This window comes from Mytilus trossulus, chromosome 2, assembly GCF_036588685.1.
Source record: "Mytilus trossulus isolate FHL-02 chromosome 2, PNRI_Mtr1.1.1.hap1, whole genome shotgun sequence".
In the NCBI taxonomy this organism is placed as follows: Eukaryota; Metazoa; Mollusca; class Bivalvia; order Mytilida; family Mytilidae; genus Mytilus; species Mytilus trossulus.
In genome coordinates, this window is record NC_086374.1 from 56,898,725 (window position 1) to 57,042,903 (window position 144,179).

The following is a 144,179-nucleotide window of genomic DNA, read 5'->3' on the forward strand; positions in this document are numbered from 1 at the left end:
AGCTATAGAGTACATTTTTCTTTGGAAATACAGCGTCTAAAATTAATTAATAGTACTCGATATAGAATGCAATGAATTATTCCAAACATTTAACCAGTATTCATACATTCAAAATTTCTGTGCATGAAAACACCATATTGTATACTATTACTGAGAAGACTGCACTTTTTTAATACATGTTTTGTTTGTAGCCAAAACTTCCTAGATCAAAGACATGGGAGTGCGATCCCCTGACACCTATTTTTAAGCAATGAAAATGTTTCGTTCTAACAATATAGCTTTGATTAAACGATGTAAAGTTTGGTCTCCCCCACATGTACAGCTTCCTTCAGCCAATTCCAATTTTCGTTCTGGTTCCAATTCTTGCCAATGAAAATCTGATGCCAGTTTGCAATGCTAAATATAAGTCATAAAAGTACAAGACCTTAATTTAGTACGCAAGACTAGCGTTTCATTTATATAAGATTCGTCAGTGACGCTCAAATCAAGATAAAAGTTTTTTAGGTGTATTTGGTGTATTCGAAATGGTTCATGGACATATTTTGATTCATATTATTAGAATTATTTTCAATTTTATCGGTATTAAACTTGATTATCGACACATAAAAGTTTGTCAGCATTGTCAATCTTTTTAACGTTGAAGTACCATTAGTTCGGTCACTACTCAATTAAGTTTGTCGATAACGTAGCTAATTTTAATGGTAAAAAAAAACATCAATTCGATCACTTCTCTGTTACTGGCTGTATCTTCCTATTTTTTTTATGTTATGCACCTGACAATAATCAATTATTACTGAAACAAATTTGTGATGCAAATAATAAAGATAACACATACCTACGACCTATTGACTTTGTTGGGTTTTTTTAAAACTCATTTGTATGTGCCGTTCTGTTGATATAGTTGTTAACTTGAATAGACCATCTTATTGAATGATTACGGAGTTCTATCTCGATATCTTTGCACGTATTTTATGGCTAATTGATAAAACATCTTGTAAATTTGATTTTATGAGAATACTAGCTAGGGAATATACATCAAAGCTAAAGTTAAAAATAAACAGAAACTATATGGCTTTACATTGTCACTTTTGTTTTCTCGAAAACAGTCTTTTATTAAACTAATGGATGGATATTTTCTCTGTAACTTAAAGATCATAAAATCTCCTAGATCACCGCTTAAGCATTCATGTTCTCGTAGATTTCGGACTTTTTCAGTACAGTTCGAAGAACACGTAGTATCACAGTGCATAGCTAATTCAATCATCATGAATCCAATATATTCATTACCACCAGACAGGAAGTCCTTCCACCTACATCCATCAATTATTCCGCCAAATTGTGGCATATATCTTTTACATTTTTCAACTGTTTTCCATGTTGTACAGTATGGCAGTGCTATATTTTGTGCAGGATAATATGTGATGAATCCGTAGCACATTTCATCGGAAGTTCCTTCGCCAAAGAAAATAGTTTCGTTTGACGATAGAGAGGAATATGTGCATGTAGTTCTAATTTCATCCCCAGGACGAATCTTAATAGGAGGATCAAACCTACAATGAAAACATTTTATGTTAAATGTGATTTAAGTGTGTGTTAAAAGTATATTTCAAATTTAAATTTCACAAAAAATCTCTTTTAAACACACACAAACAGACAAACATAGATGTCTTTTAGTTATATATTAAAAAAAAGAAGATGTGGTGTGATTGCCAATGAGACAATTATCCACAAAAAACAAAATGACAGAGAAATTGACGACTATATGTCATTGTACGATCTTCAGCAAAGTCCATACCGCATATGCAGATATAAAAGGCCCCGAAATGACCATATAAACAATTCAAACGAGAAGTTGTCTTGGATGCTGTCTCGTTGAGCACATACATCTACTTTATATGTATCTTTTTTTTTATTTTAGGTTATTAAATATCCCTTATACTTAAATCTTGGCATCTATGATGAGTTTATTTACCACTTAACATGTTTGTATACCAAGAAAACAGAACGTAAAGGTCGATCTGCTCATCAAACTTCTATTTTTCTGCAATACTATTGATGATTATAACATTATTCAAGACGCACGCACACTTCCACTAAACAAATATGAATTATGTATTACCGTATAAGGATGGAAAAGATAGACCAGTTTCGAAAAAAAAAATTAAGACTCTTTAATGGTGTGCTTTATTTGGACCTGTTTTTTCAGGAGTCACTGTTGAATCTTATGTACATGTAGAAAACACGTGCGTCTAGTAAATACAATTTTTAATCTTGAAACCTATCACGAGTTTATCTACGTAATTAGATATTTTGAATATGTTGAACACATCTATTCCATCGAACTTAGACAAAGAATTTAACAGATATAGTTATAAGTAAAAGATGTGGTATGTATAAATAGCAATGTTACAACTCTCGATCCAAGTCACAATTTGTAAATCACTTCAATATTGAAGCACGCCATTCAACATGTTTCCTTGGTTCACAACGAACAGCAAACCATCAACGGCATTAAAAATGAGTGGTGAAGTCCGTCTCATCTCTTGACTTATATTTAGAAATTGACAATAAGGGTGGGTTAAAAAAAAAAGGACAAAATATATATCTTTCCAAATTGTGATTTTTCTATTTCTTTGCAGCAATATTCTAGCAGTTCCTGAATACGTAGTTCATATCTCCAATGCGATACAATATTCCAGGGCTTTCATTTTCTATGATGATTTGTTTGAGAAAGGGTTGCTACGAACAAAGGAACTGTAAATCCAAGATTTTAATAGGTTAGCGATGTATATGCTTATCCGTTCGGAGCATATATGATTAGCTTACTTGAGTTTGCGTTGCTCAGTATCTAGTGTGTGTTGTGTAAAAATGGATGCCTGCTGGTCTGTTGCTTTTTAGTCATGGCTTTATCGGTTTATATTTCGAAGTATGAGTTGGAATGTCCGTTTGATATCTATTGCCTCTCTTTTACAAATTTGAATGATTCGCATTTATGTAGGCACTAGTAAACTATGTCACTCTCTAATAATCATGAAATAGCTGGTTTTATATTCATGATGCCCTGTTTTTGATTAAAAATAATACACCGGTTAAAACTAAAATTTACAACAAAAGAGATTTGACGGACGCCATCTCGAGTTGGTGGACCGTTGTGGAATATCAATTATGCAGATGATATCAGATATGTTCCTTATCTCGTAACTATCAAACCCGTTCTTTTTTCGTGAATGTGATATACCGAATTAGACTTTTTACAGGCTTTGTATTAACATGAGCAACACGACAGATGCCACATGTGAAGCAGCACCTGAAATCACCCCCAGTTTTTGGTGGGGTTTATGGTTTTTGCTGTGCCCGTATTTGTGACATTTATTCACGCATCTTTGTCAATATAATATTTGATGCGTGAGAGGTTTAAAGATATACCTCAAGGTCCAATTCGCCATGTTCTACACATGAAATGCCAGTACCAAGTCAGGAAAATGACAGTACCCCATTCGTTTGATGTTTTTATCATCTGATTTTGCCATTTGATTGAGATTTTCCGTTTTGAACTTTCCTCGGAATTCAGTAATTTTGAGATTTATACTTTATACATAATCGTGATAGATGAAACAAACAAGTCATTCTACCAGCTTTTGAGTTATAAAATAATTAATGCACTCACTGATAAAATACTGGTTTGTCATATGTATATTCCTCCTCATGAGTAATGTCTCTTATTTTCTTGTTTCCTCGGTATATCTCTATATTTTGTTGTATACCTACAAAACGCATATACACTGATATTATAATGCAATTCATATGTTTATTGTCATGCATGTACATAATAAGTTAACATTATCAACGAAAAAAAAACATATAAATCGGCTGTTGTCTGCTTTATGTTCGGGTTGTTGTCGCTTTGACACAATCAACATTTCATTTATACAATTATTTAAATCCATTAATCCTAAGTTCGTGTAATTTGTTAATGTAAAAAGAAATGTATGATCCCAATTTATTTACTTGTGGTGGTGTTGATGGTTCGAGAATAAAAATCAACTTTTAAGCGGAAAAATCATGATCAGCAATACTTCCAAATTTCAGACTCCTATTTAATTTACATTACAAAGATATAAGAAGATGTGGTTTGTTTCATTCTTTATATGTAATGTTGATTGGATAAGAGCATTCACTAGTCATTCAGAAATTAACCTTCATTTCAAAATTAAATGTAACATTCACGATGACACGAGCTTCCGCAATAAAGTGTTCAAGTAAATACTTGATAAAAATCGTGTTTCATGATCCTAGCAAAACAAATTAGTGTTAACTGCTTCTTTTAATACTTTTATGGGGTTGAAAAAGCATTGACCGTGCGCTAATATTTAGAATGAAGCAGTGGTATTGCTTTGTTTCAGGTTGGTCAACGTAGATATAAGTATATTGCTTTAGGGAAGTTAACCTACTTTGTATAAAAATCACTGTGATTCACACAAAACAATATCTGAAACTGATATTATCAAGATGCTTGATTTCTTGATTGACAGCATATTAATAACATTTGGAGGCCGTGTTTTACAACAAACTATCAACATTCTCATGGGAACCAATTGTGCCCCTCTTTTTGTCGACTTATTCTGTTATTCTTATGAGGCTGAATTCAAACAGGAACTTCTTAGGAAGAAAGCAAAGAAGTTAACAATATCCTTTAACTTTACGTTCCACTATAAAGAAAATGCCTGTACCAAGTCAGGAATATGACAGTTGTTATCCATTCGTTTGATGTGTTTGAACTTTTGATTTTGCCATTTGATTTGGGACTTTCCTTTTTGAATTTTCCTCGGAGTTCAGTATTTTTGTGTTTTTACTTTTTATCTCACTAAATAATTCATAACTTGGTGACTATGTTGAACACATTCTCTCCCCATTGATACGATATTCCCGTGCTTGTATTTTCTATCATAATTTCATTGATAGAGAGTTGCTTCTTACAAGGAAGCAAGTAAACCAGAGTTCCAAATGGTGAAGTTTGAATCATGACTTCGTAAATTTTACGAACGCCATAACCAGTTGGTTGACCGTTATGAAATATCCGTTTCACATATGATATTGGATATATTCCTTGTGTAGTTTCTACACTCCCTTAACCTTTTCACGAATATGTCATACCGAATTAGACTATTAACCGGATTTGTATTAACATGAGCAACAGGACAAGTGGTACATGCCGACCAGGATCTGCTTACCCTTCTGGAGCACCTGAGATCATCCCACGTTTTGTTGGTGGGGTTCGTTTTGCTTAGTCCTTAGTTTTCTATGTTGTGTCTTGTATACTATTATTTGTCTGTGTCTTTTTTCTTTTTTAGCCATGGTGTTGTCAGTTTATTTTCTATCTATGTGTTTATATGTTTCTCTGGTATCTTTCGCCCCTCTTTTGACATACATCTGATTCATCCACTGTCTGTTCATGTTTTACAAAGTCTGAGTAGTTGCTGCATGATCTTGAATACCGAATAAGTTGGGAAATATATATCCCACATGCAGATGAAATTGGTAAATTGCTACAAAGATGGATATTCAAAATTTCAAGACTAAAATTGTCTCGTTTGTCATAGATTCTGGTACTGAAATCACCCTGTATGTCAATTTCGGGGTATCAGTCTAAAAATAAGTCGTGGAAAGATGTGTATGTTGTTTCTTTAGTTTCTAGTTCTGATCAGTTTTAGAGGACACATTTGTATATGAATAGAACCAGTTCAAAAAAAATTGGATTGTAAATGGAAAGAACACCATAAATATATATGAATGTAAAATTAAATGACTTAGCTTATTTGATCTCTGAATACAACTAGCTGAACAAACAAAACTGTGTTCTACTTCACGGTGGTATTTTACCTTTATAATGCATATGGTTAACTGCTCTTGTAATAAAAACACCTTTCGGAAACATCACTTCTGTACAGGCACTGGAACAGCTCGAACGGAAGCTTATGTTAGGAACTCGCGGTGGAATATTTAGGTACTCTTGTCCCACAGCAAACATGCCAGCTTCGTATTGTCGAAGATTTGGAGTATAAAAAAGCTCTAATCCAGAGGAATCTGTCATATTTGGAATTCTATTTCGATTATTCCAATGAATCTGAAAAATTAACTCGCAAAACTGTATTAATATTTTACACAGATACCTGAAAATATTTTAATTCGAAAGCCAAGGATTTGGAATACGCGAAGAGCTGTATCTTCAAAAATCATTAAATATATATAGCTTAATCCGCGAAAAGTAATTTACAGTACAAGCAATATCATTTTATCATATGTTTAAGTAGTATTAGTAGTATTAGTGAGCGATGCTGAAGTCCATGTTTACCAAGTAAAGTTTATTTTTACATTTGATTTGCTATTTCACCAATTCAATCAAGCCCGATTTTTTTTTTCAAAGTAAGCATGTTTAAGATTGTGTTAAAAATGTCGTTACATCACTTAAAAACTTTGAGAGCAGCTATTCTTTTTATACCTGTAAAGCTGCAGTTTGGAATCCAGATGATCCAATTTTAAATCCAGTAGAATTGTGGAAACAATCGCCATCACTTCCAACTGTCCAGGTCCCAATAATATTGACACATTGTCTGTGCGCTAACATTCCACATTCATATGTTTCTTCCGATGGTATTATTTGTCCTTCTACGAAATATTGAAAGTTACAGTAATTAAAACAAACAGGCGAGAAGGGTAGAACAAACTAGTTATGACGTTAATGCATTGATCCACCAAGGTACATAACTCTTGACAGCAATCAGTGCAAATTCTCAAAATCAGACATGAAGTCCAAAATCAAACTATTTCAAAACGATTTGGTCAAAAGCTGATTAAATTATCACAATGAAAATTAAGACATAATGTCGTTTTCCATCAATACAGGACAATATACTGAACAGCAGAAAAAGTAAAAATCGTTACTATCGAATTCTCATTTTTTTATTAGAAGGGAAACGATATAAGTATCATGTTCTACTCAAGACACATAACTCTAGAACGGCAATATAGAAATCGTCAGTATCTATTTTTTACTAAGTTAATTTGCTAATTAAGTTTACCAAAGAACCATGCTGATTTTAATGTTTTACAAATGTTAATCAATTTTATGTTTTGATTTCAGCTGAGTAACCCATGCCTTATAGATCCACTAGTTACATGTTTTAAGTACCATTGGTGTGTCCTCTACAAAATCAAAATGGGGACAGTTGATACCTCAATAGAAAAATTTAAGTCATGAAATCACGTGCCTGTCCCAGGTCATAGGTTTTGTAAGTGATGCCCTATATTTCAACTAAAGATTTATGTAATTTTGAGACTTTGATGACCGATCTTTGACTTGTTTTTTTAGTCATAGTTTGATTTTTACAAATTCAGGACAGTTAAGAGTTTAAAATGTTGTTAGAAATCTTTACAAGACTTCTGGGTTATTTTGTTATTTTCTGGTATCTCATTGAAAATTTTTTTCATATCAATCATACATGTTTCTCCTATGTTCTGGATTATCTTAAAAGGTACTTACCTTGTTCGTTACAGCCAAACAGAAGTATATGGTGTGTGATATCTTTATTATCAATGATCGGTTTTGTTCCCACAAGATGGAATGTGTCATTTCTAGGTAGTCTAAATAACATACAATAGTATGATGTCTGTTTTGATGGTATACTGGTTGCTGGAATCCGAAGAGATGTTCGGAGAATGCCTTCAACAATAAATTAAATAAGAGGGTTTTTTTATATTTAGTTAAGGTGTATGATCCCTTCTGTAGCAATGTAAATTATAAACATGTTAAACTGCAAAGATAATGAATAATGAAGTGCTAGCAATTATTTCCTTTAAACAAGTTTATAAACTTATTGGTTAAAACAAATATAAATATGGACCAATTGAAGTACACATTCTAGGGTGCGCTCGCCTTTAGTGTCTTGGCACGAGTTTTTTTTTGGAAACTAAAGGTTGTTTATAGGAGTTTTTGTAAACAATAAACACCTGTAAATCATAGAAAAACTAGTGAATTACCTATGTTTAAAATGTTTTAACAAAAATATCTGTATTAAATTCTTTGATTTTCTACAAAAATTTTGGTTGTATTTGCCACACAATCCCTTTTTTATCTTAAATGCAATGAAACAATGAAATTAATAACAATTCTTTGAACGAAGTTTCCCGTTGGATTATGTACAAAATGGCCCATCTCTATGATAAATTATCTTTATTGTTTTGATATTATTGAAGTTTGAAAATTTCGTAATCCACATTGTTACAGAATGTGCGGTGCTTTTCATTTGCGCCAATTGGCATTTCATTTGCGCCAAAAAAATCTTTCATTTGCGCCACAAACCATATTTCATTTGCGCCAAAAACTATATCTTTCATTTGCGCCAATATTACAGGTAAGTACAGGTAAATACAGGTAAATACAGGTAATAATAGTATAAAACATAAAATTTTTCAAAAAGTCTTTTAATAATGAAGAAACATATTCCTCAGAAATACAGGTAATAATAGTATAAACATCATACAAGTAATGTTAAAACCTGAATAAAACCTTGGTAAAATCATGAAAGTAATGTTAAAACCTTGATAAAAACAGAAAAGAAAGCACTATACACTGGAGTACATTATTGAGACATTTGTCAGCACTATAGTAAAGTTACAAGTCTGTTCTGGTACAAAATTTATATTGACAATTGAATAATTTAACTTCTCTGCTCTTTTTTTCTTTTTTCAATTAAAATGAATTAAACAAAAGAAGATGTGGTAGTAATGTCAATGAGATAACTATAGGTGACAAACAAAATTACCTTGTAGTTCTGTGCGTATTATCTTTGAAGGTCTTGCAGTTATATTAGATGCTTTCCGAACTCTGACTCTGAGTTGTTGAGATTCTACTTTCTGCTGGTTTACTCCATGGTTGTGCTCGTTTAAAGTTTTTATAATTGTTTTGCTGTCCGCATCAGCCGTAATCCTGGCTTTATATATAATTATAACCTTAGTGACTCTCAGTTTTGTATTAGAAATGAGTATGAACTCACACATATATCCAGGAGGAGTCATGTACAAGCAAAAAACAAAATAAATCGTAAATAATATTTAACTTTTCCGTTATATTACCTGTTATACCTGTAAAATGGCGCAAATGAAGGTTTTTCTTTTGGCGCAAATGATATATAACCTTGTGGCGCAAATGAAAGGTTTGATTTTTTAAAAATTGGCGCAAATGAAATGCGCCCCAGAATGTGTCATAGACCTTTAAACATGTATAAGAGGTATTTTAATCCGTAATTAAGGGAGATCCGTTTGCGCCAAAAATAAATATGACGTCCTCTGAACTGCTAGAAATGTAAGTTTGATATCTTATTTTGTTTTATTTTCAACTGATTTATGAATTTACTGTTTAGATTTAATGTCGGTATGTGTGTACTTGTCATATTCATCATGTTAGTTTGTAAAGATCTGTAGAGACATTTGCTAAGCAAGGTAATCCTAAACGCTTGTTGCTGCTTTAGGCTGTTCATACATCAAGTCATTTACCTAGAATAATCACAATAAGATCAGAGGGCTGTTGATATTTGAAGAAAAGACAATAATAAGTGATTTAAACAAAAATATTTGTCTATCTTTACCCTTTATCACAATTATAATAGATTCATATAACAGAGCAGGATTCAAAATTATTAGCATAAGGAGTAAAAGGACGAACAAAAACCACTAAAACAATTACCTACATTATACACAGAACTGAATATGTTCATCTAAACAAACCGAGGCCCCATCCCCCCTAAAAAAAGAAAAGAAAAAGAAAAAAAGAAAAATCCAACACAATAAACCTTGAATATCATTAAACTTTAATTTCACGGACACAGAACATATTGCCCAGGTTAAAGACATTTTTGGAGAGTAATCAGACAATCATCGTGAATGGTAAGGTATCAGCTGAGAGAGAACGCAAACTTTCTTAGAATTATCTATGTATTGAAAAAAACTTCCTGTCTTATTATATAAATAATGTTATGTTTACTGTTAATAACATATTTTTCATATCTTAACAGAGTTTGGTCTGATGAAAGTTTGAATTCTGTTTCACCAGATCATGATCATTTATCTTTCTACGAAAGTCCTGCTGCTAGTCCATATTTTTCACATCATTATGGAACTATGTCATCATATTTCAAACAACCTTATATGGATCATCATTTCCCGGAACTAAGCAAACCATACCAGAATATGTGGAAACTTGTCAGCAAACGTGAATTATCGCACATCATTACGAGGCTGAGGCGAAGTACACTTTCTTCTCGAACCAGACAGAAAAGACCACAAAGTGAACATATTGGCGATCACGTCAAACAAGAGGAACAACGCAAATTATGCATGACTCCAAATGGACCAAAAGAATTTCGAAGCTTTCGCTGAGATTTTAATGTCTCAGTGTCGGTGCTTTTAATTATTTGCAATAACAATTAATTTAAATCATTTAAACACTTGTGTTTGTCTGTGTTATTAACTAGCGAAACAAATAATTCATTGTTTTTTTATAAGAAGAATCATCATTTCAGTGAGTGCATTATTACCCCGAACATGAACATTTAGCAACTGTATACAATATGTACAGCAGTTAGTTTCATACAATTCCATACAAGGTACCAACAACAGTGTTATATTGTAAAATTTCAAATTTTGTATACTTAAAAAATAAAACAAGGAATGAAAGATCACTGTTAAAATTGATCTTTAACGTCAGAGGTTTAATTCGAATTAGGATTGATTTTTAAAAGCTTTTCAAGGAAATATAACTTTCCTGTGTGTTGATTGTTATTGGTAATATTTACGCATCATTGGATATCACAATGAAAGCGGCTGGTGTTGGACGTGTAAGGGTACAAGTTAACGTATACAACTTGAAAAAAATATTGTTTTTTGAGTATCCAGTGGGACATTTTCATTCTTGGTCAGGACAATAACAGACCAAACAATACACCAAAAAAAATGGTACTGCAAATTGGAAAAATTAGATAAAGGACTGAAATGTTTGCTGTTATTTACAAAAAAAGACGGACAGTGAAATCGGGACATTGATTTTGCCTTGCAACATGTCTTCCACTAACACAAAGGTTCCTGGTTCGATTCCCGTTTGGGATGAAAATTTCAGGAACTCAATTTTCTAATATTATATCTAATTTATGTAACATATCAACAACAGTAAATCACTGAATAACAGGTTCCTGACTTTGAACAGTCACATACATGCAGAATACTGTATGGCGGGGTAAAACATGTTCTCTTGCCGACGAAAAATTTGAAATAAAACCAGCAAAATAGCAAAACTCTTTACGGAAGCGTATTAGCGCCATGCACACATTTTTTTTTAATTTTTCTTCCTATGTTTGCGTTATAACACAAACCTTAGCGTTACAACGCAAACCTTTGCGATGTAACGCAAACCTATAACGCAAATATTTGCGTCATAACGCAAACCTTTTGCGTTACAACGCAAACCTTTGCGTTATAACAACGCAAACCTTTGCGTTACAAAACGCAAACCTTTGCGATATAACGCAAACCTTTGCGTTAAACGCAAACCTTTGCGTTAAACGCAAACCTTTGCTTTATAACGCAAAACCTTTGTGTTACAACGCAAACATTTGTTTTATCTTATTTCTTATTTAAGATTCAAATGAAACAGTAGTTATTAATGGAGGAGGCTGTATATATATTCAAATTTATCACCTTTGTAGTATTGCAAAGTAAAATGCTTGAATAATTGATCATATCAATGACTAATAATGAGCAGAATATTATAAGAAGATGTGGTATGAGTGCCAATAAGAAAACTCTCCATCTAAGTCACTATTCGTAAAAGTAAACCATCATAGGACGAATTATGGTCTTCAACACGGTGCATTGGCTCACACTGAACAACAAACTATAAAGGTCTCCCAAAACGATATCCATGTTACTACTAGTATATATATTACAAAGAAAATTGAGTAAATTGAGGTTGTACCTAAGAAAAAAATCAACCCTGCTAATATAGCTACACTGTATAACCGAATATAAATATACTTCCAAAGTAAGCTCTCGTTTGAGAACTGTGTAAAGAAGGGTGGATTCAAACATGCTACCAGTTGGCAATAAATGTATAGAATGAAGATGTTTTATTAATAAAATTATGTTCTCTCTTTTCAAATTGCTACCCAAGCATCTTAAAAAAACTTCATTATATTGAAATGAAAATTCAATGACTTTATATCAAAGAATCTTATTCATATTCTGAGATTTAAAAAAAAAAGCATAAAGATAATTTTGTCTATTTGACTTGGAGGTTTCACAATTGTATGACATTATTTTTTATCTTTCAATTTAAATATGACTACATGTATATACTATTTTCTTGTTAAATTATGTACTTTTCTAATGCACAAATCAGTCTTAATTCATGTATAATTGCACTTCAAGTATTCCATTATTCCTATGCATATTTATCATAATGATTTGGCCTTGTACATGCATGTATGTTTCTTTTTTTTTTATCAACTAGTAAATCACATCCGAAATAAATGACAGACGGACATATATACAAAACGTAATGAATAATTGATATCAAGATATTTGCGTTACGATACAGTTTTGATCCTGTATTTACAACTTCGTGAAAATTTGCATATAGGCTATTTTTTACCTGATTAAATCAAATATGTAATAAAAAATATACCTTCATGTGCTACTTTTTGAGTAAAATGGGGTCGAAATTTCGTATATTTTCTCAAAATTCAGATTTGTGGCCGTAATTTCTTTTTCGAAAGAAAGATATAACTTTTTTGTTATAAAAGATAAACACAAATTGTTTTTTGTTAAATAATCGGTAATTTCCGTATTTTATAAAAATCATAAAAAATAATGCATGTTTTATTTAGAAATAACTCATATTTATCAAATATTCCCGAATTGACGAAAATACGTAATTTTTTGCTGCATGTTTATCAAAGTTAAAAAAAAAATCCTCTATTTACAGTTTTATAAAATTTGGGTCACACAATCTCCCTGCAAAATAAAACAAATTGCTGTTTTGAAAAATAGGGGTCCATGAACTCGTTTTCAAATTAAATCACTTTGGATGATAAAAATCAGTCAAAAAAATGCATCTTTTCCCGATTTGTCACAGTTTGACGTCGCGAAAAAAAACATTTTTCGTTAGCGACGTCATTACCTCCCCTGTAACTGTATCGTATGCCCTTAAACGCAAACATAGGAAGAACAAAAAATGTGTGGCGCTAATACGCTTCCGTAACTCCTTATAATATAATTAATCGCTATTTTGTCGAAGCCTTTATATAAAGACAAAGTAGTAATCAATTCTAGCCGTAGAATTTATTAATCAATTTTTTTTTAGCCGTAGGATTTATAAAAGAGGGACAAAAGATACCAAAGGGACAGTCAAACTCATAATCTAAAACAAACTGACAACGCCATGGCTAAAAATGAAAAAGACAAACAGAAAAACAATAGTACACATGACACAACATAGAAAACTAAAAAATAAACAACACGAACCCCACCAAAAACTAGGGGTGATCTCAGGTGCTTCGGAAGGGTAAGCAGATCCTGCTCCACATGCGGCACCCGTCGTGTTACTTATGTGATTACAAATCCGGTAAATAGTCTAATTCGGTAGGTCAAATTCATGAAAGGGAAGGGGATTGTAGTTATGACGTAAGGAACTTATCCGATATCATTTGTGAAACGGTTATTCCATAACGGTCAACCAACTCGTGATGACGTCCGTAAAATTTACGAAGGGATGATTTCAACTTCGCCATTTGGAACTCTTGGTTTAATAGCTTCCTTGTGAGCAGTAACCCTCTATCAAGAAAATCATGATAGGAAATGCAAGCACGGGAATATCGTATCAATTGGGAATCAATTCTAGCCGTAGAATGTGTAATCAATTTTAACCGCAGAACTGTTCTAGAAGTAGAACTGACCAAAGATTTGGTCAGTTCTAGGTAGAACTGTCTAAAACTGTTCTAGGGTAGAACTGTCAGGATCAGTTCTAGGTAGAACTGTTCAAATCAGATCTAGGTAGAACTGACCAAATCAGTTCTAGCTAGAACAGTTCTAACATAAAAGGTGTCAGACTGACAGTTCTACGTACTGTCCTAGAACAGTTCTCCTGACAGATTCTGACAGATTTAATGAGAGGTTAGAACTGATCTCCACTGTAGTTGAATGAATCTAAATCCGTCTCTATTAATTTTGTTATGTCTATTTACCATGAATTTATTTATCTCAAGTTGTGGAAATCGCCGGATTAAATTTGTTTTACCCTTAATTCACCTTAAAATGTTGTATTGTCGTAAGTAATGAACTTGGAGGAAGGAAAATTGGGACAGAAGTATACGGTTTTCAATAAATGAATTACAAATGTATAACAAAACTTTAACCCCTTCCTGTTCCCATCGGTACTCTGGTACCGATGGGCTATATTTTGGGGCAACTAGCTTGCGTAAAGTATTGAATCTTTGGCATTTGTTGACGTACAGAAGAGGTTGATGGCTCAAATCAATCCCCTATATCACAGCTGGGTGGTTCGTGGTGCCTAAAACCTTTCGCGAGTACGGTTTGGTATCAAATCGCTCCTAACGGACAACGTTTTCTCCTGTGAAAACCGTGGTTTTTTTTTAATTTTGAACACAATATTTCCGTAGAGTATGGGAAAATATACTGTTGATTTTGGGGGCAATATAACTTTTTTTGATTAATTTCGCCGTGTATTTTCGAGGGAAACTATTCATAGTATGATTTAAACTTGTTCGCAAGTGAAATAAGTGATTGTAAGTGTACCAACGCAATCATTTACTTGAAATGCATTCTCAATTTGTGGTCAGTAATTCCAAATTAATTGAAAAAGAGACAAAAACAGACAAAAAGTCATAAAATTTTTTTTGGATGTTGAAATAGATGTAACAGAACATTGTTTCTGAAGTGCCTGGTTATGGTAATGCCGAAAACACTTTTGTTGAAATAAAGAAACTGGTAAAAGTTAAGAAAAAAGTAGCAGACTAAAGTATGATATCATCCTATATTTGCTCAAAATGATGGGATTTACAACAATTATATATGTTATATCGAGACTTAATTTCTAAACGAAAACAGACTGATTATTTGTTTACTCTCACTTCGTTAATGGAACAGTTAACTACTAAAATTTCAAAGCTTTAAACTGGAACTCCCGTGGTTCAGTGGGAAGCTGCACTAGCCCACAGCAGGAAAATTGCATGTTCGAACCTCAAAACCGGAGGTCAAAATATAATTTCCTATATTAAATGTTACTTAACTTAACTTAACTTTCATTTTCAAAAAGAGGGTCATGAATATATACAAAACTCAAATTAAAAACAATGTTTGTATGTTTTTAAATAATGTGTGTCCTAATTGCACCCCCCCCCCCTTAAACTAATACATCATAGGCCCAAAACACCAAAGTAATTATTGGTAATTCATTGAATCTTACTTTTTAAGTAAAAATTATATGTGCTGCTTGAATAAACATAGTTTAACCTAAAATTTGTGTCAAGGATAAGATTTTTGACGAAAAAACGGCTGAAATCCGTTATTTTGCATATTGATGGCATCAACGTTTGGAAGGCATACATCACGTATTTCCTCCAACTATACCATAATTGTAACTTTCCTGTTTCTATCAGACTTAGGACATTGCTTTGACACCAAAACTATATCATATTAGCCATTATAAAAGCCTTCAAACGACCTTTTTCGCAAGATTTTTGTATTTTTTTACTTTTTTTCCGCAAGTCACGTGACTTTTGGACAGATAACACGTGACTTCAGAAGACAACATTTCTGATATATTTATTTCTTTCAAATATTTAATCAATTATCTCTCAAATGGACCCACAACCACCTTTGTGTAAGCTTCAGTGCGAATGCTATATGCGATTGAACTTTGATAGTGTCTTTTCATAAGTTTACGTCAAATTTGGCGGAACGTGAAAGGGTTAATCGCAGGCTGCTAAAATTGCATGGTGCATATCATCTGTCATTGTAAATTTTTCACATCTTGATTCAACCCTTATACAAATATATCCGACACTCTGCAAGTAAATAAAAACATATTTACCATTGATTAATTTGAATTGAATTGTATTTTAAATTTGCTGGACACATAACTTGTCGAAATGCAACCATTAAATTAAATTGTTATAACCCGATCTTGAAAATTATTTTCCCAGTCATTTGAAGTTGCTTGCTTTTAAAATGTACTAATCTTCTCCTGAATCGTCCGTATAATACGGGGTTGCATTAATTCAATGAAACTGTTTTTGTTGCCCCGATAAGTCTTTCAGTTACCTCCCGGATTCATGTACAACATGGACCTTGGTTTTTTTCGACAACCAGCAATTTTTTTTAAAATTTCACCTTGCGATTCGAATTTAATATGGAACAAATTTGTTTGGACAAAATGGCTACCGTCTTGTAATGTTTCGTAGCATTTTATTACTGTAAGACCCAAACATGCAGTTAATAAAGAAAGAATCTAGACTTTATGTTCTTTTCGTGTATCTAACTTTAATTTGTTTTGGTAAATTATAAAATACTTATTGAAATATCAGGTAACAAACCCGCATTAATTGCTTGAACAAATGAAATATCAACTTTGACAAAATGGCTACCGCTTAAAAAAACGACTGTGTAGAGCTGGTTTTATAGAATCTACAATTTTTGAACTCACGAACAATGAGGCAATTGTTTGTCCTTTCGATAGATGTTATAATTATCTCACATTTTTTAGACATTTTTAGCTATGTCTACTTATAAAACTACATTTTAGCCGTTAAGTCAACGAAAAACGTGATTGGACATTTTTCTTATTCCAGCTTAATATGCAGCCACCGAGTCAAACGAAATTCTTCGACAAAAGAACGGCTTTAATTTAACAAAGATCTGACACACTTCGTTGCTTCTGCTAAGTTTCGGGAAGATCAGAGAATAAGAAATAGGAACACTATACATAAGAAATAAAACAGTTGTTTAAAAATGTAACGTTGGGCATCCGTTTTTTTCATATAGCTTTGTTGTTTTAATCCTCAAATATACTAGATACTACTAAGCATATGACCAAGAGCTATAAGAACATAAAGGAAAACATATATTTTATTAGTTTTTATAGTGGTTTGTTTTTGTTAACATTTTATTTTGTTTTGCGGAGGAAATTTCGAAGATTCTGTTTTAAATCATAGGGGTTGTAGGAACAACGTGTGTGACGTTAAGGCTAAATAAGTCATTATTTAAGAGGGGGATAGGAGGGGTCCTGATCCCGAAATCCCTGGCTTAAATACATGAAATCTTGATGTCCCAATTTAAAAAATGTCAAATCCTGACATTCCAAAATTCAAAAACAGTTATCCCTGACCCCGAACTTAAAAACACCCGATCCCGACGTCCCGAAAAAGGTCCCCCTCTCATTTAACTTGCGTCTAAAAGGATGACTTAACTTTAAAATTTCCCTCTAGTTTACTCTCCTTTAGCTCTATTTGGCCCCTTCCCCGTCATTTTCCTCTACATTTGTTTAAAAGGTCAAATAAACTCTAGTCCATTTACAGTAACAGCTGGTTTTTTTATTTGATTTGGTTTCCATATATTTGTGTCTTATATGAAGGAGGTTTTATGTCATGTATTCCTAAACATCGTATTGCTATTTGTCTGTCATGACTGGACATCACCCATGTTCGTGTAAAATTTTGACTTCACAATACAAAATAACTGATGCCACAATGGAAACGGGATAGTTGTATGACATCAATAGTTAAAGTAGGACAGATTATCTGGTCAGCCGACAATAGTAAGTTATATTAGGTGACTTGAATGTAAGGGTCATTTGCTTAAATCAGTTCCAAAAATGCATTTTACATACACTTAGACAATATACGTATAGTGTCTTGAAGTATGAAATTTATTTGTATGAGGCTTAGAAACGGGAAAATGCGAGGTTCTACCGAGCATTTTCCCGTTTCGTGCCGAATACAAATAAATTTCATATTTCAAGACACTATACGTATATTGTTTTTATACTGAAATCGAAAAAAAAAAATGAAAAATGAAAAAAACATGTAACAAAAATTGTTAAAAAAAGTGTTTGGAATTTCCCTCTTGAGGTACCATTTTGGGGTATTTCCCTATGAGCGTAGTCCACGTGGTAAGACATTGGCGTATTAAGGAATTAGAAAGGGAAAATGAACTTAATTAATAACATTTGATAAACATGATATATAAATAACCAATTTGAAGACATAAAAGTTTAAATTGAAAAAAGTTTGACCATTGTTACTTTACGTTGTCATGGTCGTGACGTAATGTTGTTGAAGAAATTCAATAAGGAGGCGGGGCTTATAGGTCAGTTGGGGTCATTGACGTATAAAGCTAACGTTTATACGTATAGCTTTATCTGTACAGTAAACTAGCTGATTGCAGTATAAAAAAGGTTTTTCTGTTCAGTCAGGGTCCTACTTCGTCAAAATTATATCCCCATTACGCCAGTTCATTTTCACAATCGTAGAAATGGAAGCCATTGTAGCGATGACGCGCTACCAAACCGATAAATTTATCCACATTGCACCACAGGCGCTTGGGTCTATGATACAGATTTTTTTTTTTTTTTTTTTATTAAAATATTCAATTTTCTATATTTATAATACATATCTATCACTTCCGTGCATGTCTTACCAAGTTTCGAGTGATTTAAACGACCCAGAGAAAATACCCAATTTTACTATCCATACTAAGAAATGTTCCGAAAAAGTCCGGGAAAATATTACTTCCCTTTAACAAAAGTTCGGGAAAAACAGTCAACTTCCGGGCCCGTAAATTTGAAATTAGTCAAAATAGTTAAAATCTTTTTATTATATCACGGTGGGTATGGTTGTCCTGCGAGAGAACGTACTGTGCTGGTGATTTGGTCCTGACGGGTGCTGGTGGGTCCTGATTCTGTGCTGGTGGGTTTGTTTACATTGTATCAGAACGGCAATAAAACGACTGTTTTGTTGCTTAATTTTTCTCTGATTTGTCATAAGTACCATGCAAAGTATATTACAACAATATTATATTGCAAACGTCGTGCAAGTTCGTTAAACGGAATTGTCCTGACGCTGTGCTGGTGATAAGAAAAACGGTCCTGGTTCTGTGCTCCTATGTCCTGGTTCTGTGCTTTTATATTTTAGTTAAAAGTGGCATATATAAAAGATCATTGATGCTGTACTGTTATTGACTTATTAACTGTTGTCTGCTTTCTTGAAATTGACATTGTTGTGAATCTGTTTACTGTTATTATGAGAGAAAAAATACCCCTATTTTAAAAAAATAAATTTAAACTAACTGTAATCTTATTTATTGGCCTGTTAATGGAACCCTTCTTGCCCCCTTTTAAGATAAGAAAATATGTTTACGATTTTCGGGATTACGATCATTTTGCAAGATCACCAAAATACGTTGTAATTTATACAATACTTATATAAAGTAGATGATGTGGTATGTGTGTTGTCAATGGACAAATTTCCATAAGAAACCAAAGGAAGTATGTGTTAACAACCATACGTCATCGTACGACCTTCAACAATAACCCATAAAATAAAAATGTAAAAGGTTTTGCATAAAAATGGAGAGCAAAAATATAGAACAAAGGACATTCTGAGCGTTTGAATCATGTCTTTAGCAGCTTAAAACACATTTGTTTGTGAACAATTGAGTGCTGACTATAAGAATGACAATAGTATTGCGGGTTTGTTTGTTTGGTGTGGGTTTTTTTTTGGGTGGGGTGGGGGGGGGGGTGAGGGATGGGGATAAGTTAGAGCGAGGTTACAGTGAAAGCTTGGAATAGTTTCCCGTAAGATTTAAAAGTTGTATTGTATAAGAAAAATGTATCTTATAGCTATTAAGAATCACTTGCTGTAAGATTTTTCCAACAATTTCTTTTTTGTCTATACGGTTATCAGGTATTTTTTTTTTCGAAAGTTCGATAGAACACTCAACAAAATCACTATTTTATGAAAGGGCAGGCTAGAATATGTCAGAGAATGAATGAAGACGAGATAACCTAGAGAACACTAATAAAATTAAGATTTCTTAGCTTTTTTCATTTCAAATATATATTTTTGATAAAGAATTACGGGGGAGGAAGTGAAATATGTGTCCTTCTTTTCTATATATAAATATTTGTCATGAGTAAAAATAAAATGTGCCTTGATTATAATTGAAAATGAGTAAATGGAAAAAATACCCAACTAAAATATACTTTTTGGTAATATCACTAAGCTTTTAAGTTTTGTGTGTCAAACACACCATCTCTGTAGTAATGACTCCTTACTAAGATATTTCACTTCATTCATATTTTTTTCTGCTTTTTGTTATATTGTGAATTCATAGAATTATTATATTAAAATGTAGCCTTAATTTATATTTTAAAAAAAACTGAATCTAAAGCCATTTATATCAAACATTTTTGTTTCCATCTATCCGTTTTCAGGACTTTAACAATCAACAATAACACGCGATTTTTTTCCCCAAGAAGGAATTTTTGTTCTTAGATAAAAGATGTGAAGCTTTAGTTTTATTAACAAATTAAAAATAAAAAAGTAACTTGAATTAAAACCATTTAATTATATACATTTTAATTATAAGGGCAATCGATTTCTTTTTTTTATGGATAAACTATGCACTGCAAATGCATTCGTTTTGCACTCCAGAATGTCAAGGCAAAAGGACTACGGCATATCTAGCATGGCAGTTCTGCACAACTTGAATATATGCAAGGGAATTAGCGGGAACAATTATTATAGCTGTTTTTTTTCTATTAATTTGTATTCTAGCGGATCCGACTATTATAGTCTGTAAAACACTTCAGTTCAACGAGAAAATCTCCGAGTCTCCCCACCCCTTCTTTGTGAATCGGTAGAGCTTCAAAATAAAACATTAATTTTAAAGTTTTCTTATTAAGCAACAAAATAAAATAGCCGTATTTCAAATCGTCTGTGAAAACTGCAATCATGACAATTAGACGGAACGAAAAATAGAAGCATATTTTATTAAAAATAACGTCAAAATCGTATGTGGGGACATTGTATCGGACATTTTAGTTTTTATCTAATATCTTGTATATTAGATTTAATTTATGGGAATTTAATATTAAAATAGAGATAAATGTTTGTACTTTTATTCATTATAAAAAAAATTATGTAGCGAATGGCACTGTATTAAATAAACATCATGAAAATACAGAAATGGTAACCCTACGTTAAATTTGGTTTGAAGGGGACAAAATGTCGGACATTGCTAATCAACTCGAATAAAAAGAATTTGTTTTAAAATTTCCTAATTATTGCATGAGGTGAAAATGTGATCTTTGTACAAAATACTAGTATAAGAATTATTTACTTTCGACATGGGGATTCCTCTGGAATTCCCTTTTTGGGACAATTTAAAAAAAATTACGGCAACTTTTTTTGCATGGGACACATAATTTTTATCCTCTTGATCCCTTTTTCTTATATTTCCGTCTTTTCGAGAGAGAAAAATCGACGATACATCATCGCCCACTTATAAACTGCTTGTTCTAGACAAACTTTTATATCGTTTGGTAAAAAAGATTATATGTTTTTTACGGTATTCAGAATTTCACAAAACTAAAAGTGGAACGCGGGACAAGGAAATCAGATTGCAAAATAAAGTTTTTATTCAGTTTCTATTAATGAAAATGGTCTGTTACATATACAAATTTGTAATAATCTGAAAGAAGAGTTTAAAAGCTTTAAAATGATATACAACACTTTATAATATCATTGTTTATGTTTAAAAATTAACAAGATGAATGTGCCTTGTCCGTGATTTCACCAAAGTAACACCAGTAGCGTGCGACGTTTCTAAGCATAGATCTAGAAAGCGACATATAATCATGACATTAAAAAAAGTGTCTTCTTTTCGACTTTTTTCGAACAAATTGACACATAAAATGAATTATATAATATAGTATTGTGGAATTTTTAACTTATTTTAGATAGTATATATTGTTATCTGATATTGGACAAGAATGTTGCCCTTTTATGTTATTTTGTAATACAAGTTCAGATTATTTGAAAACACATATTAAACAGCCAAATGGATGCACAAGAGCTAAAATAGGAGTCATAGATCCTGTTGGCAACAATTATCTGGCTAATTTTATTGATTTTGTAACATTTGTTTCAAATATGACCAACTTCTTATCCAAAATCACCAGCACCGTATCAGGACCCACCAGCACAATGACAGGACCCACCAGCACAGTATCAGGACATGAATAAATTGAGAAAATGCTAAATTTTAATAAATTGCAATGTGTTTTCACAAAATTGTTTTGTCGTGTGGATTGCGGTATAGAAAGCGGACTCTATGAGCATTTTTGTTTTATTTTTTCAGTTCGAGATTTTCTGAAAATGAGCATTTTTGTGTTACGCTTACTGAAACAGTTTAGAGGGTCATTTTTTTAATGGTTTATATATGAACCCATAAGAAACGAAATTGAAAAATCTCAACTGTTTTCTTCCATTTTTTATGAGTGAAAACGTCAAAAATCATTATTTTCGTCTTTGTTTACATTTTTTCATTGATCACCAGCACCCGTCAGGACCGAATCACCAGCACAGTACGTTCTCTCGCAGGACAACCATACCCACCGTGTATATGCTGGAGATGGATTTAAAATGTAACGAACAATACCAATTTGATAAATATCAACGATGTGTGCGATCTGACGGCAAGGAAGGCACGTTTTCCCAGAGAAATCGTTGGGGAATCCAGGTAGGTCAATCTTTTTATTTATAGATAGCAGAAAAATGGTGTCGAGTTAGTTGCCTTTTTGTTTCTTAGTATGGATAGTAAAATTGGGTATTTTCTCTGGGTCGTTTAAATCACTCGAAACTTGGTAAGACATGCACAGAAGTGATAGATATGTATTATAAATATAGAAAATTGAATATTTTAATTAAAAAAAAAAAAAAAAAAAAAAAAATCTGTAACAGTATCATAGACCCAAGCGCCTGTGCATTGCATCAATACGATCCTTATATGTCAGTTATATTTTAAAAGACAAATGTATCAACTAGCTAATGAGCATAAGTTAATGATCTTGTCTGCATCGATTCAACTTAAAACTATTGTCTGATCGGTTGTCAGGTAAAATTTACGAAAAATCATAAACATTTAAAAAAATTCGAATTAAATATTACTTGGAAGGGCAGACTACATTTTGTTAGTGGTTGAAGACTATAAACCATAGTTATCACACAAACAAAATTAGAATTTTTCGAAGATATGCATTTTCATCATCCAACTTGTAAGACTGTCCTCAACTACTTTCAGTAAAAAAAAAAACTATAAGAACACACCTTCTCTGTTTTTGTGACTCATTAGATAGGTATTTCACTTGACCCATATATTTCATCTTTAAGTACTGTTATTTATTTGTGTTATAAAGTCAACCTGTAGCTTTAATTTATAAAAATGATAGAATCTGAAGCGAGACGATGTATGAAATATTCTTACTTTGTACGAAATCAAGACAAAATACTCAACTCAAACACGCCCTAACATAAAAAGGTGCACTCGATTTTCTCTTTTCGATACAATTGTTAGCTATTTTTTGGATTTTTTTCTTCAGTCACATAATGGAAGGGCAGACACGAAAATCATTGAACTAATAGATTGATATGTTTTCCGTCCGTGGTAATTTTTTTCAAAAAAATCGGAGGTTATGCATTTTCGTCATCCAACTTGAAAGATACCCATGTCGTCGCCTTGATATCTAATTGTTCTGCTTAACTATGTACTAGATAAATTGAAAACTTATGCAAATGGTGTTTTTGAAATAAAACACCTCGTTATTGAGAAGAAAATTGCAGTTTTATATGTTTCTATTAACTTTAAAAAAAATTGTCACTATAGTAAACAGTACAGTAAACATTTATCGCCTTCTCTAATAAAGAGCTTCGATTCTTTTGTTCTATTTCAACCTGGTTTCCGACTGTGTTGGTCAAGTGACAATTTATATGACTGCAAATTTTTTTTTGCGTCGTAGAATGGTATGATATTGATGTCGTCTCTTCGTCTGAAGACACAATTAGTTTCCAGACAATAACTTTAGTTTTAGTGAATGGATTTTTATAAATTTTAAACAGAAGGTTCAATACCACTAATTTAAAGGAAGGCTGTGATTGATTTTGGGGGCTGAGTCCTAATATTTTAGGAACTACGGGCAAAAAAGGGCCCGTCTAAGCATTTTTTTCTGGTTTTCACACAATTTATTAAGTATAAGTGAATAGACATCAATGAAATTTAAACACGTCAAGGTTAATGACCACAATAGGAAGGTTAGGATTTATTTTTGGAGTTTTGGTCCGAACAGTTCATGAATTAAGGGCGCTAAAACTAAAAGGGCCCAAATTAGCATTTTTCTTGGTTTTCGCACCAGATCTTTACTATTAGTGAATAGAAATCAATGACATTCAAGGGCATACGATACAGTTTTGATCCTGTATTTACAAGTTTATGAAAATTTGCATATTAGGCTATTTTTTACCTGATTAAATCAAATATGCAATAACAAATATACCTTCATGTGCTACTTTTTGAGTAAAATGAGGTCGAAATTTAGTATATTTGTTCAAAATACAGATTTGTGGCCGTAATTTCTTTTTCGAAAGATAGACATAACTTTTTTGTTATAACAGATAAACACAAATTGTTTTTTTGTTAAATAATCGGTAATTGCTGTTTTTTATGAATGTCCTAAAAAAATATGCAATTTTTTATTCAGAACTAACTCATATTTATCAAATGTTCATGAATTGAAGAAAAAACGTCATTTTTTACTGCATGTTTATCAAAATTAAAAAAAATGCTCTATTTACAGTTTTATAAAATTTGGGTCACATAATCTCCTTGAAAAATGAAACAAACGCCGTTTTGAAAAATAGGGGTCCATGAACTCGTCTTCAAATTAAATCAGTTTGAATGATAAAAATCAGTCGAAAAATGCATCTTTTCCCGATATGTCCCAGTTTGACGTCGCGAAAATAACAAATTACGTTAGCAACGTCATTACCGTCCCTGTAACTGTATCGTATGCCCTTAAACACAAGGTTACTAACCTCAAAAGGAATGTTTGGATTGATTTTGGGAGTTGTGGTCCTCACAGTTTAGCGTTCAAAATTAAACTTTGTTTGATTTCATCAAAAATTGAAATATTGGAGTTCCTTGAAATGCTGAATCTAACAGTGTATTTAGATTTTAGAATTTTGATATTTTTTTTTTAAATTGGTCTACGTCATCAGTTGACTAAAATTACGTGGAGGTGTGTTCTTATTTCCAACAGAGGGGCACTCAACCTATATCAATTTGTGCATGAAGCAAATTGATGGTTGTTAGATCCTGAATGATTAGTTTAAACAATATTTATTCAGATAAATTCATCATGATACGATATAATACAAATATATTCAGGATTCAGAAACAAGCAATTTGCTTATACAAATCTGTCTCTGAATGATTGTACCACAAGAAAGTTTTAACCTGTGCATATATATACACTACAAAAGACAAACAGCAGTTCTGATACAATGTAACATAGAAAATAAAAACCTAGCAACATGTAACCCAACAAAACCTCGGATGATCTCAGATGTTCCGGAAGGGAAGAAAATCTTGCAATTTTGGCATCGGCGGGGTTTTCAAATATGAAAGTAATTGTGCAATAAAATTCATTGTTTAACTGCTGATGACTATAAAGTTATCTTTTAAAATTGGTTCATAAGAACATCAAGATTATATTTTACCTGTTTTATGGGCTATTTTCTGTTTTGTCTGTCCGTATTTTCCGTTTGTCCAGAAATGTTTGTGGCATAAAAAAAGCATGTGGTACAATTGTCAATGAGACAGCTCTTTACAGAGCACCAAATGACACAGACATTATCAATAACAACTATAGGTCACCTTAATAACAGTCAATGGTTTTTTTTCATTCGAACTTTTTGATGTTATTTCACACAAAAATGAGACGAACTTTTTTTTTTGGAGCGAATTTCTTTCTAACAATAACGATACAAACTGTTTAGCTAGAACACGTTCTGGTCATTTATTTCTAACATACTTTTTTGCAAGTTTGCATTAACTTTAACAAACTATACACTCGCTGCAAATGTGTCTACAGCTTGTCGTTCGTCGTTTGTTAGTTCAGACGATGCATTTCTTTCTAACTTTAACATTAATTTAAATCAATTATCTAAATGCGTTCTTGCTTGTCATAACTCAAAACATTGTCTAAAAAATCGACTCAAGATTTCAATCCCCTCTAACCAAAAGATGCATTTGTTTCTACTTCTGTAACGTTTGATAATCTATAGCAAACGGCAAAAAACGTTTAACAAACTTTGGTTACAAAGAAATGCACTCTGAGATATATGTAAAGTTGTAAACAGTTTCAGAAATAGTTTATCACTCTAGGTCAAATTTTGTGGAAATATGTGACATCTGTGCCTTCTCTTCTCAATATTTGTTGGCAAAAACATGCAGGTTGTTGTCACACAGCAAAAACAAAATGAATACCTTTAACCATTAAACTACTTGATATCAAATCTATGAAAAATACGGATTGCATAATTATGCATATATATGTAACACTCCCAAACGTGTCCTTCCCCCCAAACGTGTCCGATTCCCCCAAGCGTGTCTTCTCTCCCTAAACGTGACCGAAATGTACAACATTCCCCAAACGTGTCCGAATTCATAACCCCCAAACGTGTCCGATAAATGTTATTCGCCAAAACGTGTCCAATATTTAACGCAAGAACGTCTCATGTCATTTAGCGTTAATACATGTATCTCCTAAATAAAATCGCTGGTAATGTTTACGACAATTTTATGATAGGGACACAGGTGACAAAGTTTTCATTTAAAAGCTTTATTTGGTTAAATGTAGGTTTTTAATGAATATCAGAATTCAAAATTTAATCTGTAATTGTTAATTAATTTTTGACTGAAATTGGTTATTGTTCAGTTGCAAGTATTTCAAACTCATTTTGAGCGATCCTGCACCTAATTATAGAGTTGAATTAATTGGTGACTTTGTAAATTATTTTCTACTTATAAACTCCGATGATGCTTTTTATATTTATCCGAATATTGCCTGGCGGGCGATAAGCAGCATTTTTTAAAACTTTTTGTTAATAGTTCTCCATCTGAATTTGTGTTTATTTCAAAAAATCATCAAATCATAAACTGGTTATCCGTTTTTCTTTTAATATATATAAATTTTAGGTTTCCAGCATTAATAAAGACACACGATCAAGAGCCATAAAGTCCAGTGCCAAATATTTCATTCATTGGTTTTATAGATTCTTTTTATTTATATAAACGGTTATTAGTGGTTACCGTAATTGCAAATTCAATTTGTACTGTATAAATTCCCTTTTTAGACTGGTGATAGCGTATTGTCAAGTTGCAAGTACTCTATGCATATTTAGAGCGAAATAGTTTAACATTTGCTGTATAAATTAACTTTAGACTGTTGATAACGTATTTCCAGTTGCAAGTATTTCATATGCATATTTAGAGAACATACATGCTTTAATGATTTTACTGTTCTATACTGTTTAAATTGTCTTTAAACTGATGATTGCGTATTGTCCAGTTGCAAGTATTTCATGCATATTTAGAGAGAACATAGGTTACAAGTTTTTATTTTTTTTACATTTGTACTGTATAAATTTACCTTAGACTGTTGATCGTCCAGTTGCCAGTGTTTCACAATATTTAGAGAGAACATACACATTTTAATGTGCAGAGAAAGGGACACATTCATCCGTTAACTGTACAATTTAACTAAACATGTTTGCTTACAATTTACATACGACATAGCCGAAATGACGCCCCCACTTTTACCCAGTTTTTTCGGCTGGTTAAGAAAAGTACCTTATCTATATCTTTAATGAAATGGTAAAATTAGTATACGTTAATGGAATAGCAATAACCAAATACCGCTTGATATGGCCACGTTTTTGAGATTGGACACGTTTGGGGGTTTGTTGAGAAATGGACATGTTTGGGGGCGTTTATACAAATCACACGCTTTGGCGATATTTTGATCTAGACATGTTTTGCAATTCAGTGACGTCAATATGGACACGTTTGGGGGAATCGGATACGTTTGGGGGGAAGGACACGTTTCTGAGTGTTACATATATGACAAACAGTTCGCTTTATTTGTAAGAAATTATGGAAATGGGGATGATAAAGTTTATGTATATTGCTATCTAACATAAGTACTAATCCAGTGACAAATCTCATTTTGTGGTGTCATTTCCAAAAAAGAGCAATAAAACCACCATTACATATCAGTGTCCACTATGAAAAAAGTTATCAAAGGTACCAGGATTATAATTTAGTACGCCAGACGCGCGTTTCGTCTACATAAGACTCATCAGTGACGCTCATATGAAAATATTATAAAGACAAACAAGTACGAAGTTGAAGACATTGAGGATCCAAAATTCCAAAAAGTTGTGCCAAATACGGCGAAGGTAATCTATGTCTGGGATAAGATATCCTTAGTTTTTCGAAAAATTCAAAGTTTTGTAAACGGATAATTTATAAAAATTATCACATAATTGATATTCATGTCAACACCGAAATACTGACTACTGGGCTGGTGATACCCTTGAGGACAAAACGTCCATCAGCAGTGGCATCGACCCAGTGGTGTAAAAAGTTATGAAAGGTACCAGGATTATAATTTAGTACGCCAGACGCGTGTTTCGTCTACATAAGATTCATCAGTGAGGAAGTTTTTATAAGCATTGTGTTCCTATTTGTTGAGTTAGTGCAATTCTCTTATACTGACCTCACAGTGGTCGTCGTGTCAGCCATTGTCTCCACCTTCTTGTTCGTCTTCTATGCACTCTTCAAGCTCCGTCACAACTATTAATCTGTCTCTCTGAACTCTTATCACCTTGCCCACAAATCCAATGACTTTATTTCTATTGATATGTTAAATGCATGACTTTACTCGGACCTTCTTCTGAATATAACCAAATAAACGGAGAGTGTGTCCATGGGAAACTGATAATGCCCCAGCCAGCATATATAACATTGTAAAGGTTCATGTTGGGACGTACGTAATTACGGACGAACAAGGGTAACACGTAATGCCCACCCCGAAGTTGCGGGGAATTAAAATTTCGAAAGTTTTTATATTAAAATTGTGCATACCCGACCAATTTCCGATTATCCCTTCGACCCATTTACGATCAGGTCGATCTGGTCTGATCGAGATCAGGCTGCGTTCCCCAATATTTACTTGAAAACTTTAAATATGTATTATAAAGAAATAAACTTGATCGTATAAACTTAACCTTTATTATAATAATTATGGAATATGCATACATTGTACAAATGTCAGTCGTTAAGCTACATATTTCGAAATAGGCCTGAAATTGCTAGTAGACAGAAGAAAGCAAAAAATCTCATTGTGTTATATTTTTTTACATAAAGAGACTGCCCTTGATTAAATGATTAATGTGTCTCTGGGATTTAATGCTCCCAATTATTGGTCAAATTGAAATTATGACTTACGAATTAATAACTACTATGTATAGTACAAGGCGTCACAGACTAGATCATCAAAACATCTTTTTTTCGCATCTACTTCTATTGAATGGAATTTTAAACCCCCACATATGGACTTTCTGAAATATAAAAACAGCCACCCTTCTTCTTTAGTTGTTGTGTTAGAAAACTTAATATCATTCATGGTTCAGAAGTATGCAGATCTATGTAAATATTTAACTAATTTAATCCCGCATGCAGCTGTAGCCATGCTATTGAGGATTGTATTTACATTTTATTCGAGGGTCCATTTCACAATGATGCAAAAGAACTATTGTTTTTGATTTTGAATAGATATGTTAAACAAATTGAGCTTATATTAGCTGTTCACGGGGACCTTTATACATTTCGGCAAATAATGATTCTGTGCAATCTTATATCAGAATTACACAAAGATTCAGAACTTCAAATATAATTAAAATTCTGAATGCCTACTCTTCACGCCAATTCACATTACAAAACTAGTATACTGCATTTTCGTTTTTGTTTATAGTTTGTATTACATGTATTACATGTATTTTTGTTTTTCGTTAATATCTTATGTATTTTGTGTTCAATTTCATATGCTACTTTTGAAAATAAAAATGTGTTTAAACAACAAAAAACGTGACAAAACAAAAACGAAGATAAGTCACACAAAAAAATACTCAAAGTAACAAACTTGTACATTTGATGATACAGGTACCACAAAGGACATATAAATATAAAAGTAGGCTAATTTTTGTGTCATTTTGGTCTCTTGTGGACGGTTGTCTCGTTGGCAATCATACCACATCTTCTTTTTAGTATGTTATTCTAAATTGAAAAAATAATTCCAAATTATATAATCACATCTTTAGTAACAATATAGTCCCTAGTGTAAACAATGTATAACTTGCATGTTTTATTTGATACACTTTCCCAATTTATTTCTTGATATTAAATGCATGAAATATCAAGTAGGGGGATGTTATTACATGTCAACAAAATTTTGATGCTGAATCTTTTTGTTAAGTAGTGAATTGGTCCAGTTCTAAAAGGTCATATTTTATCACGTCTGAAGCTGTCAAACTGAATTTTACACCCCCTTAACACAGAATTGTCAATATTTTGAGTTAGAGCTGTAGAAGTTTCTATAATTTTTATATTATTTGTCTCACAGGTAGTACACTACACTGTAAAAATCTTTCTGAGAAAGAGCAGCTAGGTGCGATTTTTTTAATTTGAATTTATTGTCTAAAAGAAATGCACTACAAAATAACTGTGTTCTCGGGCCATGTAGATGTTTTAACGACATCTGCCACACTCTTTTGATCGTCATCAATGTGTAATCGATCGAAATTCATGTTCATTCAACCAAAACCCATTAATTAGGCAAGTGTATACAGATTGTAAATGAATATATTATCTCAGCATGAAATCATGGTCCCAGTGTTGTGTTTTATGGGTCTTAGTTTAAACAATATTTTATTTCAAGAAGTGCACAAAATATAATTATACAATATGAAATACAGGGATTCGGAAACAAGAAAAACTTATATAAATCCGTCTCCCTTTTAAAAAAAAAGACAAAATTAGGAACATAGTATTAGAAACTCGTATAACGTAATTTTCAGTTCTTAGCTAACATGTTTATTCTGTGGTTTGCCCGTTACTCAGAAGTCAGTTTGATCGAAAAATGTGATCAACTCGTATTTGAATAATTATAGTGCATGTAACTGAGAAATATGTTAATGTTTCGAAAATAAGGTTACATCAAATAAAGTTTCGAAATCTTAATCGACATCGACATAAAAATAATTGTTACGGACCAAATCTCCCCGTTTCTAAAATAAATTTTTGTACAATTTTAAAAATATTTTCGTTTTCCTCATCACTGATTAGTTCACTACCTGATAATAATGTTTGTATATTATATATTGGTAGTGTAGAAATGGTTTGTGTTCTGATGAGTCGATAATTATGACATTCTAGCAAATAGTGTTTGCTGCTCTCAACTTGCCCACATATACAGAGACTGGAAATAACAATATTTTTCTGGAAAAGGTGTTCATTTAAGCCACTGCAGTTCAACCGGAGTCTGGCGTGAAGTATTTGGCCTTTTCTACAACCAGCATTATAATATGTGGGGACTTTCTTAGTATCTCGATTTATATAATTTTTAAGTGTAAATTTTGAAGGATTACATCTAACATCTTGTGGAAGCCTGTTCCAATCACGAATTACAGATGGTAGGAAAGAATTTTGATAAAAAGTAGTTCTACAGTTCATATTTTGAACATTAAATGCAAAAGTTTATGGGTCTTGTTAACATACTATATAATAAAATATCTTTTGTATCGATCACCGCGGTGGGAAGTCGTCAAGAACACAGTATTATTTTATTTAGGGGGTTAACTCGATAGCCGCAATTTTTTATTAGTCTTAACTTCAGGGTTAAACGAGCAAATTTATTTAATAATTGATTTTTACTTTTTTTTTACTTTACACCGAGCTCATGAGGGTCTTATATCTGATCTTATTACTGTGTCCACAATTGGTATTCTACGTATTTCACCCGTATCGGTGTGGACAATTCCATGTTTACATCACATGACTTTTCCGCGGGAAATTATTCTATTGAGACCGTACGAATGGATGCAAATTTGGATTAATGCATATGTATTGTGAAATACATTGTTCTCTGTGTATATATTTTTGATGAATTGATGATCAAGTTTTCTACAACATAGTTAGATGTCAGGTTTGTACACATTTATAGTCTCTACATTAGTCTATATTTATAACTGAAGCCAGTGAACTGGTGCAGGGATACATGTGCTGCATAATCCCATCACATTTCAGGGACATTTCAACCAACAAAAAAGGGCCGATATGGAAAAGACATGTTATAATCTATTTATCACATATTTAAGTTTTGCAGGAAAGAGGGAAAAAAGTTCCATTATAACAATTTAATGAAACAAAACAGATAAATCTTTAAAAAAAATCTCAAAAGTTTTATCACTTTTACTCCATGAAATTTGTTGTCACATTTCCATTTATTTAAGAATATGGCAATACACAAACAGATCGAGAGTTTTGCATCGTCATTGATCGCCATTGTCGTTCAGGACGCAATGACGTCACGTCACTTGGAGGGCACAATATCGATACACGGACACTTTATTGCCCCGGGCAATTTTGAGGTTATTGCATATGCAAAACCTAAAGTATTCATAACAAACATGTGATTATTATTTTTGGGATACGATTGCTTTCAAGCAATCTGTAGACTAAAAAATCCTTAAATTATATAATATTACTAATGTAACAAAATTGGGTAAAACGGAACAGCATTGGGCTTTCACGATTAACAAAATTACCAAATTTGTCGTATTAGAATCGAAATAATTCATGACAGCCGTAGATTTGTTTTCATTTAACCATGGGTTGGACATTTATATTCATATTTTACCACTCGCTAACGCTCAGGGTAACATAATCGAATATAAATGCCCAACCTATGGTTAAATGAAGACAAATCTACGCCTGCCATGAATTATTTCTTAATTAATACATTTTATGTCTTAGAAATCGTCATGACATTGTGTTGTTAAAAATTCAATTATAAGTCTGATTTGAAATATTTATGTTGCCAGTTTTGCATGTAAAAGACATCATTTTTTAACTGTAAAGTCACATACGTGTACCCGGAAAACTCAATTAATGATGGGTTTCTAATTTGTTTTAGGAAAATGTAAATAAGGAATAAAATAGATTCAAGTTATCAATCATTCTGCTGTAAAAAAAAAATGGTATTTAAAATGGGGTTAGATATTCAATTTTGTTTTCCCCTGAAAATGACATATGTCCTTTTATCATGATTACTTAAAAGCTGCACAATATTTTCTTTTGACGACCAAAAGAAATCTCAAAGTAAACATATTTCCAAATTGAAAGATGTATGATATAGCCAAATACTTTTTTTTGACGATTAAAATTTCATGATTCCGACTTTGGAAACCGGCCTAATAATTGACAGTAACACCAAGGATATTTTTACGTAAAAACATTACAAATTGAAAAATTACTGCACCCCATGTGACATATTAAAGAACAAAAAATGTTTTGAGTTCGAAAATTATTATACCCTAATGTGCACTGATATGATCTTTTTAGCTCACCGGACCCGAAGGGCCAAGTGAGCTTTTCCCATCACTTTGCGTCCGGCATCCGTCGTCCGTCGTCGTCGTCGTCCTGCGTCCGTCGTCGTCCTGCGTCCGTCGTCGTTAACTTTTACAAAAATCTTCTCCTCTGAAACTACTGAACCAATTCAAACCAATCTTCATCTGATTGATTCCTAGGGTATCTAGAATAAAGTTTGTGTTTTAATTCCCATTTCATAAAAAAAACATGGCCGCCATGGCTAAAAATAGAACATAGGGGTACAATGCAGTTTTTGCCTTATAACTCAAAAACCAAAGCATTTAGAGCAAATCTTAACATTTCCATTGAAATTATCGTTACAAACTAATTGAATAAGAATGTCAAAATACTAGTACGTTGTGAGTGGGATACACTTCCTTTTTTATAACCAGTGTTTAAAACCTTGACTAGAAAATATTTTTTTTTTCCCAAAACATTTGATCGAATTCAACTGTAAGATTATCTAGCCCTGAAGCTTTATTTAATTTTATTGCATTAATAGCCGAATTACATTCTTCCATTGTTACTTCTGCGTCACAAACTGATTTGTCTACGAAATTTGATTTTTTCTAATTCAGCTTCACAAATATAATTTTCGACTAGATCTTTCTTTTGACATTTTAAATTGTACAGTTTTTTTATAATATTGCTTCATATTTTTTTAATTAATCGGCCTGATCTGTTTATATGATTTCTTTCTCGTCAGTCAGTTTATTTATCGACTTGTTTTACCTGTCGCTGTTTTTCTAAACCTGAAAAATATGCATTGTTTTCCCCATATTTAACCCATTTGACTTTGACCTATTTATAACCTGTGCACCTCTAGCTTTCGTTGTGTATATCTTATCTACTTTTAATTTTAAATCTTTTATTTCTTCATCTAAATATGCATCCTCCTCAGGTCATGCATCTCTAAACCGATTTCCCTCCTTCAGTTTTTTTTCTAGTTCACATTTTAGAAAGTCTTAAGATAATTAGCAATTATTGTTTATCAGATAATTGAATTTAATGAGGCTACTGGCGTATGTTGTTTTTGTATTATGTGTTTGAACTATAAACACTGGACACTTTTAATTTGCAAAACACTCATTTGCAAATCCGCCGCCGCCTCAAACAAGAGCTACAATATCATGTATATAACCAAAATGTGCGGAATTACATGGGATTCAATAATTTCATTTGTTTTATACTATTACTTTCATATTTATTTTGCAATTTGAATTATAAAAACATGGGATTTTCAATATCCCATGGGACAGGGCAAAATCCCATGGGATTAACCGTTATCCCATGGGATTTTGGTTAAATCCCATGGGATTTTTTTTGGTCCCATGGGATTATTGTAGTCCCATGGGATATTTGTTGTCCCATGGGACAAAAAAAATCCCATGGGATTTTTATTATCCCATGGGATTTTTAATATCCCATGGGACAAAATAAAATCCTATGGGATTAAAATTATAAATATATATATATAAATATAAAGTTATGTGTATGTTACAATGAATGCTGTTTGGTAGTAAAATGTTTTAAATGTATACAAGTTTTTTTTATATTTTTTATATATATATACATATATATAATTTTTTTTTTAATTTGGTCACAAACATGTTTTTTATTTGTTTATATGACAATAAAGATTAGTCTTATTTTGGAATGTATAATAATAATATTTTACAGTCAAAGAATAAAGTTCTTTCACTGAAACAAAATGATGAAATTTCTAAATAAATGAAAAAATATTGTTTTGAAATCTTTGTCTTGTTTATTCTATTATGAAAAATAGAACTGAAAAAATATTTCATATTCTGACTGAATAGTTCACTCTTTTCATGAGGTAAGATTTTCTTTGTTATAGGTTCATTGCAATACTTGTATAGGCAAACAATTTGAATTATATATACCTTTGTGGTGTACATAATAGTATGCTTATATTTGCAAATCTATAATATAAACACTTTTTGTTAAAGTTTTTGCTTTCTTTATTCACAGCTTGCTATGTACAATTATTCAGTCCACTATATAAGAGTGAAGTCAATAAATAATTTCATTCACTAGAATATTCCTGCAATTCTTAGACAAAATATTTTTTCAATCTGTTCTTCAAAGATCTTCCTCTGTACATCTTTAATGAATGGAGAGATTCAAATGAGAAGACAAAGCAAGTTTATTTGGACAACAACATTCTAATATCTTGTTCATTCGTTCCATCTTTCAATTGATAATTACATTGTTGTATTTATATGATCAAGTTCTTGTGCATCAATGATCGTGATGATATGACTCCTTTTTGTTTATAGTCATCATGTTGAAATTTCCTCTTTCAAATAAATGTAGGAAAAAACATGTTCCATTTCAAATTAATAAAAAAGTCGCACCATGGAGAAAAATATCAGCTTTAAGTTTTCCGTTCAGTATTGATCTGTGAATGATGACCATGAAAATTGAGATGTCTGACCTACAAATACACAAACTCAAAAATTATCAGTGAAGAGATCAATAAAATGGCTATTTTATCATGTTTATGATTAATATGATAAACTTTCATTTAAATATTCAAGTACTAAATTACAGAAATCGCTTACATTTTATAATAGTTTAGTTAAAGTACAGCTTATTTAAAATCATAATGAAACATATAGGCCACCGATGAGTTAAATAAGATATTACATTTCTAATGCCAAAAAATGGCATTTTTGCACCAAAGGGAGATAATTTGGAGCTTTTTCAATGATATATGCATTTTAAAAGTCATCTGGGGCCAAACCCAATTGATTGTTTTGAATAATTTGGTGTACCATATGATAAAGTTATAAATAAAATGAGTTATGAAAAAAAAATATTAAACATTTTTCTGAAATTGTTATACCCTAGAGCCTCCTTAAATGTCATTTGATCTCTATTGGAGAAATGTCTCATTGGAAATCAGACTGCTAAGTGTTTCTTATTTTTATATCAACCCAGCCATATTATACCTGTCTAATATCAGGAGCTTGTACATAGTCCAGTGGTTGATGTTGGTTCATATCCTTCATTTTTATTTTTCATAATTTTTTGTTTTTATAAATTAGTCTGGTATATTTGACGTTTGAATTGATGCTCTGTTAGTCTGTTTCAAATTTGGTTAGTGTTGACTTTTATAGATTACTATAACATGTATAGGGTTACGGGTTTTCTCATTACTTACAGGTCATCAATGGCCTCTAATAAGTAATTACAATTCTAAAATCCACTAAATTGAACTCTGATGGATAGTTTTCTCATTCATCATACCACATCTTATTTTAATAAATATTAAATCATTATTCAAGGACAAAAACTTTTATAACAGTGGACTTACCATTTAGGCTTTGTTGACCTCTGTAAATCTTATTTTGTTGATAATTTCTTCTTTTTATAGTTTCCCCTTTATCTTTCATGTTCTTGCCCTACACATAAAAGTTTAAACATCATTTAATGACAAAAATAACTACTACATGTATTACATAATTAGTAGGCAACTGAAAATTTTGTCTTATTTGTATATAAAATCAACTTACTCATCATTCTTGCCGTTCATTATCATGAATATTATCATTATTCTATGAATATGAGGTCACAGTAAAATTAACCTTGGCAGGCAGACATCTTTTTTTATATGATACCTTGTAGTCATTCCATACAACAAGTAGACCTATGCTTAAAAAATCTAAGGCCAAAATTAAAAATATGTTTGTTTCCCCTCCCCCCACACGGGTCAAAAATAAGCGCCCGGGTCAAAAAATACTTTCCACAAAAAAATCGAATTTATTTTTTTCCTGAAAATAATTTGTTTCCATTTTTGGAAAGTGCTTGAAAGCAGAAGGATTGATAATCTAAATAAATACACTCAAATTGAGCACAAACAACTGATAAGTGGCCTGGACTGGACAAGTCAAACCATTCATGTGACCATGCTATGACAATCACATCCAGTTAAAAAAAACTAGAGGCTCTCAAGAGCCTGTGTCGCTCACCTGTTAATGTGTTTACTGATGTCGGCCATCTTCGTTGGTAGGCGGGGTCATTAGACACTTTTTTTTTAAAATAGATACCCTAGTATTATGATGGTGGCCAAGTTTGGTTAAATTTGGCCAAGTAGTTTTAGAAATGATTTTATACAAGTTACAAAAATGACGAAAAGTTGTTCAATATTGACTATAAAGGGCAATAACTCCTTAAGGGGTCCTCTTACAATTTTGATCATGCTGACTTATTTGTGATCTTACTTTGCTGAACATTATTGCTGTCTACAGTTTATCTCTATCTATAATAGTATTCAAGATAATAACCAAAAACTGCAAAATTACCTTAAAATCACCAATTTTAGGGCAGCAACCCAACAACAGGTTGTCCAATTCAACTGAAAATTTGTGAGGGGATATATCTTATTCTGATGGACATTTAAATCTTAACATGTTCTTGGATTAATTTGCACTTCTCATGAGTGCAAATTAGAACCACACTTTTTTTTGTCGTAGAATCACCAAATTTGGCAATAATGTACCTCTGGGGATAAATAACACAATACAAAAAAAAATTTGGTGTGGCTCGCCCGGTTCGGCAACTGGAGTGAAAATAGTGACAAAATCCTGTAGGATATTTTTTTCTCCCATAGGATTTTTAAAAATCCTACAGGATTTTGAGAAATCCTATAGGATAAAGTCATAATCCCATAGGATATTTTTTATATCCTACAGGATATTTAAATCCTAAGGGATTTATAATCCCTTAGGACAACAAAAATATCCTATAGGATATAGTTTCTCCCTTAGGATTAAAAAAATCCCTTAGGAAAAATAAAAGCATTTCCTATAGGATATTTTTTATCCTACAGGATATTAGTCTAATAAAATAATCCCATGGGATTAAACATATCCGATAGGATTAATAAATATCCTAAGGGATTTCATTACAGAAAAAATATCCTGTGGGATAAAAAAGAATCCTAAGGGTAATAAATAAATCCTAAGGGTAATAAATAAATCCTAAGGGAGATTAAAAATCTTAAGGGAGATTTAAAATCCTATGGGAGATCAAAGCAACTCATAAGAGAGAAAAAAAATCCTATGGGAGAAAGAAATATCCTATAGGAGAAACAAATATCCTATGGGAGAATGAAATATATTATTAGAGAAAAATCTATTTGTGAACAAAACCAAAGAACAGAGAATAGTTTTATATGTTTTTGTAGTAGGTAAGGATATTATTTTATTGGAGCAGACCAAATATTCCCAGATATTATTGTTTACGAATTGTTAATTTTTCTACCAATGACACAAATTACCGATAAGTGTACTGCAAACATAGAGCTTGCATTGAGTTACTGCTACTGGTCCGTTTGTTATTTTATGTTTAGTATTGCCATTTGCGTAGTTTCTTCTGTTACCTATTTCTACATCTGACTCTGGCTTCTTTTAAATCGAGTTTTCTCTTGTTTAATGCATTTTGGTTGTTTATTCCTCATTTGCTAAAGGAATAGGGGCCGGTTGAGATATCAAAAGTCATGAGTATACATCCATCGCCTGTCTCAAAGCAGAAACCTTTATCCTTTGGTAATCTCATGTTTTTTTTTCAATTTAAGTTCAAAAGTGCATTTTAGTGTTTAGTGTAGCAACCATTTCACTGAACTATTATACATTATTGTTTAGTGACCAAAAGAGGCCCGCCTCTATATGCGGAATTTTCTTTCTGCATAGAGGACTCATCATTTTGAACTCATCAGGGTTCCTGTACTCAACCGACTTGTTAGGTACTGAGACATGACTGTGACACCATCTGAACAAACTGTGAATAAAATCAGAAGCAATTGTTGGGGCTAAGAATACCACCAGCTTTGCATTGAAAGTAATGACAAGACAGAAACATGCGTCCAACGGGTATATCCAATACACTACAATTACTTAAACAACTTTGAAAATCGTACATAAGTGTTTTTTATTTTTTTATTTAGTATAGCTTGCTTTCCGTGAAGATATTTTTATTGTGGAGATACCTGGATAGATTTGCCAGTAACCATACTTCTTCGAGTGTGTCCTCAATATGCATGTAGTATTTGCAACTGAAAATGCCGCTTAAAGTACAGAGAATTTCAATGTTGCTTCTTTATATGGTTTTATTTTTTTCAAGCGGGTGCAAATGCAAAATTCCATTGAATTAAAATAATTTTTAATACATGTATTTAAAAAGAATTGTCTGCAACAGTAACACAAAATACCAATTTGATGTCTTGTAAAATGATTTAAATATATGAAAAAGATGTGGTATGATTGCCAATGCGACCACTTTCCACAAGAGACCAAATTGTCACAAAAATAAACAACTTTAGGTCACTGTACGGCCTTCAACAATGAGCCAAGTCCATACCGCATAGTCTGTTATTCAAGGCCCCAAAATGACAATGTAAAACAATTCAGTCGAGAAAACTAACTGCTTAATTCATGTTACAAAATGAACGAAAAAGTCTGTTTTGTATATTTTTTTCCTTTTTTTTTCTTCGAAATGTTTTAAAACTTTCAAATGTGAGGCTCTTATTTTATCAACACTTTAATTCTGGGACTATTATACTAACGTAAATATAATAGTCCAAAAATTTTATTTTTTATTTTTCTTAAACAGTGACTGATATATATTGTAGGCAAATAATTAAGAAAATTCAGGTTATCAAGGAATGTTCACATTTTGTACATAAATCAGGCCGTTAGTTATCTCGTTTGAATTGTTTTTACATTTGTCATTTCGGGGTCTTTTATAGATGGTGACTATAAGGTTAGGGTTTTGCTCATTGTTGATTGCATATAGAAATAAGATTGTTATATATGCCACTGGACGAACACTAATTGTGAATATTTTGATGGGAAACTATTGAGTATCAAAGTTCCAAATTAATTTCCGGATTTATTTTCTTTCTCGGTATTCAATAACAGAAAGAAAAAAAAATTGCTTGTCCGCTAAATAGGGGTATTCTTGTTAAACATCGTTAAAAAGATGTGTGTCTAAGGTGAACGCCACAAGAACCCTGTAATACTAGTACGAGAATATAGCATGTAAACATTCCTTCTTTATGATATGGTTGTTTTGGAAATCTTTTCATACAACTCATGTCGGCGCTAACATGTCCTTTAGTAGTTAATTTTTTTTCCAAAAATCCAATTTCACGTTTCCGCATTTTCGTGCATTACTTTTCCGAAATAAGTAGCGGCGTTTTTACGTTTCCGCAAATTGGTATTACTTTTCCAGAAAAAAAAATGACGATTCCGGGGGAAAAAAAATACGTTTCCGCAAATAAATATCTTTCTTTTTCGGGAAAGAAATTACTATTACGGAAAAAAATTAATTAAGGTTTACCTGTTGATTGAAATAATAAAAAATAAATATTTATCAAGTTAAAGGTCATCATAACAAAGTCTACAGTAGTACATATATGTTCCGGACCATATGAGTATTTGGACCATACGCGTATGGTCATGACCATATGGGTATATACTCATATGGTCCGACCATACGCGTATACTCATATGGTCCGACCATACGCGTATACTCATATGGTCCGACCATACGCGTATGGTCGGGGTAATTAAAAGGTTTACTTCTAGTTGTCACGTCATTAAAAAGACACTACTGGCCAAAGGTAATTTTATTATAGATCTATAAAAAAAAATTAATAACAAGATAATAAGCAGTTTCACACAGTAAATTTCATCACTTGTCAAAACTACAGTATAAAAACTTTTTTTTTGTTCATTTTTCGATGTGTAATTACGAGTGAATTGCAAAATGTCGACCTGGGAAGATAACTTCTCAAAATATCTTAATGAACTGTTACATAAGAAATCAATTATTTTACTATAAACTGACGTAAAAGTCGACAGGATAAAGAGTCTATTAATTTGCTTACTTTTGAAACTTTATATAATTAGCATTTAGTAAGAAGTGCAATATTCAGAATTTTTATACTAATACGTTTTTTGTTGTTAAAAAATGAATGACGTAACCGGCAAGGACCCTAGTTTAATTTTCTAAGTTTTCTGGTGATATGATGCACTGTAGTCTTGTTACGATATTGGAGATCTAGAGCTTTTTAAAATCATCGTAGACACATCGGAATGACCCATGACCCAAGAAAAGCTATGGTACCGTATGGAAGTAAATGTCATCCTACGCATACAAGCAAGAATACCATTAGCAATGAAAAGTAGCTTTGGCATAATTATTTAATGCTATTTGAATTGTAAATAATCCAATTGCATGTAGAAATCATTTTTTTATAAAGTTTTCTAATGCATATTATTGAAAAACAAATACCTATATGGTCCAAATAGTCATATGGTCCGGCCCGTCAATAACCAAACGAGTATCATACTCATATGGTCCGACCATACGCGTACGGTCGGACCATACGCGTATGGTCGGACCATATGAGTATACGCATATGGTCATGACCATACGCGTATGGTCCAAATACTCATATGGTCCGGAACATATACATTTACCGTTTACTAGTTTTGTATTTTGTTCAAGAAGGAAGTCCATCTTTTCCTTTTCATATTTCTGAACGTTTTTTTTTTAAAGTTAAGAGTTATCATCTTTATGCAAAATTGAATGATTTCGTATACTAGTAGTATAACGTTTTCTGTGTCTCTTAGATTTTTTTAAGAATACATTCTCGCATGCTTAAACATGATAAAGAAAGCACGTCAACTGTTTGACTCGTGAAAATATTTTTCAACTTTTTAAAGCTTCATCTGTGTGATCGAAATTGTCGAAAGATTCTTATGAAAATTTTGATAAAAATGATGCAAGTCAGGGACCAGACGATATGATATAATTGGCACTAAGGAATGAATTATAGAAGTAAACTATTTCAAAACAAATAATTCAATATTTTATATTAATTACATCTTTAAGTATTACAAGATATAATGTTTTATCGACACGTGTCACGTTCAATATTGATTGCAATCTGTGTAATCGATTGAAATTCATGATCATTCAACCATGGACCGTTTATCACACACGTGTGTACAAACATGTTGACTATGAATATGTTTTTTTGGCGACCATTTTTTCGTCATGTGTTCGGTATTTCAATAGACCACTTTCGAGTTCATCCGTCACCGGCAAAAACTCGTCAATTATACACGCCTTTATGACGTCATTTACCAGATAGAGGGGCTCGCCTGTATCCCTGCACTATTTACGTTCATCAAGCGTCTTAGTGATCGTCTTTGTGCAGGATAAACTAGAAATAATGGTTGCTCTGTAGGTACTTACTGACATTTCCCTAATGACAGCAGTGTTGATTGTCAATTTTGAGAATTCAATTTGCCGAAAATTTCGTACAATATAGAATTATAGTTTTCCAACCACTCGCTCAACATTGGAAGGAAGTGACGACGCCCCTAAACGCACAAATGACGATGATAAAGGCGCGTATAATTGACGAGTTTTTTTCGGTGACGGATGAACTCGAAAGTGGTCTATTGGTTTATAAAATAAATTATGGATATCAATAGGTCAATCGGAAAAAACACCTTAAATACTCCACTTATCATAAAAAGCTTCACAAATTCCAAGAAATGGTTTGACACGAAATAAATATATGTATCTGCTTTTGAACTATTCTATAATATATACATATAAACACATATAAAATATATCATCTACATCCGATTTCACCTGGATAGATGCACGCTTGATAAAGCTAGTTGGTCTAGCGAAATATTGCGTTTATTTTCATCATTTTGTAAATATTTTAAACATTCTTATATTTACATATTAAATAGTGTGTTAAAATTACATTGTTAGGCAATCTATAAACACATATAAACATATATATAACGTTAATTAAAACTGCGAAAAAAACTGAATCCATTTGTCGGTAAAAAACGGACAAACGAAATTGTAAAAAATATATATTATCTTTAAAATGTATTAGTATATTTATTCTAGTTTATAAATCAAAGGTTGATCACCAGCAGTATGTGTGCCTTACTAGTTTAATGTCGTGGACTGTGATGTATGCTGTCACCTTCGAGACTTATTTGCAAACGGTTCGTTAAAATAGAGGGTCAGGATGGGGTCGATGAATAGAGAACAATGAGTTAAAGGTGCCGAATAAAGGGAAAAAATAATGACTTCAGAGACATTGAGAAAAAAATAAGGAATAGAGAATGACGAAGTGCTTATATACAGAGAACACAGAAAAAGACTGAAAAATTATAGAATTAAGGAACCCGTACAGGTCCTCATAAAATTGACACATCTTATTTTCACACCTAGCAGTTTCATGGTGTCTGCGTATATACACATAGTGGCCAGCGTACATCTTCAATGTTCAATGAGGTGTGAAATTTTAATCTGGTAATTGAGATTAAATATAAAAGATGAATATAATGATTATTTCATAAAGTGTCGCATATTGCTCTTATAGTTAAAACAAAAATCAATAACCAGCCTTCATAGAATTACGAGATACTAACTTGACAATACAATTAATTAAAATATATATAATTATGAATTAGTTACAACAAGGATATGTAAAGTTAGACACACATCTTTATCAATGAAATCCACACGATTTGTATAGTGAATCTTTGATGAAATTAAAATAATATCCACATTTGATATAAGTAAAAAAATGAACCAATAAAATCTTTATTAGAATGCTTATATTCTGATGATAGATATTATAATTAAAATTGTCAAGTGAAATGATCTTTTTAAAAGAAATTAAGGTATATATAAGCTTGTCATATTATTTGAAGCACATCACAGTAACCTCTATGTGTTCATTCTGTAATAGCAGAGACATATATACACATATGTGTATATATGTCTCTGGTAATAGTCAATATGTTCACGTGATTTAAAAAAAAGTTCATATCGGAAGTCTATATATAAAGGACAGATTATTAAAATATGTATTTCGTTTTCCACACAGTTCGTACTACACAATTTACAAAGCCTATCATTAAATGGTATCTGCGTTATGGAATATCGTTCCGTCTTAACGGCAAGCGAAAATTATGATTTCGAAGATAAAAAATATGAAGATGTTAAATAAAAATATTTAAAACCTTTTTCACAAACTTTTTCCCAACGTGTACGCTTGGAGGATATTTTTGTGACTTTCATCCTACTAATAAAAACATGTGCGACTTTTCCCTCAGCATACATGTGAATCATGGGATCCGTAGAAATATCGCAAAAGGACCTCCTTAGTGCACTAAGAACAAAAATGTGCACTAAGGACCTGGTGGAATGGTACAACTATCGGAAAGGATATGGCATGTAGAAAAAGACTTTGTAAAAATTCGTAATTTCAAATTTTATAATTACGTCTTTTTTAATTTGAAAGTTATCTAATATTTTCTCGACACATGCCTCAATCAGTTGATTGTCACCTTTAGTGTGTAATCGGTAGAAATCCATGTTCGCTCAACCCTGACCCGTTTATAATCCACTTGTATATACCGATTTTAACCTGTATCAGTGTATATAAAGTGCGAATCCAGCTAGTTCATTTTTAATAGGTCAAAATTTAATATACCACTCAACAAAAAACGAACTTTATAAGGTGCTTAAGACCAAAAAGACAACTGCGCCCGGTGATGACCGTATAACATATGAAATGTTCAAGCATATGCCTAAAAGTATGAGCGATATTATGTTACAATTAATAAATAAAGTGTGGGTAACTGGTCAACTTCCCCACAGCTGGAAACATGCAAATGTAATCCCTATACTAAAACCTAATAAAAATAAATCTGACCCTAAATCCTACAGACCGATTTCTCTTACATCAATTTTTTGTAAACTAATGGAAAGCATGGTTAATGTTAGACTTAAACATCTTCTAACGGAGAAAAATATAATAAATGAAACACAAAGTGGGTTCCGTGAAGGTCGCTCCACATTAGACCACTTACTGCGACTTGAGACAGACATTAAAAAAGCGAAAGTTCGTAAACAATTTCTACTAGCCATATTTCTCGATATTGAAAAGGCATTTGACTTAGTATGGCGTTTTGGTCTATTAAAAAAGTGCAAAGATTACGGTATAAATGGGAGATTATTTAACTTCATAAAAGACTTTCTGCAAGATAGAAAAATTCAAGTTAAAGTAAATCAAGAATCCTCAGACGAATATGATCTTAACAATGGTATCCCGCAAGGTAGTGTTATCAGTCCCACATTATTAAACATCATGATTAATGATCTAGTAGGTCTGGCAAAAAAACCCGCAGTAATGTCACAATTTGCTGACGACAGTGCTATGTGGTACCGAGGTGGAAATATTAAACATTTAACAAAAAAAATGAAAGAAACCCTTAATAACATAAGTGCATGGTCTAAAAAATTGGGTTTTAAGATATCCAAAACCAAAACGATAGGAGTAATATTTGGAGATCGTCATGTTTTTTCAGTTAACCTAATGCTAGATAACGAACCAATCAAATTCCAGAATCATGTCAAGTTTCTTGGTCTCATATTTGATAGAAAGCTAACATGGAATAAACACGTAAACTATTTACAAGAAAGATCTAAAGCAATATTAAACGTTCTAAGGTATGTTCAAGCAAATAATTATGGCATGGGTACTGATTCTCTTCTCATGCTATACAAATCTCTTCTTAGATCGGTACTTGACTATGGATGTCAAGCGTTTAATTCAGCATCTATAACTGTAAAATCTAAATTAGATATAATACAAGCTAAAGCTCTTCGCATAGTGTTAGGGGCCCATAAATCGACCCCGTTAGAAACAATACTAGTCGAGTCTGGCGAAATGCCATTACAATTAAGAAGGGACCACCTTTCTCTTAAATATTATGCTCGTACTAAACAAAATCCATCAAATCTAGCCAATCAATTAGTAGATGACTGTATTGAATATCAAATTTATAATCATAAATGGAATGACCATAACATACCTTACGGATTCAGAGTCCAAAATCTACTTAAAGATAACGAACTAGACAAAATAAAGTTGGTTACTAAAAATATTCAAGATCCACCTCCATGGATAATAGGTCAAGCAAAAACATCCAGTAACATAAAAAACAGTCTCAGTAAAAAAGAAAATCCGCATATCATTAAGACTAAAGCGTTAGAGTACATCGACAATGCATATAAAAATCATTTAAAAATTTACACCGATGGCTCAAAAGACCCAGCTTCGGGTAAAACTGGATATGCTTTTCTAATCCCATCAAAGTTGATTGCAAGCTATAAACGAACGTCAGACAATGTTATTTCTATTGAATTTATTAGAGTGTTTTAAAACCAAACTTTCCTCCGTAAGTTATCAAAGCTTTCTCTTACTTTATCTATTGTTTGAGCAAGCCGGCTAAATTAAGGCTTTTCAGCTAATTTCCTAATGCATGTACAGCAAAACTTTGGTTGGCTTGCTTGCTTTGTTTGTTTAATTGTTTATACAAACTTTGTAAATAAGATTTACATTTTTAAACAATATGAATAGGCATAGTTTAACCTGTATTTTTAATATTTGAATTACATTGGGTGTTATCATAATGATTATCCAATAAAAGAAAAGCAAGCAAGTCAACTAAAGTGTTGCTCTACATGCTTAAAGAAATGAGCTGTAATAGATTAAAAAAAATAATATTATACAGTGAAAATGCACCGCATATACAATACTAATGATTCGCTCCACAGTGAAAATGAAAGAATATTATCATTATTCGACAGTAAACATGACTAGCATTACGAAATCGTCATAGTGGAATTTAGTTAAATATGAAGAAACTGAATGACAAAACATATTCTACGTTATACAACTTTATCAATTGTATTAAAATGAATATTTTTGACTGCAACAACATCTCACCTGTTAGTTATAAAGCACCTGCACGATCTGTTCGTGAAATGTCATAAATATTCACCTATTTTGGTATATATTTCACAACTGGATGGCTTTAGGCGCGATAAAACCCCGCTCGCTTATCTTACTTTGCTTCATTTTCTTCAAAAATTAAAAAAAGTTCGTCTGTTTATTTATCATTCTATATTAGACATTTATGGCATATACAGTAAAAATGATATTTTAGGATCCGCACTTTACATACACTGTGTATATGGTATTTCAAATTGTTCTCTTTTTTTTGTTTCTGCTGTGTTTTTTCTGTCTGGTATTATTTTTACTTCTAAGGTAATAGAATCTGTTAAACTCTTTTCAGCTTGGGAAATTTTTATCCTTTTAATTTTAAAAAATACAAATAATTGTAAACACTTCACGGAAAGGTGAGGATTGCTTTTTGGTTGCTTAACGTCCAGTGGCCAATACTTCATTCATTTTCGGATGTCAGGAACCATGCCTCACCGAAAGGTTTTTAAAAGGATAGAACACAGGAAAATGCAAAAAGATTCTATTGACTATCTTTGCTGCCTAGGTCTCTATATAATGATTTATGTTTTATGGGATACTAAACTCCTGTTCTACAAAAACAAATATATTCAGTTTAAGTTAGGTTTTAGTCTGATCTAAGTTCTGATGTGATTTACTGAAAATGTTTCACTCTATTGATAAGAGGCAGTACCAAACATGTTTATCTTTAACATGTGGTCAGGTTAAATACATATAGGGTTAAACACTTTCCTCGACATGTTTAGGAGAGGAACGTATTTATGGTTCGACCTTGTTTACAAATGCATTACAAGTATAAATATGTGTAGCTTGGTGTTTAGGCCCTAAACACATTTTTAGACTGTAAATATGACCTATTTATTTCTTACATCTACTTCAATTTTAACGTTTGTGGATAGGTGTTTCATTGACAGCTATACCACATCTCCTTTTGCTTATTTTTGTTGTATACATTATTTTTTTTCATTTTCCTTGTCTTTTAAAAAATATTTATTCCATTATAAATTTTTTTGATGCCAAAAATAAGAATACGAAGAGTTATTTGTTAAATGCTATAACTAAGCGAAGTAAAACAACCATTAATAATTGTGTATAAGAGCATTATATATATATTTATAAAATATTTAAAATACAAGCAGACATACCATTTGTGACACCAATTTCATTTACTTCTTAAAGTCTTATATTTCCACAGTTGTCCAGTTCTTTAGCGTCTCTTAATAATGTCATAACGGGCTTTAGAGTCATATGATTAAGTTAACTAAATTATTTAGTTCTCCCACATTGTGAATTGTATATCTTACACCACTGCTTATTACATTATACAATAAAATGGTATTCATCTTCAATTGTTGAATAAAGATGAATTGTTAAAAAAAAAAGCATTGACATCAGTTATAAGGTTATCGTTCATAGAAGAAAGTTATGATTTGTATTCTCTTTTAAAAACGTAATATAGTATTTACCACTTGGAGTATTTCTATATTACATTTCTAATCGGATTATGAAAAACCCCACGGACGCCACATACCCTCATGTGTCTCTCAAGGTATAATGATAGTATCTAAACTCTTGTGTTTTAAATAAGGAAAAGAAATCGCAAAAGCTTTTTTTCTCAATTTGTATCTCCAAATTGGCTTCTTTAAATAAACAAAGAAGCTTACATAGCAATTTCCTTAGAAACAAAATAAATCAAAGGCGAAGTAAACACAAATTTCATTTTTTTATTATTCTTGAATGAATGATCTTTATTCTCATAAACCAAATACATAGTTACAGAGAAGATATTACAATAATATATATAACATATATAAGATATAGCATGTGTGAAATACAAAATTAATATGATAAATATTTACACAAATGATAAATAAACATATAGTTGTATTAACCAGGAGGATAGACTTTCACAGAAATAGATTTAATAAATCTACAAAGTTTCTCAAGTTCAACAGTATTTTGGGTTGAACATACTTGTTTGAATTTGATAACATTTATATTTTTAATACAATAATGAGGTAAGTATTTGCATCTTTCATCTTTGAAATAATTACAAGACATGATATAATGGTATTCATCACCAATGTCAGCTGAGCCACAAAGGTGACACAATCTTTCAGATCTTGGTATGTTGCGCCACCTTCCCGTCTCAATGGGCAAACGGTTATTCCCACATCTAAATTTACATAAGGTTATTAATAAATTTAATGGTAAAACTGATAAATAGTGTTCAAATTTAAAAACATTTTTGTACAATCTATAACACAGCCCCTTGGGCGAAGTGTTCATTTCTGTTGACCATTCTTGAATGAACTGATCTCTTAATCTTTGCTGAACACTCAATACAACCCAACGTTTCTCAAATAAGTTGTGACTTTGCCATATATTTGACATTCCACAGTCATCAAAAATCATTTAGATACAGGGAGAAAAGCAAAGGAGAAAGGTTTTCCCCTTGTCTAACTCCTGTTTCACAAGCAAAAATATCAGAAACTTCTGAATTATGAACAATTTTAGATTTGACATCATCATACATATTTTTAATAATTCTTAGAAATTTTCCGTTCACATGGTTTAATATCAGTTTAAAAAATAATGAGTTTCGATGGATAAAATCAAAAGCTTTTTCGAAGTCGACAAATACACACAATAATTTCTTCTTTTTCACCCGCAATAATTCAAATAAAGCATGTAATGAAAAAACATGATCTGTTGTGGAATAACCTTGCCGGAAACCTGCTTGGTTTCCGTTTAAGATGTTATAATTTTCAATAAAATCCCCAAGTCTGTCGTTAAGAATTGAAGTGAAAACTTTCCCAAGACAAGACAAAAGTGTAATCGGTCTATAATTTTTGGCGTCTAATTTACTCCCCTTGTTTTTGAAAATAGGTATTACATTTCCAATAAGCCAAGCCTCAGGCAAAATTCCCGTATCAAATACAATATTAAATAAATATACATAAATATCAACCATACAATCAAGAGAAGAAGCAATATATTCATTAATTACTTGGTCTTCACCCGGTGATTTACTATTTTTAGCTTTTTTTACAGCTTTCAAAATTTCCTCCCGGGTTATTGGACAATTCAAATTTTCATTTACTGTATCAGAATTTACATCGTTTTCTATCAAAAACTCATTTTCGAACTTATTTTTGTTTAAGTCCTTGAAAAAATCAAATAAATTTTGCAGTGAAATATTGCTTTTCTCTCTTTTTCTACCTCTATTGAACAATTTCCAAAATTCTTTGGGATTTTTTGTTTTCAATCCCTTCATCTTTTTACTCATTTCAGTATTATGATTCTTAATATTAACATCCATAACTTTTTTATAATGCAATTCACTTTGTCTAAGTCGTTCTTTAAAAATGTTCGACCCATAATGTTTGTATAACCTCTGAGATTTTCTAAATTCTCGTTGCGCTTTTTTACAATCTTTATTGTACCAGTCTTTACTAAACTGGTTCTTTGAGCACTTAAACATAGTTTTATTAAATGTCGAAGTTCCGAATGTTGCCTTGGCAGATTCGGTTAAAGTATCACAAATATCAGTAACAATGTTATTCATATCATATTTAGTAACATTATTTACATCATTTACATATGCAGACAATCTATTACATATATCATCAACCTTATTTCTATCTATATTGTTCTTATACTCATTACATTTTTCATTTTTCCATTTATTTACTCTTTCGTCACCACAACAAAGTGGTTCTGTTAACAATTTGTCTTGTATGTCATTATTTGTATACAATTGAAGAGACAAAGGAGAGTGTACATCTGAAAATAGTTTACAAAAATTTAACACTTCAAGTTTACAAATGTAGTATAAAAAATGAGTAGAACTCAAAGCATAGTCAATAACGCTAGAATTTCTACTAGTTGGACTACCTGTTTTGTTTTCTTCCAGTCTACCGTTAAGAATAAACATTCTGTTATTTTTACAAAAATCAATAAATTTTCTTCCATACCCATTTACTACAGTATCTATACTATTTCTCAGTCTTGGTATACCAAGTTTATCTAAAACATCAACATCACTTAATTCATTATAATCTGTGAAATTATTTTCAAAAGAACTATCTTTATCAATATTATAAAAATCAGACAAATTTCCCGTGCGACTATTAAAATCACCAAGCATGGTAATATAGTTTGTTTTACTACAAAAATTTTGTAATTCAAATTCAATTTCAGTAAATGCATCTTCTGATGTATATGAAGTATTTATCGGTGGGATATATATAATTCCAAAAATAGCATCTTTTGGTAAATCTAAAACTTTTTTGTCTATACTAAACCAAAGTACAAATTGGCAGTCTGACTGAATATATTTAATATACTTGTCTAAGTATTTTTTAAAACCCAAAGCAATACCACCAGATTTGTGATTTGCTAGCTTCTTTCTGTTTTTATAATGAAAAATGAAATTATCACAATCTATTTCGTCTACATCATCTAGTTTTGTTTCTGTTAAACATACAATATCATGGTTATCTAATAATGACTTAAATTCAGGATACAAAAGTTTTGTTTTTATACCACATACATTTAATAAACTTGAAATTATGCCACGCTAAACCGTTAGGTTTATTCAACAACAACCATTAATTAATCAATTAGTAACGATCAAAAGACAAATGTTTATTGGATAAGGTTGATTGAACATGGTGATTTGGGATTTTGCAATAAGCCGTTGGTCACGTGCCGAGTGGCACGCGTTTATTAAAAAGTCATTTAACTTCAAAATTACAATATCTATTGATACCAAACTTCATAGATATGAGGTATTAACTCATATCCTCTTATATTCATGTTCTGTGTAATCTTAAAACATCGTTTTAGTGCAAAAAATATTCTTCTTAGTACACTAAGAAATCCTTTGCGATATTTCTACACACCGGTAAATCATGTGGCTTATTCCTCCCATCCCGTTTATTAAAGTAAAAATGTATTACATGGTTGAGCAATATCGGGTAGTTATAATTTATGAATGCTATAGAATTCATACAGATTAAAGATAAAGAATGAGAAGATGCATCTTAAGTACTGTAGTTTGACTTAGTCATGAATTGTGGTTCCATTTTGCAGGCTTTACCTGAATCGTTTATTCCTTCTATAGTTCATGAGTGGAATAAACTTGATACAAAACATTTCAGTGGCAACTCTATAGCTAAATTTGAGAAAGAATTGAAAATAAAAAACAACATCTTTTAGTAGGAAATTAAATATTAATTTATCTTAACGCAATTGCGATGTTCCGCTTTATTCTAAAACTATGATTTTTTTCCAGCTTATATTACAAATGACCTTTCTTGCCAATGTGTGTCAGATATTGTGTATCGGTGCGTCTAAAAAAAAAAAACACTGGACTTCCTGTGCGAATGGGGACATTAAAAGTATACCCAAGACAAGTTATAGATATGCATTCTATAGAAAAATTAATTTTTGATCTTATACTTTTTGTTTTGAAAAAAAATCAATTCAATATTTGAGAAGCTATTTACAAAAACGTTAAATAAACTTCTCTTTTTATTTCAACTTTATAATGAATCTCGTCCTCAATTTCACCTAATTTTACATAAAGTATATATAATAAATAAAATGTTCTCTCTATTATATTAAATATTTTGCCATCTACCAATTTCAATAGACATTTTTTTTATTGTGTTCCAAGTTCTAAATCTACAAAAGAATAACTATTTTTGTAACATTGAATACCGAAGAAAGCTTCGCAAGTTAGACTGTTTTTTGGCATAATTGTTTTTATTCCACATTTTGTTTAAAAAATATATTTAGCCATTAAAACTCATTCTTGTCCCGTATGACATTTCCTGAACGAGTGAAAATCTGAATTAATTATTTTATTAAGCTTATCTTTATTGCGATAGCCTATTTTTGAAAAAAGGGTATAATTTTAAATTTTATGAAGTAAGATTCATACCACCAGAGACATTTAATATACTAGTAAACAAAAGAAACGACACAAGGCAATACATTAATCATATAAAATTAGATACAAAAGCTTTGCTCATTGTGGAAAGCCGTAAGGTGACCTATAGTTGTTAATTTCTATGTCATTCGTTTCTTTGGCAATCATGCCACATCTTTTTTTTTTTTATATAAATTTGCGTTCATCAGCTTCATGTGAACTTTGGTGGAAAGCAAATAGTTTGAAGTTGTCTCATTCACAATCGAACTACATCTACTTCTTTTTATTCTGTCCAAAACCGGGAATTATAGCTGCAATAGTCATTGTTTAAAAACAACAGCATAAAGCATCGTAGTGGCCATTTTAGCCTGTGAACTAATTTTCACTTTGGTAGGAATGAGGGGGAGGGGGGCTTTACTTTTTCAGCAAGGTTAAGTTGAGCGGATTAAGTCAAGAGTGGACAATATTTCTGTTCCCAAGTTTAACCTTTGGGTTCGAAAAAAGGGAATAATAGTAAATAGTGATGAGACAACAACCCAACAACACAGAAAATCAAGAAATTAAAAGACATTAAAAGTTAACAGTCATTTGTTTTTTTTTCTATTATAGAGAGATCCCTATACACCTTATCAAGCCAAAAAAAAGTTCCATGTTTAAATAAAGTAAGGAGCTAATTTCATATTACCTGCCATTAAAAATATCACAAAAGGCACATATATATTTTGTGTGGATGAAAAGTAACCATACCATGTTTATAATATCCATTCGTGGAAATCAAACTAAGTACATGAAATAAAAATCAGTACAAGGAAAATACCTCTCTGTTTATTAACTATAGAGTTGATAATGAACGTTGAATGTCAAGACTTGTCTAGAGACAAATTCCAGTTCAAATGTTATATGAATATGAGCCGTGTTCTAGACTGATAGTGTCGAGAAAGATTTTTAACGTGCTAGTTCACAAGGTAACACTCCGCATTAAGACATCATTTAGCAACTCGAGCATATACCAGTCGAGGTTTTTTTTTTACAGATATATCATGTAATGGAGGGGAGGTGTAATTAAATTATTAATGCCACTTGCTTAGCGGAGGAACAGCAATTTTAAATTTTGACGTATTTGGTTTGACCCGGCCGGGATTTGAACCCACGATTTACCGCACTAAGTGCAAAAAACTAAAATGCAATAAATAACCCAATCTCAAAGAGTTCTCCCTTTTATTTAAGCCAACAAAATGCATTTAACCAATTGATATTATTGAAAACTGTACTTAAAAAAACGATGGTCGATTTAAGCGTAGATTTCATGCACGAACGCTTTCTGCACATTTGGTACTCTTGCAGCAATCAAGTGAAGGATCCATGTGTGACTAGCTGTTGCAAGGCTAAACTCACGAAGTTCTTTTTTTTATCCAATATATCCTTATTTTGCATTACCATTCCAAGTTCCATGTCCATTCTCCCAGTCGACCTTTGATATTTACTATGAAAAGCCTACCTATTGTATTTATAATTAATGTGTTCTCAGTATGAACATACATGAAATATTTGCCCCAGGACGTAAAACTAACAACAATTTTTAAACAGACTCATTAATAATTAATATCATGAAAACCATATAAGAAGGCAAGATTTGCACAATCCTATACAGTAATATTTCCATGTATCCGTTTCGATACTTATGGAAACTTTGACGACCCTTTTCAGGGTTGCGTTCAAAATCCTAGCAGCTACGTAGTGCGACGTAGATTTATGACTATTGAACGAGTAGCTAGCTTAGCTGCTATTGATATCTATGTAGCAGCTAGGCTAGCCACCCGTTCAATAGTCATAAATCTACATAGCCCTATATAGCCGATAAGATATAGAACGCAACCCAAGGTCGTATTCAATATCGTAGCGGCTACGTAGCTGGTATCAATATCTATGTAGAAGCTAGGCTAAATACAAAGTATCGTAGCCGCTACGTATTGATCAATATATATGTAGCAACTGGGCTGAGTTCAATATCAAAGCATGCGGGTACGAAGCGGCTACAAAGCTGCTATCTATATCTATGTATATTGGTATTTCACAAACGTTAACAATCGTTAACGTTTGTAAAATACCAACAAAACTGACGAATCCATCTTAGATCACAATACGTATCAAAATTAATCCTATGGGAGAAAAAATAATCCTATAGGACAAAGTTAATCCTAAGGGAAAACAAAATATCCGACAGGACAAAATTTATCCTAAGGGAGAGAAAAAAAATCCGTTAGGAGAAAAAAATATCCTATGGGAGAAAAAATATCCCACAGGACAAAATAAATCCCTTAGGAGAAAAAATTATCCTAAGGGACATTTGTTTTTGACAAAAAGTCGTTCATGATAATCCTATAGGATAAAAAAAATCCTATCGGATTTAACACTTTTTTTGAAAATCCTACAGGGTTTTAAATCCCATAGGATATTAATTTTATCCCATAGGAGATAAATTTTCCTATAGGATAAATAAATCCGATAGGATTTATATATCCCGTAGGATATAAAAAATATCCTATGGGATTATGACTTTATCCTATAGGATTTCTGAAAATCCTGTAGGATTTTTAAAAATCCTATAGGAGAAAAAAATATCCTACAGGATTTTGTCACGGTTTTCACTCCAGTTGCCGAACCGGGCGAGCCACACCAAATTTTTTTTTTGTATTGTGTTATTTATCCCCAGAGGTACATTATTGCCAAATTTTATGATTCTACGACAAAAAAAAGTGTGGTTCCAATTTGCACTTATGGAAGTGCAAATTAATCCAAGAACATGTTTCTTGAAAGATTTGCCCTAAATGTCTTAGTTTCAAAGATATTAAGCAAAACCTGCATTTTACCACTATGTCCTAATTTTAGCCATGTCAGCCATTTTGTTTGGTAGGCTGGGTCATCGGACACATTTTTTAAACTACAAACCACAATGATGATTGTGGCCAAGTTTCGTTAAATTTGGCAAAGTAGTTTCAGTGAAGAATATTTTTTAAAAAGTTGATGAAAAGTTGTTAAAAATTGACTATAAAGTGCAATAACTCCTTAAGGGGTCAACTGACAATTTTGGTCATGCTGACTTATTTGTAGGTCTTACTTTGCTGAACATTATTGCTTTTACAGTTTATCTCTATCTATAATAGTATTCAAGATAATTACCAAAAACTGCAAAATTTTCTTAAAATAACCATTTCAAAGGCAGCAACCCATCAACAGGTTGTCCAATTTGTCTGAAAATTTCAGGGCAGATAGATCTTGACCTCATCAACAATTTAACCCCCATGTCAGATTTGCTCTAAATGCTTTGGTTTTTGAGTTATAAGCCAAAAACTGCATTTTAACCCTATGTTCTATTTTTAGCCATGGCGGCCATCTTGGTCGGTTGGCCGGGTCACGCCACACATTTTTTAAACTAGATACCCCAAGGATGATTGTGGCCAAGTTTGGTAGAATTTGGCCAAGTAGTTTCAGAGGAGATTTTTGTAAAAGTTTACGGACGACGGAAGCAGGACGACAGACGCAGGACGACAGATGACGGACGCCAAGTGATGAGAAAAGCTCACTTGACCTTTTAGGTCAGGTGAGCTAAAAAGAACCTGCCTTCCTGGTCAGTTTACAAAGGGTAGACCCGGGGGAGGGAAAACAGACATTCTTTTAAATGTGGCCTGATAAAATGACAAAACCAAGAAAACTTATCATTGACCAAAGAACAATAAAATGCGGTCATGGTATATATATGAATCTGCCATTCAGACATGCACACCTTACAATTGTTTCATATCTACCAAATATAATCTACCTGTAACTTTAAACATATGATAAACTGACAATGCAGTGTTTAATTGACCAATGAACCATGAAAATGAGGTCAAGTTCATATAAAATATGACAGACAGCTAAGTGCATCTTACAATTATTTCATTCACTAAATAAAGGGGCCTTATTGCTTACAGTATCCGGAAAATAGACCAAACCACAAAAACTAAATATTTTCAAAGTTCCTTATACCCTGCCAATCTGTTATGGTTGTGCCTGTTCCAAGTCAGGACCCGATAATTCAGTGATTGTCGTTTGTTATGTGTAACATATCTGTTTTTCAATTTTTTGTACATAAATTAGGTTGTTAGTTTTCAACTTTCAACTTGGATATCATGTGTTAAATCATGAATCTGAAAATGCATCACACGGTATAGCTGACTTATTTAACCCTGAAACCAAATTTCAGAAATCATTCTATTGTAGTTCCTAAGGAAAATGTGACGAAAAATATTCATCGGACGGACTGACTGACGCAAGGATGGATGGACAGACAGGGGTAAAACAGTATACCCCCCCTTTTTTAAAGTGGGGGCATAATTTTAATATGGGGCTATAAAAACCCATGCAAGATGTCAAAACAAAAAGAAGTAACCTAATTCTTACTTGTTAGGGGCTATTTATTTATTGTCGGTTATACATATAACAATACAACATATTAAAGGTCTGTCATGTCTGTAGAGCTTTTACCCGACATAGATATAGGAAGATGTGGTGTGAGTGCCAATGAGACAACTCTCCATCCAAATAACAATTTAAAAATTAAACCATTATAGGTTAAAGTACGGCCTTCAACACGGAGCCTTGGCTTACACCGAACAACAAGCTATAAAGGGCCCCAAAATTACTAGTGTAAAACCATTCAAACGGGAAAACCAACGGTCTAATCTATATAAACAAAACGAGAAACGAGAAACACGTATATATTACATAAACAAACGACAACTACTGTACATCAGATTCCTGACATATATGACAAACACAATACATTTGTACATGAAACATAAAGCTCATCACTGAGATAGTAGTCTCAGATAGAGGGAGGCGGGGTCAACCAAACTCCCCTATTCAATCTGAATGTAGGACAGAAAGTCACAGTCAAAAAGTCACACACTGTCACAGGACAAAAAGCCACATTTTAGTTTTGAGATTATTTTTCTTTGAACAAGAAAACACTCTTTTTGTATTTTTCTTGAAGTTTTATATAAACATGAACATGATGTGGCAACTTTAAATTAAAATTTATTAAAAACAAATAAATCAGTGCATTAGGTTTGCGCACACTACCATTACATTTGCACACAAAAATCACTAAGTTTAAGTGCAGCTTTTGATTACATTTGCACGCATTTTTTAACATGTAAATATAAAAAAAAAGATATAGTATGATTGCCTTTTACAGCTGACTTTGCGGTATGGGCTTTACCTCGGGCTTTGCTCATTGTTGACGGCTGTATGGTGACCTACGGTTGTTAATGTCTGTGTCATTTTGGTCTTTTGTGGACAGTTGTCTCATTGGCAATCATACCATATCTTCTTTATATTGGCTTATGGTTGAAGGCTGTAAAGACCTCTAGTTGTTAATGTCTGTGTCATTTTGGTCTCTTGTGGACAGTTGTCTCATTGGCAATCATACCACATCTTTTTTATATTTATGAACAATTTCCTAAAACTAAAAATGAATATATGTAATAAAAAGAAGATATTTCAAAATGTTGTCAACAAATTGTTTGTGACTTTTTGTCCTATCAACTTTGTTACTTTATGCCTGAGTTTGACATGTGTTTGACTTTTTGTCCTGTGACTTTTTGTCGGAATGTCCTGTGACTTTCTGTTCGTTTACCTTCCATCTTAATCAGTGAACTGAATAATTGTTTTTTGCAGAAGTCCGAGGAGTGTTAAAAAATCACATGTGCAAGTTGAGAGTCAAAACTTACACAGGGACACAATATTTTTTCAGAATGTCAGCAAAAAAGAATTACTGGTGACAGGGGAGTGTAACCGATGAATATGATCCTGAATCAGATAAGATTTTCCCGGTACGTCTAAACACCGCTCAGGAGGACCTCCTGGGTGCACACATGCAGGGCATACAAAGTGCACTCATGACAGACCCTATATATCCGCCGTATCTGCACACATGATGGATGTATATATTCGTTATAGATCGTCATACACTTCTCATTTTAGAGTTAAATTTGCAAGCAACCTCTTAAGATTTTAAAATAATAATGGCTACTAAAAATATATTATTGCCCCCAATTTTCGCAATTTTTTCGCCATATAAAATATTTAGGCGACTGTGCTTTTAGTGAATATAAACGATGACGAGGCCTCACGAATTAATATAAATATGAAATATACTGGAACATCGATTAGCATAGATCGAGCAGCAGAGTAAACTTCCACATAAATCTCGAAGTTATTTACGCCGGATAATATAGACTGTGCTCCTGAATAAAGTTGTCAAATACATTAATTTGTGTTTTTTACTTCTACAAGAAATTTGATTCAAATGCTAATTACGCACCATTTGCTGAGCAGAGAATCATTCTAAGCCAGGAACCAACCGTCTATACTAACTGATAACAACTAGTAAGAATAGAAAGTCTCTGTAAAAAGGCAGTCAATCCTAACGATACATGTACATCAAGTTCCAGCACCTCACCAAGCACCCTTGCCTTGCATATTGAGATGGCAAACTGGTGTGTGTCAGTATTCTAATATAAAACTGCGTAGGTTCATATCGTTTGATTCAACGTTTGTTTGGTTATTTTTTAAGGATCGTTGTAAAATTATATCTAAATCTTTGTTAAAATACGATTTTAATTTGTTCAATTCTTGCTATTTCATAATTTTGTCAAAGTCTACTTTTTAAAGTTTAAAATTTTACAGAAAAAATGAATATTCCATTTTGATTTGAAGAAAATCTTTTTGAACTGTCATAACATGGTGTTGCAAAGCTGATTACAGGTAACTATAACATACAGTAATTTTCCATTACGACAGTGCGTGTAATCTCGGGTTTGTATTAGTTTTCTAGAGAACATCCTGTCTACGTGTAATACAAATTGATGACATTATACAACATTTCTTTGGTTAAATGTGATAAGGTATCTGTGTCCATTCCCTATTTCAACACCACTAATTTTTCGAAGAAAAAAAATCAAAAAAAATTATATGAAATTAAGAAGAAAAGTAGCAAATATAAACTTCAGTAATTGCGCATTGAGTAAACATAATTTCAATATTGTATGAACAAATCCGTGAGAAAACGTATATATACATGTATGAATAAAGATGTGTTTAAAAAGACCTATTGGCTTTATTTCACACTAGGACCTAAGATAACTAGAACTAAGCAATGGTTGATCCAGAAATTTTCATAAGTGGGGACTCATTGACTGCCTTAGAGGGGTCACGTCCAGTCATGCTTCCGTGATTCCCTATATAATCTACCATTTGTTTCCCAAGATTTAGGAGGGGGGCTGGTACACTCATATATATATATATAAATATACCTCTGCGGCGGAGCCAGCCATTTGAAAAGGAGGGGGGTCCCAACCCAGGACAAAAGGGGGTGGTTCCAACCATATGTCCATATTCAAATGCATTGATCGTTCAAAAAAGGGGTGGTTCCAATCCCAGAACCCCCCCCCCCCCCCCCCCTGGATCCGCCACTGATACCTTGTATGCATATAATTAAGAACAGCTTTGAATATATGCGTATAAAATAATGGTTCGTTTAAAAACCGTTCAGGATCTCCTGGTTGCACACGGGACATTAATTAACTTAGGACATGAATATATAATAGTAAGAGTTCAGGGTATACATTCGATAACTAACATATTTTATAATTTTGTAATTTTTGTTTTGATAAAATCAGAGAGATATAATACATGTATTGAGACATATATAATACATGTGTCTCTGAAAAAATCAAACCATCTTTAAAGAAGTTATTTCAATTTGAATCGACTGTCTTTTGCATTAGAATTCCAAAACGTTAATGTTATTTACAAATGCCAAAACCTGCAAGAAAGAAACATTTATATTCGGTGATTTTTACACTAAACGTTTTCGTAATTTGTTTTAAAAATATTAAAAAGTACATGTACATCGTTTTTTCAAGATTTGTATAGTAACTGGTTTAATTAAGTCCCCTTGATGAAATTTAAATTGCGAGACGCTAATTAATAAACTATGATCTATCTATCGGCATGCGTCGTTATTTGGGATACGTCACGGATGACCGATGGTCATATTCAATACGATATACCAATCATCATTTGAATTTGGTCAATTGATCTTTAATAATTAGGACTAATTGGTGATGGCAGAGAATAAGTCGCTGGTGATGGTTAAAAACATATAGAAGTAAACTTTGCAAAAAAAAGGTTTCCTTGGAAAAAATTATGAAAATATATGAATATACTCAATAAATTTTTTTCCGAAATAATAATTAAAGACGTTTAGAAATAACAAATTTTCACAGTTGGGAAATTTTCAATTCAAGTTATTTCATTTTGAAAACGTTGAAAAATATGTGGGCCGCTTGGAGATTAACTTGTGAAACCCTGCATAATTAGGGTTTGTCTACTTTCGTCTTTTTATATTGCCAAACATTCTATAATCAAGGATTTGTACAAGGCCTTGTTATAATGAATATTATCGCCAATATCACCATAATTACACAAAGAACAGATACAATATTCTCCTAAAGAGTTTGCCATCTAACAATTCAAAATGAAATGTTGAGTCGAAACTGAGGTACCAAATCTATAAAATGAATTACTATTTTAGTCAAAATTAAACTGTATATATTCTTTTTTTCAAAACTCCTTAATAATTTAACATTATCTATAGAGAGCTTACATATGCAAATATGTTTAGAAGTATGTGAGCGTAAATAAAATTTGTTTATTACCTCCCTTTTTCCTTCTATAAAATTTAATTGCAAACGATTTTCTTTCTTAATTTGTGTTTTCTTATTAACTGGGGTTCATGCTGTCAAAAAAAACAAAAATGTCTCCTTGTGTAAAAGTTATCGATAAAAAAAATTGAAGCTTCCAGAAGAATAACGGTACGTCTAAACACCGCTTAAAGGACCTCCTGATTGCACTCATGACATACAAAGTGCACTCAGGGCCCTTTATAGTCATCGCACACAGGATGGATGCATATATTCTTTATACGCTTCTTATTTTAGAGTTAATTTGGAAGAATTTGAAATCGAACTTAGATAGATATGTTACATTTGTAATTCTTAGAAAATAATAAGGGCACGTGTCACTGATTACACAACTACTGAGCCATGAATTATTAGCCTTTTCACTCTGTTCGGTCCTGCCTTTTTTTTTTTTAGTTTATCCTGACTTTTTTTACCTAAATTGTCGTCCTGACTTTTTTTTTTTGCAAGTGTCTCATCCTGCCTTTTTTTTTTACTCAAAACTCCTGTCCTGCCTATTTTTTTCAAATTTCATCCTAGCCCCCCCCCCCATAAAAATCAAATGGTAGCTCCCTTAAGAGGGTAGGGATGTGAATTAACAGTCAGAATAGAGAACAAAGGACAAAGAAAAAAAGGAATAAAGTATAGTGAAAGCAAGAGAATAATGTTGAAAAAGTGTAAGTTATTAAAAATATAACTAAAAAAAGAAGACAGCAAAAAAAGACACCCCTCCGAGACGAGCCTTACATGCACTGTTATTACCCAAGGTTAATTTTACGGCGGCTCATTTTATTTTGGCTTAGAAATAAACATAATTGACAAGTTTCCTTCCCCTGCATTCTCGATCCCACATGTAAATAGCACGGTGATTTCAAAAAGACATTGATACATCATTACAAAACTTGCCGTCAGTATTTGAATATATTGATTAAGAAGGTATAGAAGATTAATGCACGCACACTATAATCCACCACTGGCCTAAATAGTTAGTCCGCAAACAACGAGGGTCATAAAAACCCAGCACTTTGAACACAGCCACCGGCATGGTGTGAATCTGAAAGCTTCCTACTATCCATTTCTACCCATAGAAAACTTTTGCCTTTCATTTATCAACAATGAAATATGTTGATATTAATGATATATAAGAATTATTGGGGAATTCAAACCATTCCTATTGTAAGTGATAAAACTAAATTTATATCAGGGTGATTGAAATGAGGAAAATAAAGGGGGGATCAGGAGTTCAGGGCCCCCTGTTTGGGAAAAGAATTACTTGATTATATATGGAATCACTGAGTCATGGCAGGAGCAGGCCCCTCTTAGGCAGTCAGTGGGCCCCACTTATGAAAAATTCTGGATCCACCACTGTGGTCATGGTGGTCTTCAGTTGTATTATATTTAAAAAAAAAATTACACCAGTACTGTATATATGAGTCCATGGGAGGTAATCCCCACCCCTTTCAATTTGAGAATATGCTATTATCTTGTAAACAGTCCAGATCCCCATCCCTAAACCATATATATTCTTGAATGGGATGATAAAACAAATCAAATGAAATTAAAAGGAGGTCTTAGGGGGTTACCTCACCCTGTTCAATTTGAGAATGTGCTATTATCTTGTGAACGATCCAGATCCCCACCCCTAAATCATATATATTCTTGTCGGGGACAATAAAATTAATAATGAAATAAAATAAAAGTGAAGTCCCACCCCCTCTAGTTTGAAAACTTGTAAACAGTCAACATCCCCACCCCTAAACCATATTTATATATTCTTGTATAGAACAATAAAACAAATCAAAGGAAATATAGGGAGAGTCCATGGGGTTCACCCCCACCCCCACATGTTTGAGAAACTTTTAAATGGTTGAGATCCCCTGTCATCCAGTGGTTAGGTGAAAAAATTTCAGGATCCCTGATCCCCACCCTCAAACCATATATATTCTTGTATGAGACTATTAAACAAATCAAATGAATATAGGACCATCCCCTTTGTCTTGGGTTGGGACCCCCCCCCTTTCAAATGGCTGGATCTGCCCTGGCATACCATCTAGCTAGCTATAAAGGCTTTAAAAATATGAAATCAAACAAGGAAATTAACAGTGTAGGCAACTGTTTTGAATTTAAAAAAAAGTCTTTTACATTACATATATAAAAATGTTAAATTTTTTTGTGCATTTATTTTTGCTTATCGTATTTTCAATAATGGACAAAATTGCATGATTGAATATTGTAATTTAAGAAAAATCAGCATACATGATATAAAATGGGAAGTGGAAACTGGGAATTTGACAAAGAGACAACAACCCAATCAAAGAGCAGACAACGGCCGAAGGTCACCTATGGGTCTTCAATGCGGTGAGAAAAATTCGACACTGGTCTTCAACGCATAAATATGTATCAGAAATGAAAACGAAATACAGCTTTCAGTTGTATTAATAAAAACCTCACAATAAGTTCTGAATATCAGAATATACAGTTTTGCAAGATTCTCTCAAAATGTAGATATAGAGCTGAAAAACTGTCAGCATGGTCAGTGACTGAAACATTAATCATGCTTACATTGAAGTCCATGGAGTCTATCTTAATATGCATACTCTCATACAAAGGAATATAAGTATGCAATAGACATCAAGTTTTCAAAAATAAGAGTATCTATGCCATTAATTTACAAGATCTTAATCAATTAATAATTTCGGTTTGTTTAAATATTTCGGAGGTTAGTATGACCTCCTCTTTGGTGATGATGTGTTCGTTTTAAAGTTGGGAAAATTATTTGTACATGTACCAACAAAAATAAAAACACATTTAGTCAATCTAGAATATGTTTTTATCATTTTTTATGTTTAGGTTGTCAGCAAGATGAAAAGGACAAGTATGCACTATGCAGTTCAAAATTCAAAATGTGGATAAGTTGAGGTTCTAGGTCTTACCTTTGCAGATTTTCATATTTTGCATGAATGAATTCAAAGGTTATATGATGGACAGCAGAGAAAGAAAAAAACAACTTTTCAATTATCCTGCTCCTGGATAAATGTAAAACATCTTGTTTTTCGGTAAGTTTTATGCTCTGTTTTGATAGTGCATTCATCTTTCCAGTCTTTCCTCTAAATTGTAAGTTTTTGGTGAGTGTTCACCATGAATTTCAGTAAGTAACTTGTGGATTTACATGTATATACTCAAAATTTATTTCTTATATAAATGGGATTTTAGCATGACATCCTGCCAAATGCTTGTTAATCATGTTTATGTTCCAGAACATACAAGTATTTGGACTGTATGCATACAGTCTGCCCAATTTTAAGAAGTTGGTCAAGTTTATTACAAACAAATGTACAGTACAGATCAACATAACTGAAATTTTTAATAGAATAATACAAAAAGTTTAATTGCAGTTAAAATAAAAACACAGGTTTGGTCGAGCTGGTACCAGACAGTACAAGTATACTTAAATGGTCTGACTGTACACATATGGTGAGACTGTAAGTTCTGGACCGTAAAAGTAAGATCCGAATACTGATATGGTCTGGAACATTTATACATGTCTTAAAATTAATATCAAACACATTGGTGTTTTTGAACTTGGTAATAAGTTATTTGATAGAACTATAATGTTTTGGGATATCAAAATCAAAAATATCCCATTTTTACTTTTAATAAAGAAGAAGATTATTGATGTATGTTTAAATGTATATTAAAATGAGACAGCAAGCCAACAACACAAAAAATAAGGATAAAACATACATATTTTTTTTGTATCAATGTTATAGTTTCCAATAAGTTCAAAGAGTTCAAGGTATTTTTTCATTGAAAGAAAACAAACATTGAAATCTGTCTGAACTTCAAAAGCTTAAAGAAATATTGTTTCTGTTGTCTGCATTTTGTATAATATATTGCAAATTCTTGTGAATAATGGAATGTTATTATAGTTGTCTAAAGTTTTAACATTGATCTTTATACTGTAAATTCATAAATTATTGCGTGCATTTATTATTGCGATTCTGTCATTTTCGCGATTTTAAATTTTACGATTTTGAGAAAAGTCCTGTTTAATCCATATAAAATATTTCATAATGCGAGTTTAAATTATTGTGTCTACAACTCTGTTGCATTTTTCGCAATAAAAAAAACTCGCATTAATTCAGAATTTACAGTATATATATATATTATGTATATAACTTGGGAAAATACCCAAATCTTATAAAGAAGAATAATTTAATTGATTGTTATATGGTATTAGAATAGGAAGATGTGGTATATTGCTAATTTGACAACCCTCCATCAGAGACCAAAGGATGTAGGCCGTTAGCAACTGATGACACTGGACAACCTTTAACAATCAGTAAAATCCATACCACATAGCTATTTTTTATTGAAAATCATATTATTGCTACATGTAGGTTTACAATTTTGTATAATCCATTATTTTAGATTTTATTGGTTCTTTTTCAGAAGGATTGAAATTCACCACCTAGAATAAATGGAGAAAACATAGAAACAAGACCAGAATAAATTCAAAGACAAAAGTTGGATCAGTTATTATTTTCATCACTCAGTCAATGATTTGAGGTTCTTTTAAATTCAAAAAAATATTGAAACCACAATAATGTCAAAGTTCTGTGCCGAATGTCCAAAAAGTGGACTATACCATCAAACAATGCTGGATGATAAGAAACTATTAATGTTTTGTATTGAGAGATATTGTGAAAATAAAATAGATTTACTTAAATAGCTACTTGTATGTTAAGCCTAACAATAGAGTTTTTATTGATTTCAAATGACAAATAATTGTGTTTCAAGAAAGTATTCTATAATTCATGAATAAACATATATTGATACTTACATTATCTGCTTTGATGTTTAAAAGTTAAGTTTTGAACAGTTAAAGAACAATATGCTAAATTAACATTTCCCAAGAAAAAAAGATATTCAATTAAAAAGATTCATCTTATAATAATTTACTACCAAATAGAATACATTGTAACATACACATTACTGTTTATTTATATCTATATATTTACAATTAGAATCCCATAGGATTTTAACTTGTCCCATGGGATATTAAAAATCCCATGGGATTTTTTTTGTCCCATGGGACAACAAATATCCCATGGGACTACAATAATCCCATGGGACAAAAAAAAATCCCATGGGATTTAACCAAAATCCCATGGGATAATGGTAAATCCCATGGGATTTTGCCCTGTCCCATGGGATATTGAAAATCCCATGTTTTTATAATTCAAATTGCAAAATAAATATGAAAGTAACTGTAGAAAACCAATGAAATTATTGAATCCCATGTAATTCTGCACATTTTGGTTATATACATGATATTGTAGCTCTTGTTTGAGGCGGGGGCGGATTTGCAAATGAGTGTTTTGCAAATTAAAAGTGTCCAGTGTTTATAAATCAAAAGTGTCCACTGACACTGTCTTACATTTTAGAACGCCTCTTTCTGTTTTAAGAATTATCACGTGAAGTTTGTTCCTAAGAGTGTAAAGCACGTTATAACTTTCTCACATAGCATCTGTTTAGCTTCATACAAATATTTCGTTATAACAAAAAAATAATTTTTACTTAGTCTTTATTCTTAGTATTTTGTGTAATTTCCACCTGTGTAGTTATTATTGCCGGAGTATCACCACAAACACACATTTTGTTGACTTTAGAGTTTTTTTTATAGCGAAGAAACATTAGCCGTATATAAAAGTGTGACGTTCATTGTCAAAATACGAACAATCCTAGCTGTTTGTTTGCTGCCAGTTTTCTCAATTAAGTGCTATCCTAGATTTTCATTTGCTGACCAGTTTTCCAATCTACCATGCCAAGAGGGAATTCAAAGAAAGGGACTCTAGCTAGAGGGCAGGGGGTAAAACGCCGTATAATGGCCGACCCTAAGGAGAAAGAACAAGCTACAGCTATTGTAATTAATCCAAGATCATCTGGTGCGTCGGTTATTGATTTTAGAAGTGACCAAGGGCCCTCCCAAATGTCAATTGGGACAGAATCGAACATATTTAACGAAAACATTCAGTTTTCAGAAAGCCTTCCGGGTCTTGAGGAAAGTTTGTTTGACCAAATCGGGTGTTATGTACTAATGAAAATAAAAGATAAAATTTGGAAACATGAATTTATCGACTTAAATTTGTTGATTAAATCTCCCAGAGAACTGGCAAATTTTCCTGACCATGAAGGTGATTTAGTTATAAAAGGGGGTCACATGTGGATTGAATCTTTACCATGTCGCACTATACCAAATATACACACATGGCCAAGCGCTTTCATGATATATATGAGTATTTTGTTAGAGAAACAGAGTTATTTGGCTCAAGAATTGCTAAAGTACATGAGAGATATTGGTTTTGCAGCAAATACATCACACAGTTGGGGAACATACGATGAGCAATTCAGACTCCGCAAAGCACAAAGACCTCATTCATATTGGGCTGTCATTAACCAAGACTTATGGACTTTTATATAACAACAGTTATGAAAGATCAAGGTCAAAGTAATGAAAGTAAATTAGGTTACAGTTCTCAAATTGAGCCTCTTTATTCCTTTCGTCAGTCATCAGGCCAGCAAAATGTTCAGCCACCTAGACCATACAATGCATACAACACAAAAGGGAAGCGGTGTAATTTTAACCCCTGCAGATTCAAACATGGATGCTCAGCATTCGGAGGTCAACACCCAGCTTACTTTTGTAAGAGACATTAAAATGGCAAAACAGAAATACACATTTTTATTTGGTTTTTCCCCAGTTGAGGTTGAAAATTTAGAAATATATTTACATGATTATCCCCTTTTAGAAAATGCCTCGTATTTATTGTCCGGTTTCACATTTGGTTTTTCTTTACATTACTCAGGACCTCGTTTACCTACAGATTCCAAAAACTTAAAAAGTGCTATTGAGAGACCAGATATACTTCTTAAAAAAAACAAGAAAGAAATAGATGCAGGGCGTGTTGCTGGTCCCTTTAAGTTTAGGCCTATTCCTATTTTACGAATCTCGCCACTGGGATTAGTTCCAAAGGGAAAGAACGGTCAGTTTAGAGTTATTCACCACTTATCTTATCCCGAAAATTCATCCGTCAATGATTTTATTGATCCAAAGAAATGTTCAGTTGTCTACTCAAATATTGATGACGCCGACGATGTTATAAAATTATACGTAAATATGATATTAGCCAGCAAGTCCGACGTCTGCTCAGCAATTATATTACTCCCTATCTCTCCGATTGATTTTGATCTTCTTGGTTTCAAAATAAATCAAAAATTTTATTTTGATAAAACCCTCCTTTTTGAGGCCTCAATTAGCTGTGCTTTATTTGACAGGTTTGCGTCATTTCTATTCTATTCTATTCTACCATATAGTGACCGCCTTCAACAAATTGAAGATTATGTCACAGGAGGAAACTTACAACAAGACATAGATTGGAAAAATGTACAATTTTTAAAAAATAGGAAAAATTTAAAATTTAAAATGTTTTGTATAATAAAGTAAGATGTTGTAATTGAGTTAATATTGATGCTTTGAAATTGAAGATTTGAAAGAGTCGAATGAAGTGCAATTTACAATGTTGTCCGGTAGTTTGTTCCAGTCGGTGATAGTTCTTGGAAAATATGACTCTTTTCTGTACTGTGTTTTGCAGGATGGAATTTGGAAGCTGTTCGAATTTGTATGTCTTGTTTGTCTTTTTTGTGGAATTAATTTATTTTGTTTAGGGATTGCAACCTTTTCGTGTTCAATTTTGTAGAGCATTACCAATCTGGAGTCTTTTCTTCTGTCAGAGAGACTGCGCCATTCAAGATGTTGTAACATGTTACCAACGCTTGAGGTGTTTCTGTATTTGTTGGTAACAAAACGCGCAGCCCTCCTTTGAACTTTTTCAATGCTATCTATGTCTTGTTGTAAGTATGGATCCCAAACAGAGCAAGCATACTCTAGTGATGGTCTTACTAGGGACTTATATGCTTGCTCTTTAATGGATGTTGAACTTATGTTCAGGTTCCTCTTTAGAAAGCCTAGTGTGCTATTAGCTTTCTTGCATATGTTGTTAATATGCACATCCCATTTAAGGTTTGAACTGATGGTGACCCCCAGATATTTTGCTGTTGTTACATGTTCTAAAGAATGATTGTGTAATGTGTAGTTAAATGTGATTGTTTTTTTATTTCTGGTGACTGAAATTACATTACACTTATCTGGGTGGAATGCCATTTTCCAGGTAGTTTCCCACGATGCCAGTTTGTCAAGATCTTTTTGTAGTGTTAATGCATCGGAGTTTGATTTTATTGCCAAATAAACTATTGTGTCGTCTGCAAATAAACGTACTGTAGATGTTAGACCAGATGGAATGTCATTAATATAGAACAAGAAAAGACTTGGTCCAAGAACTGACCCCTGTGGAACCCCTGACTCAACTGCAACATACTCAGATTTTTCCCCCTCTAGAACTACTGCCTGTTTGCGATTGCTAAGAAAATTTTGTATCCAGTAATTTAATTCCCCCTGTATCCCGTAATGATGAAGCTTATTAGTTAAAAAAGAATGTGAAACTTTATCGAATGCTTTAGAAAAATCCATGACCAAAATATCTGTTTGTTTACCATTTTCCATGTTTAGTGAGACATCGTCTATAAATTCTAATAGTTGTGTTTCGCAGGATCGATTTCTGCGAAATCCATGCTGTAGGGGATATAAAATGTTGTGATTATCTGCATGTTTCATGATGTGTTTTACTACGATGTGTTCTAAAAGTTTGCAACAAATACATGTGAGTGATATAGGACGGTAGTTTTCAGGGTTATATTTTTGGCCTTTTTTGTATACAGGAGAGACATGGGCAGTTTTCCAGTCATCTGGAACAACGCCTGTTTTGATTGACTTCTCAAAGATAATAGTGAGTATGGGTGCAATTTCATGTGAAAGTTCTTTTAAAAATCTTGGTTTAATTTCATCTGGTCCTGCTGCTTTGTTTGGATTTAAGTTATGTAAGAGTTTTTGTATACCCTCTGTTTTTATTATTAATTTTGATATGGGTGGAAAAGAAGTATTCTGTGGCATGTTACACTGTTTGACAAATTCTGTATGAGAAATATTAGATGCTGGTGTAAATACAGACTGGAATTGTGCGTTAAGTGCCCCAGCTTTTTGTAGTGGATCAGTTAGAAGTTTGCCATCTTGTGTGATTTCAGTAATACCACTATAATCAGTTTTTTTATGTTTAATGTAGGTCCAAAATTTTTTCATAGTGCCAAAATTTGTTTTCTACACTGGGCAGTTTCTGTAAGAAAATCTGAGGGCGCCATTGTGCACTATCTTGACGACTTTCTATTTTTGGGAAGGGGCGAAATCAGTCACTGTGCTGACCTGTTTCATACTTTCAAGGCTATTTGCAATGATCTGGGAATTCCTTTAGCGGATGAGTAAACAATCTCTCCCACGACTCGGCTTACATTATTGGGTGTAGAAATTGACACTTCCGACATGACTCTCCGCTTGCCTTCAGATAAGCTTGATGAATTGCTTCAAAACATCTCCTTTAATTGTTTTAAGATGCAAGAAGGTCACGCTAAGAGAAATGCAATCCCTTTTGGGTTCATTAAATTTTGCATGTCGTGTTGTCGCGCCGGGGAGAACTTTTTGCAGAAGATTGATTGATTCAACGATTGGTTTGAATAAACCACATTACAGAATAAGAATAACTTCGACCATAAAAGCTGATCTTTTGATGTGGAAATCATTTTTGAAAATTTTTAACGGTATTACTATAATGCCAGATAGCTTATGGACCTCTAACGAGTCGCTCGAATTTTACACAGATAGTGCCGGGAGTGCGCACTTGGTTTCGGCATATATTTTGAGGGTAGATGGGCTCACGGGTTACATTAATTGCTTGATAAACGAATTAGGTATAGACTGTCACAATTCACTTGGAAACCCAACATATACCCTCACGACACTTACCAAAGAGGAAATCCTGGATAATCATAGGTCTGTTCTTTGTTCCTTTGGTATTTCAACCAAAGATGAAGAACTGGATCTTCCATCACTGTATTGGATACCTAAACTACATAAGTGTCCTTACAAACAACGGTATATTGCTGGGTCTTCCAAGTGCTCCACGAAACCCCTTTCTAAATTATTAACATCCATTTTATCAGCAATCAAAGACGGGCTTCAAAGTTATTGTGAAACTGCCTATTCTAGAGGTGGCGTGAATCAGATGTGGATACTTAAAAATTCCAAAGATCTTTTAGAGTACATACAATCTAACTCTCTTTCATCTTGTAACAGTATTAAAACATTTGACTTTTCTACTCTTTACACAAGTATTCCACATTCCAAACTAAAAGACAAATTAAAAGAGTTGGTATTTCTTTGCTTCATAAAAAAGAATGGCCAACGTAGATACAAGTATCTTGTCTTAGGGAGGGATAAATCATACTTTGTAAAGAACCATTCTGATTCAAACAAAAAATTCTCTGAAACCGATATTATCAAGATGCTTGATTTCTTGATTGACAACATATTTGTTACGTTCGGAGGACGTGTTTTTCAACAGACTGTCGGCATCCCAATGGGAACAAACTGTGCCCCTCTACTTGCTGACTTGTTTCTTTATTATTATGAGGCTGACTTCATGCAGGAACTTCTTAGGAAGAAAGATAAGAAGTTAGCAATATCCTTTAACTCTACTTTCCGCTATATAGATGACGTTCTTTCACTAAACAATTCAAAATTTGGTGACTATGTGGATCGCCTCTATGCCATCGAATTGGAGATAAAGGATACTACAGATACAGTTAAGTCGGCTTCATATCTTGACTTACATCTAGAAATTGACAATGAGGGTCGGTTGAAGACAAAACTTTACGACAAAAGAGATGATTTCAGCTTTCCAATTGTGAACTTTCCATTTCTAAGTAGCAACATTCCAGCAGCACCTGCATACGGGGTATATATCTCCCAATTGATACGATATTCCCGTGCTTGCATTTCCTATCATGATTTTCTTGATAGAGGGTTACTGCTCACAAGGAAGCTATTAAACCAAGAGTTCCAAATGGTGAAGTTGAAATCATCCCTTCGTAAATTTTACGGACGCCATCACGAGTTGGTTGACCGTTATGGAATAACCGTTTCACAAATGATATCGGATATGTTCCTTACGTCGTAACTACAATCCCCTTCCCTTTCATGAATTTGACCTACCGAATTAGACTATTTACAGGATTTGTAATCACATAAGCAACACGACGGGTGCCGCATGTGGAGCAGGATCTGCTTACCCTTCCGGAGCACCTGAGATCACCCCTAGTTTTTGGTGGGGTTCGTGTTGTTTATTCTTTAGTTTTCTATGTTGTGTCATGTGTACTATTGTTTTTCTGTTTGTCTTTTTCATTTTTAGCCATGGCGTTGTCAGTTTGTTTTAGATTTACGAGTTTGATTGTCCCTTTGGTGTCTTTCGTCCCTCTTTTATGGCCGAGAACGTGGCATAAGCGCGGTTTATTGTCTAACATTACATTTAAGAACTATTTCCAGTCATGGTAACGATCATTCTGTGGGGTCTGACCTTAAAAATAAAAAGGTGTTGTTTCATATTGACAACGAGGGAGCAGTGCACATTATTAATAAGAAATCCTCAAAATCTTCGGATGTCATGATTTTAGTTAGACGTTTAGTTCTAGAAACATTACATCATAACATATTAATTAAAGCAGATCACGTCCCAGGTAAGGTCAATACTATAGCTGATGCTATTTCTCGTTGTCAGTGGTCCCGTTTCCGGAACCTAGTACCAAATGCATCTCTGACACCACCTCCAATTCCGAACCAAGTATGGATTCTATAACAGAGGAATCAGCTAGACTTTTTACGATTCGTTAGCCGGAAATACATGGAAAAGGTATTCAAGAGCGAGATCTGTTCTTGATTCATTCCAACTTCTATATACACTGGATAAAGTATGACCAGTTCCTGTTGAACAGTTAGTACAATTCATCACCTATTTATCATTGAAGCATTTTTCTCCAGCTACAGTTCGATTATACATAAGTGGCATTTCTTTTTCTCGTAATTTAGAGGATACTACTAAGAATTTTGTGGTATCAAAAATGCTTGAAGGTTTACACCGAAATCATCCATAGAGAGACAATAGGGCCCCGGTAACATTACCATTATTACGACAGATTACATACGCTCTCCCTAGTATTTGTTCATCTTCTATGAATCTTTATTATTTTAATCTTCATTTATTTTGGCATTTTTCGCTATGTTACGTGTAAGTGAATTTACGACAAAAAATAAATCTGATTCTAGTACCGAGGCACTGCAATTGTCGGATGTGGTCGTGTCAGGTTGTCAATTAAAAATTAACAATAAGAAAAGTAAAACGGATCAGAGAGGTTATTCAACGTTCATTGTGATAAATAAATACAGAGATAACGCGAAAATTTGCCCTGTGTTAACCTTGAAGAAATACTTAGCTGCACGTCCTGCTGTTTCAGACTGTAATAATTTATTTATGCATTTTGACGGGTCACCGCTAACACGTTATCAACTGTCAGCTATGCTAAGAAAGTCAGTTAATTTTTGTAACATTCCAAACCCTAACCTTTTGAAATCGCATTCATTTAGAATTGGAGCCGCCACAGAGGTGAGCAAACGTGGTAATAATGATGAAGCTATTAAAAAATGGGGAAGGTGGTCGTCAGGTGCATTTGAGCGTTACATCAGGATTCCTTGGTGAAAATAATTTCAAATTTTCAATTTCTTTATATGTACATATAGAACATAAGACTTTTTTGTAGTCAACATTATAACAACCTCCTTATTTAGATTTCGGTCTGTAGGTCATGAGCTGCAGTCATCTGTTGTTTGGATAACAGGATCTTCTATTCCCCATTGGGCTGGCATAACAGCTGCTAGCCGATCTGGTGGGAAAAACCTTACTTTGGATAGGCTAGGAGTACAAGTTAAATGGATAACTAAATCAGGAATGAAATGGAAAGATCTGGATTCATCTTTTGAAAGCGAAATTAAAAAGTGGCCAGCCCCTAATTACTTATTTATACACCTAGTTGCAAATGATTTGGTATTTATGAAATCAAAAGAGTTAATAGAGAACATCAAATGTTCAATTTTGAGAATAAAGGTTTTTGCACCTGACATCAGAATTATATGGTCAGACCAAGGCCAAGGCCTTATTGGCATGGAACATTAAGGCCAAAGTTAGTAGAAATATCTAGAAAAAGAGACAATTGTGCCGTAAGATCGTTTATAAAGACTGAAGGCCAATATATTTCGAGGTATCCAGCTATCAAAGCCTCTGAACACAATTTATTTAGACATGATGGCTGCCACCTTTCTCAAGTCGGTATTGGCATTTTCCTGAAAAAAACATTCAGGCTGCCATTGAAACTTTCGTTGTTGCTAAGGTTTTCCCACCAGATAAATGAGCGCAGAGAATGTTTGGCGGTGAATGGGGATTTATAAGACCCCCATTCATTAGGCGGGAGACAATAAACGGACTTGGAACTGTCCCCCTCTGGCACATATCTCTACCCTACCGGCTTTTTAGTGGAGGGTATCAAATAATTTCCTAGGGTTCACTCTTGTCATCAAGAGGAATCCCCTCCACTTCTGATATCAGAAGGGAGATGTCATCTCCGCAGTACACGTAATTCAGGTTGTTTGCATTTAAAAAATCGGAGAGACTGTTGTTTTCAGAGGTCTGTGTAAACAGAGGGGGGTTCTCCGTCCAGTCCACTCTTGCACGTAGGAGGGATGTTTTGACACTTATGTTAGCATAGGGTCACCGATATGCCCTTTCCAATCATTTGGCTTTCGGTTTGTTTGTCTTCCTGGAACTGGTTAAAAATTCTATCTGCGGCCTATCAAATATCCACACATACATATTATGTACATATACTTGTTGTATTATAAGTAATAAATATTCTATATTCTTTCTACAATTTGTATTGTCTGTTTTTCAGCGCCAGTAGTCCCTTTATTAATCTTACACAATAATGTGTTTGTTTAAACTTTTACAGTTTCAAAACCGTATACATTTTCATGTCATGTACGTAATATCCAGGCGACATCTTGCGGACAAAAACCCGCAGTACATGTAAATAAAAGTGGCAGAATAGAAAATATAAATCAATAGGTAATTTAAGAATCAGACAGGGTAATTTACCGATTTGAAATTCATGAATAACAAAAGAAATACGATCGACAGAATTTAAAAACCAACAAAGTTTTTCACTTGTTGACTTGTTTTACACTCTATACGACATATAATATTTCATTTATTACACAATGCTTTACGTTGAATACACGGATGAAAGCGTCAACAATAATATAGATTTTTGATGCTCTAAACCGGAAGATTCGAATCAATTATATGTATGATCGTTTGAGGCAATACATCACTTTTTAGAACAACTAACTGCTGAAGATTTTTTTTTTTATTGTGTTTACTACATTAATAGCAAGTTGACTTGTACATTAACTCGATACAGAAGAGTGCTCATCCTACGTTGAATGCAAACAAAAGTATCTAAGTTTTCTGCATTTTGTTATTTTAACGATGCTTTTAAATGGAGTCTAAAATTTAGATCGTTTAAGATAAAAATTACTTTCAAAATGCTGTAAATGTAAGGGCAATATGGAAAAATTACTATTTCTCATTTTACGGTTGCGAACCAGTAATGATAACAAGAAAAACAGTATTCAGCAGATAACTCATACAAGGAAATGTATTCGATAAAATAGTTACAGTTTAAATAAAGGCAACACAGTAGTATACCCCTGTTCGAAATTTATCAATCGATTGAGGCAAAAAAAACACCAACGGGTTACACACTAAAACTGAGGAAAACGCATCATATATAAGAGGAGAACCACGACTTGGTACAGGACATAAAAAAGAAATGGTGGGTTGAACCTGGTTTTGTGGCTTGCCAAACCTCTCGCATTTATGGGAATGTGAAATATAACATCAAAATGACAACATTACATGACAGGACTACAATACAAATAAATGGGAGATCATGAAGGACAGAGAAACACACGAATAGTAGCTAACAAAAAGTACCAGATTTAAAATTTGATACGCCAGACGTGCGTTTTGTCCACACAAGACCAACCAGAGATGCCATGACGAAAAAATCGATCGTAATGTTTGGTACATCATATACTCAATATCTAAGTGGTATCTTACCGGAGAAAAACTCGAAGTAATAATAGTAGCAGAGGAAATAATGATAAATCAAAAGGTCTTTCAACGTTAGATTGAACAGACCTAATTAAAAATTGTATCGGTAATTTTACTCCTAAATAAATAATGGAGATAATACATTTATATATTTGTTTTTAAATACCATCACATAACGTCACTTGTCAACTTGTCTATACCCTCAACAAAAAATGCAGACAGTCTAGGATTTCATTTTTAAAAAAGGCTGAATATTTCATATACGGATGAATGCTTCTACATCAAACAATAATTTTTAGTTTATAAAATGGATGATACGTCACAACTTAACTAGGTTGCTTTAAGGGAATGCACTTCGTTTAAAAACAACCTTAAAATGTAAAAGACGAAATAGTTATAATTCGTTTACTACATGTATGTTTAATTAACTTCTGCATCCATTTCAAGCTAAAAGCGGTCTGGATATTGTAATATGGTGAAAACAATATACTGTAACATACAAACCCCTAATATTAGACATTTTCGGAAAGTGTTTTAAACTTTTATGTTCACATTTATGATGACATTTACAGATAATTCTAGAGGGGTCATTTCAAAGTTTACAATATTGATAAATTGGAAATAACTCAAATTTTTTTTTTTATTCAAATCAACGAAACAAGTCGTTACGCCTGCATACAAAAGCAGCACAAATATTTACTATTTGACGAAGTTTTCTCCTCGGATGTCTCCAAAGACTTCCGATAACTCTATAATTCTTCAATTCTCCAATAGAATATTCAACAGTGTATTCTTTGATTAAATTATTAATTTTGCGACACCTCCTTTTTAAATTGTCCGGTTTTCGCTGTATTTGCTGGCGTGTATAGGGTGTCATAAGAGGATATCTATTAGGATATATTTTATCTGCCAGTAAAACTATTCCGTCAGGAAAGTCAAGCTCCGCATTTCTACCAATTGACCTCATCATTGCAAACTGTTGTGCGTCATTTTGGTGTCCCAAAAACCCGGCATCAATATAACATATTTTGCCTAAATTATCGATGACGACCTGAGTATGCACGCAATGAAAGTGGCGATGTCCAGAAAAATAAAGCTCCTGAGGCTCAACAAGTGGCCTGTAAATTTCCGTTGAGGTACCGTCAATAGCACCAACTGCCATTGGTAGTTTTTCCCAGTTTCCCATCTTTGCTGTCCATTCATCAAGAGATGGCCAATGTACCAGATGATGAAAATGTTGGTAAAACACGGGAATGCACCGATTAATTTCTTCATGTATTGTGGTAACGCTTACGTCAAAAATTAAGGTAAGCATGTGGTAACAAGGATATGATCTTAACCAAAGCATGAAAAACATAACTCTATTTCTCGGTGAAAGTTTGTATGGCCTGCCAGTGTCATTCTGGAAAACATTATTTCCAATTTGTCTCAATATGTCTAAAAGTGTTTCGAGTGTTTCACCAGTTGTTTGATAAAAAGAGTATCTATGACGTGAAAATATTTGAAAAACATCGTTTCCCTCCCAAGTGTCTACGGCCTCATCTATTATTCTATATCTAAGTCCAAGTAATGGTTCAGGAGGGGTTTTTACAATAGAAATAACTGCAAAAAATATCATTTTCAAAAAACCAGTAATATCCGGCGGTGGCGACACTACCATTGGAAAAACCCCGACCAACAGTTGCCTTGTCCTGGGGTCCATAACTCACAAAAAAAACTGCAAGAAATAAAAAAAACAAATCAATGGAAATAACCTATAACAATGGAAGTTGTTTTGTTCGAAAATGTGTACATGCGTGTTTTTTTTTTTTGTTTTTTTTTTAGGAGGCTTAATTAATTTGAAAAAAATTATCTCAATATAGGACAGGTTTGGTTTTTTTTTGCAACGTGGTTCATGGTAGCCATTCGAGTACACCCTCGATTAAATCTGAAATGGAAGGAAATATGGAGTCAAATGTTACTGGTAAGTTTTTGATATTTTTTTCTAATTTCAGTGGTAAATTGAACTTGTGTTGTTTAATAAACATCAATATATTATCGTTTCTATGAATTTTAGGGTTTTAATGGTATGTATGCATATATATAGGCGGATCAAGGAAGAAAAAAAGGGGGGTGTAAGGAAATGTTACCATTTCTAACAGTTACACATACCGCTACAAACGTCTTTTGCTAATGTTAAGAACAACTTACAGTATTCTGGACAGTTTTTGTACAAGAAAGGTTAGCTGGGTATGTTGGCTGAGTCAGACTAGGTAGAGCTGTTAAAGCTACGTTTCGCTAACTGTAAAAAGTCTCGTAACCGCTTCTAATCACGCGGTATTCATATATTAATATATGTATATAATTGAAATAAAAAAAACACACGTAGTTTTGTTTTCTTTTTTTCAGAGGAAACTATCATAGGAAAAAAGCGGAGTGTCATTCAAGTGTCCGATCAAGAGACAATATTATTTCTTAAAAGTTATCAGATGTTCCCGTGCTCATGGGAAAAAATTGTCGATTACATGAGGAAAAATATCCAAACTTTACCAGTGAATGCAACAGGATTATACCAAAAGTCGACGTACAAACAGCTGAAATTGAGATTGTCGGCAAAGCTGGGGAAACTTCTTAAAACGCCGGAAGAAAAAATCACCAATTTGCTTGTAAAGTAAGTACATAAAGTATAAAGTATATGCGTGTGATGCATCAGCAATTTGTTTCTTTTGCATGTTTATTTTCATTATAAGTTCTATTCTTGAACCACGAGTCTGCGATTACAGAAACAACTTGGCAAAGTGGAATTAAACATAGGTGGATACATTGCATGGATTTTCCTTTGTAGCAATTTCTTGATCAGTTTGTTCTTTGATTGTATCAGATTATCTATGTTCTTTCTATGAAACGCTAGTGCGATATTGCATGATAATTCATGTCATGGTAAGTGGATCAGGTTCAGTTAAATTTGTGTCTGTCTTTTCATCCGTCCGTCCCATTTTTGTTTCCGTTCAATTTTTAATAGCCACAAGCGGAATCCAGTGAAGATTGATTTTTGCTAGGAATTTATAGAGATCGGGAGTATAGATATTAGTTATTTTGATACATAAGCATAATCAAAGACTTTTTTTTTAATTCATAGGGATGAACTGACTAAGGTACGAAATCTGGAACAAAAGTTGGTCAAACCCACAGATGATGTCGCCACTTTCGCTGCACAAAAACATGCAAAAAGTCAGGCAGATGACATACGAGAGAATGTCATGTTGGAAATGTCATCCGGTGATGAACGACAGTCACACAACACAAAAAAAAATTCTACAGCTGAAAAAGATGGCAGGCCACAAATACGTTCTGCAGTGAAAGAGGATAGCGGCCACCATAAACGTCCTGCAGTGGGAGAGGATATTGAGGGAGTGCAACTACCTGACGAGCAGCAGCCCGGACCTAGTGCGTCTAAGAAAAAAAAAGCGGAGCCCAAAAAAACATCATTGATGCAGCTTGTAAAAAAAAATCAGCTGATCTATGAAACATTTATGGCAAAGAAAGTTCCTAAATTGCTGAAAGCATTGGGAGTCAGTTCCTCGTCTGATTCAGACGAATAAAAACAGTACCTGTTTATAAAAATGGTGATTTTCATTAAAATTATATCTCTCATTGTTTTCGTTTATTAAGCATGTAGCCACATTTTTCGAGACATTATGTATTTTGAGATGACCCACTGGTAAGTTTACCTGTAATTATCATCGTCAACTTAAATGTTAGTGTAAACTTAGTTTCCGAAAACGTCTAGTTCCCATGTAATGAGAGAGAATACAAGTTTACACCCTTTCCATTTAAAAAATTAACAGATGACGACAGTTCCTATCATCTTATGTTAAAGTCTGGACGTTTTTGTTTTTTTACCAAAAGTGAAGAATTCGAGAATTGGTAAGTTATTTTTTCTAATGTTTTGTTTGTTTGTGTGTATTCAAATGCCGTGACGACATTCAAAACTGAACTGAACAGTAATTTCGAAACAACATTGTATTAAAAACGGTCTACTTGTATAAATAATAGTAAAAAGCATATCCATATCTATAACATACGCTAACTGCTGTTTTGGAAAAACTTCTCAGAGTAACGCTTGGAATACACTCACATTGCGTTATATCAACATGGCATATGCGAAAGATGAAAAATCGGATACTTTGAAATAATCTTCATTCAAGTACATGAAACATACAGATATATTAAAAATGTTATTTCAACTGATCGGGCGGAGCTTACGTTTTAATTTGCATAAGGACAGTCTTTTTGCAGATGTGTGTGATAAGGATGATTGCCGTTATAATCATAACGGATTTCTAATCACCTATCAGTGTCATCAAAGGAATTTACAAAAGAAGTACTGGACACTTCATTGATGAGTTTATTCTAAAACATCTATCCACAGATGGACTGGTTTATTATGAGCGAACCGGTTAAACTCCGCCAAGTCAAGTGAAATAAATTGAGTAATACCAATGATATAATTCGTCACATTTGACTTGTGCAAAACACTTTAAGCAAAACAAAACTCTCATATTGAGTCTCCGGATTGATTCAGTCAAAATAATCGTAAAAATGCTGACGATTTATGGAGGAATGTGCAAAAACAACTGCTAATTTCTTTTATGGTTTCGGACCAGTAGTGATAGCAAGGAAAATAGTGATCAGGAGATTACATTTACGGGGAAACGTGTTTGATTAAACAGTAACAGTTTGAAAATCGAATGAATTGTTACATATTATATACTAAATATCTTTGCAACATCTTGCGAAAAAAGACAGAAGGACATAATAGATAGCAGGAGAAATAAAGATTAATGAATAAGTATTCCGACGATAAAAACTAAAATTTGCATAGGTAAGGTAATTAACCGATTGCACAACTCATAAATAACAATAGAAATACTGCAAAGAGATTTTTTAAAAACCACGGAAGTATGTCGCTAAGTAAATCGTTAAAACCCTATAGAAAAAAATAAATCAGGCTTGAATTTCATATTTTACACAATGCTTTTCATTATTACACGTATGAATACTTCAGAATAAAAAAAGAAGTTTAGTTTTATTAACTGGCAGATGCTATAAAACTTTATCTGAGTTCCTTTTAGTCTATACACATTGTTAATATACCAACTTACAGCTGAACAAAACACATTACTCCCTCATGCAAAGCTCTGATTCCTTTCACGTATTTGGCTATACTTTTTAGACCTTTTGGATTACAGCTCTTCATCATTTATATAAGCTTTGGATTTCTAATATTTTGGCCACGAGCATCACTGAAGAGACATGAATTGTCGAAATGCGCATCTGGTGCAAGAAAATTGGTACCGTTAATTTTAGTAATAATGTGGTTACTTAATATATGGCAAATTGACTTGTATATAAATTCCTATCGATACAGAAGAGAGCTTACCTTATATTATTACATGCAATGTATGGGAAATACACACCCTATATATCACTTCTGTATTAAAGAGGACGCCATATTACGCCCTGTATCTATGATGAGTTTATTTACAACCACTGGGTCGATGCCACTGCTGGTGGAGATTTATTTCCCCGAGGGTATCACCAGCCCAGTAGTCAGCACTTTTTGTGCTGACGTGCTGACATGAATAACATTGATATGGTTATATTTATAAATTAACTGTTAACAAAATTTAGAATTTTTGAAATACTAAGGCTTTTCTACCTCAGGCATAGATTACCTTAGCTGGATTTGGCAAAATATTTAGGAATTTTGGTACTCGGTGCGCTTCAACTTCGTACTTTATTTGGCATTTTTAACTTTTTTGGATTCGAGCGTCACTGATGAGTCTTTTGTAGACGAAACGCGCGTCTGGCGTATATACAAAATTTAGTCCTGGTATCTATGAGTTTATTTGGTAGTACATAAACTGGACAGAAGAAGTTATGTTTGCCTGCTTTGAATAAAAAAAAATATCTTGAAATGACCTTGTAATGGCCCACAATGTGTAAGAATCCGAAAAATTGTAAGTTGATTATTCGGAGTGTTCTTTTAGTTTTAAATGATAGAAAAGAAACATAAAAATAATAATTTTTAAAATAATTTAGAAGTAAATAATAGAGTACATAATACACCTATTTCTAGAATAAGGAATACACTTCAAGAACTTTCAAAGCACGTTCGCTATGACCGTGTCTGTTATGACGTTTTTGATTTTAACGAACGTAATCTATGTATTACTGGTAAATGATTAAACCTGCCCCCTCTCCTCCCATATGCATATATGCTTATGTTTATCCTACAGAAGATGCTGTTCGAAATGAACATCTTCGAGTTCACTCAAAACCTTTATTTACCAATGCGTGACAAAGAGTGAAGAAACAAAACTATCGACCTTTAAGGAAAATTCAAAACGCAAAGTACCTTTTTAAATGGGAAAATCAAAATCTGAAACTCATCACGAATGAAAAACAATTGTAATAGTCATAACAAACGACGGTTGTATTCCCATCGCAATTTAACAAGTCTGAATATACAATGATAATATTGAAATTAATATTGTTTAGTTTGAACTATTTAAGATAGGTGTAAACATTATCAAGTTGCGGTATGCCTGATCAACATAATTAAGTCTTTCCACTTTTCTGTGGAAAGACTTATTGTTTTTGTTCTGATTATTATTATTATTAAGTCTTTCCACTTTTCTGTGGAAAGACTTATTGTATTTCTTCTGATTATTAGGTCTTTCCACTTTTCTGTGGAAAGACCTATTGTTTTTCTTCTGATTATTAGGTCTTTCCACTTTTCTGTGGAAAGACCTATTGTATTTCTTCTGATTATTTTTTTTTCTTCCGCCTAATTTTGTTCTTGCGATAAACATTTGTTTCGCAATATGTCGCTTAGATATTTGATATATGATATCGAACAGTTTATGCGCTTTTGAAATTTACCCTGCGTAAACGAATACTTTTCTTTGTAGGAGTTATCTCCCCAAATAGATATAGGAAGATGTGGTGTGAGTGCCAATGAGACAACTCTCCATCCAAATAACAATTTAAAAATTAAACCATTATAGGTTAAAGTACGGCCTTCAACACGGAGCCTTGGCTCACACCGAACAACAAGCTATAAAGGGCCCCAAAATTACTAGTGTAAAACCATTCAAACGGGAAAACCAACGGTCTAATCTATATAAACAAAACGAGAAACGAGAAACACGAATATATTACATAAACAAACGACAACTACTGTACATCAGATTCCTGACTTAGGACAGGTGCAAACATTTGCAGCGGGATTAAACGTTTTAATGGGCCCAAACCTTCTCCCTTTTTCTGAAACAATAGCATAACATCACAACATATAAAAACATACGATAAAATATCAATTGGCAGACTTAACTCAATCAAAAAACGTATGATTAACACTGTTTTCCTTGTGAGCGCAACTCCTTCGCAACCGTAAAATATTATGACAAATTTATTTTACAAAATTGCTCGTTTTATCCTTCGCATGATTTGTCCTATTTTGACCGAAGTGATATGAACGCTCCATATGAGAGTTATTTCCCCTTATGCATTTGATATAAGTGAATTGCATTTCTAACTGGTAAATCATAATTGATAGAGACCTAGGATCTTTTGATTTGAGGTCCTTGGTCCAAAAAAATGAAAATTAGGTCAAGGTCAAAGGTCAAGGTCATATTCTAATTTTTGAATATGGCTCATTTCCACTCATTTCCAGAAAACGTATAAGATATTGACAAATTATTTTTTCTAAATTGTTTGTTGCGACATGTCGTAACTTGTAAATTTTGATTGCAAGGGTACGTTGAATGTAAAAGGGAGTTTTTTCCCCTTTGGTTTTTAAAAATACACGTATGGTGATATAACTCATTAACTAAACATAATTAAGACCTATGGTCTTTTGATTTGAGGTTCTTGGTTAATGACCTTGAAATTGATCTCAAGGTCATAGCTTAATTTGACGTTCTAGATTTTGACCTTTGCTTTTACAGTATGTGTATACATAATAAAGTCATGAGACTTTTGACAAACGGTATCAAACAATTTAACTTTGAAAAAACAACCAGAAGTGACCTTGTGTAAACCGGAAGTAGCAATTTATTGTACTTTATTATATAAAAGTATATAGAACAAGATATGTTTGGAATCAGTGTCAAGTAAATAGTCAAATATTATCGGAAATAGAGTTTTTCAAACCGGAAGTAAGAAATTATCTCCCTTATCTAAAAAAATATTGTACAGAAACCATATATTTTTGGAATCAGCGTACAGTAAGCTATCATTTGACGATTGAAATGACATTTTAAACCTATTTTTACACCTTTCATATTAAAATACATTGTTTTGGTGGAAAGACCTTCAATTGTTCTCTGAACAATTGGTTTTTAATTATTATTATTTTTTTCTTCCGCCAAATTTTGTTCTTGCGATAAATGTTTGTTTCGCAATATGTCGCTTAGATATTTCTCATATGGTATCGTATAGTTTATGCGCTTTTAAATTTTACCCTGCTTAGCCAAACCATTTTCTATGTAAGAGTTATCTCCCTTTTCACTGTTTACCCTCTGTGTGCATTTCCTTCGTAACAAAACAAGATGGCGACAAAATTCTTTTTACAAATTGTTCGTTGCATCCACAGTAATTTTTGGCATATTTTGATCGAAGTGATTCGATGAAATTTTATAGGAGTTATCTACCTTTACAAAATAAATTTGTCGGTATGTTTATTTAACTCATAAACAGTTAACCGTATAACCCTGAAATGTTTTTCTTTGTGTCCCCTAGGTCCTAACTTTGAAAATGAGGTCAAAGGTCAAGGTCAAGTTCTCAATTTTGACTTTTGCTTGTTTTTGCATTTTCTTCGACACTTTAAGATATACATATAAAAGAACAAGTGCAAAATGTCAGCTCTATTGTAGTGAAGATATGCTACATTCAGTGTTATACAATAAAATGGCATCTTATAGGAGTTGTTGCCCCTGAAATGTTTTGATATGAGGTTATTTGATTATAACTTCAAGTAAGTTCATTATAAAGACATTTGACCTCATACAAAAGGTTGAGTGACAAATGACCTTGAAAAATGGCTAACGGAAGTAACCTTGAGAAAACCGGAAGTAGCTTTTTTTGCAGTTTTTTCACATACAAGTACTCAGAATCCATATATTTTGTCATATAGATACATAAACTGATTACTGAAAACTAAAAATGACTTCCAACAAACCGGAAGTGACCAATTATCACCCATTCTTCATACAAAAGTATATAGAAACTATATATTTTTGGAATCAGTGTGAAAAATGCTATCATATGAGACCGGATGTGACATTCATTTTACCGGAAGTAGCATAGTATCTCCCTTATATCACTCAAAAAGATAATTAAACCATCATTTATCGCATCAGTATGAAGAAACTATCTTCTTATCAAAATTTCTTTGGTGTGGAAAGACTTTCAATTGTTCTCTGAACAATTGGTTTTTAATTAGTTATTGTAATTGTTCACATGGTAAATAAGTATTCTATATAATATAAATCCGAATTGAGTGCTGCTGTATTAGGATACTGATTTTAAACTACATTCTGTTGAAGCAAATAGCAGCAAAATTTTCATTGTATACGTGTTATAAAATATATGTTAATAAACAGAGTCTTTGATATACTTAACATTGATTTTTTTTTTAAATTCGCAACATCCTGTCAGTGTTTTTTTTTTATATTTTCATAACGCTGATAATTAAGTCAATGAAAAATTTCCTTATACCGAACAAAAGTAAACCCAAGTATTTTCAAATGAACAAAAGTTAAGGTTGAATTTTAAAAAAATATTTGATTGCTGTAATAGTCTTCCTGCTTTAACAACGGATAGTCAGGAGCCTGTGTGTTGTTCAGTGGTCTCCGGTTTTTAGACAAAATAGGCGACACATACAGATTTGCATGTCCTTAAAATAAAAGAACAAAAACTAAATAACATACAATACAAAAACAAAAAAAATGGCCTATATTCTTTTCGCCAAATTTTAATTATCATGAAAGCAACCTGTTTGTTTTAGATAGTTTACTTATAGCAATTGTTTCCAAATCATGTTGACAGGTACGATACAATGTGTGTAACCCGTATTCCGTACCCATTACAATTTAGTCGTATTCTTGAATAGTATTATTTAGTAATAAATGAGAAACAGATCGGCATATGTGTAAAAATACATTATTGTTAAAATTATAATGACCTGTAAATTGAAGTTAACAAATAAATGCTGAAGTAGATAAATCTTTACTTTTCTATATAAATTTTACGAAGTAATCTAGCGTTGTACATAAACACCTTCGGGTCAAGGGAAAGGGTTGCATTTCAATACTCAATTGATAGGGGTGTCGCTTGGGTTCTGGTATCCTACCCTTTTCGTATAATTAAGATTCTACAAATGCATAACATTTCAAAATTTGCGTGTGTGAAAGTGTGATCTTTTTTCATTTTGGTTTGGTTTCATGAAGTGTGTTGAAAGTTGTACTACCAAAGTGACGAAGAAGGAAAATTTGTGACCAGAAACACAACCACAAACACCCAGACTTTCGGCTGTGAAAAATATGTACCGGGCTTTTTATGATAGAGTTTTTATATATTTTTGATATTATCTTATATTTCTGATATCTGACATTTATATAAATCTAAAATATCAGAAATCAGAAAAATATGATAAAACTATGTATGTTATTTAGTTTTTGGTCGTTTATTTTTAAGGGGATCTGTATGTGTCGACTTTCTTGTCGACACCACGTCTTTTCAACCCCGCATCTTTGAAGGCAAATGCAACATTAGAATCGATAAATTCATTAATCTTGAAAGCAATTCCATAACGTCCGAAAACAGTTTTCCTTCACGGCCTTTTATTTTTTATTACAATCTATGTTAATGATGAATTTCGCGGGAATTTTCGCCGCTATTTTTTTAGATTTGTCTTATGGTATGATGAAATGGTCTTTTGGTATGGTGAAACGGCAGGGTTTCCGCTGGCGGTCGCCATTATCGCAATTTGCGAAAAAATAATAATTGTGGCGATTAAAATTCGTCATTGGCGAAAGAATTTGGCGAAAGAAATTTAATATAACGATTTATATTCAGCCATCTTGTTTATTCACTTTTTTTCGGGTTTCTCTGACTTTACCGATCAGACACTACTCGGAATTCACCTTGAACTCGTTAAGATTTTGACAGAAAATCAATAATCAGCTGATCGCATTCATAGCTATCGACATCAAAGGACTAATTAATAAAGGTGTTGATTGTATGATAATATGACAAAATGATATGGTTAAATGGCTTCTGTCACATGTCACAAAGGGATTTATTAACCACTTTGCGACGCACGTGTTTGATGAAAATATTTTACGCTTCCTCTCCTTCTTTTAATGATAGTTCAGAAATGAAAATTGTTGTTATGACGAAAAATGTACAGTAGCAAGAAAGGTCTCTGATTAAAAACTTTATCATTTATCTTTCATATAGATCATCGATTAGAGTCGGCACTTCAAAGTCGTTTCAGTGACACCCGTGTTTCAAGCATTTACGATAGTCTAGAAAAGAAAACTGTCGCTATGGAGAAATCTATTCAAAAGGTTGGCATGCGAGTAACCCTTCAATGTAATGAATACATTTTACACGAGGGATCAATTTCAAGTGATAAGATGCTTCGTTTTGTTGTAAAAAAACCCACTTCTTATTAAGGGAAAGGGGGGGGGGGGGGGCTGGGAAAAAAGGAAAATTTTAAAAGAAAATATGTTTGTGTTATTTGGCGAAAAAAATAATAAAGTGGCGAAAAATATATTGTTTTGGCGAAAGAGGTGGCGAATAAAATAATTGACCCAGGGGAAACCCTGTGAAACGGAATTATGATATGATGGAATTGTCTTATAGTGTAATCAAATGTTATATAGATGACACCTCCTAATATAAAAATTGTTAGCTTGATATTAAAATAGTCTCTATAAGATAGTTATATGACATAAATTTATGACAAAATTGTTGCATGTTATATCGAGTTGTTGTACTGAGGTGACAAACTAGTATGAAAAAGTTGCTTAATGTTATATTAAGATGTCTTTGTAGTATAAAAAGTCTTTATGACACAGCAATATCAATTTACAAATAATAGTTTAGTTAACTGGCAAATCAGTATGAAAATGTAGGTCATTGTTATTACTTGACGTCTTCATAGTTTGAACTATTATCATCATAACAAAGTGAAATGACAGAATAGTATGAAAAGGTAGCTCCATGTTGTATCAAACTGTCTTTATAGTATATAAATTCACCTTAGTGATATAGTAAATTGACAGAGTATAATATTGCCTTTAATTATAAGATATAAGTTTGTTGTATTGTCAAACAAGTTTATTCTCATGATTCCATATTGCACGCTATGTTGTAAAAATTTACAGCTAAGTTATCCCTGGGATATAACAATTCCTCTCTTTCTTAAAAAAATAAATAATTTTTTCTACACTTTTGTTAGAAAAAATACTTAAAGTCTTAAACAGTTTCATCTATTTGATCCAACTTCAGATTTCTCAAGGCAGTTGGTCTGTTAAATTGTTTTTTATAGGGGCAGATTTCTTTAAACATTACTAAAATTTCCAAAAAACATATTTTACAATGCTCGACTGACAAAACGGTATAAAATTGACTCAAAATCAAGACGTTTATCAACAGTGATTTGTTCTAATCGTTAAAATACGTATACCTACCAAAATTATTCCCAAAGCGCTTATAATTGGCAACATGCATTGGAGTTCTTATACCTAATTTCAAGTGATAACGCATCCTGACTAATACCCGTTATGATATCATCACCATTATTTAAAGACGTTACATTATCTGACAGCCAATCTGTTAGGGATATTAAACTTTTCAACAAAGGATTCCAAATGTGATATCGAAGTTATCACTTAAAAGTGTTGCGGCCCCCACAAAGTTGGTTACCAACCCAGTTAGACAGCAGCTGTAGCTCACGTCCGGGTGCGATATTTTCTCGTTTTGTTGGTGACCCACTGATGACATTATGCTGTTTTCTGCTCGTTGGTCGGATCGTCTATTTGATACATTTCCCGTTTTCAATCCTAATTTAATTGTAAGAGTAACAGGACGTTTCCAGGGACTTTCTAACCATCTTATATTTGTTACGTTGGTGTGGTTGTCGCCGTCATCTTCTTTACATTAGTTACGAAAGAAATTCGGTTAATGTCGTCTATCAAAAAATAACCAACGTCAAGATCAACTACCGGAAGTTCTCTCTACCAATCATGTCAACGTATTCCCTAATATGCAAATCATAAAAAAATATTTTTATATCTTTCTTTGTTCAGCTCTAATGAAATTCTGTTAGTTTGTCATTGACCATATTCTTACATATAGTTTCATTAAGGTTAAAACAATCAAATGTCTGCTTTTGGAAATACTTCTTAATAACATTTACATTACCTCCTCCTCCTCCTCGTCGTCGTCATCGTCATTGTCATTGTCATCGTCATCGTCATCCTCATCCTCACAGACCTGGGACATGATAATCATTTGAGAAAAACAACTTAAAATTAATAAAAGTACATGTTATTCAACGATTTAAAGTACTTTAACATGTCGAATAACAAAAGACATTGTCATGATAATATAAGAGCGTGTAGTTTGGTGTTATTTACACCTAGAAGAAATATTTTACCTTTAAATTCCCTTTGTTAACTACTGGGAAAAAACTTTTCTGATTCAATTGTAAATCAGGGGTGCCTTTAGAAGTTGCATTTATGTATTAAATTTTGAAGCACAAAGTGTTAAAGACAACATAGTTATAATTTATTAATTGAAATACACAACGAAGCGAATTTATTTAACTGTTAAAACTTGGTCAAATTTATTAATACGCAATTTCTTTATAAAAAAGAATGAATTAAGATCAATATTACGTATATTTTACGTATATATAATACACAAAGCCTTGCAACTGCCTCTGAAACCAAAAGAAGACACTGTTTTACGAATCTACCTAACTAGTTGAATAGATTGATTTTTAATCGTCTGTCCGAAAGAGAACAAATGTATAGGAATGCTTTGATTTTGTTGTGATTTTTGTTTGTGTTTTAACGCCACTTTTGAGCACCGGTTTTTGGCTATCTCGTGGCGGTCAGTTTTTGTTGTTTGAAAGCTTGAGTGGCCGAAAAAACACCGACCTTCGATAGGAAAACTGACAATCCTTGTATATTAAGATTGGAGTCGAGTTCACCCCTACAAAGGGGTTTTGAACTCACAACCTCAGTGTTGACTGGCTTGTGATAACAGCAGTTACTACTTAGACCACTCGGCCACAGAGGCATCTGTATTGAAAGGACATTATCATGATTATAGTGTTAAAAAGTGGTAAAAATTTAGGAAAATGGTAAGTTAAGGTTATAAATGGTTCAAACTTTAAAGAAATAAAGACTTCAATACAATTAAAAGAAAATGTGCATCAACAATATGATTTTGTATCAACGTCTAAAAATATACGGAACTTTGTTGCCTTAGAAACCCTTTGTCATGTTTCACCTTAGTAAAACTATAGGTAAAAAATGACACAATAAAACCACAAAAAGTATCGCGTGATGTATTGTATGACTAATTATAATTCAGTAGACATTCTCTGTAAAGACATATTAAGATAGATTCATTGTATACCGCCATCTTGAATTGTACAATTTAAGTGAATAATGAGTATAAAATTGTAGTTATTTGCTCAAATCTTCAAATATTGAAACAGATTTGCAATTTCTGTATATTAAGACTGCTAGTTTGTGTTAAGTAAAATATTTGATTTTTTGCATTATCCTAAACAAAACAAAAAATTTATATTTTAGAATAAGTTGTTCAACTTGGACATTTTAAAGGGAAATAATTATTATAGTAATTTTTTTTTATACTAGAATGATAGTTATATTTTCAATTTTTACATGTTATAATTACTCTAAGCGCTTCACATTCGAAAATAAATAAAACACAAAAAAGTACATAAATCATCAATAAGAAAATAACCAACTAACTCGAATTAAATAAACATATAGATATAAATAAAAAAAATTAAAAAGAAATAAAAGAAACAAAAAGTGAAACATGCATGTACCCTTAAATATTAGTCTTAAACTAATGCAGTCGACTAAAAGTATATTACATCTACAAGAAATCCTTAAAAGCAGTTCGAAATAAGTGGGTATTGAGTTGCTTGTTGAAAACTTCTTAAGAATGTAGACTCCACAAGGACAATGGCAAACTGTTCAAGAGTGTCATTACGGCCTTGTCAAATTGTCTCTCGTCGTAGCAGCTCGTTTGGACGTCATTCGGAGAATGCAATAGCATACTGTATTCCAACATAAGGGATCTACTGGTTTTATGTGGCGTAATAAAATCTTTAAGGTAGCCAGGAGCCGTGCCATCCTGGGCTTTGTGCGCAATAAAAGTAGTATATATATTTTGGCCATGGCGTTGTCAGTTTGTTTTCGATTTATGAGTTTGACTGTCTCTTTAGTATCTTTCGTCCCTCTTTTATAGTGGTAACTGTAATGAATGGGTAGCCTGTGTAACAATATCAAAATAGGTGTAATTGAGTCAAAAATTCTTTTTCGGGTAATCAAACGTGCCATAAGCCTAAGTGCCCCATAGGATTGATGTTACATACTGACGGTTTTATCAATTGAAAGTACATTGACATTCCCAGATTTTTCTCACAAGAAACATCGCTTTACACAGTTCTATTTAATGTCAGACTGAATCAGAAAGATGCTTCAATTGATTAGTTGGTGCAAATAAAATTAATTCTATGTTGTATTTAATAAGTTTTAGCATGTTGGCACTCATCCAATCACTAATATCCGACAAAAATTTAGGCGTTTGGACAGATTGCACCAGTCACTTTGTGGTCTTATGATTTGATAGACCTAGGTATCGTATACGACATTCCGTGTTGTCTTCAAATTTCACCTTCTGGTTTTGCGAAAATACAACACAGTTTAGGCGCTAGAAGCAGTTACAAGAATACTAGTTCTTAAAGCATATTATTTAACCTAGTATCTTCTCATATTTTATTACAAAATTCTATTTCATAGATTTCTTTTTATTGCCAAAAACAATTTAATATACAAATTTGGGCAATGTTGCATAACTTGTAGTTTGAAAAATGTCACGGTGACCCGTTCTTTTTATTATATTTGTTTAACATTTATTTATTTAGCAACGTCTACAAAAGCTTTCTGAGGAAAAGTTAAATTTTCAAGGTACTAGTGAGATTCAGTTTATTATTTTTTATGCTGCACACCCCGAAAAACCCTTTGTAACAAGTCTTCTCAGGGTAAAATACCTATTTGTCACACTATAAGCCCTTTTTTTTCATTTGTGACGTGTTACTGAATTGTAATACTTTACATACTTACAATACGCATTTAAATTAAACGCAGCAGATTTATTTCTGATGTTAGTTTTGTGATCCTCTACCCTTTTTTTTATTATATGATTTTATATTTTTGTTAACTTCTTAAGGACGGTGTAAAATTAACCTGTTATATCGGTATAATATTTTGTCATCTTGAATGACTAATACTTTTTCTTGGATTTCTTATTAGCAATTTCGATATAGTTATCCATTATCTCCGATTCCCAATTCGTGATCGATTTCAGGTTGATTAATATAGATTCTACCACTGCATCTAGTGTAATACGATATTTATTCACGCGAGGCTTGGCCGAGCGTTTTAAATATCTAAAATTTAACTGTCGAGAGTGGATAGATATCGTATTACACGAGATTTGGTGGTGGAATCTGTTTCTCTTATTATAACTAACATTATGCAGGCAAACTTATTCCTTCTTTTCGAATGATCTGCAAAACAAATGTGTTCTTTCTATGTGACGTCATCAGGCATTGTCGCCTTTTTTTTCATACCGTCACATTAGGAATTTCAGAGGAAAGCAAGAACATTCGACGTCATACTCGGAATTTAACCAATGAAGTTCTGAGATCAAACGAACCACACGTTGATTTTTTTTTATATACAATGGGTGCAGAAAGGGATAAATTGACGAAGAATTAGAGAATACGCTTTCTCCTTTTTCTCATCCATCATGAATTATCAATTTCATCGGTATCACAATCCATGGCATATAATTATTGATCTGTTCTCTCTCGTCTAAAATCCGCTGTCTCTGATTAAGTTCTACTATTTCGATATAGTATCTGGTATCTCGATATATCAATTCGTTATATCAAAGATTGTTTGTTATACTTAACCCCTAACTCAGATATTTTAAAACCGACATGATTAGTTATTTGTAGTGCAAGTTATATTGTACCTCAGGAACATGAACTATCGCTATGTCGTTTAAAACTCATTGGCGGATCCAGGGGTGTTTTGGTGGTTTGGTCCCCTTTTTCAATTATGTCAACATATTATGCTGTTCCGGGGGATGGAACCATCCCTTTAAAAAAGACTGAATCTGCGTATGAAACTGTTTAATATACACATGGAAAAAAGTATTGCATCACCTTGATTTTTTAAAACTTGAAAAATCAGCCTCTTTTTTTGGATGGAATATAATAAAATATTTGTATAATATTATTGAATCATAGTTTATGATAACATTGGCATTTAAACGAAAAAAAAATAATTGATATAACCACCATGTTATTAACAAAATGAAGTGTTTGTTGTACAAAAAAAAGCGTTTCACAAGTTTTACTGTAGTCGAACTTTACAATGTCAGACATTTCAAAATTATTCTTCAGATGACTGTTCACATCACGGGTGATCGTTATTCGCCAAAGAATAAGTACTTTATGTGCAGCCTCAGTTCAATCGGATAACCGCATCATAGCGTTTTCTGATTCCTGCCATAGATCGACTGATTTGTTGCTAAGGTAGCAGCAACCATTTTTGATGAAGGGCATTGTTTATTTCATGATGTGTTTGAACTGGGGTGTCTTTTGCGCACTTTCCGCCTAATAGTGTCCCATATATGCTCGATATGGTTCAAATCCGGGCTACGATTGGACAAAGGAAGATGAACCGAATTCAATTGAAACAATGGATCTTCCTCCACGATGCTTATTTTCAACTTTGACGAGCTCTGCACTACATTGGATACGGAAAACTGTGTGTCTGTTCGTAAGCAAAGGTCTCCGAAATGGTCTTATCGCACGATAACCAGTAACGATGAGTCGATCTCGAACAGTTCTTGTTAAAAGGCTCCTGTATACCCACCACTCTCTTTTTATGATTGTATTGTATGCAATGGGTTTCTTTCTGACCAACCTTCATTATGCTTGGTTTTCCCTAGCAAATGGTATAGGGGGTCTTCTTTATCTCGGAAGGTCTTTAACATCGTTTATTGCCTGATTTTTATTCTCAAAACGTCTTATAGTGGAATGGGGATGACCAACCATACGTGCATTTGTTACAGCCACATCCCTGCTTCTCTCATGCTAATAATCTGCCATCTTGTAGCAGTTAAGAGTTGTCGAGGACCCATTACAAGGTGCCAATCACATAACTTTATAAACTTGGTTATTTAAAGTGTTGAAAACAATGAGGATAAAAACATCTGTTTTGCTGTTCGTCAACTCATACAGTAGCTGCATGTGCAGATAAGAACTTATCGAATCGATATGTATTAATTAAACTCAGATGATACTAAAATGATGTTTAACTAATTCTATTTTACCAAATTATATCACAAAAAAATAAAGAGTGTTTCTTTAAATTCAATTTCAATTTGATGTTGCAATACTTTTTTCCATGTGTATATATTCACAAATAAATACTACTTTATTCAGAAGCTATACAATTATGGAATATACATGTAACATCAAATGACGAATTACATGTAAACAGTGTAATTTTGATAAAAAAATATATATACACAAATTGCAGCGAATGACAAGTTAGTTTAATGGTAAATAAAACGATGTTTTTGATAATGAACAAAATATCACCTAAATGACATTTTTAATTGATACCAAGTTTGTCACTATCATGAAAAACAATTTACAACATTTAAAAGGGGGTTAATAAAAGTGGAATACGGAATATACAAAATATATATAGTAAACATGTACACGACGCCCCTTGTTATCCCAAATCCTTATATAATAATAAATATTGTTTGTTATTTTATTAATAATGACTTAAAATTGATAATTTTGAATATTGAATACCTTAACTGAACCACTGCGATCATCACCGGTTTTCGGTATTGTACTCACGTTTTTTTGGGTAGTGTTTTGAGAACTGTTTGTCTGTTCTATTCTTTTGATTTGGTCATGGTGTTTATCTATGTTTCTTTTGGTAAAATATGAGCTTGGCTTTTAGTTATCTCCAACTGTCTTTCAAACAAGTTTTATGAAATCACAATATAACTTAAATATACATACATATACGAGTTGTATATACATTATGTACACAGCCATGTATCACCATCATTGATGGCGATCCGATGGATACATCTGTTGTAGGGTTGTCACTGACTCAGACGTACTTATGAATATAATTATTTTCTGTGACTGTATCTTACATTAATTTGTAGGATCCTTTACTATAGATAATTTAGCTGATCTGTAACAATAACATCTTCATGCCTTATATATCATGTACTGTAGTACGCCGCTAGATTAAAACTGACGTGGAAAGGTAACATATGGCCACCGAAAGCTCTTTGTTTAGAGAGCCCAGGTTGTCGTGTGGTCTAGCGGGACGGCTGCAGTGCAGGCGATTTGGTGTCACGATATCACAGTAGCATGGGTTCGAATCCCGGCGAGGGAAGAACCAAAAATTTGCGAAAGCAAATTTACAGATCTAACATTGTTGGGTTGATGTTTAGACGAGTTGTACATGCATATATAATATATATATATACAACTCGTCTAAACATCAACCCAACAATGTTAGATCTGTAAATTTGCTTTCGCAAATTTTTGGTTCTTCCCTCGCCGGGATTCGAACCCATGCTACTGTGATATCGTGACACCAAATCGCCTGCACTGCAGCCGTCCCGCTAGACCACACGACCACCTGGGCTCTCAAAAAAAGAGCTTTCGGTGGCCATATGTTACCTTTCCACGTCAGTTTTAATCTAGCGGCGTACTACAGTACATGATATATAAGGCATGAAGATGTTATTGTTACAGATCAGCTAAATTATCTATAGTAAAGGATCCTACAAATTAATGTAAGATACAGTCACAGAAAATAATTATATTCATAAGTACGTCTGAGTCAGTGACAACCCTACAACAGATGTATCCATCGGATCGCCATCAATGATGGTGATACATGGCTGTGTACATAATGTATATACAGCTCGTCTAAACATCAACCCAACAATGTTAGATCTGTAAATTTGCTTTCGCAAATTTTTGGTTCTTCCCTCGCCGGGATTCGAACCCATGCTACTGTGATATCGTGACACCATATCGCCTGCACTGCAGCCGTCCCGCTAGACCACACGACAATATATAAATGTCTAAGAATATAGCTAAAACACACTAACTGATACATTAAAAAGTTCTATTAGATGTTAAATAGAAATACGCAATATTTCGCTAAACAAATTAGCTTCATCAGGCGTGTGCATCTCTCAAGGTGAAATCGGATGCATGACAAAAAAATATTTTTGTAGCTTAATCTATACAAGATTTAAGGGACAGTGTAACATATTTTAAATTCGGTCATAAAATATGTTTGTAGCTACAACTACATGAAGTTGGAATAAAAGTTTAACACATTTATAGATGTTCGATTACTTGTATGAATTTTTATAAATTAATTTGCATGATTTTAAGATAATTATGGGTTTGATTTGCTTTGAAATCTTTGTTCGTCTCTCTCATTGAGTCCATCAGGTTCAAGAGTTCGTAACTGGTGCATTCAAAATCTCTCTCTTTTTTGTCTTCCTTGTGTATCCCAATTTTGATTTTTCTCAATGATTTGAAATGTGATGTTTTCAAAATCATGTCCTGCTCTTAAAAGGTGTCTTGTAATTGGGCAGTTCCTTTCTTTTGTATTATATGACCCGCGGAGAATAATTCAGTTGTTAATCTGTCGTCAACAGAATTAACCAACTCCGAGGAAAAATTATTAGGTAGAGGTCTAAACTTCTGTCCTATACCAGCAAACATTAACAACCTACAACTGGAGACAGATGTGAATCAATTTGTAAGACGTCTTCGCCTAAAAGAACATTTTAATAGGCAACAAAAAAAAAACTTACAAGAAGCCGGAATGAATGATTCGGAATATGAGAGTGATAAAGAGGACAAGCACATCCAAAGATTTAAAAAGAAAAGCAAATGGAAGAGCTTGCGGTGGGCATGTGTTACCTTTCCACGTCAGTTTTAATCTAGCGGCGTACTACAGTACATGATATATAAGGCATGAAGATGTTATTGTTACAGATCAGCTAAATTATCTATAGTAAAGGATCCTACAAATTAATGTAATATACAGTCACAGTAAATAATTATATTCATAAGTGCGTCTGAGTCAGTGACAACTCTACAACAGATGTATCCATCGGATCGCCATCAATGATGGTGATACATGGCTGTGTACATAATGTATATACAACTCGTCTAAACATCAACCCAACAATGTTAGATCTGTAAATTTGCTTTTGCAAATTTTTGGTTCTTCCCTCGCCGGGATTCGAACCCATGCTACTGTGATATCGTGACACCAAATCGCCTGCACTGTAGCCGTCCCGCTAGACCACACGACCACCTGGGCTCTCATAAAAGTGCTTTCGGTGGGCATGTGTTACCTTTCCACGTCAGTTTTAATCTAGCGGCGTACTACAGTACATGATATATAAGGCATGAAGATGTTATTGTTACAGATCAGCTAAATTATCTATAGTAAAGGATCCTACAAATTAATGTAATATACAGTCACAGTAAATAATTATATTCATAAGTACGTCTGAGTCAGTGACAACTCTACAACATATGTATCCATCGGATCGCCATCAATGATGGTGATACATGGCTGTGTACATAATGTATATACAACTCGTCTAAACATCAACCCAACAATGTTAGATCTGTAAATTTGCTTTCGCAAATTTTTGGTTCTTCCCTCGCCGGGATTCGAACCCATGCTACTGTGATATCGTGACACCAAATCGCCTGCACTGTAGCCGTCCCGCTAGACCACACGACCAACTGGGCTCTCATAAAAGAGCTTTCGGTGGGCATGTGTTACCTTTCCACGTCAGTCATAATCTAGCGGCGTACTACAGTACATGATATATAAGGCATGAAGGTGTTATTGTTACAGATCAGCTAAATTATCTATAGTAAAGGATCCTACAAATATATATATATATTGCCACTCCACTGGGTAGGTATACACTATATTTTGTAATGTAACTTGCAATTCCAAGAACGTTGTATACCTTCTTCAGTGTTGATGAGGCATGAAGTATGTTGGCGAGACAGAACAGCCATTCAACAAACAACAAACGCCTGAACGCATGCCCAACCTCCACGTACACACCCAAGCTGGTCTAGGAAACGTTTTGGATACGAAAGCTAAGGACGTTTTCCACAGAGGGTATGAAAAAAACATAGAATGAGTCACTTATTTCCCCTACCATCACTCATTTTCCTGACATCTTTTATTTCCAGTAACTCGGCTTCCTTTCATGATATTTACAGTGTTAATGTGTTTTTATTAAATAATACTAGTTTAAATTACAGGGTTCTTATAATTTGGTAGGAATGTACAAGTACGCAGTCACGTTCTATTATTTAAACTTAGTCTACATTTACTATTATTTTTCATATCATTATCAAACTGCTATTTATTTGGGATGTTTGAATTCGCAGCCTCTGTTTTTATTACTCTATGGTTGTTAGATTTGACATATTATACCTGCTTAGATCGGTCAATACGGTTTATTGGGAATGTATTTCCACGCAGTTGTTGTAACTTCTGAACTGTCGTCAATTTGGAATTTTAACCGGGTAAAATTACAGCCTCTGATTTTACCTGGTTGGCTTCAGGCACCGACAGATGAATAGATGATCTTTGATTCTGTACACTAAAAAGAATACTTCGTGTATTTTATTAGATATCCTTGTTTAATTCGCAAGCTTATTTTGTATAAACTGTTGTTAGATGAGAGGGTAAGGTGTATGTGCGATACTAGGCGGTGTTGTCGTAAAAGTTAGAAATAAAAAAAAGTACAGATGCAAGCCCGTAAGGGGAGTAAATCACGAATCAGATCTACTCTAACGTCGTTAGGTTGATTTTTCTAGGCACTTTAAATAATATAGTCTTTCACTTTTTTTGTTTTTTTGAAAATATTGTTTCTGCTGTATTTAGACCCCTCTAAAACGAAATTTGTTTTACATGCGCACGTATAAAAATTGTGGGTTTTATCCAACGCAATCATAGGATTGAACGTTGTTTTCAATTAACACTTGTTTATATCTATTTCGTTTAGGATTTTATTATTTTATTATTTTTTCCCTTCGGTTTATATAATTGAGGTAAATCATATGGCCTTCCAAATACTGTCTTGATCCATAACATCCCTGAAGGGACATTAATTGTCGAAATCCGGATATGGTGTAAAGAAAAATTAGCACCTCATGTTTGCGGTTAACCATCTTTGCCGCAAGTTTGTTGTTTTCTGATTGTTATCAAATCTATATAAAAATTCATTTTGCAATATCTTGGGATCAACTTATTTAGAAATTTGTCAATGTCATTCAGCAGTATTTAAGAACATCAGTTATTCGACCTCTTAGTCTAATGCGTTTCATTAAAATATACTTTTTCATTTCTTTGGTCTTTTGGAACATGTTGTTTGTGCTGTATTTAGACCCCCCTACAACAAAATTTGTTTTACATGCACACGTATAAAACGTGCGGTTTTTATCCAACGCAATCATAGGTTTGAACGATGTTTTTGCTGTTCTTTTGGGTGTTCTTACTAAAGAAAGTTCGAACATAAATATTCGCATTCTGACTTTTAAATGCCCCTTTAAAAAGGTGCGTAAAATTTTTCTTAATAATGTTTTGAGGCAAAGTGTAAAAATTACGACATTTTTTTATATTTTAAGCAGCCTTAGCAGCCGGAACAAAAGCAAATTCCTTGGTGAGTTCTTTTTTTTTATTAACGTATTCATTTTTTTGGGCGATCCTTATATTTATATGTTAAGTCCATTATTTCTTCAAATAGCAATCATAATTTTATAAACAAATGAAAAAGAAAAGACGGAAGAGTGTTTCTCACAGTATCGCTACAAATGTTATTTGGTTTTATGGGGATTAACAATTGAATCAATACGACAGTCAAATATTATGGTTTTCACTAATTAAATCGTTTTAATTAGAAATTCTGTAAATGAAAAATATCAAAAATACATGATTGATTTTTAAAATATGTTTGAGCAGTGACGAGTAACATTCATTCTAACGGTGTTTCATATTCCCTTGCATATATTTTGTTCATAGCCCAAATAACATAATATGCAAAAATGCTGTCTTGATGTAAAATTCAAAATTGTTCCTCCTTGCCCTTTTTTGTGATTTAATGGAAATTGTACCGTACGAATATTAGACGACCACCAAAAAAAAAAGAACTGATGATATGCTTTCGAATAGTATATTATAAGCCATATGTTTAATAGGTAGGTGCATTAAAAGACATGTTATGGTTTATGTTACTCGTTATAATTCTTTATGATAAGGCTACTTTTACAATCTACTAATCCAAGTCAGGAATATGACAATTGTTATCAATTCGTTTGAGGTGTTTTAGCTTTTGCCATTGCCTTTTGCTTAGTGACTTTTAAATTTAGAATTTCCCCTGTGTTCGGTATTTTTGTTATTTTATTTTTTACCTATGTTTGTTTACAACTTGATATTCATATTTGCAGTTTGGATTATTGATTGAGTGTAATAATTTCAATCGTATATTTGTAGATGCAGCTTCACAGTAGTAAAAAAGAAAACCAACAGTATTGACGTTGGTAAGTCACAAAAGTTGATAATGCTTTTCTTAAAGATCGACTGAAATAAATTCATTTATTTTTGTTTTGCTTTTGCCTGTATATACGTACAAATGATTTATTAACTGACCTTTCTGAATTGTCTGGGATAAACAAACATAAAAGACAAAATGAATACACAAAACATCAAAGGTGGATTTACAAAGTATGTTCCTCCCTCCCAAGAAAACATAATGGCAATGCATTGCCAGTTTGTCTTCAGTTTACAAGTGAATGTCCCTTCGTATCTTTCGTCTCTCTTTCTGCATTTGAAAAATATTCTCAAATATTGAATAATCTTAAGACTCGTCATAGATACCAGGATTGATATGTGGGTATACGGCAGAAGCGCTTTTCGTCTACAAAAGACTCAACGCTTTGCTCGAATGAAAAACTACAAATAAGCTACAATTCTTAAATATTGTCATCTCTGTAAAACTGACGTGTCACATGTATATGAAACTTTTCCTTTTTAGCACAAACAGATTCTAAAAGATTAACTTCTTGCTAAAGATTGAAAATCAGGCTTTTAACTATGAAATATTGTCATCTTGAATGTGTTTGGAATCGATCTACTTGTAATACTGATGTGCAATATATGATACTTTTATTGAAGAACATCTTCTGATCTACTAGAGTTATATATAAGGGTTTCATAATCAAGAGATGACTATTTTTTATATTAAATCTTCGCTAGCAAAGGGTTCAGGTCTGGCCTGCTACTTCTTACCCATGGAAGATTTAGCTAGAATTTGTGTTTTCAGAGTCACACAATCTAGCGATATATAGAAGTCACGCACACCCCGACTAATATTCTGACCAATGACAACACAGGAACTCCTCAGCTAGGAGGTGTCCACTGTGTACATATTTCGTGAAGCAGGAAGAACTGCAAAATACGTTGGCATTCTAATATTTGATTGAGGATCATACACAAAAACTTTAATTATTAGTAATTGATTTAGAACTTTAAAAAGTGTCACAAAAACCATTTCTATGTTTAACAGGTAAAGACTGGTCATACACTCTTCAGGAGTTTGTTTATTTACATTTTCTACATTTATATGTGATCATCTTAAGGTGTAATACAACCATTGATTTTCCCCTATTAGTCTTTGTTAAATTGTGCAGAATTTATCTTTGTTTCAAGTAAAGAAATACTTGGCATGAGTAAAGTTTTATCCTGTCCAGTTCTATAGAAAAAGTTTCACATAACATTGCATTGCATATAAGAAAATAACCATCATTGGAAGTTAACCAATCAAATTTCTCCCCTTATTCTATCTGTGTACAAGATTTAGTCACCATGTAACCTCAAGATTACAAAATTTTCTATAGAAATCAAAAATAAAAAATAATGGTGTTTTGAAATACCCAAGACATATGTTTATGACACAGAAATAGTTTTACTGCAATAAAATGTAGGATTAATTATCTACAATGGTCAAATTCAAGGGAATATTTTTTTAGAACTACTTTCGTATGCAACAGGATGTGACGTACCATGATTTGGTGGTATTACACCTAAAGAAGACCTTTTTGTTCAATAAACTGAATGTGACTTTTTCCCTTTGTAATACTGGTTATTTCAAGCATTTCTGTCAAGTTTTGTCATAATCAATTCAATAGTTTGAGAAAAATCTAGTATATTGAAAGACGACATCTACAGCGATTCGAGCAAAATTTATTCGACAAATCCAAACCAAGCCGCATCAAAATAGAATAGAGTGTGGGACAATAAATGATCAAGTATCTATCTTATCTGCCTACATTTTGTACAAACAGTTGAGAATGATACATAACATGATTTTAGGAAGATAAAATACCACTAATAAACCTCTTTGTCTTCTTTCTAAGGTCTCTTTGGGTCAATTTATACCTCTCATTTCCTCAAAATGTCAACTTTTCAGGCCAATAAATAAAAATATTGGGATAACTTTCACTCATTTATGGTAGAAATATTATAAGAAATGAGCAATTGAAGCATTTAAGCAGAATGAACAATCCATATAAAAGTTTACTGTCTCCAAGGAGGTTTCAATAAGTCCTTACGTAAAAATTAAATTTACGCCACGTTCCAAAGAGGGACATAAAAGGCTTCTCTTTTAGTGAATAACTTGTCGTTATAACAATAAAAATAATTTCATCTACTTATAACTATATATTTTTTTAAGTATTACCTATGGAAATGTTATATCATAGCAAAATATAAGAAATAAGGAGAAAAAGCCCACCCCTCCAAAAAAATAAATATATGCACTTAGTATGGCTAGTTCTGTCAACTGAATATTCATGGTACAGTCCTATTTCAAGACAATTTTCTCATAAAATGTGTTTTGGAGACTCAATCCACTCAGAATGTTTCAGTGTTTGTATTATTTCACTTAAATAGCAAGAAATTTTAACACATGAAATTACTCACCAGGCCATAGGTACATGTACAGCTTCCCATATTAGGTGTAATCCCACCATTGATTTTCCCCTATTAGTCTTTGTTAAATTTGCACTTTTCAAAAAGTTGTGCAGAATTTATCTTTGTTTCAAATAAAGAAATACTTGGCATGAGTAACGTTTTATCCTGTCCACTTCTATAGAAAAGTTTCACATAACATTTCATTGCATATAAGAAAATAACCATCATTGGAAGTTAACCAATCAAATTTCTCCCTTTGCAGCAAATAAACTAAACAGATGGAGATTTTATCATTCTATTCGAAATTAATACTGCATCAATGCAAAAGGACCTTTAAATTGTGCAAAATGTGAAGAATTTGATAAACTGTAAGTTAATTATTCTAGTTGGTCTTTCTGTTACAAAATTTAGAAAGGACGTCTACAACTAAACTTCATAGTAAGTCCAAAACGACTTTGTACTTAAAAAGGCATTTTTGTATCAATAACTTTAAAAAGCATATTCCAGTCTTTACCATACGGTAATTGAGAAAAAAACTTTTCGAGTAAAGGATTCGTTGTAGAAGCCGCTAACTTTACGCGATCGAAGATTGTGTTTAAGATGTTCAGTATCGGAAGCGATCATGTATTTAAGAGGGCATGACCACACTTATGTCATGCTCCTAGAAATTTATAAAACGGGTCAATAAGGTGAAAAGCTAAAAGGTTGAACTACTGAACAACCAGATATATGTTGTATATCTAGTAGCTTATTTTTCCTAGCTGTTCAAACGAATAAAATGGGTTGATTTTTATACATGTAATACTGTGTATCGTCAAAATGGGATTTGCAAGTGTTGTAAATCGGATACGTAAAATATTTTACATACATGTACAAAAGAAATCTCACCAGACGTTAATTTTGTGACAACGCCAGACGCACTCTTTGCCTTCATAACGATTTATCAGTTTCGCTCCAATCAAGGCCAAATTCGAACATTGACCACCGTTCCTTAACCCCATTACGAATTAAATTTTGTTATCTCTAAATAAAAATCATACATATGATCGATGAGTAACGATCACATCCCTATATGAATAGCATGGCGTTTTTTTGTTTCAAACCGCAGTAAGATAATTAGTTGACTTTTGAATTATTCACTAACTGACAAGATGACAAGATGATTTAGAGATTGCAATAATGTTGGATTTGTACCATAAGTAGATCAGAAGTTTTGCATTTCTTTAGATACTTTTTTTTTTTAATATAACAAGTAAGTGAGTGGTTGATGATAGCTCTTTTCACATTGAGTCCCAAAATATAATGTTCAAGGCATTTATCTATTAAAGAGAGCCACAGCAGGTCGAATCAAAGTCACTTTCAGTATTTAATAAAAGCTAACTTTACGCTGATTCCAAAACTATATGGTTTCATATACTTTTGCATGAAATAAATAATAAATTGGTGCTTCCAGTTTAGGGAATTTCATTTCCTGTATCATCTGAAAGGTCATTTCACAAACAAAATACAGTTTGCTTATTGGTACTTTAACAGGAAATCTGTGCTACAAATGGCTACTTCATGTTTACATAAGGTGACTTCCGGCTGAAGGTCAAAAGTCTACCAAATAATCGAAAAGACCCATTGGCTTTATTAAGTATGAATAAGAATATATAGCAAACGTGAAGATCTAGAACGTCGATTTATATTTTGATCTTGTCCTAAACTGTAAGGTCATAAAACAGAGGACTTTAAAAAAAAAAGAAGTCTCTACTATATGTGGTTGATGCGTTCAGATGATTCTAAACATTAGAGGTGGAGACAAGTCTCATTGTTTAACTCTTTACCATTCGGCAAAACTTGCACTATTTTTGCCGCAGAGGAACGATCAAATTTCAATCATTCATAACTTTCTTGTTACTGTTAGTAGACTTATCAACTAAAACTTTTTATAGAAAACAGTTTTTCAGTATTATTAATGAAAGGTTTGTAATTTTTTTTTGTCATGTTTGATCACGTGATAATCAGTCCAATGTCACGTGACAACAACAAAAAAATCGGAAAATTGTAAAATTTCGATTCAAAATGTATTTTTTTGTAGTTTATTTATGGAAATAGTAGCAACAGAGCATTCAAATACAATGTAAGGAATAACATCTCCACGAAAAAGAACCCTCAATGGTCTATTTATGTGAGAAACAGCAATTTTTATAGCCAAACATGCTATGTGGTGATTTGGGTCAAAATTGCTATTTTCGAGCTTTTGGGGTAAAAAACGTAGCTCAACTGTGCAACTGAAGTGCATCCACACTTTTATCCCAACAATCATTTAAAGGGCAGAAAACCAAAAATCTGGGAGCCTCAGCATCCCTTAGTTACCGATTTGTAATAGATTATGATTAATATGTATGTCTCTATTATTCTATAAACGACTGTAGCTAAAAAAAACAGACAATTTACTTTGTCACAAGGAAAAAAGCATTTTTAATTTGAAATTAGAATTAAATTACAGTCAAGATATTTAATATTTGAGTTGTTTTTTTTTAACTGTACATTCACCATTGCGGGATGCGAACTCAGATCGCTTAATTACTAGCCTTAGATGCATCCCCTCAGCTACGGAGGCAGACAGTTAAATTTGATTAAATTCATACTTATTTTCAATGTTATTTATAATATTTATTTATAAGTTGACCATTAACATACAAATATTAGATTATAATAAGATACTAAGAAAGACGTCAAAACTGCATTTTTTTTACATTTTTAAAACAACACACAATGTGGAATGGTGTGTGAACCCGGGGAGAATAGGGAAGAGGGTGGAAAAGGGGGGGGGGGGGTACTTATGATTTAATGTCAAAACCAAGTAACACAAGTAGTAAGAAATGCATTTTATTTATACTATTTGGCCTCTGGAACAACAATATGCACGTTTTAAGTGGTATTGGCAGAAATTCTAAGAAATAGTTGCTGAAAGTTACTGATATATTGACAATGTTAACTGTTTGTATCCGTTTTTCGTAGAAACTAATGATAAGAAAACTTATTGAACCTTCATTTTATAAAGCTCAAAACATAACTGAAAGAAAACAATCCATTAAGAACCGATTTTTGCAGTTTATAGAAACCAAACACAATGTTTCAATAATTCAAGATTTACACAACCCTAAAGTTTTTTCTACAAAATTTTAGCAGATTTTAAAAAAAACGACGATAGTTTAATTGCTTTATTTTACCATAAAGATCAACTCTAAAATACACAACTGGCGTTTTAATGTGTAGCTGAAACTCACAGGTTTCATGTAAGCCCTTGGTGAAATCTGTTGATAGTCAAATGACAGAGAACTTAAGGTTTTAATCTAAATTTTACGCAAAAAAGTGCTTATGACCCGAATTCGGGTCATAGGAACGGTAAAGAGATATATAAATATATACATATTGCGACATGTCACAACTAACAGATTAGTCAACATACAATGTATGTTGTCGATATTCCTAAATGATATCTGAGCAGTAGCGTTAAAAAGCCAAAATCAAAATTAAAAGACCACTTGATCTCTGAACTTTACCTCATTTTCTTTTTCTATGATCAAGGACCTCAAACTCAAAAGATTCTGGTCTTTATCAGTTTGCTTTACTAACACATATTACTTATATTGAATACAGAAGGGGAAATAACATTTATATGGAATCTCCTTATAGTAGGGTGCCCAATCTACAAATTTTATCGATGTGTCTTAACGGAATAACATACGGCTATATTTTATATGGAAAGAGGAGAACAAGCCTCATCGAAATAGCATTGTCGTCGTTGTCTGTCGTGGTCACGTTTTTTTTAAATCAGGGTCAAAGGTCAAAGCAAAAAATCAAGACAAATGCACAGTTAAATTTAGATAGCTTGTTTCTCCTACAAATATGCGTTTTGAGCAAAATAAAAACAACCAATTTATAGAAAAATATCTTTTGTATCTAAATTTAGAACTTGTTTTATAATTTTACGCCAAAAATGACTTTAGATTGACTTTTTTGCATATAGGGTGCAAATTTGAAATTTTCAAAAAGCTGTTAAATAACAGTGACCTTGACCTATTTCAATTTCTAAATTTGATTTTTTGTATTCAATTCGGTACAAGTACCATCTAAAGATGTTTTTAACATCTCAACTTTGATCATTTGTCGAAAAAATAATTGTGATTTTCACGTCTTTTGGTAGTAAGGTGTTCGTCAATTTCTAGGAAAAAAACAACTTTCTGTTATTGGGTGTTAAAGAGTATATTTAAATGATTTGTTTCGAAATTAACGTCGAATTTGGTTGAATATAAAGCTATGTGCATAGCTTTGCTTTACAGAAGTACAAATTACTGCAAACAGAGAAAAAGGGGGAGGGGTAAAAGTTTTGAAAACAAAACATGTGATTTGAAACAGGTAAAACACCCTATCCTACATATACAGATGACCAAAATGAGCAACAATTGGCTATCATGTTTATAAGTATTCCAAAAATATAATAAGGGAGAGGGTTATATACAGCACCGATGTATTTTACAAACAATTGCAAACACAATAGGCGTGAGAAAGCAAAGAAACATTAAAAACTTATAAAATGAAGACAAGCAGACTTCAGTATGGCAAAAACACGAAAAAGAAATGCAAACAGAAAATTATGATCATGGCTAGTTTAACCTACACTACATTCTATGGTCTCCTGTAGTTCCCCGACCAACGTCAAAGAACATATAGTAGGGTTTTTTTTATTATTATTTGTTTTAATACATATTTCCCACTAGCTAGATTATTATTATACTTCCCACGATTTCAAAATTGAGCAGATGTTTTATTTATTATTTAGAAATTATTATGGACTGCGTTATTTTCATTCCATAGCTAACAACGATTTATAAGATACTCATACAGAAAAATGAAATCTTATACATCGTCATCTTCGTCGTCATCAATCTGTCTAACTACAACCACACTAGCATTAACATTTTGCCATATGTCATTTGCCTGACATGGGCATACATCTATACATGATTGATTTTGTTCGAAGCAAATGCAACCCTTTGAAAACACATCATTCCCCTTACAGGTAGAAACTAAATCTTGCAGTAATTCAGATGACATATGACCTTCGAGATAAAAAGGAACAAGTCATTGTCCATTCTGAAGAGGAGAATGTTAAAGTAGTTCTGCTACATGGGAAGAGATCAAATTTACGTCTGGAGTGAAACTCTTAATACATATTGTTTTAAAGTAGGTTCGCAAGTTTGACAAGGGAGAAATTTTAAATTGTAGCCAATTTTACGCTAAAATTGTTTAGGTCACAGTGGTCTATTTTTAGTTTTGACTTGAGATCATCCAACCTGACAACAAGATCTCGATCTGCATCTATAGGTTCAGCGAAGTCACAATAAGAAAGGTTTGACAAATCGGTAAAATCATCTGGGCTGTCCTTCATGACAAAAAACAGTGCGCTTACTGATCCTAAACAGGGTCCAATACGTTGCATCGCATCATGTAACAGCATGGTATAAAGTTACAGATGGCAAACCCGAGACTATTACATATTTCGTGGAGAGGTATACAGTAGTGATCGTTTATTTACGTGTTTCTCGTTTTTTTTTATATATCGATTAGACCGTTGGTTTTCCCGTTTGAATGGTTTTACACTAGTAATTTTTGGGCCCTTTATACCTTGGTGTTCGGTGTGAGCCGAGGCTCCGTGTTGAAGGCGGTACATTGACCTATAAAGGTTAACTTTTTTAATTGTTATTTGGATGAAGAGTTGTCTCATTGGCACCCACACCACATCACTTATATCTATATAAATTTTATATACAAGTTATAGTGTCTGTTTGAAACCATAGCTCCCATGTATGCTGCATGGAGTGGATGTAAGGAACGCATACGATTATACCATCTATATCTTGTGACTTTCTTATTATCCTACCCTAGATTCCTTTCCAACCTATCTCTTTGTCTTCATGAATAGCATGTATAATTATGTAAAATCATGCGAGTATCTACTACATCGGGCGTACAGCATAATTCTTAAAACCTAAATACTCTTCCTGTGCTGATTTAGGGTCCTTGGAAGTGCTAGCTAGAATATGACTTCATCGTGTATCATAGTAACTGTTGATCTATCATGATGCTAACAGACGAACACGAACTTGATTCAGCTTAAAAAAAATCAGTTGTGTCTGCTAGTGTATGATTTGTAACAAGAATGATGCTACAACATTTTGTAATCATCAGTACGAAAATGGTCTAGGTCTGAAGCATCATGCAATAAACTCAAATCTTTCCGTATAATGGTTCACTTTTTAAATTGTTATGTGGATGGAGAGTTGTCTCATTGGCACTCACACCACATCTCCCTATATCTATCCCATAGCCTCGATAAAGCGTTTGTTTGTGCTTATTCCTCGCTTATTAATAAGCGATTCAGTAGAAAAACACTGACATATAACACACTAATCCCATTGTTTTTCATGTCTAATTCGTTTCTGGCTTGATGGGCTTAGTTTAACAGGACTGTAAATGTGTGCCATATTCCGGGTCTGAAACGTGATCGAAGGACTTGATTTGTATATTACAATTATAACAAAACTATCAATAAAAAAATAAAATAAAGGTATAAACCCCAACAAAAAATATTTCCAATTACAAAACAACGATCTTTAAACTAACTGGACTATTCCAAATATACAATTTGACATACAACAAGCAAGAAATAGAAATGAAATTAGTGACAATGGTCCTAGTTAATGACCTGGTACTGTAAGCTACAAAACGATTAACGGCACGAGAAAAGGCGTGTTTGAAACAAGGTAGAATTATCACTAAATTTGTGTTTTAAATTGCCCCTTTCTTCTCACCGATTAACATCAAACAAAAGATATTTGGCACACATATGAACTATGTGTTATTGATGTAATCAGAGTAAAAATCCCATGAAAGTAACGCGTAATAAATTTTCTTTTGTTCAAAATGTGGTAAATTTCAGCTAAAAAAATAGCCTAGTAACTGAAATCATGAAATACTGATACTTAAATTATATAAATCTTTTCAGCTTTCGTTATATGATAAATTAAATGTTTAAGCTAAATGATAAGTATCATTTGAACAAATAACACAGAAGGCAATAATTTTATTTTTCGTGTTGAAGATGGTCTGTATGATGAGGTATCTGTGGGTACCCTAAGAATCCACAAAATTTTGAAAAACGTGACCACGGCAGCATACGACGACATTCATGATTAAAAAATATAATGATTTATCAATCGTTTGCATATAAATATAGCCGTATGTTATCCGTTAACTTAAACTTGTTAACTAGACGTTTTTTTCGATACTGGGTACCCTGCTATTATCGATTCGGTGAAAATTAAACGTAACATTCTGAAGATTAAACGAATATCATAAAAAAATAAACTTGTCGCTATCTTGGAAAATTGCAAAGGAGTATTCATTTCAAGAAAAACAGTTTTCGGGGAAATATCTTTTAAACAGAAGCCCATTCACTGTTCGATGTCATATATCAAATATCTAAGCGACATTGATTGAAACAACACAACGTAGAAGAAAAAGAGCGGCGAAGAAAAAAATTATAAGAACAAAAATCTATATTTTTTTACTACGCAGTTCTGTTTATAACTAAGTACGTCCAAGTTTGAGGATCGTTCTTAAATAACACAGCTATTTTGAATTAAATGGGAGGTTTGGTGATTCCAAAACCGGGTAAACTCAAAGATGTACCTCGTTTATCTTATATAAATTAGACATTGCTGTATAATTACTTGTTGTCTTAAGATATTCACGCCATAACATAAATATAGATTCCATTTTTCATATCAAACCCCATATTATCCCGAGAGCCGATAGGCTCGAGGAATGATTTTGACCATGGTCTGATAAGGAATCTGAAATAAACAAAAAATGACATGCTATGTTCTTTGTATCATATACTTCAGCAGAAGACATACAGACAAGAACTTAAAAAAGAAAAACATTTACCGTATTACTTTTTTGCATTTTTTGATATTATCCTTCCTATTTGTTTTTTTCATCCTACTTAGTTATGTTTTACCATTGAGGTACAGAATTTGCAAAATGACGTCGAAGTGACACGGGAAAACGTTATAGAAAAGCATACGATAAGAACCGGAAGCAGTTGATATAAACCGAAAGCAGTTGATAACGAAAGTCATATCACACGGCTAAGACAATTCTTCTAAGTTTAATGAATAAATATATTAACAATTAAGTGTTACACTGTGTCTAAACCACACCGGCAAAATTTGTTCGGACTCGATGGTATCTAACATCCGGCACAATGACGGAACATTAACAGACAGAAGAAAGATAGGTTTCTCCTTATTTTCTTATTTTTTTTATGATATCGAAGAATATAAATACACATACAACTATTTTCTATTGTGATATGCAATATTTTCTACAATCGTTTTATATTAATGGAGAAATAAGTAAAAATGCACGTCAAAATGACGAATTGAGTGAACCTTGCCTCGAAATTGTTTAATTTCTTGTTAAATTGTTCACATTGTACGGAAAGAAATGTACGGGAAGATAGATATTGACACGGAGATTGCAATTTTAGTTATTATGAGCATCTCAATTATTGTAACTCTGTGTATGGAACGAAAGAAATGGGTCATGTCAAAATGGAACTGACCGGTTTCGTCAATGTATACAACCCGGTTTCGTCATAGATTTCAAAATGCATAACCCGGTTTGGTCAAATAAAAAAAATCACAATCGCATTACATTATAATTGATTTTTTAATTTCAGCGTTCAAAAGGAGTTTTGTGGGTCGTTCGATAACAAGTTCGTTCGCCGGACAGCGGCTTATTATTTATATGAGTCTCAGATTCAACTAAATAATAAGCAAATTCCAACTCTTATAGAACACAAATATTTTAATTTTACTTTGCATTCCGAACTTTTTTTAACAGCATATTGAAATTAAAGATCTCTAAATATGCGTTTTCTATGTGAGTTATGGGAAAATATGTTGAACATGTTTAAACTTGAAATTAAAGTTTACGGTCTTAAAAATCGAAACACACAATTGATATGTGATTTTCTCGCACAAAAGAATGGACACCTTTATAAGTAATCTAACCATTCCATGTAGAATCATATTCAAAACAGTGTGGTCCTGGCCATTGATTGACGACCTAAATTATCCCATTGACTGGGACAGATAAGGTGAACGTCTGTCTGTAACGACCATTGCTCACTTCTTACTTATTATAGAATTTAAACTGTGGGGTCACCAAAGGTTCTTAACACCTTTAATAATAAAATTATTCGAATAATTATTCAGAAATAACCTTTATGTTTTGATTCATATTATTGATATCAATCAACACATCGTATTATTCCGGATTCGTTTTTCGAATTGCTTTTTTTTAGGTGTTGAGAACCTTTGGTGACCCCACAGAATCAGTGTCTTTAACAAGTACATAGTGAGCAGTGATTGTTACCGACAAACGTTCACCTTATCTGTCTCAGTCAATGGGATAATTTAGGTCGTCAATCAATGCATATGGCCAAGACCACACTGTTTCGAATATGATTCTATGTAATCTTTTCTATGATCGTTAAAAATAAATCTTCTTAAGGATAAACGTTGATAATAAGACAATTGTATATGCATGCATAATCGACATAGAAAATGAATGTAGGATTACAACTACCATGCATTAAAATAAAATTTATTTATCACTAATTGTAAATATACTGCTATGTACAAATTAGTATAATAGTCTCAGGTCATCGATAAAATTCAACAATAATTATTTTGTTAACATTATTAAAAAAAAGTCTGTACTGTCGCCATTGTGTTATGATGATCGTACATAAGCTGGTTCTCGGCTGACTACTACACTTTGTTCATAGACGTTTGAGTGAAGCGAATACAAGCGGATTCCAGTTTAGATCGTACACTGACGTTGGTCAATATATTTTGACAATATATACGGACAGACGGATTCAGTTTATTTCAAAGTGGGCGTATTTCGAACAACTTTAATTTACAGACCGCCGAGCGTAGCGAGTCGAACAATATTTTGATTATTTTTTGCTTTACAAAATCGTTAAATACAGGAATCAATATAGGTTTGGCAACCGAAGGTGGGGATCGGGCGTGCAACCTATACGTCATCGCGATTCGCCACTCATCTTATAAAGTGTATACCGAATTAAAATATTGTAAGAAATGAGAAAACAGGGACACCCGGGAAATCGGATTATGTGAGTTGGATTATGTTTATTATAATAAATGCCGAATATCAAGTTCTTTTTATCGATTTCTATACATTTTTCTTAAATATATATAAAAGTTATATAGGAAAATGATAAGACAGACAAATATACAAAAAAATCGACTTGGCCGATATCCTAATAAAACTTATTGACCTTTAATTACGATTTTTTTTTTCATTTCTTTGCGTTTTTACACGCCCGTCCCAATTCTGACAGGACGTATTATTGTATAAACCCGTCTGTCCGTCCGTCTTGCCATCCGTCCGTTCCTCCATCTATCAGTCATTCGATCCGTCCGTCCGTCCGTCCGTCCGTCTAGCTATCCGTCTATCTTTCTGTCCAGCGTAAACATGTCGCACCGTAACTTGAGAACAGCTTATCTAGTTTTCATGAAACTTTACAAAGTTATTTCTTGAAATGGTCAAACGATTTGTAAACCTTTTAGTGAAAATCAAATTAAATCTTTTTGAGTTACAGAACTTTGTAAGTAAAACAGGAGTGTGGTTTTTTTTTAACATGTCGCGCCATATCTCAAAATGATTTTTCATTATTGCATCAAACTTTACACACTTCTTAGTAATATAAATCTTAACTTCTGCATACTTTAAGGTGATGTTTTAAATTTTGTTTTTTAAAAGTTAATTAGGTTTTCTTTGTAAAAAAAAGGGGGCCACATACTGCGATGTATCTCAAAACCTATATAAAAAAAAAATCATAATGTTAATGTTAAAAAAATAATTAGATATCAGTGTTTGCTATTGAGTATTTATATTCCATTTAAAATTAGTTTGAAGATCAGTGAAATAACGTATACGACTTTCATTAGGAAAATGTGTAGCACTATAATTACCTAGTATGTAAATAAATGTAAACACGCCAAGTTTACTTTATAATACATATATATTTAAATTCTTTCGAAAGACAATGTTCAGATCCGTGTTAACGTTGCTTTTCATAAATTGTTGGTTTAAAAAAAAATAAAAAACCGGGTGATATATATACTAGACGAAACCGGGTGTTGTGTAGTAAACAACAATGACGAAACCGGTGTATTTTCTTTTTACATGACCCATTTCTTTCGGTCCATACACATAAATACAAGTATTGAGATGCTCATAATGACTAGTTTTGCAATCTCTGTGTCAGTATCTATCTTCCCGTACCTCTCTTTCCGTACAATGTGAACAATTTAAAGAGAAATTAAACAATTTCGAGGCAAGGTTCACTCAATTCGTCATTTTGACATGCATTTTGACTTATTTCTCCGTTAATATAGAACGGTTGTAGAAAATATTGCATCTCACAATAGAAAATAGTTGTATATGTTTATATATTCTTCGATATCATTAAAAAAATAAGAAAATAAGGAGAAACCTATCTTTCTTCTGTCTATTGATGTTCCGTCATTGTGCCGGATGTTAGATACCATCGAGTCCGATCAAATTCTGCCGGTGTGGTTTAGACACAGTGTGTTATCAAGGGATACAATTATACCATTATTTTCCATAAGTATATGATCAAATACACTATTGCAAGACACATGAACAAATATGAGATTTTACATTGCACCTTAAGATTAGTAAATGTAACTCCTTAATCTATCAACATAACGTCTTTCTTAAATGCGACGTTCAGTATCATAGGAGCAGAACAACGACTGTGTTAAATGATTCAATCAATATTTTTTCTGATATTAAATTTATTTTGTTATATATGCATGCATGGTCAAAAAGTATGCTACTGTTAGAATATCGGAGAAAAATAACACGTGAGTCAAGTTATAAAGTTATTGATGTCTATTCTGGCAGAGACGCCGATTAAGCCGTTTCACCTTAATGATCGAACAATACTTTGGTTATGTTCACGTCCTGGTGTATGTGTAGGTGTGTATACAATGACGTCACTCGATATCATTGGCCTATGTTGTATTATATAAAAAAAGGAGAGGTGGTATGATTGTCAATGAGACTGGCAACTCTCCACAAGAGACAAAAATAACACAGAAATTAACAACCATAGGCCACCGTACAGCCTTCAACAATGAGCAAAGCCCATACCTCATAAGTCAACTGATCCCGAAATTAAAGGTGCCTTACAATATTTTGATAGCGGTCAGAACTATTTATGGGCATTTTACTTTTTCCGTCCATCCGTTGGTTCGTCGTACAGTTCGTTACTCCATCCATCTGTCCCGCTTCAGGTTAAAGTTTCGGTTCAATGTAGTTTTTGATGAAGTTGAAGTCCGATCAACTTTAAACTTAGTACACATGTTCCCTATGATATGATATTTATGATTGTAATGCCAAATTTGATTTGACACCAATTTCACGATCTACTGAACATAGAAAATGATAGTGCTAGTGGGGCATCCGTGTTCAATGGACAGATCGTGTTATCTTACAATTTTGTTTGAATTTTTAAAATATTATATGTATATTATGCATGACACAAATTAATCTGTAAACTATTATTTTATAAAGGCCGATTTTGTTCACTATGTATTGTTATATATAAACCGTGTTGTCGATAATTTTTCCTTCTATCGCCATTTTTTGCTTCTTGACGCTAAAAATCATGGATCCGACATTAATATCAGCAAAGGTGGTTCCTTTTCTCACCAATTTTGATATAAGACAAGCATAAGCATTAGAAATGAATAGATTTAGTTATTTGAAAGTTTATTTTTATTTAAAAAAAAAAAATTCCTTAACTGATTCATACATTTAAAATTCATGAAGACATAATAGAACTTAATAATAAATTTTATTAAAAGAAAAAGTCTCATAGTACAGACAAATTCTAAATTCATAGCTCTGCTTTGCTATGCAAAAATATAAAATAAACTATCTTTCTAATTTTAATGCCATATTTGATTTGACAACGATTTCACGATCTACTTAACATAGAAAACGATAGTGCGAGTATAGCATCCGAAAAAGATTTTTGATCTAGTCTAAAGGTGCATTTACACGATACGATTTTCCATTCGATTTTCATTCGATTTTTACCTGTGCACCTGCTTTCGACTAAAATCGTATCGTGTGAACACTAAAATCTGAAGTCGAATGTCAAGTCGAAACGTCGTTTTGAAATCGAAACGTACGCTATTTCCATCCGACGTGTTTGCTGGAATCGGACCGTGTGAACGTCAAATCGACTTAATTTATCAGTCGATTGAAAAAATCAAGCTTATAAATTTAATCGACAAATTTAACATTTTCGCATCATTCTAAACGTTTTTAAGTCGTACGGGAAACAAAGTCATCTTTTGTTCATAAACCTGGCCACCGTTTCACAAAGCCTTCGGAAGTCTACGTGTCATTAGATCCATAGTGACACCCATCATTAATTTTAAATCTTAGGTTTTACAGCCGTTTCACAAAGCCTTCATAAATAATGATCGTGAATAATATGTAAATCCTGGCATAATACTTACTACTGCTATATTATCGTGTACTTGGCTAGGGGACTATGGTTAGACCAAGTTACGAAAAGGGTGTGTGGTTCCTATAAATGATAAGAACAGGCGGACTTACATGGCGTTAATAGGGCGACAAGTCCTAGTAAATGCAATACACCCCTTAGCACTTCCAAAGTCAGGAGGGACATCGGATGAACTTGCCTGTTCAAAAATTACAAAAAAATAAAGGAAGATTAGGGAAGTGTTTCATACACAGGCGCTTGCATGTTTCTATCCATGGGAAGACCCACTATCAACATATCTCCAAAGGATGACGAAGGGCCAGCATTTGTTTGTCGTGAGCAGTTCCGTGAATTGAATGTACAAGCCGTATATGATGCAAATCTTAAGTATTAATTCACTTTTAACTCAACTTATTTCCTTCCCGGCTTAGACTAGACTAGACATTGTTCTAAATTAGGCTTTCTATCACGTCCGCGTTCTGGTATCTATTTATAAATATTTCACTTCAGACACAGTGGTAATCGACAAAGCGTTTAAAAGAGGATGTTTTATTCCCAAATAAAAGACTAAGAGCTCATAATGAATTGATTTATACAATGTGTTATCATTATTTTGTTTTTACAAATAATTCACCAAAAACAATATACATAGTTACAAAAGTATAAATTGCACCTATTTTTGAAAAAAAAATCACCTTCGTTTTTTTTATTATTTAGACAAAAATTTCCTTTCTGTGTTTATTTTTGTAGAGGTATCATTGTTTACACCAATTTAATTTTGAATTTTGAAAAAAATGTCGATTTTAAAAGCTCACTAGAGCTTGTGTTACTTTGTTTACTATGCATCGACAATAAATAAAACTGTGCCGATTTTGAATTCATATTGAATCAAAGAAAAAATGGTCTGAACAGACCTCAAAACGATCCAGGATTCCGCAATGAGGAGTACCCAAATTGCAACGGCCATACTTAAATCCAGTTATTAAAAATTGAATAACAGATGTTTTGTTCCATTTCTCCAAATATAAAGATTATAGAATACATTGATAGAACGTCACTAGCCGATGTATTTTCTTTGATATAATCATACACTAGATGATGCCCGCGAAATTGCAGTACTTCTGGCTTCATCAGGAATCAACCCTTGTTGTATCTCAGAAACCATTGACGATAATCCAAATTATAAAAATAGGTCAAACTTTCTTAGCTCTTGAAATAGTTGTGTCATCTAAAAAATTATAAACTTCTGGATCTCGAGGTAAGATTCAGTTTGATCTGGGAATGTATGAACTGGGAGTATAGCTTATAGGATCATATTAATACTGAAAATTCGAATGAACATTTTAAAGGAAATCAAATCATGCTAGCTATTCCTTGTCCGACAATGTAATGACGTGCAGCGACCTTGAATCTTGGCAATTGTTTTTAAGGGGTTGCAAGGTATCATATCCTTTTATTTTTTTCTAAGTTTTCCAATTTATAGTATTGCACAAGCTAGACTATATCAAAGGTTCGAAGACCTTTAGCATCATTTAATAAAAAGGTAATATTTTCCTATATTCATGCCACCCCTAAACCCAACTTTAGTTCGCACATGAATAAAGTTCTTTATTTTCCAATTAAAATATTTCGAAATAACTTTTAAAAAAAATTAACAAATAATTATAAATACTAGAGAACATTATAAATAAGAATGTGTGGTATAAATGCCATTGAGAGAACTCCGTATCCAAGTCTCAGCGAATTTAAGCTAACAAATACAGGTCCAAGTACGACCTTCAACTCGGAGCCTTCTTTTGATTACCTGACCTGTAACAGAAAAATATAAAGGGTCCCAAAATGACCAGAATACACATTTTCAAACAGTAAAACCAACGGTCTATTTACAAAACGGGAAAAATCTATTTACAAAACGGCAAACAAACCTAATGACCCGCAGGGCGCAGCTTCATACGACCGCAGATATCGAACCCTGAACAGTTGGGCAAGTATGGACACAACATTCAAGCTTTATACAGCTCTGAATTTGGATTGGGATTAAAAGGTTGATACACAATAGGTTTCTGACACAGAATAAATGTGGTCTAAAAAAAAAATTAATTAAATTGGACATTTTCTTATTATGGTCCAATATCCAAAATCTAAATACAAGGTTACATGTAGATTCAGCATATTAGATAACACCAAGAATTATTTTATGGTGAAATTAAATGAAGTTCAATTTTGAACCCTTTAGAACTCAATGTTGACCAATTTGACAAAGGGCCCAAACACCAAAAACATTAATACATGGTTAAATTCAGCATATCAAAGAACCCCATATATTTAATTACTTTTGTTGAAATCAAACAAAGTTTAATTTTGGGCCCCGCTTTAGACAAACTTTAAAACTGGGTCCGTAATCGAAAATACAAGTACATGTTTAGATTCAGGATATCAAAGAACCCCAAGAATTCATTTCTTTTTGTTAAAATCAAACTAAGTTTGATTTTGGACCCTTTGGACCTTAATGTAAACTTATTTGAAAACGGGACCTAAAATTTAGAATCTGAATATACGATTAGATTCAGCATATTAGATAACCCAATTTTTGATGAAATCAAACATCGTTTAATTTTGGACCCTTTGGCCCCTTATTCCTAAACTGTTGGGACCAAAACTCCCAGAATCAATGCTTACCTTCCCTTTGTGGTCATAAAACTTGCGTAGATTTCTTCTTACTTATACTGAAGTTAAAAAATTTCTACTAGCATTAATATTGATGTAAAAATATCCGTTACTTTTTTTTCTAGATCTGAGAAGAAATCAACTCTGTTACACTAATATAATCGAAAAATTAAGAGTGTCACATGGTGTCTCTATATGTCGACTCGTCTGAATTACAATGTATGTTATTGTTCTGTAATTTATATATTCGCCATGATCCGCAATAAATTTTTGAATGTTATTTTGGCATGCCATACTTGATAGAAGTGCGGACGTGAAAGAAAGCACTCTTCACCAAAACTTCAAAGTATCCTGACTTTTATAAAACATTCATTGATTGGCAGACTTAACTCAATCAAAAAACGTAAATTAATACACAATGAACGAATAAATTTGATCTGCGATATCTGAATGCAAATGCACAGTTAATAATATATTAGAGACAAACATTCAGGGCCAAAATGCAAACAAACAAGTCCAAACAAAGCCATGGCAAGACACCACTGAGAAATATTAATCAATATTCACTTTAGAAAAAAAACGGTTTTAAAAAAAAATACAGGTAAATCTTGAAGTTTATACAAATGTAGTAAAATTTGAAGATATTCCAAATAATCAAAGCTGGTATATAGACAAGATCCATATAAATATAAAATAACAAAAAAGCATTATAAACAGTATCAACAGGTCGAATTAACAAGAAAATACGATTTGAGAGTACTCGCAGTTACTGACAGCTAGTTAAAAGCAAAAACCAATCAATAACAAAAAATCATGCATCAGAGACTAAAATCAACGTCTGTTCCTAACCAGACCTAATGACAGGTCTACTTATGACAGATTGCCGTGTTTAAGACTTGACCTGAGTTTTTACTATGTAAACAATAATTGTATTGTTCTTTTCCTGAGTACAAAACATTACTATACTCGTTAGTGACTCTGTATACATATATTAAACATTGGAAATTTCGTTCTCATTTGATATTCTTATAATAATAAAGTACTAGCTATAAAATGTCAGGACACATATACATGCACTTATCATAAAAGAAAGGAAAGGAACGTTGTTGTACCTTTGTTAATACTGGAAGACGGATAAAAAGGCTATCCAACGAATCGGAAAAATAAGTTTATATGATGGAATATAACCACCTTTGTTAATACTGGGAGGCGGATAAAAAGGTTATCCAACGAATCGGAAAAATAAGTTTATATGATGGGATATAACCACCTTTGTTAAAACTGGAAGGCGGATAAAAAGTTTATCCAACGAATCGGAAAAATAAGTTTATATGATGGGATATAACCACCTTTGTTAATACTGGAAGGTGGACGAAAAGATTATCCAACGAATCGGAAAAATATGTTTATATGATGGAATATAACCACCTTTGTTCACGTTGCTTCTCTTCGTTCTCCAAGTTTTACACAGACCAAGCAACCAAACAAGATCTTTGAGGTTTTCCGAGTGCGTCACTCACTACACGTTTTGTCTTCCTGTATCCAGTGTATATAAAGTGCGAATCCAGCTAGTTCATTTTTACTGTTATATGCGGGTATGTCTATTGTAGAATAAAGGATCATGGGAAAACTGTATTTGTTTACGTTTTGAAAATATCAAGTTAAGTGATTTGAAGGAAAGTTTTAACATATTTTCATTGTGATATGTCTTTATAATATACAAACATAGCATTAAAGTTCAAATAAATGTTATAAAAGCATCATAATATAGCATATCGATTATTGAAAGCGATCCATTTTAACTATAGATGCGATGAATTATCACTGTTAGTGCAGTCATTATTAATGTAGAATTTTCAAAGATGCGAGGAATTTTTATTGTAGAATTATGTGATAAATGCACTTGCAACAAATGAAAAAACTTAGTTGATGACTTTAGGATTTATGATACATGTATTTTCAAATTGAAATACAAACTCCTCTTTAATTCTTCATCAAATATATAGCTTTTCAAACTTGTAACAAAAGCGATTCTCAAAATGAAAAATTCTAGATCCGCGAATGGATACTACCGCAGAGGTAAAACCATACACATTTGGGTTATTGTACACGAAATGCATGCTACAATTCATTTTTGTTGATTTTAGACCCTTTGGAACTCTATGTGGGCTATTTCAGAAACTAGGCAAAAAATCCCCAAACTAGATACACGGTTAGATTCAGCATGTCAACGAATCCCAAATATCTATATTGAAGGACTTTTGTCTTTAAATTTGGACCCCACAAAATTGAAAAAGGGACCAAAAATATAAAAAAAATGCATGCATCGGATACATTTGTTCTTGAAGGCATGACTGTACATAACAATAGGATGATTATACAAAAATATCTTATTCTGGGGTCTCATTGGGAGGGGGGTTCTGATTCTGGATCCCGCTTACTGTTTTGGAAGATTCCCGTATATTCCGCTTATTGTTTTGTCAGATTCCCGTATCCCGCTTATACTATGCTGTTCTCATTTTTTGTAATTATCCGTGTCCCGCTAGACTTCATTTCTCGTTGTTCACGACACAATCATTTGACTTTCACCTGTCACGCTTGCAAAAAATCGGCAATCCAGCGTCACGCTTATACCCAAATGCGACCCACTATTTTACTCTATTCTGACTCATATTAAGCCCATTATAAATATATTAAAAAAGTAGCGTGAATTTTTTATCCCGTCTTTATCCCGTCTCGTTTCGTTTCTTAGCCATATATAGATGTCGTACATGTATGTGACAATGAGACAACTCTCCATCCGAGTCACAATTTATAAAAGTAGACCATTATACGTCAAAATACGGTCTTCAACATGGAGTCTTGGCTCACACCGAACAGCAAGTTATAAACGGCTTCAGTGTAAAACCTTTTAAACGGGAAAACAGGGGTTCAATCTATATCAAGATGTACGTAATTAGTGGTGAAGTGTCATGGAAATGGATAAAAAAATAGGGATAAAGATCCATATACGCTTTCTAAGAAACTAAATGGAATACATTTGAAATGAATGTTATTTCTGTTGAATTTATTAGAGTGTTTTAAAACCAAACTTTCCTCCGTAAGTTAAATGTTATTAAATCTTTTTCTTACTTTATCTATTGTTTGAGCAAGTCGGCTAAATTAAGGCTTTACTACGAAAGCCCAGAAGGATCATGCGAGATCCGATATTCAAAATTCGAAATCCAATATCCGAAGTTCGAAATTCGAAATTCGAAATTCGAGATTCAAATATCTTGATTTCGAGATTCGAAATTCGAAATTCTATATCCAGCGTAACCAATTAGAAGAAAGCTTATAAGTTTTGAAATTTTTTGACCAATGAAATATCTTATCACAGAAAAAACTAACAAAATGCAGCGACTGAATAGATATCCCGCGTATATCAAAATTAACCTCACGAGACTCAAGCAACTGATGACATGGCGGCGTTCACTGTTACGGATAAGTACAAAATAACAGTTCGTGGTAAGCATGGAAAATATTCCTTCATCTTTGAGAAAGATTTCACCTACGATGAACTAGGTAAGATATTTTTTTTATGTATTGGGAATCGGGGGGAGGGGAAAACAGCAATGGGGGATAACCTTCACTCTACTCCAAAACCAAAACCCCACCCCCATCTCACTTCTCTTAATCGAAATCTCACAAAAAAATCGGAAATTTCGTCCATGTTTTGTCTTTGATTGACATTCAACGAATGTCAGGTCAGTCCTACATATATACCCGTTCAAAGTGGTAATTTTATATTTTCTCTCAATTATAAATGTTTAAGTAGAGCTGTAAATCTGTCATTGCATGCTCATATAGTGATATACAGTATTAGTTCACAAACAGATGTTTAAAACAAAACAAAAAAACTGAGTATGTAAACATAGCAGGGGTGATTGTGTCCAGTTTCTCATATAACTACTCCAGGACAAAAACAATGAAGCGAACTGAAGTTTTTTTTTTCAAATGCTAAAATCGTTATAACCTAATAGAAACTAAATATTAAAAAGAATGAAGGAGAGTTTGTGATGTAATTTCCCTATACATTAAAAAGAAATAAGAAATGGAAATTTTATTAATTTTCCTATAAAAAACTACACACAATTTGTATTACAGATACACACTTGTGCATATGGATTAGTTCTGTGTATTTACTATTAATTCATTCATGCAACAATTACCACCTATTATCAAGAAAACAAAACATTGTATTTATCAACTAACAAAATTATATTTGGAGTGACAAATTTATTTGAAGTTTTTGTGTTTCTAAGTGGTGTGGATGATATTTAGTTCATTTTCTATCCATCATCATTTTGATGCGATTTCTTTGAGATAGATGTAGAACTGGGTTCTACTTATTTAATTTTTCTAGTTATATTTTCTTGATTAATTAAACGTTGCGTAATCGGTAGCGTCCTCGCCTGGAGTGCTGGTGCTCGTCGGTTTGATCCCAGGTCGGGTCAGACCAAAGACCTTTATTAAAATTGGAACTTGCTGCATCTCCGTTAAGCACGCAACATTATGACGATAGAGCAAAGACTGGTCGGTTCGGAGTCAGAATAATGTGTCCGAGAGATGTGACATGTCTTACTGCCGACAGTTACTCCAGAGTACTAGCACTATGCAAATCCAGCCCACCTAGCTGGTCTAGTACAAAGCAAACATATGAAAGATTGCATTACACATAAGTCCTGTTCTCGCCTTTATATAGCTAACATGCACTCACTCACTCACTTTATTGATAAAAGTATAGATAATTACATGGCATTTTTCATATCAGACCCTTTATCGGCCCTAGGTCATGATATTGGCCTAAGAGCCGCAGGCTCGAGGGATGATATCATGAACGAGGGCCGATAAAGGGTCTGATATGAAAAATGACATGTAATGATCTTTTTATCATATACTTCAGCAGAAGAAAAACAGACAAGAACTATTGATTAAAAGTTTTTTTAATTTAATTGTTTTTATTGATATTACAAGCATTTTATTTATCTTGTCACAACATATATTTGCTCCTCAACTATTTTGTGAAAAGTATTAAATCACTTGCGGTTTTCCGCACTGTTTTGTCGTTTTCGAACAAATTTACGGAAATGCACGAAGTTGCATGTGATAAACGTCACGGAAATGAACGGAAAGGCATGTGATAACATTCCGGAAGCAGTCAATAAAGGTCCCTTTATCACCCCGCTGATGAAATTCTGAGAAATAGTAATATTTCATACAAGTATATGATAAAACGTTTTATCACTTAAATGACCTCTGTCTTCGAATTTAAATATGTCGGGCATTTTACCACTTTTACTGTAACAGATATAAAACTGTTGTTAGTATATGAAGTGACAGTTATATGATAAGAAAACAATATTTCAGATAACATTGAAAGTTGCGGTATCAAATACTAAAATAAAAGTGTTTACAGCCTCAGGATCATAAATGTCATCTGAATTTATTATTTTTCGATTGACAAATACAGTCTACTGCATTTTATTCAGTGAGGGGGTTAATATGCTTATTTCACAAATTAGATAATATAACTAGATCCCAGGACCATAAATCGCTCACGTGGATTTAATCAACCCGGTATACCGGTGGTTTCAGAGAACATTTTTAAAACAAAAATGCGAATTATGATAAAAATCGTCATTTAAGACGAATATGTTTTTAATACAGACCTTAGAGGAGTCAATTGACAATTTCGGTTATGTTGACTTTCTTGTAGATCTTGTCTTGCTGATAATTTATGCTAGATACAGTTTCTTTTTTCGACGCAAACTTTTTTTTTGGCGACAAGATGAAAACATTTTTTTTCTTTCAATTTTAGCATTACATATAGTGGCAGCTAAGGGTGAAACAAACAATTTTTTTTTCTCAGGGTCAAAAAAAAATTATTTTTTTCTCCAAAAACTGGAAACAAACTTTTTTTTCAAAAAAAAACCATAGCCCCCCGCCCCCTAAGCAAATCAAATGGTTGCTGCCTAATAGTTTTCAAGATGATGGCCAAAAATGCAAAATGGGTAAAAATAGTTATGTAAGGGCAACAACTCCTGTAATGAGTCGATTGACATTTTAGTCATGTTGACTTTCTTGTTGATCGTTTTTAAGCTATTTACAGTTTCTCTCTATTTATTTTATTATAGTTTTAAAGTTTTATAAATTTTAAAGTTTTATAAATATTTTATATTTATACCCCCGCTTTAAAAAAGTGGGGGTATACTGTTTTACCTCTGCCTGTCCGTCCATCTGTCAGTCCGTCCATCCGTCCCATGAATATTTTTCGTCGCATCTTTCGAAGGAACTACATCATTAAAATATTATAGGGCAAGCAAGTCCGAAGAACAATATTTCAATCTGGTGTAACCTTACAATTATGGAAAATTTGAGATATTTTAAGGTAATATAGGGGTAAACCGGCATTTTTAATTAACAATTTTTAAATAATTTTTGGTATTGTTTATTTATAAAATATACAAATATTTTTTTTTTAGAAGAAAATTGTATTTTATTTTCCATAATCCTAAAGAATAGATATCACTTCGTTATATCTATATACACTTTTTTGTCCGTATCTTCAAAAATAGTTTTATCCAAAATTCAGACAATGCTATAAAGGGAGGGGAGATTATTTCAAAAGATAATTTGTATAGATATGACTTTGAAACTTTATTTTTTGTAGAATATTTTGAAAAATTAACGGTGACCATCTCTCTTTTTTTAAAAGCATTATAGGAGAGTAAATTACTTTTTTTTCTTTTTGTTTAACTACAATGACAAAAACTTCATATTTCCCCTATGTATTCCATACAAAATAAGAGGATTTTGAGAATCAATTATTTTAGAAATATCATCGGTGACCCCAAATTGTTATGGCGTTTTTCAAATACACGTGTACCAACATTTCAAGAGACAATTTCCTTTTTAAATCTATTTTTTTTATTTAGAACACTAAATTAACTGAAAGTGATATGGTGACAATCTTTTTTGATAGTGTTTACATTTTTTTATATTTGGGAGAGGGAAAAGATCTTTAGTTATAGAGAAAAAAAAGGTGTCTAGTTGGAATTCCAGTGCCTATGGCGTTAAATTATATTGTGCAAACCGTTTTTTATTGTTCCAAATACTGGAACATGTGTTGTTAAAGTTCTTTATTTATTTTTTTACATATATATTTTTTAGTTCAAGCATTTCCGGCAGCAACAGCTCTGGCATATGCAGATGAAAATTCAGAAAAGATAGTAATCACTGCTTCTAATGGAATTTTCAAAACTCCTGCAGATGGTTGGACTAAGGAAGGTCGAACATATTTTGCAATTGAAGGTAAGATAATAGCAAGATTGTCCAAGAATTGTCCAAGAAATGTTGTGACCCTTTAATCGACTTTCGAATGTGGAAAACTCACGTTATTTTCAGATCTACAGTTATTGATTGATTAATTGGAAGACTGCTTACATGGTTGATTGGTTGTTGGTATAAATCCAGTGGCAAATAGTTCATGCATATACAGGACGGGAAAAAACATGAAATATATTTTGAAACAGAAATTCAACTATCAGTTTTACACAAACACACACAGAAAAAACGAGTATATAAATGGTAGATTATAGACTAGTATAATCATGGTTTATAGATGAGTTGATTATTTCCAGCTGTTTAATGGTTTTGTTGACTTTTCTTAACCCGTTTCTGCATAATCTGTTACTCGACATTAAATATCGGTTAAGAGGTCACAAAACATATAGGTTAGATAAAGTTACGTGCTTCTAGTTTTTATAATTTATGTGTCACATGAGAAACAAGTTGAATCACAGTCTTATAGTAATTGCTCCTTGTGGCAAAAGCTTTTAAAAATTATTCTCAAAGCAACCACCATCCATCCCCACCTCATGATTCACCTTCAATATTTCAATGACAGGGAAAGAACTCAACAAGTGAACCTTTTGAAATATTTCACTTATCATTCATAATTTTCATTCATTTTCCAAGCATTTTTCATTAAACATCTCCAACCTCAACTCAACACCTTAAAACATTGTAGCCCACCGTCACGCGGGGGCTGGTCCACTGCCACGCATAGGCCGTCAGATGAAGCTTCGCTTGGTCATTCTTTTGTCAGTTGTGTTGTTCAAGTTGAGCGTAGTGGCTTGTCAGCTCAGGTGTACTTTCCACGAAAGAACTGGCTCCTTACAAAGTCCTGGAGCAAAATTATTTTTCAGATATTTGAGTGATTTCCCAAGGCCAAACAATTTAATATGTTTTATATATTTAGTACAGAAACTACATTTTCATTTTATTTAGTGTAATATTCATAATGAATTACATTTACACAGTATTTTTTAGTATCGATGATTCCGTGAACAAAATTTATTATTGAATCTACAGTCTGCTGACATTACATTAAGATTATATTCACCAGACAGGACCCTTTAACAAATTTGACCTCACGATTTGTAACAGATTTTAAAGTTTAACACAGTGACGCTAATGAGCATATCAACACAAAATAATTTCACAGTTTGATGTCCTACGAAGATTCTTATACTAACAGTTTGATTGATTAGGAGAATAAAATAATTATTACAGAGACTGCATGTGGAATTCGTCACAAATCATAACGTGCAATTACACGTGTATAGCAAACTGCATAACATGAGACGCATGGTATAATCGCCATTGAAACCAGATTCACAGTTTAAATACAGCATTTAAATATGTTATCATTATATTAAATTTTACATGGTTTCACTTCGACTAATTGAACTACAATTAGATAAACAAGATTATCATGTGGAAAACTCAGTTATTGATTGATTAATTGGATGACTGCTTACATGGTTGATTGGTTGTTGGTATAAATCCAGTGGCAAATACTTCATGCATATACAAGACGGGAAAAACATAGAATATATTTTGAAACAGAAATTCGACTATCAGTTTTACACAAACACACACAGAAAAAACGAGTATATAAAACTCCTTTTGACTATGACTATCCTTTTTTTTATAATGTTATTGAATATGTAAATTTTAATTACTTTCAACTAAGAAAATTTCTTAATGCAAGTACAGCAAAACTTTGGTTGGCTTGCTTGCTTTGTTTGTTTAATCGTTTATACAAACTTTGTAAATAAGATTGACATTTTTAAACAATATGAATAGGCAAAGTTTAACCTGTATGTTTAATATTTGAATTAAATTGAGTGTTATCATAATGATTATCCAATAAAAAAAAAACAAGCAAGTCAACTAAAGTCTTGCTCTACATGCTTAAAGAAATAAGCTGTAATAGATAAAAAAAATAATTATACAGTGAAAATGCACCGCATATACAATACTAATGATTCGCTCCACAGTAAAAATGAAAGAATAGTATCATTATTCGACGGTAAACATGACTAGCATTACGAAATCATCATAGTGGAATTTAGTTAAATATGAAGAAACTGAATGACAAAACATATTCTACGTTATTCAACTTTATTAATTGTATTAAAATGAATATTTTTTTACTGCAGCAACATCTTACCTGTTAGTTATAAAGCACCTGCACGATCTGTTCGTGAAATGTCCTAAATATTCACCTATCTTGGTATATATTTCACAGCTGGATGGCTTTAGGCGCGATAAAACCCCGCTCGCATCTCTTTCTTTGTTTTATTAGTATTATGTATTTCTGAACATATACATTTTAATTCATTTTCTTCATTTTCTTCAAAAATTAAAAAAAGTTCGTCTGTTTATTTATCATTCTACATTAGACATTTATGGCATATACAGTAAAAATGATATTTTATGATCCGCACTTTACATACACTGGTATCTATTACTAACTGAACTGATGTCTTTTACGGCAACATGGCGTTTTCTAAGAACTGCTAAGAAGGATGAATATGATAAGTTATAAAACAGCATGATAATTTATCCTCACTATGTCAAGATTTTTTTTCTTTCAATTTTTAAGAAAAATAATTAAAAGGTTTTCAAACCTTGGGAAAAGTTTTTAAAATGTAATATTTCCAAAGGTTATTATAGAAAGACTAAAGACAGGAAGGACCATAAAACGGATTTCTAAAGTTAATATCAATGAAATGAATATAGTTATTATAACCATAATATAAAATCGGTCCGTGTAACATTTATCAATTCAAAGTTTTAAAAAGTTTTGAAATTTTAGATTTTTGGATTTTTGATCAAAGTTTTAAAATATCAAAATTCCAAATTGTGTTAAAGTTTTGAAATTTTGAAATTTTAACCAAATTATCAAAATATCAAAATTCTAAATATCGTTTATAAATTTGATATTTTAGAAACTTGATCAAACTATTAAAATACTAAACCTAATGTGCAATTTTGATTATTTCACATTTTGAAAGTTTAATTTTTTAAATGTTTGCTTAAAATATCAAAAGTATAAAGGGGCGACAAGAGGGGTACCTGTAATCACTGATGTAAACACGGCTCTGATAAGAACTATTCTTAGTAATAAATAAATAGCATGAAATATATCAAATCATTCTTAATAACAAAATTAATAATGAAAAGAAGAAGTCGTTTTTTTTTTTATGAAACATGTTAGACATCACATGGGATAACAGTATCCTGAAATTTTAAGTTTGTGCATCTATCAAAAAAAATAAAATAATTAAACCTATTTAAACCGGAATCAACTACGTTAATTTAAATCTCTTATATAAGGTTAGCGTTTGAGATAAATAATTCAAAGCTATTTTGTGTTCCCAGTGCCCAACATTTAGAAGTATCAGTGAAAAATGACCAACTCGCAGTAAACCATAAATTATTATTCGCCTTTTTGACGTTCCTGATGAAGGTAGATCCAGAAAAAGCGCCTCGGTAGGCTGACATACAACTTAAAACGTTTTCCTTTCTTGTTTATCGATTGCATGATGATAATATATTGCCTTTTATGATGTATTTCAGTTCCAAGAAATGATACGGAAGGAATACTTAAATATAGCGTCGCAAGAAAAGTTGTGCTAGGCGTATTTCAGCTGGCCCCTAGACAAAAAAGTGTACTGTTTCAGCCATTATAGACGTAATACTCCGAAACATAACAATGAACTAAAATCAAAATCATACAAGACTTAGAAGGACAGAGGCTCCTGGATTGGGACAGGCGCACAAATGCGGCGGGGTTTAACATGTTTCGTGAGATAACAACCCTCCCCTATACCTCTAGCCAATAAAGAATGAAAAACACACAGTAATACGAACAGTAAAACGCACTTCAATAGGAAATACAAGTCGTATGTCAGAATAGGAAACATACGAAACTAATTAACATGCATGACAATGATAATAAAATAACAAAGGACTACTATACACAAGGCTAGCAGTTACTGTCATACGCCAGCTCCAGACCTCAATTGAACTAATTGAAAGGTTTTATATGTCCTCATTATGCACACTCTCTCCCTGTTGCATTTATTGCTATTTTGTTCCGGAACATTCATGAAATATTTGTCACTGGCAACAACAAAAAATCGATAATTTAAAATAGGTTGTTTACATACAAATTACCAAGAAACGTAAGATTCAACTTCTTAGGACAAAGTAGACCTTATAGATGGATTTAAATATGTTTTAACTTCACTTTGGTCAAACACCTCTTTAATTGTTTCGTTCTTATTTTGCTTGAATTTCAAATTTCAGTTTCAGCGTTCCGTATGTGAATTCTTTACTTCAAATTCAGCGTTTAACATTGTACTGGTTTTTCGAGAGCGACATTGGTGTACGGCCAAAAATGGGAAAAATCCATCATGCAGCTGACAGTGTGGCTTCTCTTTGCACGCCCCATTCTGACTGGGTGTACATGTGCACTTTTAGTTTGCTTAAAGTCGATTGTCGTACGATAACTTCAAAATACCCAAATAACAAAATGCAAATACGGGACAGTAATATCCTTTAATACAGAAACATCTATTCCTTTTGTTTACTATAATAAAACAGTGGTTGATTTAGAACCTATAATGGAGCTACGTGTATGATAACCAGTCCAAACGTTGTCTTTAAGGTAGCAACCATTTTACTTTAAAAGTGGGGTGAGGTTGTTTTGTCGAAGCGCTAATAATTTTTATTAAGTTTTTCATCGCCATCAATCAACTTGTCTGGTTCAAAATTTAACACTAAAAGGCATGAATAATTTTTCTTTTGTCCTCTTCTGGCACAGAATATTATATCATCAAATTAGGGATCAGAATATTTTAATGTACCATATTATCGAAACCCCTAGTGGTAGTATCAAGTAAAAAACAGTTACTATCTAAATATTGGTTCCCCAGAAGATTACCATTTATCGCCGATAAAAACTTTTGAACACAATTTTCAACTTTCAAAATGCCGACACCTACAACTGGATAGATGGGTGCTTAATGTAGTACAGCGGCAACTATTACATAAACATGAATGCAAGTTGGGTGCTTAATGTAGTACAGCGGTAATTATTACATAAATATGAATGCTCCATACAATAATGTTTATTGTATACGTTTATATATGATATGAAAGCTTTCAACTTTTACAAAACCAGAGCTATACGTTGGATGTAAAAGTTTACTTTATTTGGCCTTTTCAATTTTATTTGACTTTATTTGCCTTTTTAACTTAATTTGGTTCGAGTGTCAATGATAGGTCTTTTGTAAACGAAACGCGCGTCTGGCGCAAAAACCGGCAAAATTTATATTCCGGTATCCATCTATGATGAGTTTTTGTAGATACCTTGTAACAGTATCTTGGCTCCAATTTGCTGATATTGGATCCTATTACCGTCTTAATTTCAGCGTAAAAAAGATTATATTAAAAACCTCCCACACTGTGGTCTAGCACAACCTTAAACCATGCATTCAGTATCATGAGGCGCTTTTCTTGATCGACCTCCTTACGGAACGCTTAAAGCTGAATATTTAGGGCAAACAACTTACAAAGAACAGATAAAAACGTTTAAGATGATCTTTCATTCTGTACATGAAATGATATATTCTTTAGCCAACTTGATTGCAGAAAGTAAGAAGTCGTAAAGCAAAACAGAAAAAAAAATGAAATCAAAAGAGATAATACATCGTGTATTGGGCCTTTTTATGGGTTAGAGTTTAGTAGAAAATGTATATACATGCTCAACATAACCATACTATTTGACCTACTGCAAGTTGTTCAGTTTTTACTGTTACTCCTGTTTCTCCTAAAATATGGGTGCTAGAAAAACCAGCAGGTAAAATGGTCAATATCAGGGCCGTACGTCTGGTTTTGAAATGAATTATCTTCTTTTAAGAAATATTAATTTTGTCATCCAATTTTTCACCGCTTTCAACTGTCCGTTTTATTTCATACATAAACTTTTAAGTATCAGTATGTTTTTAATTCATATTGTTTCGTTTCGTTCCGCTTTTATTTCGTTTCGCTTTTTACAGGTATCCCTCTTATTGCCCCTTTTCTATTTTGATATTTTAAGCAAACATTTAAAAAATCAAACTTTCAAAAAGTGAAATAATCAAAATTGCGCGTTAGGTTTAGTATTTTAAAAGTTTGGTCAAATTTCTAAACTATCAAATTAATAAACGATATTTAGAATTTTGATATTTTAATAATTTGGTTAAAATTTCAAAATTTTAAACCTTTAACACAATTTGAAATTTTGATATTTTAAAACTTTGATCAAAATTCCAAAAATCTAAAATTTCAAAACTTTTTAAAACTTTGAATTGATAAGTGTTACACGGACCAAAATCACAATGAAAGGTCGACCGGGAGATTTGATTGACAACAATGTATCATCATATGAATTTTTTTCAATAAATTTCTCCATTGAATGTGTAATTTATAAAAACAACTGTAACAGTTTATTATCTCAGATGGTGCCATTAAAAACAAAATGCATATATGGATTGGCGATATCTGGCCACAGCTTTTATTCATAATATAGATCCAATAATATATATATATATATAGGTAGATAGATGTATTGTAGATAGATGTATTGTAAATAGATGTATTGTAGATAGATAAATGATTGGTTACCCGAAGATAATATGGCAACCTTGTAGATAGATAGATAGATATATTAAAATGTGAAGGTGCACCGTGGGATACACGGGTGCTTCAAATTTAGAAAACACCGTGGGATACACAAGTGTAGTCTGTATTATCCAAAAACCTAAAATGTCATAGTTAAAATTAAGATTCTATGCAGCGAATTCTGCCATTTACGGGCATCTATTTATGATGATTAAAGTTCAAATAAAGTCTTTCGTCTGAACAGCAAACGAGTCAAGATCATCCGAGTCTAATCTGGATTACCACTGCCACGGACAGAAATCTGAAAAATAAATGCAAAAGAGCAGTATCTCGAACAAAAAGGAGTGGGAGGGTGGGTTACAAATTTTCCGCTAACAATCAAATTCAAACAGCTTGCTTCCAGGAATTTCTGTAAAAGACTTAATTACGTCACAGAATATTACGTCATACATATTGGTAAAGCTAAAAGATGAAACACTATCTGACAAGAGGCCCCAGCGATAACTGAATTTAAGTCTATTAACTTAAATTCCATTATCTCAGATGGTGCCATTAAAAACAAAATGCATATATGGATTGGCGATATCTGGCCACAGCTTTTATTCATAATATAGATCCAATAATATATATATATATATAGGTAGATAGATGTATTGTAGATAGATGTATTGTAAATAGATGTATTGTAGATAGATAAATGATTGGTTACCCGAAGATAATATGGCAACCTTGTAGATAGATAGATAGATATATTAAAATGTGAAGGTGCACCGTGGGATACACGGGTGCTTCAAATTTAGAAAACACCGTGGGATACACAAGTGTAGTCTGTATTATCCAAAAACCTAAAATGTCATAGTTAAAATTAAGATTCTATGCAGCGAATTCTGCCACATTGACGGAGGAAAACAGAGACTCTGTCAACCGCCATAAAAAAGGCGGTTCGCTGCAAAGCTGTGAACCAGATAATTAGATAGATAATCAATTGATTATCGAACAATTGTCGTAAAATATATACAAACCTAAGTAAAAAGAAACATACAAAATTACCAAAACAACAAGTTCTATATACACATAGATGATTGCATCTGTATTATTATATCATATATAGATTGTAAAGTATTTGTATATCAAATATTGATAGTTTTGTATTTATATATCCTAAACTAATAGTATCTGTAATTTTATATCATAAATGATTGTAACTATAATTGTATTTTATTCATAATATATATATATATAGATAGATGTATATGTAGATAGATAAATGTCAGATAGGTGACGTATGTCATAAAATATATAACTAACAAGGAAAAGTGGAAGCACAGTTCTTGAATTGTATAAAGTGTTCCATTGCACCCTGTAAGATATTCAACCACAATTCGTTTCCTAAGGATGACAAGTGAACACCATCTGATTCAAAAAAAATTTGATCTGCATGAATATCTGGATGTTTAATGTAGTAACCACCGCAGCTAACTATAAAGGCGGCAATAGAGTTGTTAATCCTATAGCGACACAAGTCCATTGCTTTGTGATCATCAGAATGACGCCATTTCAACCTTGTCAAAATTTGAGACCATATCAACTTAGATTTGGGAAATTCCTTCATTATCCAACGAATTATGTTCTTTATTTCATTACGCAAAAAACCCACCTTGGAACTACCCAAGTCATTTCCAGCTACATGTAATACTAAAAAATGTGGAGGATCCTCATATTTTTTCATTGTCCTGAGCTGACCTTTAACATGTCTGACTAGCATGCCACCCTTGCCTTGCCACCAAAATGAGGCATTCAAACGACCTAAACCTAAGTTTACCCCACCTGGCCGATCCCGAGCTGTCACAAAGGCGTGCTTGACTATAGATGATCCTACTATCCAGACATTTACAGGATCACCTACAATACCTATATATAATACAAATACAATCAACTACTTAAAGCAAATAAATGATACTAAATTCTTATGTAACCCTTGTAAGCATTAGAACTCCAACGACCCAACCTCATTATTTCACTATCCGATACCCCATCCATTGACAAGGTGGTTGCTGCACCAATACGAAAAGAATGGGAACTATATCTGGTTTTATCAATACCAGACAAATCAATAGCGTTCTTTAATAAAGTCACGAACTGATACCTAGATAAAGGACTACCGTCAAAATGACAAAAAAGGGGACCTAAAACGGGGGGTCTCAACTTAATAAACTCACTGACCAAATTAACAGGACAAATGTTCAAATCTGACTGAGGATAAATCCAAATGTTTGAACCTTTCCCCAACTGATCTGTTTTGGACGAAGTAATGCACACTTGAAGCAGACCACTTACAATATGTATGTCTGATATCTGTAATGTATGGCCCTGTAAACTATTAGTAACAACCAATTCTCCTACCCTAAATAAACCATGAAAAGCAAGTGAAAAGGCCGCTTTAAACAAACTTAATTCATAGCGAGTTTTACAAACACACGCTAAAGAAAAAATAATAGATTTCAGCATGTCTCTGGTTATAGGTAAACGTAAATCATTTTTCTTAGGCCTTGAGCGTTTTATACCTTCTAAAAGCTTCCGAACTACAAATTTTTGTGTAACATCCTCATAATTGTTTGCCTTACTAAAAAATCCCAGTCCAGTAACGTAACAATTAATTGTTGAATGTGATAATTCTTTCTTGAACAAGTAAGCAATAAAACTTAACAACTCACAAAGAGGAATAGGCCAAGTATTCATTAAACCATAGAGAGATCTAAACTCGTAAAAAAGTGCTTGCCCTCTTTGGTATATCTGCAATGTACTGGGCGCTATGGAACTTTCAATCAAACTGGTTACTAAAGGTCTAAAATGACAGTCATAAATTCTAGTGGAATTGGAGCAGGGTAAGTATCTGCTGTTGGGGCCAAACATCTGAAACGATCCATCTGAAAACGAGAAATGGCATCGGCTATTTTATTTTCAGAACCTTTTATATGCACAGCAGCAAACTGAATGTTATTAAGCATGGTTAACAACACCAGGGGGCGAATAAGTTTCATTATTTGCTTGTCCTTAGAAGTTCTCTTGTTAACTATACTCACTAGAGCTAAATTGTCTATATTAAAGCGAATTTTCTTATTACGTAACAAATCTCCCCATAAATACAAAGCAAGAATAACAGGAATCAACTCAAGCAAAGCCAAATTCATCAATATGGGTGATGAACACCAAATTTGAGGCCACTGTAACTGAGACCACTTACCATTAAAGAAAGCTCCACAACCTAAAAATTGATTGCCAGAACTATCTGTGAAAAGCTGTAGAATATCATTTGATAACCAAACTCTTTCAGGGAAAAAACACTGACCATTGAAATCGTTTAAAAATTGCAACCAAAGCGTCGCGTCAGCTTTAACCTCTTTATTTATTCTAACCTTATAGTGATGCTTATTACACTTAACTGATGCAATTAGATCATAAAACCTACGTATAAAAGCTCGAGAAGAAGGAATAGCCCTTGAACAAAAAGACATTAAACCAGTGATAGATTCCAACTCTCTCAACATCATCTTTTTCTTCTGTAATAAAGAACTCAACTCATACTGCAGTTTTTCCAATTTCTCTTTAGGAATAATAACCATCATACGAACAGTATCAATGAGAAAACCCAAAAAGGGAATGACTGTAGCAGGCCCAATTGTTTTGTTTTGTGCAATAGGAACCCCCAATTCATTACAAACCTTGCTAAAAGCCTCCATTAAAATACCACAATGGCCAGTTGATTTGGCACCAATAAAAATAAAGTCGTCTAAGTAATGGTCAACTGTATGTAACTTACTACGTTCTTCAACAAGCCACTGCAGGAACGTTGCAAACTTTTCGAATAAATTACACGATATCGAACACCCAAAAGGAAGAGCTTTGTCAATGTAAAAGTGGTCATTGAATTTAATTCCAAGCAAATCAAAATCAGCAGGATTCACTATCAAATTCCGAAAAGCCGACTTAACATCAATTCTAGCCAGTTCTGATGACATTCCGCATTCATAAATTTTTTCCAAAATAGTGTCTAATGACGTGTAATTCACCTTGCAATATACTTGATCAATATACGAATTTACACTTTCACCAGGCGGGAACGATAAATTTGTTATAAGTCTCCAACTACTGTCTGATTTAGGCACAAGACCTATAGGATTTATACGGAGGGTTGAAATGGGCATAACTTTGAAAGGTCCTAACATTCTACCACGATTTACCTCATCTTGCAACTTGAATAAAACTGCATCACTATTTTGTACAGCTGAAATTAAATTTTTTGAAAAAGAATGAATGCGAGGGCCTGTATACTGAAGTCTGAAACCATGAGAAAAACCAAATAAAATTTCAGCAGCAACCACTTTGTCAGGGTAACTTACCAAACAAGCTTCTAAACATTTAATTCTTATGGGGGTATGCCCCATGTCCCATAAAAGTGTTAGCAGGTCTCTGTCGAGGGTATGAACCAGGTTGCCTAAATGAAAAATTATATCTGCTTTGAGTTTGAGGTCTAGGTGACCTGAATCTTGGATTAACATAAGTAGGTCTTTGATTATGCAAAGCCAAAGTCTGCCCATTATGACAGTTTATAACAGCATGACCTGCACCACAACGCATACAAACATGCCTATAAAAACAAGGTTGTTTAGAACAACTACCCTCATAATTAAAAGTATAGCATTTCAAGTTAGAAGCAGTGTACAAATTGGTTGAAGTACTACCGTTCTTGCTCTCTGTACTATCATTCATATATATTAACCATAATTCCGAATCAATGACAGCCCAGGAACCAGTAGGGTCAAAGGCTTTACGCAAACGAAATTGTTCGTCGTAAAGCTTCCAACCTAAATTATTACAACGTTTGGCACCTAAACGTATTACACTCATGTATTTTAGCAACTCCTGAAATCTTCCAGGATGAAGAGTACAATAAATGCTTGTAAAGATAATAAACGCAGTAGTCCACACCTCAATGCCAAATATTTTAGACAAGTTTGGAGCGGACTGCATGACAATTTGCCCATTTTTTACCACTAACTTTTGTGTGTTAGCATCTGATTGCATGTTTTGTGCTAATAAAACAGCCATATCGATGTATTCACTTTTATAAATTTTATCTTTTATATTTTGTGGTACATTCATTGCAATGTCATTATTAACTCCTTCTATTTGCTGTGGTATATACATTTGTGGTGTACTAGTAGATACCGGTGTCAAGTTAATAAACTGATTACCTGCATTTTGCATTGGTATGTTATTGTCTGGGATGTATGTGTGACTTGACACAGTATGGGTATCTGCTGATGCGGTGCTCTGTTGGCTAGCAGTTGCACTAGTGGGACCTAAAAGTAGTGATGGCCTTGACATGGATGTTTGCGTCTGGTATCCAGTAGTTAGTATCTCTGCCCTTGTAGTGGCGTTCCTCGGGAGTGCTATTTCCTGACCCTTGGCTTTACGCTTTCTTGCTGTTCTTCTCAACATTGTGCTACAACTCAAAAGAGTAAATGTTAACAAATGTTTCTTAATCACATTTTAGTAATAGCTTTACAAAATCAATACACAATCGAGTGTTAACGCACATAATAATCACATTTACAAGATAGTTTAGCTGTGACCGTTTTGAGACATTATAGTAGGTTTTGATATTGATCTCAACCATATATTGTATATTTTATGAATACCGACCCTCGGCTTAGTTTAAGATCTGCGTAAAACAACCAGCAATCAATCAATCAACAGATCAGTTTTAAGATCTAGTGACCTGAAGGTGTCGAAAAGTATTCGTGTGGGTACTTAACAATATTTGATATACTCTAGACCCATTCTTTATCATTAAACGTAACGATTTGGGCATCTATCTGTCGACTCCGTGTAAGATTTCCAAGTTTCGAACTAAGTTTGATGATTGTAACAAAAGCTTCACTTCCGGTTCAAAATAAGGTGCATTCGCCCTAAAGTGTGAACGTCCTTACGCCCCATAGCGGTGTACGCCCCGCGCACATGGTCCGTTAATATCTTTTATAGTGATATTTGTTTTGTTTATAAGATCTAGACACATATCACCATGGCTACCTTTTAAGGAAAACTTGATGAATATGCAAGGGCCAAACAAAACGCATGCCTCCTGCTATATATAATGCCGAATTTACTTCACTGATCTAGCCGAGCCGTGAAAACTATAACCGTTACTTATCTGTAACAGCGTAATACATCACACAGCCGTTCTTTACCAGCTTAACATATAATCAAAACAACTATCTTAACTCATTGTCAACAATGTGCAACACGCACACACGGTATCAAGCCAGTCTATAACTACGTAAATTGTAATTTAACTAACTAAGAAATAAGGACGATATCATTACTATACATCTGAAAAACTTTGAACAATATCCTAACTCATAAGTTCTATTGTTAAATTAAAATAACGATGTAAGACGAAGAATATATTATATCATGCTTTAGTCGCATGTGTTCGCCACGTGGCGATATAAATTTGGAATATCCAAAATTGGTAAAAAAACAAACTTTAAAATGAAATTCCTTCCTAAGAATGCTAAACGATATCAGATGCATGAAACACGTCAACAATACCATACTAACCCTACTTTAGAATTAAAGATAGCTTTTTACAAATTTTCCGCTAACAATCAAATTCAAACAGCTTGCTTCCAGGAATTTCTGTAAAAGACTTAATTACGTCACAGAATATTACGTCATACATATTGGTAAAGCTAAAAGATGAAACACTATCTGACAAGAGGCCCCAGCGATAACTGAATTTAAGTCTATTAACTTAAATTCCATTACTTATAAGTATATATATATATCCAAATTATTGTACATACAGGAAAAGAGTGAATTCTTTTTCAAAAGCCTCATCTATCGCGGAAGAATTAGATAATTCCTAGAAACACGGTCCATCTTCTCATTAGGACACGTACAAATTAAGGCGGAAATCGAAATTGAAACTTATCTTTGACCTGTAATATTATTTTATATCTGAAAATAGAAATGGATGTATCTGACAACAACATATTAATGTTAAAGAAAAATATATGAATTGGTGATTGGAGATTATATTATTCTAAGCCGACATATTTAAGAACGTGTTTCGCCGATTTTATGTGATATCTATACAAATGTGCATCTGTTTTGAAAGGTGTACTTCACTATTTCAGAAAATAAAACAGATACATGCATTTTTTTTCGATTTTCAGTTACAGTCGAAATTATGTGCAGAATCTATCTAAGTTTCAAATTTAAAAAATGCTTGGCATGAGTAAAGTTTTATCCTTTCCAGAACTACATGTATAGACAAAAGTTCACATGACATTTCATTGCATATTAAAAAAAACATCAATGGAAATTAACCAATCAAAATTAACCTCTTTTTTTCCCTGTGTACAAGCTTTACATCACTGCACGCACGGACATAACGAACGAGTTCTGATATATAAATCCGTATGATGCTTGTTTACAATTTGACTCTCTGTGGAGCGTACGGGCCTGAACGAAGAAGAATTGATAATACATGTATCGCGAAGAACCTCATTTAATGTTTATACTAGACAACGAAACAAATAAAAAGAACCAGTTTTAATTTTGTTATGATCTCAATAGCCCGATATTTCTTCTCAAAATTACAAAAAAAAACCAACATAAATTAAAACAATGTATCGAACCCTTTCCCCCCTTCCATTTAATATACAGTTCAAGTATTTGTGGTTGAGGAGTTCCAAGCACTATGCAAGTAGACAGACGAAGAAATAAACCAATATCTATGGAGTCTTCCGAGTTAACAGTACGTCAGTACTTTTATATTGTCTCGTTTTCACTAAATGTTTTCTCTTCCTGTGTTTATTACTCATCGAGCTGAGGCCTTTTATGCAGCAAGGCGTATTTCTTACGTGCTGCTCAGAAAGGTAAATATGATATTAAGTTGTATGACAGCATGATCATTTTCCTTCAAAATGCTCAGAATTTTTTTTTCAACTTTTAAGAACCATGCTTAAATGCCTTTTCCAACCGTGGGAAAATTAGAACTTTAAAAATTTACTAGTATCAAAAGTTTTTAAAGAAGGACTCAACATAGGATGGATCATAAAACGGATTTCTAAAGAAAATATGTAAATGAAATAAATATTATAATGATTTTTGAAAAACACAAAATCACAATGAAAACCGGAAGATTCCATTGGCGACAATATGTCAGGAAAAGAATGACTTATTTTGCTGAAGTCTCTCCTATCGGGGAAGGCGGAAATCAATTAGCTTTAATCTTATAGTTTTGAAAACTTATAGTTACATGATTGTCAAAAGTTTTTTTCAGTTATAAAAATTTGTTTAACTTTAATTCATGACATATAGAAAAGAGGTAAATGTCGGAGAAGCGGAAACCTCTCATCATACACATAGTAACATGTAGAAAGACGGAAATTGAATCTTAAACTTTGAACTGTGTTATCGTTTTACATCATTAAAACGGAAATATATGTATCAAAAAT

The 144,179-nt window shown here is 32.7% G+C and overlaps 3 protein-coding genes and 2 long non-coding RNA genes across 11 annotated transcripts; 2 read left to right on the forward strand and 3 right to left on the reverse strand.

Moving 5' to 3' along the window:
* Positions 1 to 243: 243 nt before the first annotated feature.
* On the reverse strand, positions 244 to 9,075 carry LOC134705885 (DBH-like monooxygenase protein 1). The gene is made up of 7 exons (XM_063564600.1): positions 8,823 to 9,075; positions 7,541 to 7,732; positions 6,500 to 6,666; positions 5,881 to 6,124; positions 3,668 to 3,764; positions 1,079 to 1,550; positions 244 to 396 (listed from the first exon to the last, which is right to left on the reverse strand). The coding sequence occupies exons 1-7, from the start codon at positions 9,073 to 9,075 to the stop codon at positions 244 to 246; spliced, it is 1,578 nt and encodes a 525-aa protein (XP_063420670.1).
* Positions 9,076 to 9,334: 259 nt separating this feature from the next.
* LOC134705261 (uncharacterized) lies at positions 9,335 to 10,485 on the forward strand. The gene is made up of 2 exons (XM_063564016.1): positions 9,335 to 9,361; positions 10,071 to 10,485. The coding sequence occupies exons 1-2, from the start codon at positions 9,336 to 9,338 to the stop codon at positions 10,432 to 10,434; spliced, it is 390 nt and encodes a 129-aa protein (XP_063420086.1). The 5' UTR covers position 9,335; the 3' UTR covers positions 10,435 to 10,485.
* Positions 10,486 to 35,568: 25,083 nt separating this feature from the next.
* Positions 35,569 to 59,541, reverse strand: LOC134707626 (uncharacterized). 2 transcript variants are annotated; one of them, XR_010105738.1, is made up of 3 exons: positions 59,416 to 59,541; positions 37,232 to 37,319; positions 35,569 to 36,349 (listed from the first exon to the last, which is right to left on the reverse strand). It is a non-coding gene; the product is annotated as an uncharacterized LOC134707626 (long non-coding RNA). The 2 variants fall into 2 exon arrangements; XR_010105739.1 differs by lacking the exon at positions 59,416 to 59,541 and adding an exon at positions 37,887 to 38,295.
* A 3,700-nt stretch (positions 59,542 to 63,241) lies between these two features.
* Positions 63,242 to 67,219, forward strand: LOC134705262 (uncharacterized). Its single transcript, XR_010105517.1, has 3 exons — positions 63,242 to 63,457; positions 65,372 to 65,577; positions 66,974 to 67,219. It is a non-coding gene; the product is annotated as an uncharacterized LOC134705262 (long non-coding RNA).
* A 68,324-nt stretch (positions 67,220 to 135,543) lies between these two features.
* LOC134707625 (uncharacterized) lies at positions 135,544 to 142,472 on the reverse strand. Of its 6 annotated transcripts, none has more exons than XM_063567569.1 (3): positions 142,281 to 142,472; positions 140,907 to 141,157; positions 135,544 to 140,146 (listed from the first exon to the last, which is right to left on the reverse strand). In XM_063567569.1, the coding sequence occupies exons 2-3, from the start codon at positions 141,151 to 141,153 to the stop codon at positions 138,489 to 138,491; spliced, it is 1,905 nt and encodes a 634-aa protein (XP_063423639.1). In that variant the 5' UTR covers positions 141,154 to 141,157; positions 142,281 to 142,472; the 3' UTR covers positions 135,544 to 138,488. The 6 variants fall into 6 exon arrangements, with proteins under 6 accessions (XP_063423639.1, XP_063423642.1, XP_063423643.1 ...); XM_063567572.1 differs by having other exon boundaries at positions 135,544 to 137,562; positions 142,276 to 142,472; XM_063567573.1 differs by having other exon boundaries at positions 135,545 to 137,553; positions 142,276 to 142,472.
* Positions 142,473 to 144,179: the final 1,707 nt, after the last annotated feature.

Coding starts and splice junctions, on each gene's coding strand:
- LOC134705885 (XM_063564600.1), bottom strand. CDS start 9,075: ATGACTCCTCCTGGATATATGTGTGAGTTCATACTCATTTCTAATACA. Junction 6,125..6,499: donor TCCAAACTGCAGCTTTACAG/GTATAAAAAGAA, acceptor TTAATTTTTCAG/ATTCATTGGAATAATCGAAA. Junction 397..1,078: donor GAGAAAACAAAAGTGACAAT/GTAAAGCCATAT, acceptor ACTTATATTTAG/CATTGCAAACTGGCATCAGA.
- LOC134705261 (XM_063564016.1), top strand. CDS start 9,336: ATGACGTCCTCTGAACTGCTAGAAAT. Junction 9,362..10,070: donor TCCTCTGAACTGCTAGAAAT/GTAAGTTTGATA, acceptor ATATCTTAACAG/AGTTTGGTCTGATGAAAGTT.
- LOC134707625 (XM_063567569.1), bottom strand. CDS start 141,153: ATGTTGAGAAGAACAGCAAGAAAGCGTAAAGCCAAGGGTCAGGAAATA. Junction 140,147..140,906: donor CATACCAATGCAAAATGCAG/GTAATCAGTTTA, acceptor TTTTTCATTTAG/GCAACCTGGTTCATACCCTC.